This window comes from Aristolochia californica, unplaced genomic scaffold, assembly GCF_029961685.1.
Source record: "Aristolochia californica isolate CCGP_79_NKW_82.1479 unplaced genomic scaffold, dmAriCali1.0.hap1 SCAF_8, whole genome shotgun sequence".
NCBI lineage: Eukaryota > Viridiplantae > Streptophyta > Magnoliopsida > Piperales > Aristolochiaceae > Aristolochia > Aristolochia californica.
Genome location: NW_027182279.1, coordinates 28718639 through 28862817, shown reverse-complemented (window position 1 = coordinate 28862817; position 144179 = coordinate 28718639). Strand labels below are relative to the sequence as shown.

The following is a 144179-nucleotide window of genomic DNA, read 5'->3' as shown; positions in this document are numbered from 1 at the left end:
CCTAATAAACACTCTTTAATTTTAGATGCCCTAGTAGACTCTGGATGTACTAAATGCATTATCCACAGACGCTTAGTCCCTCCTCAATTCCTAAAGAAGACTACTAAACAAGTATTTAGTCACCAAGTAGATGGTACTTATAACCCATATACTACTTATTTTGACAAAGGCAAGATCCAATTCTATACCAACTGTTCTACCTTTTCTGGATCTTATCCGTTGCCCTTAACATGGGTTAGAGACCTTAAACTTAAAGTAGACTTCATCCTAGGCCTTAATTTCATTTTACATAATAATGGCTCCCTTACCATTTCCCGAGATTATCTTCAATTTCATAAGAATTCTAGTACTATTCCTATCTAAACCACCTATTCTCCTACTCTCACCTCTTCAGCGGAGCGTGGTGGTCCCCTAGAAGCAAAAGACTAAACCACTAGTTGTCATTGTTCGGTTCCAGGTAGCTGCAAACAAATACATCATCCTACAATCCTAGCCTTAGAAAAACAAATAGAAACCAATATTGTTAAATTAGATAATAAGTTATTATGTTATGAAGAAATAGATGAAGCTTTAACGGAAGTTCCTATACACCACTCCCAGACTTTTCCTAAAGCAGTAACACATACAAGCTTAGTTCAAGTTTCCGTCCAACCAGAACCATATATCCAACCATTACCAAGTCCCCATGATTATCTAGAAGAAGTAATGGGAGAAAATGAAGACTTTGATGATTGGATAGAAATAATGATAGATTTAGAATATACCTTTTTAGATACTGAAAAACTTTATTTAGAAATAATTAATGTTCAACGTAAAGATAAACAACACTTACAACAAATTATAGACAAATTAGACCAATCAGAATATTTTGGAGAAAATCCCTTAAAACACTGGGATAATAATCACATACAGTGCAGGTTAGAATTATTAAATCCTAATTACATAGTGAAAACAGCCAACATAGAAGCTACAAATTTAGACAAAGAAGACTTTAAACTTCATATCACAGAATTATTAAATTTTGGAATTATTTGAAAATCCATAAACCCCCCCCATAGATCTGCAGCCTTTATAGTTAGAAAAATAACAAACATAAAAGGGGAAAATCTAGAATAGTTATTAATTACAAAAGACTAAATGATAATACAGTTATATATAGTTATAACATACCAGATAAGTCTCAGCTAATTAATAGGATTCAAGATAAAAGTATATTTAGTAAGTTTGATTGCAAATCAGGATTTTGGCAGGTAAAAATGCATCCAGATAGTATAGAATGGACAACATTCACATGTCCAGAAGGACATTTTGAATGGTTAGTAATGCCTTTTGGGTTAAAAAATGCACCAGCTATTTTTTAGAGAAAAATGGATAATATATTCAAGAAATATGATACATTTGTACTAGTATACATAGATGATATCTTAATGTTTAGCAAAACCATTGAAGAACATTTAGGTCACTTACAATTAGTATTAGCCACCTTTATGCAAGAAGGAATCATTATTAGTAAAACAAAAATTGAACTATTTAAAGAATACATAAAATTCTTAGGAGTAAATATAGGACAAGGTCAGATAGAACTACAAGATCATATTTCTAAGAAAATATTAGAAATGCCAGATGATTTATCAGATACAAAACAACTCCAAAGATTTTCAGGATTGGTCAATTATGCCAGACCTTTTATTAAAGACATAGGAAAAATTATTGGCCCTCTATACAGAAAAACTTCTCCAACTGGCCAAAAATTCTTTAACCAATGAAGATAAGAATTTGGTTAAAAAAGTTAAAGAAAAAATTCAAACATTATCAAAATTACAAATGCCCTTAGATTCTGATTATCTAATCATTGAAACAAATGGGAGTAATCTAGGATGGGGTGGAGTTCTTATAGCCAAACCCCACAAATATAGTGAGAAAGAACAAGAAAAAATTTGTAGTTATGCTAGTGGAAAATTTAAAGAAAAAGGAAACATGAGTAGCATAGATTCTGAGATTCTAGCAGTAATTTATTCCCTAGAATCTTTTAGACTGTTTATTATTAATAAACAAGAATTTACTTTAAGAACAGACTGTGAGGCTATAGTAAAATATTTCCAAAGAAGCAAAGAAAATAAGATAAGTAGAAGAAGATGGTTAAATCTTGTAGACATTATTACAGGAAATGGGTACAAGATTGAATTTGAACATATTAAAGGTAAAAATAATAGTCTTGCAAATACTCTAAGTAGAAGATTTTTTGACACAAATATTATGATTAATTGAACAGATGGATTTTCCAGACCACGACTCTTCCAGACCAACGCCCTTCAGATTCAATAATTATGGACAAGAATTTCTTAGTTTTGGCAATCAGAAATTAGTAGTTTTTCCAAAATCTAATATTACTTTTAAGACTTTACCTAGCATTTCAGTTACAAAAGAAGAACGGTGTTTATTAGATAACTTATGGCTTTCTTACCAAAGAATTCCCAAAGATCAGAAATACTTTTTAGCCAGTATTAACGGTCTTTCAGAATATTTTTCATAGAAAAAGAAAAGTTTTAATTTTTATGTAGTTTTCCAAGGTCACACTCCAGGAGTTTTTCATTCTTGGACAGAAGTTGTCAAAAGTATTCAAAATTTCAACAGACCTATTTACAAAGGCTTTAATAATCTTCAAGAAGCACTAGAGGCAGCCAAGTTAACTATTGGCATCAATTATTACATAGCTCCTTCTTTGAGACATATGAGAGAAGACCAAGTATCCTATAGTGTTGCCAACGATAATAAAAGAATTATATTTTGTGACCATTGTGATACTCTAGCCAAGACCATTCAAAGACTCAATGAAGAAAAAAGACTGCTCGAAGAAAAGAATGACTTTCAAAAAGAATATATTAAGACTTTGGAAGAAGAAAATAGAAGGATCAAAGCCAAGACCACAAGTACTATTTGTACCCAGATCCCTACTAGTGAAGGGTTTTCACTAGCTAGTCCAGTTCAAACGGTAGCCGGTAAAGACAAATCAAGTCCGTTGATGGCTGGACATTTGCTAAAAATGTCAAATGAAAAGAAAAAAGTCAAACGGTAGGAAGACAGTAAAGAAAAAACATACACAGACCCAGAAGAAATCAAGAAGATGATGTAAGACTATTTTCAGGAATATCTGAAAGAACAAGGTTATGAGAAGAATAATTCAGACACTTCCAGTAAAACCGGCTCCACCGGAACTGATACTCAGACTCTCCAATGTTATTCCCAAGAAGAAGACGAAGACTTTGATTATGACTCAGAGGCCATCCATAATTTAATAACACTTGATGGCAAATAGATAAAGCAGTAAGACTGTACTATAAAAAAGAGACAGGATAGAAAAGACTAAAAAGAAAAACTTAGAAAAGAGACAAGATAATAAAAAAAAAACAACACAAAAGATTATTCAAAAGACCACTAACCACACGGTATCCAGAAGCAGTTTTTCCAGCACCCAGTTTCGGCACATAGGTTTCCATAAGCAGTTTCTCCAACACCCAGTTTTGGCACACAGTCTTCAAGACAACACATGGTTTTTCAAGATAATATCTTGTACTTTTTGACTTTTTGTACCTCTTTTGTAAAGTTTATTTTGTAAACCGCACACTTGGAAAGCATCATGAGACACATCACTGACGATGGGGCCCAATGAGCACCCAGGTGATTCTCATTGTCTCCTAGTGTCAGCAGCTCTTGGCTATAAATAGCCTTGTGTACATTTAAACCATATGAATGAAAGAGTGTCTTTCAGAGCATCCTTCGTCTTCCACCCATGAGTTCCATCTTCTTCTAACCTAAGCGTTCCTCACTAACACCCCTGTTTTAAACAATAAGTGTTACTCTCTACCATTTTCGTTTAGTTTTCGGGACTTCCCTAAGGGGAAGCTTTAGATCTATGTCTGTTTAGATCTGTACCTTCCTCCTCTAACCCGGGGTTAATCCCAAGCCCAGAGTAAAAGCATTGTGGTATTCCTCTGATGCTTCACGGTCCATGCGTCCCTCGTTTCTACCTGTTTATACCCAAGGAGGTTTCATGGCTTTATTTTTCTTGGGACTAAATGCTGGAGCTCGTGGCAGAAGCTTAATGCTAGGAAACTGCACACCTCACTATGTCTTGGGTTCCCCATACCTGAAGGAGTAAGCATAAAGATCTAAACAGCTTTGATCTAAAGTCAAACCCCTCGGGAATTATATTTCTTACTTATTTTCCGAAATCCTCTCCATGCTTGTGCTCTTTATAACTTTAGGTATTGTTCTTATCTGTTTAATACTTACCGCTTTTATTGTTTGCTAAGTTTTATAGATTGTGTGCTTGTGTTTGTTTTTTGTGCTTATACATAAAGGTATATTAGGCTGGAAAATGCTGGGTGATGGCTAAGCCCTGACAAACGCCTTTGCCTTTTCGGAGCCAAGCGTTGCTCCCGGAAGCCACAACGCCGCCGTACTTTTATGTTTATTTGGCTGGAGAATCCTAGATACATGATCTTTGTTTTTATAGCATTAACAATAGTTATTTGTAACTTTTTCATATTTAGTATTATCTGTTTCACTTTATCCCTCTATTCCCGTAGGAGAATAGTAGAAACCCCAAGGCAAGTTTTTATTCCCAGAAGGCAAGTAATAAGAAGATCTCCTAATAATTCTCCTTTAAATACTTAAGAATAAATTAAATTAGTACCCCCTAAATTTGGTATCAGAGCCTTAAGACCTGGAACCTTTTAAAAAAGTAGATTATTTAGACATAAGAATTCCATCAAGATTTGATATAAAATACTTAGGACCTAATTGTCTTAGGTGTCATTTTAATAGTGAAGAACACATATTACACGGAAATAATTCACAATTAAATACTAGCGCAAGTTTAGGCAATAATCTACAAAGCAAAGTAACAGAAATAGAATTTACTTTGAACAAACTACAAGACGAATTAAGAACCTTAAGAGTAAAAACAAAAAAACTCTCTGGAAATTTAGATTATCTAAAAACTAGTAAAGGATCGCAACAAAATATTGATAAAGAGATAAATTTAACAACTCAGAAATTAAAAGCTGTCAAAATAGAACCTAGAACTTCATCATCAACAAAACCATGGCACTTTCACAGCGAGGTGAAGGATTTACCTCGAAAAAAGGAAGTTCTTCTAGAAATCTTAATATAATAGATAGAATAACAGGAAGAAGAAGTGTAGACCAAAGAGATATTCTGTTAGACGAAATAATCGACTTAGACCAAGATATTACTTTCTTCAGTAATAATCAATTAATTCTCCTTAATCCTAGACAGTTATATAGAACAGGACCTTTGAATTTTAATACTGGATTATTCAGACACTATAGGAAAATTCAAGTTAGTTGTGTAGGACATGATTCCGTCAACATAAACTTAATAGCAGAACAAGCTTTCAAAGAAATTAAGAAATTATATACTTTAATTCATTTAGGTTTAATTGTCATAGGGGTAAAAGGATTAGGACGAAAACATCTAGGAACCAAAACTCTGCTCAACATCTATGATGATAGATGGGCCGATCCTAAAATAGCTATGTTAGGAATCACCGAAGTAGATATGAATCAGAACGGAGGAATATTTTATTGCTCCCCTGATTTCCTCATAGGACTACAAGATTTCAGAAAATATATTAAAATAGGTATTTAGACAAAAGGATATGAATCCTTTGTAGGAAACAATATTTTATTATGTATTGGATTTTTAGGAAGATGTACTAGCTCTAGTACTACTAGGTTTAAAGTTAAAATAGATGATGTAGTTAATTTAATAGGTAACAAGGGAATTAAATTAATTAAGCCTATCAAATATTCCCCAGATATCTTAGCAGGATTAGAATGGAACCTTAAATTCAAAGAAGAAAAAATAATTAGTGCTGAAGAAAGTATTATGTATACAGATACAAAAGGTAATATAAATATTAGATTTAATAGTTATAAACAAAAGAATACAGAGGACACAAAATCAATTTCTAGCAAAAATTACGATTTAGTTCACATAGAAGGAGAATCAGAGACAGATGAAATAATATACCCTAAAGAACTAGAATTAAAATTAACAGAAAAAGAACTTTTTCATTTAGAAGAACACTTAATTAAAAATGGAAAAATCCAAGAGGAAGAATATATGTACTATGACTAAGAAACTAACATCAGATAGGAAAAATGCCTCTAGTGCCAACAAAAGATGAAGAAACTATAAGTATCAAAGAATACATGGATGAAAAAAGCTCTAATACTATTCCCCGAAATAGTTATACCACTTATCCACGAACTCCTCCTAGGGAAGTATATTATTCTGGTAATATGCCAAGGATTCTTTATAGTGACCCAGTAACTTTTGATCACAAGATACGTCCCAAAGGAAAAAGAAAAGAAATAGAAAGACCTATAAAGTTTCAATAAATGGGCAAAGGAAATTTTTTTAATCTTTCAGCCCATGATCCCCAAGAATGGACAACAATATTAGACTTTTGGAAAAATCAGGTAGTGTCAGACTATATTCAGAACTTTCAGTCTCAAGATGTAGAAGAAATGTGCAGATACTTAGAGACATTTTTAGGAGAAAGCGTAAAAGCTTTATGGGAAAGTTATAAAAAAGGGAATCCAGAAGAATTTGGCCATCTAATTAGCCTAGGATCAAATCCCTATAATTTTGTTAATAAAGTTTATCAATTAGTAACAAGAGATGACCCAAATCAAGGATTTGTAACATTACAAAAAGACGCAGTAGTTTATTTAGAGCAACTTAGTTTACATAATTATAAATATGTTAAGAAATTTCTAAAAAATTACTTTTATTATACCTGTATTTCAGGAAATGCTTTCAACAAAGACTTAGGCACAAAGTTATTTAGGAAATTACCAGGAGCTCTAGGAAAAGAAATATATGATAAATGGCAAAACGTAGAAACAACAAATCCTACAGGAGTGTATTCAATAGGACAAAGAACCAAGTTTATTATGACTATCCTTCAAGAAAAATGTACAGACATTCAAATACAAAGACAACTTAAAGGAGATGATTATGGGTTCTGTAACCAGATATATACTACCCAAGCTTATGGTCTAAAAGACTCAGGACAGAAAGTAAGAAAACATAAATAATACTTCAAGAAAGGATACTTTATTCGTAGATCCAAAAGTAGGAAACCATATTTAAACAAAGATAGACATATTAGAAGATTTAACCCAAAATGAACCTATAAGAATAAACTTTCTTGCTATTTTTGCGGCCAAACAAAACACTTAGCCAACACCTGTACCAAAAGACAAAACATTAACTCTAAGAGATCCACCCTTGTAGAAAATGTCCAACTAGATCTCATAGAAGTAGATGAATACATGTCAGATACGGAATCTATTTATAGCATAATAAGTATCCAAAATGCACCTTTAGATTCAGATGAAGATTTAGTCATAAGCCTAGAAGAAAACCTTGACCTTATGGACACTACTTCAGAATGTATACATACGTGGTCATGGAATACAGGGTTAGATAGTAATCCTTGTTTTAAGTGTGCTTGGTATCCTAGCAAAAAACAAAGAGCTAAATGCAATCAGTGTTCCCTAGAAGCTTGCATCCCTTGTCTAAAAGCCCTAGGTATAGAACCTGCAGACCAGGTCATAATTATCTCATCTGTTTCTAATTCTATATTGACTAGGTCATAATTTTCACTAGAGATTGATTCTGTATCTTCTGTATTCTTTTGTTCATAGCTATTAAATCTAATATTTATGTTACCTTTAGTATCTGTGTACATGATACTTTCTTCAGGACTGATTATTTTCTCTTCTCTAATTTAAGGTTCCATTCTAATCCTGCTAAAATGTTTGGAGAATATTTAATAGGCTTAATTAATTTTATTCCTTTGTTTCCTATTAAATTAACTACATCATCTATTTTAACCTTGAACCTAGTAGTGCTAGAACAAGTACATCTTCCTAAGAATCCAGTACACAATAAAAGATTGTTTCCTACAAAGGATTCATATCCTTTTGTCTGAATACCTATTTTGATATATTTTTTAAAATCTTGTAGTCCAATAAGGAAGTCTGGGGAACAATAAAATATTTCTCCATTTTGATTCATATCTACCTCAGTGATTCCTAACATTGCCTTTTGAGGGTCTACCCATCTATCATCGTAGATACTAAGGTTTTAGTTCCTAGATGTTTTCGTCCTAATCCTTTTACCCCTATTTCTTTAAAGGCTTGTTCTGCTATTAAGTTAATGTTAACAGAATCTTGTCCTACACAACTAATCTGGATTTCTCGGTAATGTCGAAATAATCCGGTATTAAAGTTTAATGGTCCTGTTCTATATAATTGTCTAGGGTTAAGAAGGTTTAATTGGGTTATTGCTAAATATAGTAATGTCTTGATCTATATCTATTATTTCGTCTAATTGTATATCTCTTTGGTCTACACTTCTCCTTCCTCTTATTCTGTCTATTATATTAAGGTTTCTAGAAAAACTTCCTATTTCCGAGGTAAATCCTTCACCTCGCTGTGAAAGTGCCATGGTTTTTTAGCTAAGGAGGTTTTGGGTTCTATTGTGATACCTTTCAATTTTTGGGATATTAAATCTATTTCTTTATCAATATTTTGTTGCGATCCTTTACTACTTTTTAGATAGTCTAAATTCTCAGAGAGTTTTTCTGTTTTTATTTTTAAAGTCTTAATTTCGTCTTGTATCTTAGTTAAAGTGAATTCTATTTCGGTTACTTTGTTTGAAAATTATTACCTAGACTTATAATAAGATCTGTGATAGTATTTAATTGGGGATTATTCCCGTGTAAAATATGTTCTTCACTGTTGAAATGACACCTAAGGGAATTAGGTCCTATATATTTTATCTCAAATCTTGATGGAAGTCTAAGGTCTAAATAATCTAGTTTTTTGGAGGGTTCCAGGTCTTAGGGCTCTGATACCAATTTGGAGGGGGTACTGATTAATCTGGAGTATTTAAAGCTGAATGATTTGCATGTCTCCTTACTATTTGTCTTCTAGGTATAAAGATTTGCCTAGGGGTTTCTACGAATCTTCTATAAGAATATAAAGACAGTAAAACAGATAAAACTAAAAATAACTAAAATACAGAAAACTATTACTAAGGCTATAAAGACAAAGATCATGTATCTACGATTCTAACTATAATATTAATAATTAAAAATATATAGGAACCTAAAAGATTCTCTATGCTTGTGCTTTTCATAACCTTAGGAATTGTTCTTATCGCTTTAGTACTTACTGCGTTTATTGTTTGCTAAGTTTTATAGATTGTGCGTGTTTAATACATAATACAAAAAAATATATTAGCAACGCTCTAACCCATGTCAAAGGTAAAGAATAAGATCCAGAAAAGGTGGAGCAGTTGGTAAAGAATTGGATTTTTCCTTCATCGAAATAGGTGGTATATGAGTTATAAGTACCATCTACTTGTTGGCTAAAAACTTGTTTACTTGTTTTCTTCAAAAACTTAGGGGGAACGATTCTTCTATGGATGATACATTTTGTACAGCCAGAGTCTACTAAGGCATCTAATATTAAAGATTGTTTATTAGGGAAAATAATCTTGGCCCTGACAAGTATGCTAGAAAAAGATTTGTCTTGGTTGCAGACGTAGGAAGTTTCTGGGTCTTCTATGCCTACTGTAATCCCCTCATAGGAGTCTTTTTCGATTGTATCTAATCTATGTTTGAGGAGAGTAATTCACAGTTTTCTATTTTTCTGGCCATAATTTCTAAGTTAGTGTTATGTATCCTATTATGGATAGGTAGCTCTCTCTCTCTCTCTCTCTCTCTCTCAAGAAAAAAAAAAAAAGAAGAGCTCTCAAGAACTCAAGAACTCAAGAACTCAGAACACTAGAAGGCTCTCCAAAAAGCAACCCGGTACTCTCCAGTACACTGATTTACAAAAGCACATGGTTTTTGAAATCTACTATTTGCCAGATCTCCGGTTTGCAGACACATAGTTTAAGCCCATGGTTTATAACCCATGGTTTTGTAAAAGATAGTGGTTTTTAATTTCCCCCGCTGTTTTGGGCACCTTGTTTTTGACTTGTAAAAAGTGTACTTTTTCATTTTTTTGGCTTGGAATAACTCTCACCGTCCACTTGGAAGATTCTGGGGAAAGTTTATTGTCGATGGGGCCCAATGAGCACCGGGATAAACACCTCTTTTTCCAAGTGTGTCGGTAGAGTTTGCTTATAAATAGCCCCCCTTGTACATTACAAAGGACATGAATGAAAGAGTGTTTCAGAGCATTATCTTGTTTCAACCCATGAATTCCATCTTCTTCTCAACCTACGTCTTCCTCACGAACACCCCTGTTTTTAAAGTAAGTGTTACTCTCCGCCTTTTTCGTTCAGTTTTCGGGACTTCCCTAAGGGGAAGCTTTAGATCTCGGTCTGTTTAGATCTGTACCTTCTTCCTCTAACCCGGGGTTAATCCCAAGCAAAAAGTAAAAGCATTGTGGTATTCCTCTGATGCTTCACGGTCCATGCATCCCTTGTTTCTGCCCGTTTATACCCAAGGAGGTTTCAGGGCTTTGTTTTTTCTTGGGACTAAATGCTGGAGCCCGTGGCAGAAGCTTAATGCTAGGAAACTGCACACCTCTCTGTGTCTTGGGTTCTCCATACCTGAAGGAGGAAGCATAAAGATCTAAACAACTTTGATCTAAAGTAAAACTCCTCGAGAATTACACTTCTTATCTCTTTTCCGTATTAATCTCATGCTTGTTCTTTTCATAACTTTAGGCATCGTTCTTACCTGTTTGATTCTTACCGCCTTTATAGTCTACTAAGATTATATAGATTGTGTGTGCTTGTGTTTATACCTAAAAGTATATTAGGCTGGAAACTGCTGGGTGAGGGCTAAGCCCTGACAAACGCCTCTACCTCTTCGGAGCCAATTGTTGCTCCCGGAAGCCACGATGCCGCAATACTTTTATGTTTATTTGGTTAGTAAATAGAATATTAAGACAGTTTTTTAGAATTATCCTACGCATATTACCCATATATTACTTAAATCTAGGTCTATTTTACAACACCTTAAGATTAAAGCTATAGGAACATATACTTACATTCTGTTTTTATTAGTAATAGCAGTAGAATTATTCAGCTATTTTGTATTCCTCCCAGAACAACTAGAGAATCTTTTAGTTTCCTATATATTCTTAATTATTAATATTTTAGTCAGAATTATAGAATTATGATCTTTGTCTTTATAGCCTTAATAATAGTTTTCTGTAATCTGGTTATTTTTAGTTTTATCTGTTTCACTTTGTCTTTATATTCTTATAGAAGATTTGTCGAGACTCCTAGGCAAATCTTTATACCCAAAAGACAAATAGTAAGGAGACCTGCAAATAATTCATCTTTAAATACTCTAGATTAATTAGAACCTTAATTAGTACCCCTCTCATTTTGGTATCAAAGCCATAAGACCCGGAACCCTTTAGAAAAATAGATTATTTAGACTTTAGACTTCTGACAAGATTTGACACAAAATACATAGGACCTAATACTCTTAGGTGTCACTTTAATAGTGAAGAACATAGTCTACACGGAAATAACCCTCAACTCAAGAGTATTATCAATCTTATTATAAGTTTAGGAAATAATCTGCAGAGTAAAATAACAGAAATAGAAGTTAGTATAAGCAAAACACAAGAAGAAATAAGAAACTTAAGAATAAAAATAGACAAATTAGCCGAAAATTTAGACTATCTAAAAACTAGTAAAGGATCCCAACAGAACATTGATAAGGAAATAGATTTAATAACTCAAAAATTAAAAGCTGTTAAAATAGAACAACCTAGAACAACCCGGCCTAAAAAATCATGGCACTTTCACAACGAGGTAAAGGATGCACCTCGGAAATAGGGAGTTCCTCTAGAAACTTAAATATTATAGATAGAATAACAGGAAGAAGAAGTATACACCAAAGAGATATACAATTAGATGAAATCATAGATAGACCAAGACATTACCTTATTCAGCAATAATCAATTAAACCTCCTTAACCCTAGACAATTATATCGAACAGGACCATTAAACTTTAATACAGGATTATTCAGACATTACAAAGAAATCCAGATTAGTTGTGTAGGACAAGATTCTGTTAACATTAACCTACTAGCAAAACAAGCTTTTAGAGGAATTAAAAAATTAAATACTTTAATTCATTTAGGTTTAATTGTAATAGGCGTAAAAGGATTAGGACGAAAACATTTAGGAACCAAAAATTTACTTAGCATTTACGATGATAGATGCGCAGATCCTAAAAAAGCAATGTTAGGAATTACTGAAGTAGATATGAATCAGAATGGAGGAATATTTTATTGCTCCCTAGACTTCCTTATTGGATTACAAGATTTTAGAAAATATATAAAAATAGGCATTCAGACAAAAGGATACGAATCCTTTGTAGGAAATAATCTTTTACTATGTATTGGATTCTTAGGGAGAAGTACTTGTTCTAGTACTACTAAGTTCAAAGTTAAAATAGATGATGTTGTTAATTTAATAGGGAATAAAGGAATTAAATTAATCAAACCTATTAAGTATTCCCTAGACATTTTAGCAGGCTTAGAATGGAATATTAAATTTAGAGAAGAAAAAATAATTAGTCCTGAATAAAGTATTATGTACACAGATACAAAGGGTAACATCAATATTAGATTTAATAGCTATGGCCAAAAGAATATAGAAGATGCTGAATCAATTTCTACTCAATATAGAATTAGACATAGATGAGATAATATATCCTAAAGAATTAGAATTAAAATTATCAGAAAGAGAACTTCATCTTGAAGAAGATCTGATAAAAAATAGAAGAATAAAAGAAGAAGAATACCTATATTATGATAATGAAGCTAATATTAGAATAGGAAAAATGCCCCTAGAACCAAAAGAAGATGAAAAAATAGAAAGAGAAGAAACCTTAAGTATTAAAGAATATATGGTTGAAGAAAATTCTAACACTATTCCCAGAAGTAGCTATACAACTTACCCAATAACCCCTCCTAGGGAAGTATATTACTCAGGTAATATGCCAAGGATTCCTTATAGTGAACCAGTAACTTATGATCAAAAGATACATCCCAAAGGAAAAAGAAAAGAAATAGAAAGACCTATAAAATTCCAATAATTGGGCAAAGGAAAAATTCTTAATCTTTCAGCCCATGACCCTCAAGAGTGGACAATAGTCCTAGACCTCTGGAAAAACCAAGTAGTTTCAGACTACATTCAGAACTTTCAATCCCAAGATGTAGAAGAAATGTATAGGTACTTAGAAACATTTTTAGGAGAAAGTGTAAAAGCTTTATGGGAAGGCTATAAAAGAAGTAATCCCGAAGAATTTGGTCATTTAATGAGTTTAGGATCTAACCCATATAACTTTGTTAACAAAGTCTATCAATTAGTAATAGGAGATGATCCTAATCTAGGATTTGTTACATTACAAAAAGATGCGGTAGTTTATCTAGAACAACTTAGTTTACACAATTACAAATATGTGAAGAAATTTCTCCAAGATTACTTCAACTATACCTGCATTTCAGGAAATGCATTCAATAGAGATTTAGGTACTAAACTGTTTAGAAAATTACCAGGAGCATTAGGAAAGGAAATTTATGATAAATGGCAAAACTTAGAAATTGCAAATCCTAAATTCAATAGGACAAAGAACAAAATTCATAATAACTATCCTTCAAGAAAAATGTACAGATATCCAAATACAAAGACAACTCAAAGGAGATGACTTTGGGTTATGTAAACAGATATATACCACCCAAGCTTATGGTTTAAAAGACTCAGGACAAAGACCTAGAAAAAACAAAAGATATTTCAAAAAAGGATATTTTATCTGAAGATTGAAAAGTAGAAAACCATATTTAAATAAAGATAGACATGTTAGAAGATTTAACCCAAAAAGAACCTATAAGAATAAATTATCTTGCTATATTTGCGGACAAACTGAACATTTAGCCAACACCTGCCTAAAAGACAAAATATTAACTCTAGAAGATCTACCCTTGTAGTGAATGTCCAATAAGACCTTATAGAAGTTGACGAATATATGTCAGACACAGAATCCATTTACATCATTGTAAGCATACAAAATGCTCCTCTAGACTTATTAGATTCCGATGAAGACTTAGTCTTAGACATAGAAGGAAACCTTGATCTTATGGATACAACTTCAGAATGCACACATACCTGGTCTTGGAATACTGGGTTAGACAACAACCCTTGTTTTAAGTGTGCCTGGTATCCCAGTAAGAAACAACGAGCAAAGTGAAATCAATGTTCCTTAGAAGCCTGTATCCCTTGCCTCAAAATCTTAGGAATAGAACCCGTCAACCAGACTATCCATAATAGGATACATAACACTAAACTCGATATCATGGCCAGAAAAATAGAAAATTGTGAAGCAGAAATTACTCTCCTCAAACATAGATTAGATACAATCGAAAAAGACTCCTACGATGGGATTACTATAGGCATCGAAGACCCAGAAACCTCTTACGTCTGTAAAGATAAATCTTTTTCCAGCATACTTGTTAGGGCTAAGATCCTTTTCCCTAATAAACAATCCCTCATATTAGATGCTCTCGTAGACTCTGGCTGCACAAAATGTATTATTCACCGGAGACTAGTTCCCCCTCAGTTTCTTAAGAAAACAACTAAGCAAGTATGTAGCCAACAGGTATATGGTACTTATAACCCTTACACCACCTATTTCGATGAAGGCAAGATCCAATTTTTTACTAATTGCTCTACCTTTTCTGGATCTTATTCTTTACCCTTAACATGGGTTAGAGACCTCAAACTTAAAGTAGACTTTATTTTAGGTCTTAATTTCATCTTACATAATAATGGCTTCCTTACTATTTCCCGAGACTATTTACAATTTCACAAGAACTCTAGTACTATTCCTGTCCAAACCACTTATTCACCAACTCTCACCTCTACAGCAGAGCGTGGTGGTCCCCTAGATACAGAAACTGACAAAGCAAAAGAAACTAGTTGTCAATGTAAAATTTTAGGAAGCTGCAAACAAGTTAACAATCCTACAATTTTAGCCTTAGAACAACAATTAGATAATAATATTGTTAAATTAGATAATAAGCTCTTCTGTTATGAAGAAATAGATGAAGACTTAACAGAAGTTCCAATACAACACTCCCAGACTTTTCCTGAAGCAGTAGCACATACAGGCTTAGTCCAAGTTTCAGTCCAACCAGAACCTTATATCCAACCATTACCAAGTCCACAGGATTATCCAGAAGAAATAATGGGAGAAAATGAAGACTTTGATGATTGGATAGAACGGATGATAGACCTAGATTACACCTTTTTAGATACAGAAAATTTTTATTTAGAAATAATTAATGTCCATCATAAAGATAAACAACACTTGCAACAGATCATAGACAAATTAGATCAATTAGAATATTTCAGAGAAAATCCCTTAAAACATTGGGAAAATAATCATATACAGTGCAGGCTAGAATTATTAAATCCTAATTACATAGTAAAAACAACCAACATAGAAGCTACAAATTTAGACAAAGAAGACTTTAAACTTCATATCACAGAATTATTAAACCTAGGAATTATTAGAAAATCCATAAGTCCCCATAGATCAACAACCTTTATAGTTAGAAAACATAGTGAACAAAAAAGAGGAAAGTCTAGAATGGTTATTAATTACAAAAGACTAAATGATAATACAGTCACAGATAGTTATAACATACCAGATAAATCTCAATTAATTAATAGGATTCAAGATAAAAAAATATTTAGTAAATTTGATTGTAAATCAGAATTTTGGTAGGTAAAAATGCATCTAGATAGCATAGAATGGACCACATTCACATGTCCAGTAGGACATTTCGAATGGTTAGTAATGCCTTTTGGATTAAAAAATGCACCAGCTATTTTCCAGAGAAAAATGGATAATATATTCAAGAAATATGATACATTTGTGCTAGTATATATAGATGACATCTTAGTGTTTAGCAAAACTATTGAAGAACATATAGGTCATTTACAATTAGTATTAGCCACCTTTATGCAAGAAGGAATCATTATTAGCAAAATAAAAATTGAATTATTCAAAGAATATATAAAATTCTTAGGAGTAAATATAGGACAAGGACATATAGAATTACAAGATCATATTTCTAAGAAAATATTAGAAATGCCAGATGACTTATCGGATACAAAACAATTACACAGGTTTTTAGGATTGGTCAATTATGCCAGACCTTTTATTAAAGACATAGGAAAAATTATTGGCCCTTTGTATGGAAAAACATCTCCAACAGGCCAAAAATTCTTTAACCAAGAAGATAAAAATCTGGTTAAAAAGGTTAAAGAGAAAATCCAGACATTATCCAAATTTCAAATACCTTTAGATTTAGATTATCTAATCATAGAGACAGATGGTAGTAATCTTGGATGGGGCAGAGTCCTTATTGCCAAACCCAACAAATATAGTGAAAAAGAAGAAGAAAAAATTTGTGGCTACGCTAGTGGAAAATTTAAAGAAAAAAGCAACATGAGTAGCATAGATTCTGAGATTTTAGCAGTAATTTATTCCTTAGAATCTTTTAGATTGTTTATTATTAACAAACAAGAATTTACCCTAAGAACAGACTACGAAGCTATAGTAAAATATTTCCAAAGAAGCAAAGAAAATAAGATAAGTAGGAGAAGATGGTTAAACCTTGTCGATATTATTACAGGTAATGGGTACAAGATTGAATTTGAACAGATTAAAGGTAAAAATAATAGCCTTGCAGATACTCTTAGTAGAAGATTTTTTGACACACATATTATGACTAATTGAACAGATGGATTTTCTAGACCACGGCTCTTCCAGATCATCTTCCTCCAGATTCAATAATTATGGACAAGAATTTCTCAGCTTTGGTAATCAGAAATTAGTAGTTTTTCCAAAATCTAATATTACTTTTAAGACTTTACCAAGTATTTCAATTACAAAAGAAGAACAATGTTTATTAGATAACTTATGGCTTTCTTACCAGAGAATTCCCAAAGACCAGAAATATTTTTTAGCTATCATTAACGAACTTTCAGAATATTTTTCACAGAAAAAGAAAAGTTTTAATTTTTATGTTGTTTTCCAAGGTCACACTCCAGGAGTTTGTCATTCCTGGATAGAAGTTGTTGAAAGTATCCAGAATTTTAAAAGACCCATTTACAAAGGCTTTAATAACCTTCAAGAAGCACTAGAGGCAGCCAAATTAATTATTGGCACCAATTACTACATAGCCCCTTCCTTAAGACATATGAGAGAAGACCAAGTATCCTACGGTGTTGCCAAGGATACAAAAAGAATTATATTTTGTGACCATTGTGATACCCTGGCCAAGACTATTCAAAGACTCAATGAGAAGAGAAGATTACTAGAAGAGAAAAATGACTTCCAGAAATAATATATCAAGACTTTAGAAGAAGAGAATAGAAGACTTAAGGCAAAGACAACAGGTACTATTTGTACCTAGATCCCTACTAGTGCAGGGTTTTCACTAGCTAGTCCGGCTCAAACGGCAGCCGGTAAAGACACATCAAGTCCGTTGATGGCTAGACATTTGCCAAAAATGTCAAAAGACAAGAAGCAAGAAAAGACTGAAGAAAAACAGTATACAGACTCAGCGGACATCAAGAAGATGATGCAAGACTATTTTCAAGAATATCTTAAAGAACAAGGGTATGAAAAGAATAATTCAGACACTTCTAGTAAAATTGGCTCCACTGGAACCGGTACCCAGACTCTCCAATGCTATTCTCAAGATGAAGACGAAGATTTTGATTATGACTCAGAGGCCATCCATAATTTGACTACACTTGATGGCAAATAAGACACTTCATTACAAAAGAGACTGGATAGAAAAGACTAAAAGACATAGTACTTTAGAAAAGAGACTGGATAGAAAAGACTAAAAAGACAAAAAAAAAAATCAGAGAATATTTAAAGTCTCTCTCTCTCTCTCTCTCTCTCTCAAAGAAAAAAAGAAAAAATCTTATCCACAACTAGTGGACAGTTGGCCTGTATGTCGACAAAAGAATGTCACTATCACTCTATTTGGAAAATCTTTTTATATTTCTAACATCACAAGGGATTTGGCCACTAGTCGCCATAATTATGGAAGACAGTTGGTGCAAAGCAACTAGCCCTCCAATAGTACCAAAGACAGTTGGATATATAATGATGGCAAGGTCCACTCAGAGAACCTGCCGCCTCAATAATAGAGGCATCAACCGCCTCAATTATGGAGGCATCGTGTTACATTTTTATTGGTGGACTTGTAAAAAATTTGAATGCACCTTTGTAAGCTCCATCTATATAAGGAGGATTGTTTTACTAGAGAAGGCATCACCTGGAAAATAATCTTCTCTGTCTCCCAGGTTGCTTAGCAATGTGTTTGTGTTTTACAGTTTAAATTGTAAGTTTGATTTCCTTCTTTTCTTGTTGTTTTTAAAGTTGAATTTCCTTCTCTTTTCGTGTATGATATCAGAGTCATGATTGGCTAAATAAGAATGTTTCTATATGACTCTATGATGTTCTAGGTTTTTTATATCATAATTAGTAATGTGTTTATTCAAGCTTGTTGCTTAAACATCGTTTCTTCTGCTCACCATCTTCCTGAGAAAGTATGGGACGTCACCCAAGTCGAGTTGAGTTAGGCCGTGTTGCCAGAAAGGCTTTGAAAGCCGTGCATACTCTTAAATCATTGATAGACATGTACTGTATAATGAACAGTAGAATAGAGGTTTAATTTGCTATGCTTTGATTAACACACTTCCTCTTATTTTATAATTTTCATAAAACATCAATAGTCATATAGAACATTCATTTCAATTTAGTTCCAATGGCTTCTAGTAGTAGAAGATCTGTGAAGAATTCACAATTAGTTGAATATCGAATTCAAAAAAAAATTAATACACAGAAAGCGAAGAAAATTCAACTTTAAAAACAACAAGAAAAGAAGGAAAACAAACTTACAATTTAAACTGCAAAAAACAAGCACACTGCTAAGCAACCTTGGAGACAGAGAAAATTATTTTCCAAATGATACCTTCTACAATAAAACAACGCTCCTTATATAGATGGAGCTTGCAAAGGTGGATAAAACTTTTTTACAAGTCCACCAATAAAAATGTAACATGATGCCTCCATTATTGAGGTTGTAGGTTCTCTAAGTGGACCTTGCCATTATTATATATCTAGCTGTCTTTGGTACTGCCGGAGGGCCAATTGCTTTGAACCAGCTGTCTTCCATTATTATGGCGGCAAGCGGCCAAATCTCATGTGTTGTTGGAAATATAAAAATATTTTCCAAATAGAGTGATAGTAACATTCTTTTGTCGACATACATGTCAAATGCCTCTCTATAAAAGCCAACACGGGTTCCCATACCCCCGCATTTCAAAATGATTAAGATGAAGTTCGGGAGGTAGTAGGTACTATGGATCCCCTGACTCCCAATCGGGTTGCCAAACTGGGTCTCGCCGGTGTTGCCGGTAGGTCATGATGTGCCTCGACATGGCCGTCTCCTGTCCCACTGCCGGTGGGGAATCCGCTCCCAGGTCGTCGCTCTGCTGCATCTGGCCCGTCCTCTAGGCACCTTTGGAAGGCAGGGAGTGTGACAACTACCACGCTTCCCCAGTCCTTCTCATCGCGCCTCTTCATGTTCTGATGCTACTGCACCACCCGTGAAGCAAGTGCCGCTTGCTGTGGTATGCGGGGTTGCAGCCGCTCGAAAGCAATGTGCCGCACACGTTTCCTCCTTAGTCGCGCACACACATGTTGCTCCAGTTTGCTGCACCGTGTGCGTCTGTGCCCTTGCCAGCAGCTGCTGCGCCCTTTTCATTTGCACCTGGTTGCCGCACAAGTTGGAAGGGTTGCTGCGTGCGCCAAGACTGCACTTGCTGGTGCTAGTTGCACCATGTGCGCCAAGCTCATGCTAGTCTCTTCCACGTAAGAGTTAGGTGCGTCCACCATCCTGCCCAGTGCGTCTGTAGCACCATTGGCCTTCCCTGCTTTATACATCATCTGAAAGTCAAACTCAGCCAAGAAATCTTGCCACCGAGCCTGCTTTGGATTGAGCTTTTTCTGCGTAAGAAAGTAGCTAGATACGACGTTGTCAGTTTTTACAGTAAATTTGGAGCCTAAAAGATAGTGCCTCCAAAGACGTAAACAATGTACTACAGTCGTCATCTCTCTCTTTTGTACAATACAGCGTTGCTCAGTTTCATTCAGCTTCCTACTCTCATAAGCGATTGGGTGTCTGTCTTGTTCTAGTACACCTCCAATGGCAAAGTTCGAGGCATCTGTATTTACCTCAAACGGCTTGCTGAAATCAGCAAGGTGCAACACTGGTTCAGCCACCATGGTGTCCTTTAGCCGTTGGAATGCTCTTTGGCATGAGTCTGTCCATCGTCACTTTTGGTCTTTCTTGAAAAGGTCAGTCAAGGGGGCTGCTATAGCTGAGAAGCCCTTGATAAACCTCCTGTAATAATTTGCAAGACCAAGGAAACTCCTAAGCTCACGCACCTTGGAAGGGATCGACCAGTCATGCACAACCTCCACCTTCTTGTTGTCCATCCATATCCGTCCTCCCCCTATCCAATGTCCAAGAAAAGATACCTCTTCCAACCCATAGGAGCACTTCTCTTCCTTGACATACAGCTGATTATTTCTCAACGTTTCGAACACCTTTCAAAGGTGTTTCTTGTGCTCGTCTATACTCTTGTTGTACACCACGATGTCATCCAAATAAACAACGACAAACTTGTCCAAGTATTCGGAAAAATGGGAGAGTGAGTTTTGGATCTGAAAAAAAATTGAACATCCAAAATGGAAATGCACAAATGCTAAGAGAGATCATTCCAAAAAGTGGGTTGTTTGGCTCTGGTAAATATCCAACCACTTGAGAATTTGATTTTTTCTACTCGTTGAAAATTTTGGATCATTAGGTCACTTGCATCCTCAACATGTTTCTGGCATGCATGTCCACAACATTTGAAGCATGTTAGGATCAGTTAGAAGTCCCTTTCCTATAAAATTCCACCAAGCTTATTATTAGGGGTTGTACTAGTGGAATTTCCCAAACATGGATAACAAAACATTGGAGTTCATTTTTAGTGCGTTCACTTACATTTATTATAGTTTTCAAAAAACATTTCACACATGAACTCTTAAATTTTCATTTTGTTATGCCTCATATCTTTTTTGTTTACGAGAAAAATGGGAGAGTGAGTTTTGGATCTGAAAAAAAATTTGAACATCCAAAATGGAAATGCACAAATGCTGAGAGAGATAATCCCAAAATGTATATGTTATTTTTAAGGATAGGCAAAAAGTGGGTTGTTTGGCTTTGGTAAATATCCAACCACTTGAGAATTTGATTTTTTCTACTCCTTGAAATTTTTGGATCATTAGGTCACTTGCATCCTCAACATGTTTCTGGCATGCATGTCCACCACATTTAAAGCATGTTTGGATCAGTTGGAAGTCCTTTCCTATAAAATTCCACCAAGCTTATTATTAAGGGTTGTATTTGTCGAATTTCCCAAACATGGATAACAAAACCTTGGAGTTCATTTTTAGTGTGTTCTCTTACATTTATTATAATTTTCAATTTTTTTTGCATAAAATTTTCATTTTGTTATGTCTCATATATTTTTTGTTTACGAGAAAAATAGGAGAGTGAGTTTTGGATCTGAAAAAAAATTTGAACATCCAAAATGAAAATGCACAAATGCTGAGAAAGATAATTCCAAAAAGTATCTGTGATTTTTAAGGATAGGCAAAAAGTGGGTTGTTTAGCTCTGGTAAATATCCAACCACTTGAGAATTTGAGTTTTTCTACTCGAAATTTTTGGATCATTAGGTCATTTGCATCCGCAACATGTTTCTGGCATGCATGTCCACCACATTTAAAACATGTTAGGATCAGTTAGAAGTCCCTTTCCTATAAATCTTGCCACCGAGCCTACTTTGGATTGAGCTTTTTCTGCGTAAGAAAGTAGCTAGATACGACATTGTCAGTTTTTACAGTAAATTTGGAGCCTAAAAGATAGTGCCTCCAAAGACGTAAACGATGTACTATAGTCGTCATCTCTCTCTCTTGTACAATACAGCGTTGCTCAGTTTCATTCAGCTTCCTACTCTCATAAGCGATTGGGTGTCTGTCTTGTTCTAGTACACCTCCAATGGCATAGTTCGAGGCATCTATATTTACCTCAAATGGCTTGCTGAAATCAGCAAGGTGCAACACTGGTTCAGCCACCATGGTGTCCTTTAGCCGTTGGAAAGCTCTTTGGCATGAGTCCGTCCATCGTCACTTTTGGTCTTTCTTGAAAAGGTTAGTCAAGGGGGCTGCTATAGCTGAGAAGCCCTTGATAAACCTCCTGTAATAATTTGCAAGACCAAGGAAACTCTTAAGCTCATGCACCTTGGAAGGGATCGATCAGTCACGCACAACCTTCACCTTCTTGCTGTCCATCCATATCCACCATCCCCCTATCCAATGTCCAAGAAAGGACACCTCTTGCAACCCATAGGAGCACTTCTCCTCCTTGACATACAATTGATTATTTCTCAACGTTTTGAACACCTTTCGAAGGTGTTTCTTGTGCTCGTCCATACTCTTGTTGTACACCACGATGTCATCCAAATAAACAATGACAAACTTGTCCAAGTATTCGGAAAATACCTCGCTCATGAGAGTGCAAAATATTGCAGGTGCATTGGTTAGGCCAAAGGGCATAACCATGAATTCGTAAGCCCCATATCTGGTTACACAAGTAGTCTTCCCCTCGTCTCCTTCAGCAATCCGGACTTGGTAATAACCACTTCGCAAATCCAATTTGGAGAAAACTTGCGCCTCTTTCAACTGATCAAAGAGATCTGCAATAAGAGGAATAGGGTACTTATTCTTTATAGTTACCTAGTTGAGCGCCCTACAATCGATGCACAGTCTCATACTTCCATCCTTCTTAGTCTGAAACAGTATAGGGGCCCCATAAGGTGCTTCGCTTGGCCTTATGAACCCAGCGTCCAGCAGCTCACTGAGTTGTCTTCGCAGTTCGTCCAACTCTATGGGTGCCATTCGGTATGGTGCTTGTGCTGGCTTTCTTGCTCCGGGTTCAAGCTCTATGCGATGGTCCATCCCTCTCCTAGGTGGTAACCGCGCTGGAAGTTGTTCAGGCATGACATCTCTATTCATGCAGTACGGCTTCTATCTCTTTAGGGGTAGGCATGACCTCTACCTGCTCTATAGCACAAATAGAAGTAATGTAAGTAGAGCGACCCTGCTTAAGACCTTTCTTAAGCTGGAGGGCTGATAGCATTAAGTCCTTTTTTGTTACATCTTTGTTGTCAAGTTCAGAAATAGTACAAGGACTTTACTCGTCCATAATCCCCACTACCCCAACATACGGCATTGCAAATGCCTTACAAACCGTGAAAAACTCCATTCCCAAAATCACATTGAAATCATCCATGACAATAATAGTAAAATTCAGAAATCCAACCCACTTGCCTATCTCCACCGGGACGTTCTTGGTAATGCCTTGGACTTCACGAGCAGCAGAATTTACAGCTTTCATTTTGCTCCCATCTTTCTCTCCTCGTATATTTAGGCGCCTAGCCTCCTCCGACGAAAGGAAGTTGTGGGTGGTGCCAGTGTCCACCACTGCTCTAAACAGTACGTCCAACAAGTGTTAGAGAGATAAAAAGAAGTTCTCTTAAGGGTCTTACCGAAAGTGGAGCAACCTTCTCCTCCTTTGAACGGACAATAGCATGGAGAAGTGTTAAGGAGCCCAACCTAGGCTCAATCCCTCCATTGTTCACCTCAGTTTGAGCAGCATTGAGGAACCTCTTTCTAAGACAATCCCTCGCATATGAAATAATGGACCTTCTTTTTCTGTTTGTCCCCTCGTTTCTTCTCTTCCGGCCTAGTCTTGGCTTCCTTTGCCCATGACTTCTTCTCCCCTTTCTCCTTCTTAAAATTTGTTTTACCATTGTTATTTTCCTTAGACACTTTGTTAGCCGAATAATTCTTTCTCTCATATTCGGTTAACTTTTCAGTAGTAGATAAAGGTGAAGCTAACATCTTTACTTTCCGTGGGCTGTGTAAGAATTGAGAAGAAGTCCAAGCCCATTGTTCAAGCTCGCAGTAGGAATTGAAATAAGCCCAGCAATTATCGCAGCGAGGAACAAGGTTACCATTGGACCCGGAAACAGGGGGGTTACCAAGCTCGTCAACTGGAGAAAATGGGGTAACGGTGACTCCCCAAGGAAGGCCGGAGGCTTCCAGTGCATTGGGATCGGTCGGGAAATGAGATACTGTCGGCCTAACTGCCATCGACGAGAAGACAACAGCAGAGTTGCAAAGTCGCGAGATCGATAAAAACCCAAATAATGAGGAAGCAAAAAAAACACAAACTTCTTTCCCTGCTTGGCTCTATTCGTCTAAACCAGCGATCTAGTAAACGCTGTTTGAGCTGGTTCGGCCAAAGAAAAAGTGGGTTAATTCAGAGGGGAAAGCATGGGTCTAGTTTTGAGAACCCGAACCCCAACTCGAAAACCCGAACGGTTTAGAAATCAAACATTATCCATTATCTCATTCCCAAGTCAACCTAGTAATTCTCCAATTAAAATATTTTTTAAATATAAAAATAATTAAAGAATACAATGCATAAAATTATTATACAATGTCAAAATATAAATAATAAAAAATAAAAATAGATAAGTTTTATTTATATGTTATTTTAATTTTTAAAAAATATCAATAAGGTATTTCCATCAAGTTTAGGCCAAATTTGGGAAAACCCAAGCCTATCTCTAACTTAGGGTTCTTTCCCTCCATCCCTTCTCCTCCCAACAGAGTGAATTTAAGTTTTTTTTTTTTCGCCCACTCCTAACTTTGATTATGTGTTGGACCTCGAGTCCCAAACTTGACCTGAACTTAGGGTTATTTCCTTCTATTTCTCCACCCAATGGAGTGAATTTAAGTTTTTTTTTTTTTCGCACACTCCTAGTTTTGATTATGTGTTTGACCTGAGTCTTTGATGAGGGCAATGCAACCTTAGGTTTGTGGAGGTCATGAGAAACATGATTGAAAAATAACAAGGTATACCCTAGCTAGCACATATTTTACTTATGTTATGGAGATTACATGTAACGAGTCATAAAAAATTTAAGGGTGTGTATATGCCGATAGAACATTATAAGAAAAATATATAGAGGAATTTTTTTTTTTTTGCATTTTTTTCTAATATTTGCACTATTTAATGAATAGAAAAAGTTTTCTTTTTTATCTTCTTGTCTTTAAAAAAAAATAAGTATTTCTTATTGCTTAATCTGATATCATGGGAAAAGTAAGCCAAAAAGATTTATGTTGATTGCTCATTTTCTATATTTAATTTCTTATTTTGTTCCAATTGTAAACACTACAGCTATGTAATTATTATTTTATTTTATTTTCAATGGCGTCACAAATGCAAGAAAATTTGTCAATAAAAACATCATCCAATGAGAAAATTAGTAAAAGAAAAAATAATTTTCTCACCGTTTTATTTTCCTAAGTCGACACAAATGATCCTTAAGCGTTGATGTTAATGTCTTATGCAATTATCAAAATTAACTAAATCATCTCTTACAACAGCTGAATTGCCATCAATTATGCATTAAATTGGAAATTGAAGTGAAGAAAAGTATTGGTGTTGTTAGATACATACCCTTTATTACACACTCTAGTGGTCTATGGTATGAGTTGGAGTGAGAAAATAGAAGATCGTAAAAGTCAAATTTTATATAAAAGTTATAAAACCTAGTTCATATGGATTAAACCATGGAATTTAACAATAATTCAAGTCCATCCACAAAAAAAAAAATGTATTATTGATCCATTCAGTGTTTTTCATGGGTTACCCTAGATTTGAGAAATGGTATATAGATGTTATGACCCTCAAAGTAGAACTTGGTATGTTTCGACATATGTTTCCTTCTTTTAAGATAATCCTTAACTATCGGCCCAACATGTTCAAAGATCATTCTCATGAAGAAGTACTTATTGTCCTACCAATGAATGCATTGGAAGATAGGCAGAGTTGATAATTGTGATACTCCTCTTCAAGGCTCCCTGTAATCATTTCTTCCGAAGGAGAGTCCTCTTCCTTATTTCCTAATTTGCATTTGCTTCTTGTTATTAGGAAGGGAGTTAGACAATGAACGAACGAGTTGCTTCTAAAAAGGGAAGAAATACTTTTCGGTTTCAGTATTCTCGATTCTAATTAGTTCTCTGTCGCTCACTGTAAGGGACACAGAAGAGGGACCTATTTCTTTCTTCACTTGAAAGTGATTACAGGGGTGGACGACTCGTTCGTCGCCCCTTCTGACCACCGCCTCTGGAAAGAGCAGAAACTAAAAGACGAAGAAGCAGAATACCAATGCGATATCAAAGGCTGCTCCATGGGTTTTGACACAAAGCATGATTTGGTACTACAAGAACATTTATTTATCTATCTATCTATCTATCAAGCCATAATTGATGCTTTGTTTTACCCTTAATAGAGAAGAACTGATCATCATTAAGCACATATCCAAAGAGGGTTTTGTTCTTTTAAAATAGAAGAAAATAAATATTTATTTGATAAATACCAACATAATACTAAAAAAAATCATATATATGGTTGTCATTGTAGAAAACTGACTTTTAACATGGACTCATATATGTAGGTGTGAACCTAGCATCCTATTTAAAGATCATTTCTTAAATGAAATCCTCAAGGTATACACATCCAAGGTGGTCTTCTTCAAAACCAACATTATTTCTAACAAGTGACTGACAATCGACAGCTTGCACCCACCAATGGAGGGTTTATACCATGAAGAGGCTCGCTCATGTTAGAGCAAATTGACAACCTCATCATTGCCACATTATTCAATCCACTACATAGGACAAACTCCTACATACCTCAGCAGCATGATGTCTTTGCAAGTGCAAGCATGTGGTAGCATTGACCAACCAACTCTAGGCCACCTCTTGGGTGGTACATCCAAAACTGGCACCCTCAAAATAGCAAATAATCGAGCCACACAGGTTCTCGACATTGCATCTACAAGGTCAGGTAATATAAGAAAAAAAGTTCAAATATAAACGTACAACAAATCAATATGCTTGGACAAGATGCAGAACACCAATCAATAAAATGCAGCTCAACTAATTTGTGGCAAAAAACACAAAAACCAAGGCACAACAAGAATTTTTTTTCAATGACAACAAGAAAAAAGAAAGAATTTATTAAGAAATACATGGAACAGCCTGACTATTTGATAGGAGAAAAATGAAAGCAAATGTAAAAAAGGATTATCAAGAATGGATATGATAATATTATGCTTCATTAACATATTCTTGATATAGAATCTTATATGATATAGATCGCGATATAAGATATCACCAAGCACTACGTCAGTACAACAACTCCAAATGACTGGCAACCACAACAGAAGTTCTGAAATTTAAATTTTTTCATCCAATAGCATCACCACCAAAGTTCTTGATAAGTTACTTTAAATAGACCATGTCAGACATTTGGTATTCCACACTACAAAAGAGAGCAGCCTACTTCCAACTACATGATTCTTTAAATTTTTGGTAATAGAAAAATTAATTGAAATTGCACCTATCATGATGGAGATGTCCACTGGTAAGCATGATTATGTTTAGCCTATGTGACAATCAGTATAATCACAGTACCAAGATTAAGTAAGATTATACATGAAATTGGATGAAATCATGGATGACCAATGTGTAATTAGGGGTGGCATTGAGCCGAGTCGAGCCCGAACCTGCCTATGTTCGAGTCGAACTTGATTTAAATATTTCGAGCCGAGCCTCGTCTCGAGCCTAAAATTGTTATCGAGCTCGACCCCAAAAATTTTAACCGAGCTCGAGCCGAGCTTCGAGCCGAACTCGAGCCTCACATACATTTAAAAATTTTCAAAAAATATATATCAAATAAATTATATATAAAATTATACATACATTTTATATAAAATTGGACATAACCTCTACAAAAAATTAAGCATAACCTATATATATAATACATGTATAAGATTGAGGCATAACCTCTTCTTAAAATTGAGAATAATTTATGTATATAATACCTGTATAAAATTCGGCATGACCTCTACTTAAAATTCGGCATAATCAATATACATAATACCTGTATAAACACTCCATAAATACTCCATAAACACTCCATAAAATTATCTATACATTCCATAAACACTCCATAAAATAGTCTAAACACTTTATACACTGCATAATATTATAAATAAACTTCATACAATAATCAAACACAACAAAATTAAATGAAATATCGCTATCAATTTACAATCACCCAAATAAAAACTATAAATCCATTATAAAATTACAAACTATAATTGTTTCTCTTAATGCTAGAAAATAATATACATCCTTGCATGAGCAAAATCTCCACCTACGACAAAAACAAAAAAATAAAATTAGTTATTATCAGATAAAAAAATACTCTTCTATTACTAGTTACTTAATGTCGTTAAAAATATTAAAATTACCATGATGAGAGAAACATGAAAAATCATGTAGCTGGTAGCATTATCTCTACACTCTTCTTCTCAGGCTGTAATCATAAAACAAAATGTTAATAAATAAAACTAAAAAATATACTAAAAACTATCATAATAAAGAATTGATCAAAGAAATTCACCTTTTGATTTTTCTTTACACTCTGAAGAACCCGAATCCAATCACTGCCACAAATCAAGCATTTGGTGAGAAATAAAGCTTACTGTATCATTTCTGAAGTCACACTCCTCCAACATGGGATACTTTAATGCATTTGGTAAGCACCTTTGCTTGACACTTTCAACCTGTAAATGTTTAAGTTGGGTCAAAAAAATTATAACCACTAATCACTTAAATATACATCATCAGTCATAGACCACCCTACTTGAGTAGGATCTATTTCAAAAGAATGGGTTTCTTTCTCTTCAGCTATTGCTGCCACATCAGCACAAGTGAACAACTCCTGATGACCACCACCATCCATTTCACTCAAAGCTTTGCTAACTGTAAATACATCACTTCCTTGTGAACCCTAAACAGTAGATCAAGAGTTTGCATCACCATCAGACTTTTGTCAGAGTTCTCATGATCTATCATAGAAATTTAACCATTTATCTGAAGGTTTAGCCATAGTGACAAATAATCTCTCCATGCTGCAGTGTGATAGTGGCTTTGGAGATGATTTCATAATTTCAATTCAAATGAGTTTTGATTCACTATGCAGGCAAAAAATGATTAAATTATTTAACAGCACAGTTTTTTTTTTTCAAAAGAGATGTTCAAACTCCACTTCCCTTCTATGAAAAAGAAAAAGAGCAGAAGTTATTTTCTTCCACTGTAACAAGCAAACAACTTCATGATTTAAATGGTAAATGCAACCATTTTGAATAATAGTAAAATATGTAAAGAATAGGCATATAGATGAATCCATAGAAACTCCTATGTAAATTTTCTGTCACTCGCCAAAAAGATAAGATAAAAGACAAAATATAAAAAGGCACAACTCAAAATAACACCTCAGAAAAATAAAGTGGACATGCATGAAGAAAATAACAGCAAAATAAATTACCTCATTGGAATAAATTCTCGCTTTAGATATAACCTCGTCCTTCAGCAAAGTCTTCAGCACCTGCAAGTATCATGTAAAGCAATAAGTTCCAAATTCCCCTCATCACCATAAGAATAATAATAATGATAATAACAACATCAATAATAATAATAAACCACTTGTGATAGAATACGAGACCAAATTCGCACCACTGGGAAAGGGGACTACACAAAGTACCGGTTCTTCTTTAGTACAAGTTTTACTTTCCCATAATTAGAAGTTGAAGCATAAATGAAATCAATCATTTCTTTAGGGAGCTTAGTATTTGATAGCTTGTTCAAAACAGTAATTATTGTTTCAGTCTCGAACCCAACAGAAACAGCAGCATATAAGGAATGAGGCGTCAAGTTATACTCATGCATAGACTCTGGCCTGCACAACATTTTTCCAACAAAATGAAAATGAGCAACCACACAGAGTTTTAAGTAGAAGAAAATAGAAGGACATCTTAAATACCGGCAAACGGGCTCAGCAATTGCAATGAGGAAATCATAGGCTTGCTTATACAACGGTGAGAATGTCTCAAGAAAGATCCGGCCATCAGCGCAAGCCCATAAAGGGCGGTTTGCATGATCAGGCTTTAATTCGAGTTTAGAAAAATCCCTCTTCGTCAGTTCGCTTTCATCTTCATAATCCATATTCCGTACCCATAAACACAATTCAAGCACCTAAAGTGAACTAAAAACAAAAAGCTAAAACAAAACGAAAAAACGAGCAAAAGTAATACCTTCACGACGATCCTCACCAAAATCTTCGGCATAATCAACATCATCATCAACAATAGCAATTCGATAATCCTCCTGCCAAGAAAAAACAATCAAGGGAAGAACAGGAGAGCAACCAAATACATAACGAGAGTTGGGGTTTTCAAAATTATAAAACCTTAGTGGAAGTCCTGAGCTTCTTACTAGGCCGACCTTTTTCCCTTGCAAATGAAGAGACATGAAGACATTTCAGCTCGCAGAGAATTGAACCATAGGATTGAATAATTAGGAGAAAGAAAGAAAGTAGTACCATGTCCAGCCATATTTTATGAGTCCCACAGTTCGATGTAGTAACCGTCAAAATGAACGAGTTGCTTCTAAAAAGGGAAGAAATACTTTTCGGTTTCAGTATTCTCGATTCTAATTAGTTCTCTGTCGCTCACTCTAAGGGACACAGATGAGGGACCTATTTCTTTCTTCACTCGAAAGCGATTATAGGGGTGGACGACTCGTTCGTCGCCCCTTCTGACTACCGCCTCTGGAAAGAGCAGAAACTAAAAGACGAGGAAGCAGAATACCAATGCTCTATGGGTTTTGATACAAAGCATGATTTGGTACTGCAAGAACATTTATCTAGCTAACTCATTTATGCAAGATACTCCGCCACCCGCTGAGTCACTTCATCCAAGAAGGATACAAAGCCTACCACACTTGTTAAACCATTACCATCAACATCCTGCTCTTCTATGAGATAGTTTTCGAACACAGTGGCATCGTCCTGTCCCCCTTGAATAAATGTGAGCTTTGGAGTGATACTTCTGTCTTGTTTCAGTTTGTTAATTGTTGTTCGCAAGAGGCCTGCACCAAATAACATTAGTATTAGTAGGTGAAGCAAAACAATCTATAAAATTTTGGTCCAGTGAAATTCCTGACCTTTTTCATCTCCTTGGATCCATTCAGAGAGAAACAGAAAGCTGATTGCCTCACATTTGACTGCTAGAATGGAGACAATCAAGGAGTAGATACCACCATAGAACAGGTGGTAAAAGCACAATTTTGATCTCAGAGCAATCCTAGCCTAGCTGGTGGATGCAGTGTTACCCATTGAGGCAGAGTTTTTGATCCTCCTCATAGGCCTTAAGAGTGTTTACCAACTCTTTTTTCTAATCCTGCCATCATTGAGGTGATTTGGCTGTTGTTTCAAGCAGGATGTTTAGGGAAGTCCTCACCTTGATGCTTAATTCTGATTTTTGAGAAAATTGTCGACCTTTATAGGCATGATGGAAGAGCTGGATGCCACTCTATGGGGATGTGAATCATCTAACTGATTTCTTGGAACAACAACTCATTGTGGGAGATTCCCTTCCCATTGCTTAACATTGTAATAGATTGGTTGTGCTATTGTATTTGTTTTCTTTGATGTCCTCTAATAACTATTCAGTTGTATGCTTTTTAAGTTTGCTTTTAACATCTTGTACCTCTCTCTACTAATAAATTACTATCTCGCTTTTATACAAAAAAAGAAAAAAGAGATAGAGAACAGCTAATAACTATTCAGTTGTATGCTTTTTAAGTTTGCTTTTAACATCTTGTACCTCTCTCTACTAATAAATTACTATCTCGCTTTTATACAAAAAACGAAAAAAGAGATAGAGAACAGCTTATTACTCCTCTTCCCAAGAAACTCTAATATTAGACCAATTTCTGATCTCCATACATTGCTTCTATAATACTAATTACAATATAATATGAAAAACCAGAGAAATCCTTGTGATGACATAGTACAAGAAACCTAAAATACATATGATTCTGGGTTAAAAAAACTTTGATGTTTACACAACTTTAACTGTAGGTAAGAGCAATTATAAATTTTAGTCGATTAAAACACAGAATGACCACAAATGAAAAGACAAGGACTTCCTAGCACATGGCAGCTGGTTATACGTACTTGTTTTCAGCACTTGATCCTGAAACTGAAGATTCCTCAGGTGGCACAATGACAGTATACTGGAAAGCAATTTGTATCACAGGAGGCTCTGTGTGTCTGTACATGATTTAAGACATTGTTTCATATTTCTAAAATAAAGACCCATCCTTCTCAGTATATGACATCAAGACAGGATCTGAATACCTCGAGAATCCCACAGAATTAGAAAAATCAAAGTCATAACCATAAGTGGCATAAAAGTCGCAACATATAATGTGCTGAACGTTCTCATACTGAGGATCTACAAAGAAATGACCATACTATAGAAGAAAAAAGTAAATCAGACCACATAAGAGCAGCTCTTAGTTAGATATGAATCAGAAGCAAAACTTAAATGTTTTTGAAGATCTCCAAGACCATACCGAGCGTCCTGGCTGGAAATCAGAGGATGTTCTCAATCTTAGTATGCATCGAAAGGCATATGAACGGCTAAGCATCCGGTATCTGAAACATCAATTATATCTTCAAAAATGAACTTAGATTAAGCTACCCATGAAACTGTCAAAATATAGACAGTAGTGGACTATAGCTTATCCTTGCCCATTATGAGTCATATACTTGTGTTGAGTCATACATGTAATATCAGAATAAAGCTTCACCCTCTTTGAATTAATAAAACAGTCAAACAAACCAGTTTGAGGGTAATCTAGCACTCACTACCAATCAGCTTACTCATAGATGTTTTATTTAAGAATAAAGATAACGCAAAATTTTCATGTAATCAATGGAGAAGGTAGTGACCACACAATCAAAATGTCCATGAAAGCACCGAGCCTCATTGCCATTGTGGCAGGCAGCAAAGACGACAAGCCCTTTTTTACATTTTTTGGCACTCCAGCCACTAATCTGTTAATTTCCCCTCCTCCCTTCCTCTCCCATAAATTTTTTTATGTAATATTAAAGAAATTCAATAGAAAAAACAACAACATAATCTGCCTTTATGTCTTCCACTATGAGAAATCAAGGGCAAAGAGCGGATGCATGCAAAGGCTAAGCAGCTTTCAGCTTCATACCACCTGCATCCAAGCTCCAAATCACAACCACAAATAACATCATAAGGGTGAAACAAAGACCAATACACCAATTGGTGCACAAACAGAGTTTCTAAGCCCCTTCCCAAGAAACATTTATAAGAGAACCAACAAAATCTAATGACTGCATCTTCCCCATCACTGCACAGCACTTCCTTTTCCTTCTCTCTGTCATTTTTATTTTAGATAGTAGAGAAATAGATACATGAGCCTACTAAAAACATTAGATGACTGCAAGGAGCCCATCATCGCCAGTCCATCTATACGAGGGGAATGCAATCACCCATGATAGGATTGACTGCTGTAGTCACTCCCAACGAAAGAAATATCATGGAGAATTGCTGAGCGAGGGGTGCATACCCAAGAAACAGCAAGAGAACTTTTTTTTAAAAAAACTTGTCATCGATCTCCTTAAACATATGTGAGAGCTTCCAAAATGGAGGGATCTAGCCTAAACCCACTAGGTGACATTTGAAGAGGCTCCTTCAAGTCTAAGCAAGATGAAAAAGCAATCTCTAGACAGCCTCAAACCATGAAGCAGAGGCCACAATGCTTGAACAGTCTCATGGTTTCCTCCACATCCCCTCCCTCACTCTGCATTTAGTGCTATGAAATCCATCTGCAAGCTCACTCAGTTTTTTTAGTGGATTACGAATTGATGTCCAGAAAGATCAACTTCACCAGATGTTTGCTTGATCCTGGGTCAGAGGTCTACATGCATATGCCAAACACGCTCAAGTTAAGGTCCAAAATTCCCTTCATCACAGTGGTACATTTTGTCCTTGAGACCTTAATCAGAGGCGTGCTTTGACCAACACTGGGATGGATGAGGCAAGAAACCTTCTTAACCACCTTGAGAACAGATACATTCTTAGGACAGGTTGTTGACCTCATGGTTTGGAAAGACAGCACATAGGGTCATTAACTGTCTACTCTCCGACAATAATCATCTGGTTGGCTGACAAGCACGAGCATCTCTCTCTCTCTCTCCACTCTTAATCCTATGGGTCAAATCAGGAGACAAAACAATTTTACCAATTTAAATCTCAAAACAATTGGCCAACAGCTAATTCGTATTGAAGATTTTTTGGATAAAGGTAAAATCCAGAGAAATATTGTCAAAATCCTTATGACTTATCTTCTCGAAAATTACCTTTGTTGATGAACAATAAACCGCTCATCAAACCACCCGTTCCTATTAGGAACTTTAAATGGGATAATAATTCTAAAGTTGTTGATGAATTATTATCTCAGCTTGGAAGATTGAATCTTTCTGAAGATCAACTAAAACAAGCCAAAGAAGCAAAAGCTGCGAAGATTTTGAAAAGTATTCAAACATTAGAATCTCACGAAGATCTAAATGAAGATTTTTCATCTCAAAATTCTGAGGATTTAACTCCTTCAGCATATTCTGATTCTGATATTGGTCAAAACTCTAATCTCAACGATTTAGGTTTAACCAATGTCAATCAGACTGAAGAAATTCTTCAAGACATGATACAAGATCCGAGTATCCAAAAATTGGATTATGAGAAAAAGTCTACTCGGAAATGGGATCTACCTAACAAACTCTATTACCATAGGCCTACACCTCAAGACCTATTGTATGAAGAGAATGTTTATTTAGATAAAAAATCTTATGATGGCAAATCCATTTATGAATGGAATATAGATGGATTATCTGAATATCAGATATTGGAACATTGTCACCGAATGCTTATGTATTGTACAATCTGTCGGTAACATAAGAATTTCGATCAAGGAATTGCAGAAATGCTTACTGTAGGGTTTTCTGGAACTCTCAAAGGTTGGTGGGATAATATCCTCACCCCTGAACAACATCAGGAAATTTATAATTCAAAGAAGGTTATCAAAACTGAATCTGGCCAAGCCTACCTAGGTGAGGACGATGCAGTTTATACCTTGATTTCCTGTATTGTTCATCATTTCATTGGAAATCTGACTTCCCAATCAGATAAGGGAAGAGAGGTTTTGAAAAATCTTAGGTGTCGAACACTTAGCCAGTTTTGCTGGTATAAAGATGTTTTCCTCACTAAGGTTATGCAAAGACCATATGCCAATAATGAATATTGGAAAGCAAAATTTATTGATGGTTTACCAACTCTTTTTGCCAGCAAGGTAAGAAAAAGGTTAGGTAATAAGGTAGGAATTATAAACTACCATCAATATACATATGGTCTCCTTACTAGTGCTATCATCCAAGAAGGGCTGACCTTATGTAATGATTTAAAGCTTCAAGCTCAGTTTAAGAAACAAAATCTTACTGGAAAGCGTGAGCTTGGTGAATTCTGTGAACAATTTGCTTGTGACACAGGTCCATCACCTTCCAATCAAAGGAAGGGAAAAGGTAAAGTCTCTCACTCTAAGAGACATGAACCCTATTCACACCAGAGTAGGAGATATCCAAAAAGACAGTCTCATCAAAAGACTCGTCATGAATCTAGGAGACCTCCTCCTCGTCAGAGACCACCTCCTAGAAGAAATCCTCCAGACAAAAAGAAAATTGTCTGTTACAAATGTGGTAAATTAGGCCACTATTCAAATAGATGCAAAACTAAAGAGAAACTTAACAAACTTCAGATTGATGAAGGATTAAGAATTCAGTTGGCCAAAATTCTCTTAAACTCTGATTCTGGGGATGATATTGATTATGCCTCATCCAGCCAATCAGAAGAAGACCAAGATTGTAGCTGTTCTCATCTACAATCTATGGCACAAATGCATCAGATTAATGTTCTTACGAATGAACAACAACTTGTGCTTATTAAGAACATTGATCAAGAGGAAGATCCTCAAACCCAAAGATATTTAATCAAAGAATATCTCTGTCTGTTTAGATCTGTACCTTCCCCTAACCCGGGGTTAATCCCAAGCACAGAGTAAAAGCATTGCGGTATTCCTTTGATGCTTCACGGTCCATGCGTCCCTTGTTTCTGCCCGTTTATACCCAAGGAGGTTTCAGGGCTTTGTTTTCTTGGGACAAAATGTTGGAGCCCGTGGCAGAAGCTTAATGCTAGGAAATTGCACACCTCTCTGTGTCTTGGGTTTCCCATACCTGAAGGAGTAAGCATAAAGATCTAAACAACTTTGATCTAAAGATAAACCCCTCGGGAATTACACTTCTTACTTATTTTTCGTAATCATCTCCATGCTTGTGCTTTTTATAACTTTAGGTATTGTTCTTATCTGTTTAATCCTCACTGTTTTTATTGTCTGCTAAGTTTTATAGATTGTGTGGCTTGGTGTTTGTTTTTGTGTTTATACATAAGGGTATATGAGGCTGGAAACTGCTGGGTGAGGGCTGACAAAATGCCTCTGCCTCTTCGGAGCCAAGCGTTGCTCCCGGAAGCACAACGCTGCTATACTTTTATGTTTATTTGGTTAGTTAATAAAATATTAAGACAGTTTTTTAGAATAATCTTACCCATATTACCTATATACTATATATATCTAGCTATTTTTTACAACTCCATATATTACGGTAGAAGATTTAAAATATAGGAACTTATACTAGTATCCTGTTTTTATTTATATTAGTGGTTGAATTATTTAATTACTTTGTTTTCCTGCCATAACAATTAGAAAACCTTTTAGTTTCTTACATATTTTTAATTGCTAATACTATAGGTAGAATATTAGATACATGATCTTTGTTTTTATAGCATTAACAATAGTTATTTGTAATATTTTCATATTTAGTATTATCTGTCTTATATTATCCTTTATTCCTACAGAAGAGTAGCAGAAACCCCTAGGCAAATATTTATACCTAGAAGGCAAGTAATAAGAAAATCTCGTAATAATTCACCTTTAAATACTCCAGACTAGATTAAATTAAATTAGTACCCCCTTTAAATTGGTATCAGAATCAACATCTTGTCCCTGTAAAGTTCCAGGAAGCTGTAAACAACCCAATAATTCTACAATTCTTGCCCTTGAACAACAGATAGACAACTCCATAGTCAAATTAGATAATAAATTGTTATGCTACGAAGAAATAGATGAAGCCCTAACAGAAGTTCCTATCCAACACTCCCAGACTTTGCCTGAAGCAGTAGTACATACAGGCTTAGTTCAAGTTTCCGTCCAAACAGAACCTCCAAGGGAAGTATATTATTCTGGTAATATGCCAAGGATTCCTTATAGTGACCCAGTAACTTTTGATCACAAGATAGGTCCCAAAGGAAAAAGAAAAGAAATAGAAAGACCTATAAAGTTTCAAGAAATGGGCAAAGGAAATTTTTTTAATCTTTCAGCCCATGATCCCCAAGAATGGACAACAGTATTAGACCTTTGGAAAAATCAGGTAGTGTCAGACTATATTCAAAACTTTCAGTCTCAAGATGTAGAAGAAATGTACATATACTTGGAGACATTTTTAGGAGAAAGCATAAAAGCTTTATGGGAAAGTTATAAAAGAGGGAATCCAGAAGAATTTGGCCATCTAATGAGCCTAGGATCCAATCCCTATAATTTTGTTAATAATGTTTATCAATTAGTAACAGGAGATGACCCTAATCTAGGATTTGTAACATTACAAAAAGATGCAGTAGTTTATTTAGAGCAACTTAGTTTACATAATTATAAATATGTTAAGAAATTTCTCCAAGATTACTTTTATTATACCTGTGTTTCAGGAAATGCTTTCAACAAAGACTTAGGCACAAAGTTATTTAGGAAATTACCAGGAGCACTAGGAAAAGAAATATATGATAAATGGCAAAACGTAGAAACAACAAATCCTACAGCAGTGTATTCAATAGGACAAAGAACCAAGTTTATTATGACTATCCTTCAAGAAAAATGTACAGACATTCAAATACAAAGACAACTTAAAGGAGATGATTATGGGTTCTGTAAGCAGATATATACTACCCAAGCTTATGGTCTAAAAGACTCGGGACAGAAACTAAGAAAACATAAAAAATACTTCAAGAAAGGATACTTTATCCGTAGATTCAAAAGTAGGAAACCATATTTAAACAAAGATAGACATGTTAGAAGATTTAACCCAAAAAGAACCTAAAAGAATAAACTTTCTTGCTATATTTGTGGCCAAACAGAACACTTAGCCAACACCTGTCCCAAAAGACAAAACATTAACTCTAAGAGATCCACCCTTGTAGAAAATGTCCAACAAGATCTCATAGAAGTAGATGAATACATGTCAGATACGGAATCTATTTATAGCATAGTAAGTATCCAAAATGCACCTTTAGATTCTTCAGATCGTCTCCTTCAGCAATCCGAATTTTTTAAAAACCACTTCGCAAATCCAATTTGGAGAAAACTTGCGCCTCTTTCAATTGATCATAGAGATCTGCAATAAGAGGAATAGGGTACTTATTCTTTATAGTTACCTTGTTGAGCGCCCTACAATCGATGCATAGTCTCATACTTCCATCCTTCTTAGTCTGAAACAGTATAGGGGCCCCATAAGGTGTTTTGCTTGGCCTTATGAACCCAGCGTCCAACAGCTCACTGAGTTGTCTTCGCAGTTCATCCAGCTCTTTGGGCGCCAATCGGTATGGTGCTTGTACTGGCTTTCTTACTCCGGGCTCAAGCTCTATGCAATGGTCCACCCCTCTCCTAGGTGGTAACCTCGCTGGAAGTTGTTCAGGCATGACATCTCTATATTCATGCAGTACGGCTTGTATCTCTTTAGGGGTAGGCATGACCTCTACCAGCACAAATAAAAGCAATGTAAGTAGAGCAGCCTTGCTTAAGACCTTTCTTAAGCTAGAGGGCTGATAGCATTAAGTCCTTTTTTGTTACATCATTGTTGTCAAGTTCAGAAATAGTACAAGGACTTTGCTCGTCCATAATCCCCATTACCCCAACATGCGGCATTACAAATGCCTTACAAACCGTGAAAAACTCTATTCCCTAAATCACATTGAAATCATCCATGACAACAATAGTAAAATTCAGAAATCCAACCCACTTGCCTATCTCCACCGGGACGTTCTTGGCAATGCCTTGGACTTCACGAGCAGCAGAATTTACAGCTTTCATTTTGCTCCCATCTTTCTCTCCACGTATATTTAGGCGCCTAGCCTCCTCCGACGAAAGGAAGTTGTGGGTGGCGCCAGTGTCCACCACTGCTCTAACAATACGTCCAGCAAGTGTTAGAGAGATAAAAAGATGTTCTCTTAAGGGTCTTACCAGAAGTGGAGCAGCCTTCTCCTCCTTTGAACGGACAACAGCATGGAGAAGTGTTAAGGAGCCCAACCTAGGCTCAATCCTTCCATTGTTCACCTCAGTTTGAGCAGCATTGAGGAACCTCTTTCTAAGACAATCCCTCGCATATGAAACAATGGACCTTTTTTTGTTTGTCCCCTTGTTTCTTCTCTTCCGGCCTAGCCTTGGCGTCCTTTGCCCATGACTTCTTCTCCCCTTTCTCCTTCTTCTTAAAATTTGTTTTACCATTGTTATTTTCCTTAGGCACTTTGTTAGCCGAATAATTCTTTCTCTCATATTCGGTTAACTTTTCAGCAGTAGATAAAGCTGAAGCTAATGTCTTTACTTCCCGTCTTCTCAATTCTTGCTCAGCCCACGGGAAGTAAAGACATTAGCTTCAGCTTTATCTAATGCTGAAAAGTTAACCGAATATGAGAGAAAGAATGATTCGGCTAACAAAGTGACTAAGGAAAATAACAATGGTAAAACGAATTTTAAGAAAAAGGAGCAAATCAAGGGATTTGAATGGAGGATCAAATCAAGGAGATTTTATAAGGGAGGATCTCTGCTCTCATTGGACGGAAGCATGAGAGAAGGGAGGGGTTGAAGCCTATAAATACCAAGGCATTCAACCCTTGTAGATTCATTCAGCATAGACGAGAGGGAGAGTTTTTGTAGAGTGCTGGCCTTCCACCTTGGACGGTCACTCCTTGTAATCTTCTCTAGTATTAATACAAGTTTACTTTCTCTTCCTATTCCATTGTCTTTCTATCTTTTCATTGCTCATGCTTCATTTGAGAGGAAGGAGTTTGCAACGTTGATCTAAGGGGTGAGAGGCTGTACTACCTTTGACGAATTGAAGGTAGGCCATCACGGGAGTTGGAGTTCCGCTAGCCCAAGTGAGTTTGGGCTCATCTGACCTCGTGACAAACTGGGTGGGGGGCCTTGTACCTACCTCTGCAGAGTCTCGAAATGGCAGTGGAAGCGGATGCAGGCCCAAAAAGCCAAACAGCTCCTAAAGGCCCGTCTTTGCCGTGAGTGCCAAATTTAAGAAATGAGGCAGAGGGCGGAACTTAGAGCCGCAGTTTCTGAGCTTCAGCGACCGTGGGAGGCTGTTGAGCGAGCCCCAACTCTCTTTTCCAGCAAAGCCGACGAGCAATTGAAGGCTTTGGCTAACAGGTCTCAATTTTCTGGAGGCTACGATCTGTGGTCGAAGCGGGATGAGACTCAGCTTTTTCATAACCAGGACTGGCTCCCTTCCGCGAGGTTTTTCCCTAAAGGGGCTGTGCACAATGTCAAACCGTATGGTATTATTGACAGTGTTGGGCGCACCAGTTATTCAGAAATGACGGACGTTGAGGAAGATTTACCCAAGAAGTGGAATGGGACTAAAAGATCGATTCTCTTGTTTGGATGCCCATGATTTACCTTTAGTATCTGTGTACATGATACTTTCTTCAGGACTGATTATTTTTTCTTCTATAAATTTAAGGTTCCATTCCAATTCTACTAAAATGTCTGGAGAATATTTAATAGGCTTAATTAATTTTATTCCTTTGTTTCCTATTAAATTAACTACATCATCTATTTTAACCTTGAACCTAGTAGTGCCAGAACAAGTACACCTTCCTAAGAATTCAATACACAATAAAAGATTGTTTCCTACAAAGGATTCATATCCTTTTGTCTGAATACCTATTTTGATATATTTTCTAAAATCTTGTATTCCAATAAGGAAGTCTGGGGAGCAATAAAATATTCCTCCATTTTGATTCATATCTACCTCAGTGATTCCTAACATTGCCTTTTTAGGGTCTGCCCATCTATCATCGTAGATACTAAGGTTTTAGTTCCTAGATGTTTTCGTCCTAATCCTTTTACCCCTATTACAATCAGACCTAAATGAATCCTTTTACCCCTATTTCTTTAAAGGCTTGTTCTGCTATTAAGTTAATGTTAACAGAATCTTGTCCTACACAACTAATCTGGATTTCTCGGTAATGTCTAAATAATCCGGTATTAAAGTTTAATGGTCATGTTCTATATAATTGTCTGGGGTTAAGAAGGTTTAATTGGTTATTGCTAAATATAGTAATGTCTTGATCTATATCTATTATTTCGTCTAATTGTATATCTCTTTGGTCTACACTTCTCCTTCCTGTTATTCTGTCTTTTATATTAAGATTTCTAGAAGAACTTTCTATTTCCGAGGTAAATCCTTCACCTTGCTGTGAAAGTGCCATGGTTTTTTAGTTGAGGAGGTTTTGGGTTCTATTGTGATGCCTTTCAATTTCTGGGATATTAAATCTATTTCTTTATCAATATTTTGTTGTGATCCTTTACTACTTTTTAGATAGTCTAAATTCTCAGAGAGTTTTTCTGTTTTTAATTTTAAAGTCTTAATTTCGTCTTGTATCTTAGTTAAAGTGAATTCTTTTTCAGTTACTTTGTTTGAAGATTATTACCTAGACTTATAATAAGATCTGTGATAGTATTAATTGGGGATTATTCCCGTGTAAAATATGTTCTTCACTGTTGAAATGACACCTAAGGGAATTAGGTCCTATATATTTTATCTCAAATCTTGATGGAAGTCTAAGGTCTAAATAATCTAGTTTTTTGGAGGGTTCCAGGTCTTAGGGCTCTGATACCAATTTGGAGGGGGTACTGATTAATCTGGAGTATTTAAAGCTGAATGATTTGCAGGTCTCCTTACTATTTGTCTTCTAGGTATAAAGATTTGCCTAGGGGTTTCTACGAATCTTCTATAAGAATATAAAGACAAAGTAAAACAGATAAAACTAAAAATAACCAAATTACAGAAAACTATTACTAAGGCTATAAAGACAAAGATCATGTATCTACGATTCTAACTATAATATTAATAATTAAGAATATATAGGAACCTAAAAAAATCTCTATGCTTGTGCTTTTCATAACCTTAGGAATTGTTCTTATCGCTTTAATACTTACTGCGTTTATTGTTTCCTAAGTTTTATAGATGGTGTGTGTTTAATACATAATACATAAAAGTATATTAGCAACGCTCTAACCCATTTCAAAGGTAAAGAATAAGATCCAGAAAAACTGGAGCAGTTGGTAAAGAATTGGATCTTTCCTTCATCGAGGGGGAACGAGTCTTCTATGGATGATACATTTTGTACAGCCAGAGTCTACTAAGGCATCTAATATTAAGGATTGTTTATTAGGGAAAACAATCTTGGCCCTGACAAGTATGCTAGAAAAAGATATGTCTTGGTTGCGGACGTAAAAAGTTTCTGGGTCTTCTATGCCAACAGTAATCCCATCAAAGGAGTCTTTTTCGATTGTATCTAATCTATATTTGAGGAGAGTAATTCACAGTTTTCTATTTTTCTGGCCATAATTTCTAACTTAGTGTTATGTATCCTATTATGGATAGGCTGCTCTCTCTCTCTCTCCATTTCACTCTCTCTCTCCCTCCCTCCCTCTCTCTCTCTCTCCCTCTAGATACCAATTCGGAGGGGTACTACTTTAATCTGCTTTAATCTGGAGTATTTAGAGGTGAATTATTTGGGGTTCTTCTAATTACTTGTCTTCTAGGTATAAATATTTGCCTAGGAGTCTCTACAAATCTTCTGTATGAATATAAATATAAGGTAAAACAGACAAAACTAAAGATAACTAAATTACAGAACACTATTGTTAAAGCTATAAAGATAAAAATCATGTATCTAAGGTTCTATCTATGATTCTGGCTAAAATATTAACGAATAAGAATATATCAGAGGCTAAAAGATTATCAACTTGTTCTGGGAGAAATATAAAATATCCAAATAATTCTAATGCTATTATTACCAAGAACAATATGTACCTATAAGTTTCAATCATATTGCACAATAATCTCTTAAGGTATTATATAATAATCCTAAGTATAAGTAATATATAGGTAATATTCGCAAAACAAATCTCAAAAACTGTTTTATTATCTTATTAATTAACTAAATATACATAAAAAGGTACAACGGCGTTGTGACAACCAAGAGCAACGCTTGGCTCAACTGAGGCAAAGGCGTTTGTCAGGGCTTAGCCCTCACCCAGTAGTTTCCAGCCTTATATACCTTTCTATAATAACGTCTTAAAATAAAGTAGTAAATATGAACAAAAACGAAAATACTCAACACACAATAAAAGCAGTAAGTATTAAGGTAACAAGAACGATGCCTAGTATTATGAAAAGTATAAGCATGAAAGCAATCGTAAGAGAACGAAAAGATAGTTGTAAAAACTTTCAGAAGGTAGTTCCTAAAACGTTTTTGTCTTTTAATTTTCTGTCAGAACACTTAGCCAGAAGGTAGTTCCTAAAACACTTCTGTCTTTAATGTTCTGTCAGAACACTTAGCCTCCCTCCCTCCCTCCCTCTAGATACCAATTCGGAAGGGTACTACTTTAATCTGCTTTAATCTGGAGTATTAAGAGGTGAATTATTTAGGGTTCTTCTAATTACTTGTCTTCTAGGTATAATAATTTGCCTAGGAGTCTCTACAAATCTTATGTACGAATATAAAGATATGGTAAAACAGACAAAACTAAAGATAACTAAATTCCAGAAGAATATTGTTAAAGCTATAAAGATAAAAATCATGTATCTAAGGTTCTATCTATGATTCTGGCTAAAATATTAAGGAATAAGAATATATCAGAGGCTAAAAGATTATCTACTTGTTCTGGGAGAATATAAAATATATAAATAATTCTAATGCTATAATTACCAAGAACAATATGTAGCTATAAGTTCCTATGATATTGCATAATAATCCTAAGTATAAGTAATATATAGGTAATATTCGCAAAACAAATATCAAAAACTGTTTTATTATCTTATTAATTAACAAAATATACATAAAAAGGTACAGCGGCGTTGTGACAACTGAGAGCAACGCTTGGCTCAACTGAGGCAAAGGCGTTTGTCAAGGCTTAGCCCTCACCCAGTAGTTTCAGCCTTATATACCTTTATGCAATAACGTCTTAAAATAAAGTAGTAAATATGAACAAAAACGAAAATACTCAACACACAATAAAAGCCGTAAGTATTAAGGTAACAAGAACGATGCCTAATATTATCAAAAGTATAAGCATGAAAGCAATCGTAAGAGAAGGAAAAGATAGTTGTAAAAACTTCCAGAAGGTAGTTCCTAAAACGCTTCTGTCTTTAATGTTCTGTCAGAACACTAAGCCTCCCTCCCTCCCTCCCTCCCTCCCTCCCTCTAGATACCAATTCGGAGGGGTACTACATTAATCTGCGTTAATCTGGAGTATTTAGAGGTGAATTATTTGGGGTTCTTCTAATTACTTGTCTTCTAGGTATAAATATTTGCCTAGGAGTCTCTACAAATCTTCTGTATGAATATAAAGATAAGGTAAAACAGACAAAACTAAAGATAACAAAATTACAGTAGACTATTGCTAAGCAATAAAGATAAAAATCATGTATCTAAGGTTCTATCTATGATTCTGGCTAAAATATTAAGGAATAAGAATATATCAGAGGCTAAAAGATTATCTACTTGTTCTGGGAGAAATATAAAACATCCAAATAATTCTAATGCTATTATTACCAAGAACAATATGTAGCTATAAGTTCCTATAATATTGCACAACAATCTCTTAAGGTATTTTATAATAATCCTAAGTATAAGTAATATATAGGTAATATTCGCAAAACAAATCTCAAAAAATGTTTTATTATCTTATTAATTAACCAAATACACATAAAAAGGTACAGCGGCGTTGTGACAACCGAGAGCAACGCTAGGCTCAACTAAGGCAGAGGTGTTTGTCAGGGCTTAGCCCTCACCCAGTAGTTTCCAACCTTCTAGACCTTTCTATAATAGCGTCTTAAAATAAAGTAGTAAATATGAACAAAAACGAAAATACTCAACACACAATAAAAGCAGTAAGTATTAACGTAACAAGAACGATACCTAATATTATGAAAAGTATAAGCATAAAAGCAATCGTAAGGGAAGGAAAAGATAATTGTAAAAACTTCCAGAACGTAGTTCCTAAAATGCTTATGTCTTTTAATGTTCTGTCAGAACACTTAGCCAGAAGGTAGTTCCTAAAACGCTTCTGTCTTTTAATGTTCTGTCAGAACACTTAGCCTCCCTCCCTCCCTCTCTCCCTTCCCTCTAGATACCAATTCGGAGCGGTACTACTTTAATCTGCTTTAATCTGGAGTATTTAGAGGTGAATTATTTGGGGTTCTTCTAATTACTTGTCCTCTATGTATAAATATTTGCCTAGGAGTCTCTACAAATCTTCTGTATGAAAATAAAGATAAGGTAAAACAGACAAAACTAAAGATAACTAAATTACAGAAGACTATTGTTAAAGCTATAAAGATAAAAATGATGTATCTAAGGTTCTATCTATGATTCAGGCTAAAATATACAGGAATAAGAATATATCAGAGGCTAAAAGATTATCTAATTGTTTTGGGAGAAATATAAAATATCCAAATAATTCTAATGCTATTATTACCAAGAACAATATGTAGCTATAAGTTCCTATGATATTGCACAATAATCTCTTAAGGCATTATATAATAATCCTAAGTATAAGTAATATATAGGTAATATTCGCAAAACAAATCTCAAAAACCGTTTTATTATCTTATTAATTAACCAAATATATATAAAAAGGTACAGTGGCCTTGTGACAACCGAGAGCAACGCTTGGCTCAACTGAGGCAGAGGCGTTTGTCAGGGCTTAGCCCTCACCCAGTAGTTTCCAGCCTTATATACCTTTCTGCAATAACGTCTTAAAATAAAGTAGTAAATATGAACAAAAACGAAAATACTCAACACACAATGAAAGCAGTAAGTATTAAGGTAACAAGAATGATGCCTAATATTATGAAAAGTATAAGCATGAAAGCAATCGTAAGAGAAGGAAAAGATAGTTGTAAAAACGTCCAGAAGGTAGTTCCTAAAACGCTTCTATCTTTTAATGTTTTGTCAGACAGAACACTTAGCCTACACTTGCCCTCAAAGACAGAACATTAATTCTAAAGATAGTTGTAAAAAGGACATTGCAAACAAGGAGTAAAGAGAACCATTGTTATGAAGAATAAAATTAAGAACTAAAATAAAGTCTACGTTGAGTTTGAGATCTCTAACCCATGTTAAAGGTAAAGGAAAAGATCCAGAAAAAGTTGAACAGTTGGTAAAGAACTGGATTTTGCCTTCATCAAAATAGGTTGTATACGGGTTATAGGTACCATCTACATGTTGGCTAAACACTTGTTTATTGGTTTTCTTAAGGAACTGAGGAGGAACTAATCTTCTATGGATAATACATTTGGTACAGCCGGAATCTACTAAAGCATCTAACACGAGGGATTGTTTGTTAGGGAAAATAATCTTTGCTCTAACAAGGATACTGGAAAAAGATTTATCTTGGTTACATACGTAGGAAGTTTCTGGTTCTTCTAATCCTACAGTGATACCATCATAAGAATCTTTTTCTATTGTATCTAATCTATGTTTGAGAAGAGTTATTTCTGCCTCACAGTTTTCTATTTTTCTGGCCATAATTTACAATTTAGTATTGTATACCTTATTATGATTAGGGATTCTACATGTTCAATACCTAAGAGTTTTAAGCAAGGAATACAAGCTTCTAGGAAACATTGAGTGCATATTGCTCTTTGTTTCTTACGAGGATACCAGGAGCATTTAAAGCAGGGGTTACTGTCTAAACCAGTATTCCAGGACCAGGTATGGGTACATTCTATTACTGTATCCATAAGGTCAAGGTTTTCTTCAATATTAAGGTCTAGGACAAGATCTTCATCAGATTTTGATGTATCTAAAGGAGCATTGGGTATGCTTACAATACTATAGATGGATTCTGTGTCTGACATATATTCATCTACTTCTATAAGATCTTGTTGTACGTTTTCTACAAGGGTGGATCTTCTAGAATTAATGTTCTGTCTTTTATGGCAAGTGTTGGCTAAGTGTTCTGTCTGACCACAAATATAACATGATAATTTATTTTTATAAGTTCTTTTTGGGTTGTATCTTCTGACATGTCTGTCTTTGTTCAGGTAAGGCTTTCTACTCTTAGATCTTCGGATAAAATATCCTTTCTTAAAATATCTTTTATTTCTAGGTTTTTGTCTTTAATCTTTTAGACCATAAGCTTGAGTAGTATATATCTGTTTGCAGAAGCCAAAGTCATTTCCCTTAAGCTATCTTTGTATCTAGATATCTGTACATTTTTCTTGGAGAACTGTCATAATGAATTTTGTTCTCTGTCCGATGGAGTATACCGATGTAGGGTTTGCTGATTCTATGTTTTGCCATTGTCATAAATTTCTTTTCCTAAAGCTCCAGGTAGTTTTCTAAATAATTTGATTCCTAAGTCTTTGTTAAAGGCATTACCTGAAATGCATGTATAATAAAAGTAGTTTTGTAGGAATTTTTTAACATATTTATAATTATGTAAACTAAGTTGTTCTAAGTAAACTACAACATCTTTTTGTAGTGTTATAGAACCTAAATTAGGGTCATCTCCTGTTACTAACTGGTAAACTTTGTTAACAAAATTATAAGGGTTGGATCCTAGGCCCATTAAATGACCAAATTCTTCTGGATTACTTCTTTTGTAGCTTTCCCATAAAGCTTTAACGCTTTCTCCTAGGAGTGTATCTAAGTACCTATACATTTCTTCTACATCTTGGGATGAAAAGTTCTAGATATAATCTGATACTACTTGGTTTTTCCAAAGGTCTAATACAGTTGTCCATTCTTGAGGATCATGGGCTGAAAGATTAAGAATTTTTCCTTTGCCCTTTTCCTGAAAAGTTATAGGTCTTTCTATTTCTTTTCTGTTTTCCCTTTGGATGTATTTTTCTATCCAAATTTATGGGTTCACTATAAGGAATCCTAGGCATGTTGCCTGAATAATATACTTCTCTAGGTGGAGGTCTTGGATACGTAGTATAACTACTTCCAGGAATATTAGTAGAACTTTCTTCATCCATATACTCTTTGATACTAAAGGTTTCATCTTCTTTTGGTTCTAAAGGCATTTTTCCTATTCTAATGTTCATTTCACTGTCGTAATACAAGTATTCTTCTTCTTTTATCCTCTTGTTTTTTATCAGATCTTCTTCCAGGTGAAGAAGTTCTCTTTCTACCAGTTTTAATTCTAGTTCCTTAGGATATATTATTTCATCTGTTTCTAATTCAATATTAACTAAATCATAGTTCTCACTGGAGGCTGATTCAGTGTCCTCTGTATTTTTCTGTTCGTAGCTATTAAATCTAATGTTTATGTTACCCTTTGTGTCTGTATACATGATACTTTCTTCGGGACTAATTATTTTTTTTTCTCTAAATTTAAGATTCCATTCTAGTCCTACCAAAATATCTGGAGAATATTTAATAGGTTTAAGTAATTTGATTCCTTTATTACCTATTACATTTACTACATCATCTACCTTAACTTTAAACCTGGTGGTACTAGAACTAGTCCATCTTCCTAAGAATCCAATACATAATAATAGATTATTTCCTACAAAGGATTCATATCCTTTTGTTTGGAGGCATCTGTATTTACCTCAAACGGCTTGTTGAAATCAGCAAGGTGCAGCACTGGTTCAGCCACCATGGTGTCCTTTAGCCGTTGGAATGCTCTTTGGCATGAGTCCGTCCATTGCCACTTTTGGTCTTTCTTGAGAAGGTCGGTCAAGGGGGCTGCTATAGCTGAGAAGCCCTTGATAAACCTCCTGTAATAATTTGCAAGACCATGGAAACTCCTAAGCTCAATCACCTTGGAAGGGATCGACCAGTCATGCACAGCCTCCACCTTCTTGCTGTCCATCCATATCCGTCCTCCCCCTATCCAATGTCCAAGAAAGGACACCTCTTGCAACCCAAAGGAGCACTTCTCCTCCTTGACATACAGCTGATTATTTCTCAACGTTTCGAAGGTGTTTCTTGTGCTCGTCCATACTCTTGTTGTACACCACGATGTCATCAAAATAAACAACGACAAACTTGTCCAAGTATTCGGAAAATACCTCGCTCATGAGAGTGAAAAATGTTGCAGGTGCATTGGCTAGGCCAACGGACATTACCATGAATTCGTAAGCCCCATATCTGGTTACACAAGCAGTCTTCCCCTCGTCTCCTTCAGCAATACGGACTTGGTAATAACCACTTCGAAAATCCAATTTGGAGAAAACTTGCGCCTCTTTCAACTGATCAAAGAGATCTGCGATAAGAGGAATAGGGTACTTATTCTTTATAGTTACCTTGTTGAGCGCCCTACAATCGATGCACAGTCTCATACTTCCATCCTTCTTAGTCTGAAACAGTATAGGGGCCCCATAAGGTGCTTTGCTTGGCCTTATGAACCCAGCGTCCAACAGCTCACTGAGTTGTCTTCGCAGTTCGTCCAGCTCTTTGGGCGCCATTCGGTATGGTGCTTGTGCTGGCTTTCTTGCTCCGAGCTCAAGCTCTATGCGATGGTCCACCCCTCTCCTAGGTGGCAACCTCGCTGGAAGTTGTTCAGGCATGACATCTCTATATTCATGCAGTACGGCTTGTATCTCTTTAGGGGTAGGCATGACCTCTACCAGCACAAATAAAAGCAATGTAAGTAGAGCGGCCCTGCTTAAGACCTTTCTTAAGCTGGAGGGCTGATAGCATTAAGTCCTTTTTTGTTACATCATTGTTGTCAAGTTCAGAAATAGTACAAGGACTTTGCTCGTCCATAATCCCCACCACCCCAACATGCGGCATTACAAATGCCTTACAAACCGTGAAAAACTCCATTCCCAAAATCACATTGAAATCATCCATGACAACAATAGTAAAATTCAGAAATCCAACCCACTTGCCTATCTCCTCCGGGACGTTCTTGGCAATGCCTTGGACTTCACGAGCAGCAGAATTTACAGCTTTCATTTTGCTCCCATCTTTCTCTCCTCGTTTATTTAGGCGCCTAGCCTCCACCGACGAAAGGAAGTTGTGGGTGGCGCCAGTGTCCACCACTACTCTAACAATACGTCCAGCAAGTGTTAGACAGATAAAAATAAGTTCTCTTAAGGGTCTTACCGGAAGTGGAGCAGCCTTCCTCCTTTGAATGGACAACAGCATGGAGAAGTGTTAAGGAGCCATACCTAGGCTCAATCCCTTCATTGTTCACCTCAGTTTGAGCAGCATTGAGGAACCTCTTTCTAAGACAATCCCTCGCATATGAAACAACGGACCTTCTTTTTCTGTTTGTCCCCTCGTTTCTTCTCTTCCGGCCTAGCCTTGGCATCCTTTGCCCATGACTTCTTCTCCCCTTTCTCCTTCTTCTTAAAATTCGTTATACCATTGTTATTTTCCTTAGGCACTTTGTTAGCCGAATAATTCTTTCTCTCATATTCGGTTAACTTTTCAGCAGTAGATAAAGCTGAAGCTAATGTCTTTACTTCCCGTCTTCTCAATTCTTGCTAAGCCCACGGGAGGTAAAAACATTAGCTTCAGCTTTATCTACTGCTGAAAAGTTAACCGAATATGAGAGAAAGAATGATTCGGCTAACAAAGTGTCTAAGGAAAATAACAATGGTAAAACGAATTTTAAAAAAAAGGAGCAAATAAAGGGATTTGAATGGAGGATCAAATCAAGGAGAATTTATAAGGGAGGATCTCTGCTCTCATTGGACGGAAGCATGAGAGAAGGGAGGGGTTGAAGCCTATAAATACCAAGGCATTCAACCCGTGTAGATTCATTCAGCATAGACGAGAGGGAGAGTTTTTGTGGAGTGCTGGCCTTCCACCTTGGACGGTCACTCCTTGTAATCTTCTCTAGTATTAATACAAGGTTACTTTCTCTTCCTATTCCATTGTCTTTCTATCTTTCAATGCTCGTGCTTCATTTGAGAGGAAGGAGTTTGCAACGTTGATCTAAGGGGTGAGAGGCTGTACTACCTTTGACGAATTGAAGGTAGGCCATCACAGGAGTTGGAGTTCCGCTAGCCCAAGTGAGTTTAGGCTCATCTGACCTCGTGACAAACTGGGTGGGGGGCCTTGTACCTACCTCGGCGGAGACTCGAAATGGCAGTGGAAACGGATGCAGGCCAAAAAAGCCAAACAGCTCCTAAAGGCCCGTCTTTGCCGTGAGTGCCAGATTTAAGAAATGAGGCAGAGGGCGGAACTTAGAGCCGCAGTCTCTTTTCCATCAAAGCCGACGAGCAGTTGAAGGCTTTGGCTAACAGGTCTCAATTTTCTGGAGGCTACGATCTGTGGTCGGAGCGGGATGAGACTCAGTTTTTTCATAACCAGGACTGGCTCCCTTCCGCGAGGTTTTTCCCTAAAGGGGTTGTGCACAATGTCAAACCGTATGGTATTATTGACAGTGTTGGGCGCACCAGTTATTCAGAAATGACGAACGTTGAGGAAGATTTACCCAAGAAGAGGAATGAGACTAAAAGATCGACTCTCTTGTTTCGATGCCCATGAAAAATAAGAGAGAAAAAAAAGAGAAATGTGGTTTCTCCTGTTTGGATGCACAAGGAAAATGGAAAAGAAAAGAAAAGAGAGCATGCATATTACCAACCACTAGTAATATGCATGCTCAGATTTTTACGGAAGTTTCGTATTTCAGTCCTTCCTCAACCTATTTCCGCCATGTTCCATCTTCAGCGCTTTCAATCTCTTCATCGCACAACCGCATTTAGACATTGCTGACCTGCGCGTTGCAGACGAAAGTCACGGAATATATGTCAGCCACAGGTAAGCTCATTTCTCCCATTTGATCTCCTTCATCCTTATTCTCTCCATGCAATGTAGTACAGAATTTATGCAATACAAATTATTTTGAGATCCTTTATGAGTTATAGATCTAGTCGTTTCTTAATAACTCTTATATGCAAGATTATCTCTATTTGTTTTCCATACTTTTAGGATTCTTTGAACTTAATATTAAACATGTATTTTATGGAAAGTTTTAAATGTAGGTTAAAGTTCAAACCCGACTCGAACTTGAGCTCAAATTTGGTTAAAATTCTTGGGCTAGAGCTCGATTCCAATTTTAGTCTCAAAGCTAAGCTTGAGCTCGAACTCAAGTTCAAAGTATTCAAATCAAGCAAAGCTCGAACATATACAAGTTCGAGTTTGGCTAGGCTCAAGAGAGTGGGAAATGTAAATAAAAGTCACATTTTGTATATAGGTCATGTTTTTATATAAGTCACATTGGCATAATATTATGCAGTGTTTATAAACAATTTTATGCAGAGTTTATAGACAATTTTATGCAGAGTTTATGTACAAAGGTCATGCCCAATTTTAAGTAAAATTTAAGCATAATTTTATGCATAGTTTATTTGACTTGTATTTTATACAAAGTTTTAAATGTAGGTTGGAGCTTGAACCTTGCTCAAGCTCAATTCCAATTTTAAGCTTAAGGCTGGGCTCGGCTCTAGCTTGAGTTCGAAGTATTTAAATCAAGCCCAGCTTGAACATATGCAGATTCAAACTCGGCTCGACTCGATGCCACCCCTAGGCACTGCACGTATAGGCTGGGCACATACGGACTAGTGCCTGAACACCAAGGCATGGAGGCAAGTCAGATTAGTGGCAGCCAACTTTTTTTTTAATGATGATAAACTTATTTCAAAGAAAGGGAAGATACATCAAGGGAGACCTCCCCTAACAATAAGAGATTGAAGGGGGGACCTAGGCACACAAATCAGCAACCGAAATGGCTGATCTAAGTATATGAGACGAAGTACAAGAAATGGTGGATACAATATCCAAAATATCAAGAAAAATCTGCCGGTGACGCCACGGGGGGAAGGATGAGGTGGAGCACCATCCGATGACGACTTTGGAGTCTCCCTCCATGATAAAGAGACCACTAAAGCGATCCTTAAAAATACACAAGCCGTGAAGGAGACCAGAGAGCTCAGCAATGGTCGAGTCAGCAATTCCGAGGGGGCCATAGTAAGAGAGTATGGCAGTGCCGCCCGGATCAAAAATCACCCCGCCAAAATCATCCAAACCCGGGTTCCCAAAGGCGCTACCATCAAAATTCAGCTTATAATGGTTCCTAAACGGTTTCTAGTCACGTGGGCCATGGGGTGTTAGCTGGGGCGGTTGTACATGAGGAGGCATGCGCCAAGAAGCACATGACCATTCGAAGGGGCATGTGGCCAGCAATTTCCCCAACTATATATAGGGGGGCTGGATGAGTGCCAATCAATCAGACATTGACATAGAGACTCAAAGGAGCGCTCGAATATCTTGTATGTAGACAGATTTGTGTATATGAGAAAAGGTTTATTGTGTGCCAACTATTTGTATGCAAGGGAGGCTGACTAGTGTGGGTTATCCCAAGGACGCAACTAGGCCGACACAGGTAAAAGTAAATTCAACTTTCCACTGCATAACTGAACCCATGCAACACCTAAGCTCTAACATTACAAGCATGATCTTTTCACAGTATGGCACCCCATGAATGAATGAGCAGGCCAAATCGTCTCACCAAAATCGATTTAAAACAAATTGATCCCTATTAAAAAAATATTTTCTGAGTAATTAAGAACCTTAAGAGTGGACACTACTTCAGAATGTGTACATGCGTGGTCATGGAATACAGGGTTAGATAGTAATCCTCTTTTTAATGTGCTCGGTATCCTAGCAAAAAACAAAGAGCTAAAATGCAATCAGTGTTCCCTAGAAGCTTGCATCCCTTGTCTAAAAGCCCTAGGTACAGAAGCTGCAGACCAGACTCTCTCTCTCTCTCTCTCTCTCTCTCTCTCTCTCTCTCTCTATATATATATATATATAATTATATATATATAATTCTTTAGGGTATATTATCTCATCTGTTTCTAATTCTATATTGACTAGGTGATAATTTTCACTAGAGATTGATTCCGTATCTTCTATATTCTTTTGTTCATAGCTATTAAATCTTATATTTATGTTACCTTTAGTATCTGTGTACATGATACTTTCTTCAGGACTGATTATTTTTTCTTCTCTAAATTTAAGGTTCCATTCTAATCCTGCTAAAATGTCTGGAGAATATTTAATAGGCTTAATTAATTTTATTCCATTGTTTCCTATTAAACTAACTACATCATCTATTTTAACTTTGAACTTAGTAGTGCTAGAACAAGTACACCTTCCTAAGAATTCAATACACAATAAAAGATTGTTTCCTACAAAGGATTCATATCCTTTTGTCTGAATACCTATTTTGATATATTTTCTAAAATCTTGTAGTCCAATAAGGAAGTCTGGGGAGCAATAAAATATTCCTCCATTTTGATTCATATCTACCTCAGTGATTCCTAACATTGCCTTTTTAGGGTCTGCCCATCTATCATCGTAGATACTAAGTAAGGTTTTAGTTCCTAGATGTTTTCGTCCTAATCTTTTACCCCTATTACAATCAGACCTAAATGAATCCTTTTACCCCTATTTCTTTAAAGGCTTGATCTGCTATTAAGTTAATGTTAACAGAATCTTGTCCTACACAACTAATCTGGATTTCTCGGTAATATCTAAATAATCCGGTATTAAAGTTTAATGGTCCTGTTCTATATAATTGTCTGGGGTTAAGAAGGTTTAATTGGTTATTGCCAAATTTGTAATGTCTTGATCTATATCTATTATTTCGTCTAATTGTATATCTCTTTGGTCTACACTTCTCCTTCCTGTTATTCTGTCTATTATATTAAGGTTTTTAGAAGAACTTCCTATTTCCGAGGTAAATCCTTCACCTTGTATCTAATTCTATTTCTGTAATAACGTCTTAAAATAAAGTAGTAAATATGAACAAAAACGAAAAATTCTCAACACACAATAAAAGCAGTAAATATTAAGGTAACAAGAACGATGCCTAATATTATGAAAAGTATAAGCATGAAAGCAATCGTAAGAGAAGGAAAAGATAGTTGTAAAAACTTCCAGAAGGTAGTCCCTAAAACGCTTATGTCTTTTAATGTTCTGTCATAACACTTAGCCAGAAGGAAGTTCCTAAAACGATTCTGTCAGAACACTTAGCCTCCCTCCCTCCCTCCCTCTAGATACCAATTCGGAGGGGTACTACTTTAATCTGCTTTAATATGGAGTACTTAGAGGTGAATTATTTGGGGTTCTTCTAACTACTTGTCTTCTAGGTATAAATATTTGCTTAACAGTCTCTACAAATCTTCTGTATGAATATAAAGATAAGGTAAAACAGACAAAACTAAAGATAACTAAATTACAGAAGACTATTGTTCAAGCTATAAAGATAAAAATCATGTATCTAAGGATCTATCTATGATTCTGGCTAAAATATTAAGGAATAAGAATTTATCAGAGGCTAATAGATTATATACTTGTTATGGGAGAAATATAAAATATCCAAATAATTCTAATGCTATTATTACCAAGAACAATATGTAGCTATAAGTTCCTATGATATTGCACAATAATCTCTTAAGGTATTACATAATAATCCTAAGTAAAAGTAATATATAGGTAATATTCGCAAAACAAAACTCAAAAACTGTTTTATTATCTTAATAATTAACCAAATATACATAAAAAGGTACAGCGGCGTTGTGACAACCGAGAGCAACGCTTGGCTCAACTGAGGCAGAGGCGTTTGTCAGGGCTTAGCCCTCACCCAGTAGTTTCCAGCCTTATATACCTTTCTGTAATGACGTCTTAAAATAAAGTAGTAAATATGAACAAAAACGAAAATACTCAATACACAATAAAAGCAGTAAGTATTAAGGTAACAAGAACGATGCCTAATATTATCAAAAGTATAAGCATGAAAGCAATCGTAAGAGAAGGAAAAGATAGTTGTAAAAACTTCCAAAAGGTAGTTCCTAAAACGCTTCTGTCTTTAAATGTTCTGTCAGACAGAACACTTAGCCTCCCTCCCTCCCTCCCAAGGGGTACTACTTTAATCTGGAGTATGTAGAGGTGAATTATTTGGGGTTCTTCTAATTACTTGTCTTCTAGGTATAAATATTTGCCTTGGAGTCTCTACAAATCTTTTGTTAAGGTAAAACAGACAAAACTAAATATAACTAAATTTAAGCTATAAATATAAAAATCATGTATCTATGGATCTATCTATGATTCTGGCTAAAATATTAAGGAATAAGAATATATCAGAGGCTAAAAGATTATCTACTTGTTCTGGGAACAGAACACTTAGCCTCCCTCCCTCCCTCCCTCCCTCCCGAGGGGTACTACTTTAATCTGGAGTATGTAGAGGTTAATTATTTGGGGTTCTTCTAATTACTTGTCTTCTAGGTATAAATATTTGCCTTGGAGTCTCTACAAATCTTCTGTATGAATATAAAGATAAAGTAAAACAGACAAAACTAAATATAACTAAATTAAAGCTATAAATATAAAAATCATGTATCTAAGGATCTATCTATGATTCTGGCTAAAATATTAAGGAATAAGAATATATCAGAGGCTAAAAGATTATCTACTTGTTCTGGGAGAAATATAAAATATCCAAATAATTCTAATGCTATTATTACTAAAAACAATATGTAGCTATAAGTTCCTATGATATTGCACAACAATCTCTTAAGGTATTATATAATAATCCTAAGTATAAGTAATATATAGGTCATATTCGCAAAACAAATCTCAAAAACTGTTTTATTATCTTATTAATTAACCATATATACATAAAAAGGTACAGCGGCGTTGTGACAACCTAGAGCAACGCTTGGCTCAACTGAGGTAGAAGCGTTGGTCAGGGTTTAGCCCTCACCCAGTAGTTTCCAGCCTTATATATCTTTCTGTAATAACGTCTTAAAAAAAATAGTAAATATGAAAAAAAACGAAAAATTCTCAACACACAATAAAAGCAGTAAGTATTAAGGTAACAAGAACGATGCCTAATATTATGAAAAGTATAAGCATTAAAGCAATCGGAAGAGAAGGAAAAGATGGTTGTAAAAACTTCCAGAAGGTAGTTCCTAAAACGCTTCTGTCTTTTAATGTTCTGTCAGAACACTTAGCCAGAAGGTAGTTCCTAAAACGCCTCTGTCTTTTAATGTTCTGTCAGAACACTTAGCCTCCCTCCCTCCCTCCCTCCCTGTAGATACAAATTCGGAGGGGTACTACTTTAATCTGCTTTAATATGGAGTATATAGAGGTGAATTATTTGGGGTTCTTCTAATTACTTGTCTTCTAGGTATAAATATTTGCCTAGGAGTCTCTACAAATCTTCTGTATGAATATAAAGATAACGTAAAACAGACAAAACTAAATATAACTAAATTACAGAAGACTATTGTTAAAGCTATAAAGATAAAAATCATGTATCTAAGGATCTATCTATGATTCAGGCTAAAATACTAAGGAATAAGAATATATCAGAGGCTAAAAGATTATCTACTTGTTCTGGGAGAAATATAAAATATCCAAATAATTCTAATGCTATTATTACCTAGAACAATATGTAGCTATAAGTTCCTATGATATTCCACAATAATCTCTTAAGGAATTATATAATAATCCTAAGTAAAATTAATATATAGGAAATATTCGCAAAACAAATCTCAAAAACTGTTTTATTATCTTATTAATTAACAAACTATACATAAAAAGGTACAGCGGCGTTGTGACAACCGAGAGCAACGCTTGGCTCAACTGAGGCAGAGGCGTTTGTCAGGGCTTAGCCCTCACCCAGTAGTTTCCAGCCTTATATACCTTTCTGTAATAACATCTTAAAATAAACTAGTAAATATGAACAAAAACGAAAATACTCAACACACAATAAGAGCAGTAAGTATTAAGGTAACAAGAACGATGCCTAATATTATGAAAAGTATAAGCATGGAAGCAATCGGAAGAGAAGGAAAAGATGGTTGTAAAAACTTCCAGAAGGTAGTACCTAAAACGCTTCTGTCTTTTAATGTTCTGTCAGAACACTTAGCCAAAAGGTAGTTCCTAAAACGCCTCTGTCTTTTAATGTTCTGTCAGAACACTTAGCCTCCCTCCCTCCCTCCCTCTAGATACCAATTCGGAGGGGTACTACGTTAATCTGCTTTAATGAGTATTTAGAGGTGAATTATTTGGGGTTCTTCTAATTACTTGTCTTCTAGGTATAAATATTTGCCTAGGAGTCTCTACAAATCTTCCGTATGAATATAAAGATAAGGTAAAACAGACAAAACTAAAGATAAGTAAATTACAGAAGTCTATTGTTAAAGCTATAAAGATAAAAATCATGTATCTAAGGATCTATCTATGATTCTGGCTAAAATATTAAGGAATAAAAATATATCAGAGGCTAAAAGATTATCTACTTGTTCTGGGAGAAATATAAAATATCCAAATAATTCTAATGCTATTATTACCAAAAACAATATGTAGCTATAAGTTCCTATGATATTGCACAATAATCTCTTAAGGTATTATATAACAATCCTAAGTATAAGTAATATTCGCAAAACAAATCTCAAAAACTGTTTGATTATCTTATTAATTAACCAAATATACATAAAAAGGTACAACGGCGTTGTGATAACCGAGAGCAACGCTTAGCTCAACTGAGGCAGAAGCGTTTGTCAGGGCTTAGCCATCACCCAGTAGTTTCCAGCCTTATATACCTTTCTGTAATAACGTCTCAAAATAAAGTAGTAAATTTGAACAAAAACGAAAATACTCAACACACAATAAAAGCAGTAAGTATTAAGGTAACAAAAATGATGCCTAATACTATGAAAAGTATAAGCATGAAAGCAATCGTAAGAGAAGGAAAAGGTAGTTGTAAAAACTTCCAGAAGGTAGTTCCTAAACCGCTTCTGTCTTTTAATGTTCTGTCAAAACATTTATCCAGAAGGTAGTTCCTAAAACGCTTCTGTCTTTTAATGTTCTGTCAGAACACTTAGCTTCCCTCCCTCCCTCCCTCGCCTCCCTCCCGCCCACCCTCCCTCTCGATACCAATTCGGAGGGCTACTACTTTAATCTGCTTTAATCTGGAGTATTTAGAGGTGAATTATTTGGGGTTCTTCTAAATACTAGTCTTCTAGGTATAAATATTTGACTAGGAGTCTCTACAAATCATCTGTATGAATAAAAAGATAAGGTCAAACAGACAAAACTAAAGATAACTAAATTACAGAAGACTATTGTTAAAGCTATAAACATGAAAATCATGTATCTAAGGTTCTATCTATGATTCAAGCTAAAATATTAAGGAATAAGAATACATCAGAGGCTAAAAGATTATCTAATTGTTCTGGGAGAATTATAAAATATCCAAATAATTCTAATGCTATTATTACCAAGAACAATATGTAGCTATAAGTTCCTATGATATTGCACAATAATGTCTTAAGGTATTATATAATAATCCTAAGTATAAGTAATATTCGCAAAACAAATCTCAAAAACTGTTTTATTATCTTATTAATTAACCAAATATACATAAAAAGGTACAACGGCGTTGTGATAACCGAGAGCAACGCTTGGCTCAACTGAGGCAGAAGCGTTTGTCAGGGCTTAACCCTCACCCAGTAGTTTCCAGCCTTATATACCTTTCGGTAATAAAGTCTCAAAATAAAGTAGTAAATTTGAACAAAAACGAAAATACTCAACACGCAATAAAAGCAGTAAGTATTAAGGTAACAAAAACGATGCCTAATACTATGAAAAGTATAAGCATGAAAGCAATCGTAAGAGAAGGAAAAGATAGTTGTAAAAACTTCCAGAAGGTAGTTCCTAAAACGCTTCTGTCTTTTAATGTTCTGTCAGAACAGTTAGCCAGAAGGTAGTTCCTAAAACGCTTCTGTCTTTTCATGTTCAGTCAGAACATTTAGCCTCCCTCCCTCCCTCCCTCTAGATACCAATTCGGAGGGGTACTACTTTAATCTGCTTTAATCTGGAGTATTTAGAGGTGAATTATTTGGGGTTCTTCTAATTACTTGTCTTCTAGGTATAAATATTTGCCTAGGAGTCTCTACAAATCTTCTGTATGAATATAAGATAAGGTAAAACAGACAAAACTAAAGAAAACTAAATTACAGAAGACTATTGTTAAAGCAATAAACATAAAAATCATGTATCTAAGGTTCTATCTATGATTCTGGCTAAAATATTAAGGAATAAGAATATATCAGGGGTAAAAGATTATTTACTTGTTCTAGGAGAAATATAAAATATCCTAATAATTCTAATGCTATTATTACCAAGAACAATATGTAGCTATAAGTTCCTATGATATTGCACAATAATCTCTTAAGGTATTACATAATAATCCTAAGTAAAAGTAATATATAGGTAATATTCGTAAAACAAATCTCAAAAACTGTTTTATTATCTTATTAATTAACCAAATATACATAAAAAGGTACAGCGGCGTTGTGACAACTGAGAGCAACGCTTGGCTCAACTGAGGCAGAGGCGTTTGTCAGGGCTTAGCCCTCACCCAGTAGTTTCCAACCTTATATACCTTTCTGTAATAACGTCTTAAAATAAAGTAGTAAATATGAACGAAAACGAAAATACTCGACACACAATAAAAACAGTAAGTATTAAGGTAACAAGAACGATGCCTAATATTATGAAAAGTATAAGCATGAAAGCAATCGCAAGAGAAGGAAAAGATAGTGGTAAAAACTTCCAGAAGGTAGTTCCTAAAACACTTCTGTCTTTTAATGTTCTGTCAGACAGAACACTTAGCCAACACTTGCCCTAAAAGACAGAACATTAATTCTTAAGATAGTTGTAAAAAGGACATTGCAAACAAGGAGTAAAGAGAAACCTTTGTTATGAAGAATAAAATTAAGACCTAAAATAAAGTCTACTTTGAGTTTGAGATCTCTAACCCATGTTAAAGGTAAAGGATAAGATCCAGAAAAAGTTGAACAGGTTATAAAGAACTGGATTTGCCCTTCATCATAACAGGTTGTATATGGGTTATAGGTACCATCTACCTGTTAGCTAAACATTTGTTTATTGGTTTTCTTAAGGAACTGAGGAGGAACTAATCTTCTATGGATAATACATTTGGTACAGCTGGAATCTACTAAAGCATCTAACACGAGGGATTGTTTGTTAGGGAAAATAATCTTTGCTCTAACAAGGATACTGGAAAAAGATTTATCTTGGTTACATACGTAGGAAGTTTCTGGTTCTTCTAATCCTACAGTGATACCATCATAAGAATCTTTTTCTATTGTATCTAATCTATGTTTGAGAAGAGTTATTTCTGCCTCACAATTTTCTATTTTTCTGGCCATAATTTCCAATTTTGTATTGTATACCTTATTATGATTAGGGGATTCTACATGTTCAATACCTAAGAGTTTTAAGCAAGGAATACAAGCTTCTAGGAAACATTGAGTGCATATTGCTCTTTGTTTCTTACTAGGATACCAGGAGCATTTAAAGCAGGGGTTACTGTCTAAACCAGTATTTCAGGACCAGGTATGGGTACATTCTATTACTGTATCCATAAGGTCAAGGTTTTCTTCAATATTAAGGTCTAGGACAAGATCTTCATCAGAGTTTGATGTATCTAAAGGAGCATTGGGTATGCTTACAATACTATAGATGGATTCTGTGTCTGACATATATTCATCTACTTCTATAAGATCTTGTTGTACGTTTTCTACAAGGGTGGATCTTCTAGAATTAATGTTCTGTCTTTTAGGGCAAGTGTTGGCTAAGTGTTCTGTCTGACCACAAATATAACATGATAATTTATTTTTATAAGTTCTTTTTGGGTTGTATCTTCTGACATGTCTATCTTTGTTCAGGTAAGGCTTTCTACTCTTAGATCTTCGGATAAAATATCCTTTCTTAAAATATCTTTTATTTCTAGGTTTTTGTCTTTAATCTTTTAGACCATAAGCTTGAGTAGTATATATCTGTTTGCAGAAGCCAAAGTCATTTCCCTTAAGCTGTCTTTGTATCTAGATATCTGTACATTTTTCTTGGAGAACTGTCATAATGAATTTTGTTCTCTGTCCGATAGAGTATACCGATGTAGGGTTTGTTGATTCTATGTTTTGCCATTGTTATAAATTTCGTTTCCTAAAGCTCCAGGTAATTTTCTAAATAATTTGATTCCTAAGTCTTTGTTAAAGGCATTACCTGAAATGCAGGTATAATAAAAGTAGTCTTGTAGGAATTTTTTAACATATTTATAATTATGTAAACTAAGTTGTTCTAAGTAAACTACAGCATCTTTCTGTAGTGTTATAGAACCTAAATTAGGGTCATCTCCTGTTACTAACTGGTAAACTTTGTTAACAAAATTATAAGGGTTGGATCCTAGGCCCATTAAATGACCAAATTCTTCTGGATTACTTCTTTTGTAGCTTTCCCATAAAGCTTTAACGCTTTCTCCTAGGAGTGTTTCTAAGTACCTATAAATTTCTTCTACATCTTGGGATGAAATGTTCTGGATATAATCTGATACTACTTGGTTTTTCCAAAGGTCTAATACAGTTGTCCATTCTTGAGGATCATGGGCTGAAAGATTAAGAATTTTTCCTTTGCCCTTTTCCTGAAAAGTTATAGGTCTTTCTATTTCTTTTCTGTTTTCCCTTTGAATGTATTTTTCTATCCAAACTTATGGGTTCACTATAAGGAATCCTAGGTATGTTGCCTGAATAATATACTTCTCTAGGTGGAGGTCTTGGATACGTAGTGTAACTACTTCCAGGAATATTAGTAGAACTTTCTTCATCCATATATTCTTTGATACTAAAGGTTTCATCTTCTTTTGGTTCTAAAGGCATTTTTCCTATTCTAATCTTCATTTCACTGTCGTAATACAAGTATTCTTCTTCTTTTATCCTCTTGTTTTTTATCAGATCTTCTTCCAGGTGAAGAAGTTCTCTTTCTACCAATTTTAATTCTAGTTCCTTAGGATATATTATTTCATCTGTTTCTAATTCAATATAAACTAAATCAGTGTCCTCTGTATTTTTCTGTTCGTAGCTATTAAATCTAATGTTTATGTTACCCTTTGTGTCTGTATGCATGATACTTTCTTCGGGACTAATTATTTTTTTTTCTCTAAATTTAAGATTCCATTCTAGTCCTACCAAAATATTTGGAGAATATTTAATAGGTTTAAGTAATTTGATTCCTTTATTACCTATTACATTTACTACATCATCTACCTTAACTTTAAACCTGGTGGTACTAGAACTAGTCCATCTTCCTAAGAATCCAATACATAATAATAGATTATTTCCTACAAAGGATTCATATCCTTTTGTTTGGAGGCATCTGTATTTACCTCAAACGGCTTGCTGAAATCAGCAAGGTGCAGCACTGGTTCAGCCACCATGGTGTCCTTTAGCCGTTGGAATGCTCTTTGGCATGAGTCCGTCCATTGCCACTTTTGGTCTTTCTTGAGAAGGTCGGTCAAGGGGGCTGCTATAGCTGAGAAGCCCTTGATAAACCTCCTGTAATAATTTGCAAGATCATGGAAACTCCTAAGCTCAATCACCTTGGAAGGGATCGACCAGTCATGCACAGCCTCCAACTTCTTGCTGTCCATCCATATCCGTCCTCCCCCTATCCAATGTCCAAGAAAGGACACCTCTTGCAACCCAAAGGAGCACTTCTCCTCCTTGACATACAGCTGATTATTTCTCAACGTTTCGAAGGTGTTTCTTGTGCTCGTCCATACTCTTGTTGTACACCACAATGTCATGCAAATAAACAACGACAAACTTGTCCAAGTTTTCGGGAAATACCTCGCTCATGAGAGTGAAAAATGTTGTAGGTGCATTGGTTAGGCCATATCCGTCCTCCCCTTTCTCCTTCTTCTTAAAATTCGTTATACCATTGTTATTTTCCTTAGGCACTTTGTTAGCCGAATAATTCTCTCTCATATTCGATTAACTTTTCAGTAGTAGATAAAGCTGAAGCTAATGTCTTTACTTCCCGTCTTCTCAATTCTTGCTAAGCCCACGGGAAGTAAAAACATTAGCTTCATCTTTATTTACTACTGAAAAATTAATCGAATATGAGAGAAAGAATGATTCGGCTAACAGAGTGTCTAAGGAAAATAACAATGGTAAAACGAATTTTGAAAAAAATGAGCAAATCAAGGGATTTGAATGGAGGATCAAATCAAGGAGATTTTATAAGGGAGGATCTCTGCTCTCATTGGACGGAAGCATGAGAGAAGGGAGGGGTTGAAGCCTATAAATACCAAGGCATTCAACCCTTGTAGATTCATTCAGCATAGACGAGAGGGAGAGTTTTTGTAGAGTGCTGGCCTTCCACCATGGACGGTCACTCCTTGTAATCTTCTCTAGTATTAATACAAGGTTACTTTCTCTTCCTATTCCATTGTCTTTCTATCTTTCATTGCTCGTGCTTCATTTGAGAGGAAGGAGTTTGCAACGTTGATCTAAGGGGTGAGAGGCTGTACTACTTTTGACGAATTGAAGGTAGGCCATCACAGGAGTTGGAGTTCCGCTAGCCCAAGTGAGTTTAGGCTCATCTGACCTCGTGACAAACTGGGTGGGGGGCCTTGTACCAACCTCGGCGGAGTCTCGAAATGGCAGTGGAAACGGATGCAGGCCAAAAAAGCCAAACAGCTCCTAAAGGCCTGTCTTTGCCGTGAGTGCCAGATTTACGGAATGAGGCAGAGGGCGAAACTTAGAGCCGCAGTTTCTGAGCTTTAGCGACCGTGGGAGGTTGTTGAGTGAGCCCCAACTCTCTTTTCCATCAAAGCCGACGAGCAGTTGAAGGCTTTGGCTAACAGGTCTCAATTTTCTGGAGGCTACGATCTGTGGTCGGAGCGGGATGAGACTCAGCTTTTTCATAACCAAGACTGGCTCCCTTCCGCGAGGTTTTTCCCTAAAGGGGCTGTGCACAATGTCAAACCGTATGGTATTATTGACAGTGTTGGGCGCACCAGTTATTCAAAAATGACGGACGTTGAGGAAGAGGAAGATTTACCCAAGAAGAGGAATGGGACTAAAAGATCGATTCTCTTGTTTCGATACCCATGAAAAATAAGAGAGAGAAAAAAGAGAAATGTGGTTTCTCTTGTTTGGATGCACAAGGAAAATGGAAAAGAAAAGAAAAGAGAGCATGCATATTACCAACCACTAGTAATATGCATGCTCAGAATTTTACGGAAGTTTCGTATTTCAGTCCCTCAACCTATTTCTGCCATGTTCCATCTTCAGCGCTTTCAATCTCTTCATCGCACAACCGCATTTAGACATTGCTGACCTGCGCGTTGCAGACAAAAGTCACGGAATATATGTCAGCCACAGGTAAGCTCATTTCTCCCATTTGATCTCCTTCATCCTTATTCTCTCCATGCAATGTAGTACAGAATTTATGCAATACAAATTATTTTGAGATCCTTTATGAGTTATAGATCTAGTCGTTTCTTAATAACTCTGATATGCAAGATTATCTCTATTTGTTTTCCATACTTTTAGGATTCTTTGAACTTAATATTAAACATGTATTTTACGGAAAGTTTTAAATGTAGGTTAAAGTTCAAACCCGACTCGAGCTTGAGCTCAAATTTGGTTAAAATTCTTGGGCTAGAGCTCGATTCCAATTTTAGTCTCAAAGCTAAGCTTGAGCTCGAACTCAAGTTCAAAGTATTCAAATCTAAGCAAAGCTCGAACATATACAAGTTCGAGTTTGGCTAGGCTCAAGAGAGGGAAATGTATATAAAAGTCACATTTTGTATATAGGTCATGTTTTTATATAAGTCACATTGGCATAATATTATGCAGTGTTTATAAACAATTTTATGCAGAGTTTATAGACAATTTTATGCAGAGTTTATGTACAAAGGTCATGCCCAATTTTACGTAAAATTTATGCATAATTTTATGCATAGTTTATTTGACTTGTATTTTATACAAAGTTTTAAATGTAGGTTGGAGCTTGAACCTTGCTCAAGCTCAATTCAAATTTTAAGCTTAAGGCTGGGCTCGGCTCTAGCTTGAGTTCGAAGTATTTAAATCAAGCTCAGCTTGAACATATGCAGATTCAAACTCGGCTCGACTCGATGCCACCCCTAGGCACGTATAGGCTGGGCACATACGGACTAGTGCCTGAACACCAAGGCATGGAGGCAAGTCAGATTAGTGGCAGCCAACTTTTTTTTTAATGATGATAAACTTATTTCAAAGAAAGGGAAGATACATCAAGGGAGACCTCCCCTAACAATAAGAGATTGAAGGGGGAACCTAGGCACACAAATCAGCAACCGAAATGGCTGATCTAAGTATATGAGATGAAGTACAAGAAATGGTGGATACAATATCCAAAATATCAAGAAAAATCTGCCAGTGACGCCACGGGGGGAAGGATGAGGTGGAGCACCATCCGATGACGACTTTGGAGTCTCCCTCCATGATAAAGAGACCACTAAAGCGATCCTTAAAAATACACAAGCCGTGAAGGAGACCAGAGAGCTCAGCAATGGTCGAGTCAGCAATTCCGAGGGGGCCATAGTAAGAGAGTATGGCAGTGCCGCCCGGATCAAAAATCACCCCGCCAAAATCATCCAAACCCGGGTTCCCAAAGGCGCTACCATCAAAATTCAGCTTATAATGGTTCCTAAACGGTTTCTAGTCACGTGGGCCATGGGGTGTTAGCTGGGGCGGTTGTACATGAGGAGGCATGCGCCAAGAAGCACATGACCATTCGAAGGGGCATGTGGCCAGCAATTTCCCCAACTATATATAGGGGGGCTGGATGAGTGCCAATCAATCAGACATTGACATAGAGACTCAAAGGAGCGCTCGAATATCTTGTATGTAGACAGATTTGTGTATATGAGAAAAGGTTTATTGTGTGCCAACTATTTGTATGCAAGGGAGGCTGACTAGTGTGGGTTATCCCAAGGACGCAACTAGGCCGACACAGGTAAAAGTAAATTCAACTTTCCACTGCATAACTGAACCCATGCAACACCTAAGCTCTAACATTACAAGCATGATCTTTTCACAGTATGGCACCCCATGAATGAATGAGCAGGCCAAATCGTCTCACCAAAATCGATTTAAAACAAATTGATCCCTATTAAAAAAATATTTTCTGAGTAATTAAGAACCTTAAGAGTGGACACTACTTCAGAATGTGTACATGCGTGGTCATGGAATACAGGGTTAGATAGTAATCCTCTTTTTAATGTGCTCGGTATCCTAGCAAAAAACAAAGAGCTAAAATGCAATCAGTGTTCCCTAGAAGCTTGCATCCCTTGTCTAAAAGCCCTAGGTATAGAAGCTGCAGACCAGACTCTCTCTCTCTCTCTCTCTCTCTCTCTCTCTCTCTCTCTCTATATATATATATATATATATATAATTCTTTAGGGTATATTATCTCATCTGTTTCTAATTCTATATTGACTAGGTGATAATTTTCACTAGAGATTGATTCCGTATCTTCTATATTCTTTTGTTCATAGCTATTAAATCTAATATTTATGTTACCTTTAGTATCTATGTACATGATACTTTCTTCAGGACTGATTATTTTTTCTTCTCTAAATTTAAGGTTCCATTCTAATCCTGCTAAAATGTCTGGAGAATATTTAATAGGCTTAATTAATTTTATTCCATTGTTTCCTATTAAACTAACTACATCATCTATTTTAACTTTGAACCTAATAGTGCTAGAACAAGTACACCTTCCTAAGAATTCAATACACAATAAAAGATTGTTTCCTACAAAGGATTCATATCCTTTTGTCTGAATACCTATTTTGATATATTTTCTAAAATCTTGTAGTCCAATAAGGAAGTCTGGGGAGCAATAAAATATTCCTCCATTTTGATTCATATCTACCTCAGTGATTCCTAACATTGCCTTTTTAGGGTCTGCCCATCTATCATCGTAGATACTAAGTAAGGTTTTAGTTCCTAGATGTTTTCGTCCTAATCCTTTTACCCCTATTACAATCAGACCTAAATGAATCCTTTTACCCCTATTTCTTTAAAGGCTTGATCTGCTATTAAGTTAATGTTAACAGAATCTTGTCCTACACAACTAATCTGGATTTCTCGGTAATATCTAAATAATCCGGTATTAAAGTTTAATGGTCCTGTTCTATATAATTGTCTGGGGTTAAGAAGGTTTAATTGGTTATTGCCAAATTTGTAATGTCTTGATCTATATCTATTATTTCGTCTAATTGTATATCTCTTTGGTCTACACTTCTCCTTCCTGTTATTCTGTCTATTATATTAAGGTTTTTAGAAGAACTTCCTATTTCCGAGGTAAATCCTTCACCTTGTATCTAATCCTATTTCTGTAATAACGTCTTAAAATAAAGTAGTAAATATGAACAAAAACGAAAAATTCTCAACACACAATAAAAGCAGTAAGTATTAAGGTAACAAGAACGATGCCTAATATTATGAAAAGTATAAGCATGAAAGCAATCGTAAGAGAAGGAAAAGATAGTTGTAAAAACTTCCAAAAGGTAGTTCCTAAAACGTTTATGTCTTTTAATGTTCTGTCATAACACTTAGCCAGAAGGAAGTTCCTAAAACGCTTCTGTCTTTTAATGTTCTGTCAGAACACTTAGCCTCCCTCCCTCCCTCCCTCTAGATACCAATTCGGAGGGGTACTACTTTAATCTGCTTTAATATGGAGTATTTAGAGGTTAATTATTTGGGGTTCTTCTAACTACTTGTCTTCTAGGTATAAATATTTGCTTAGCAGTCTCTACAAATCTTCTGTATGAATATCAAGATAAGGTAAAACAGACAAAACTAAAGATAACTAAATTACAGAAGACTATTGTTCAAGCTATAAAGATAAAAATCATGTATCTAAGGATCTATCTATGATTCTGGCTAAAATATTAAGGAATAAGAATATATCAGAGGCTAAAAGATTATCTACTTGTTCTGGGAGAAATATAAACTATCCAAATAATTCTAATGCTATTATTACCAAGAACAATATGTAGCTAAAGTTCCTATGATATTGCACAATAATCTCTTAAGGTATTACATAATAATCCTAAGTAAAAGTAATATATAGGTAATATTCGCAAAACAAATCTCAAAAACTGTTTTATTATCTTATTAATTAACCAAATATACATAAAAAGGTACAGCGGCGTTGTGACAACCGAGACGCTTGGCTCAACTGAGGCAGAGGCGTTTGTCAGGGCTTAGCCCTCACCCAGTAGTTTCCAGCATTATATACCTTTCTGTAATGACGTCTTAAAATAAAGTAGTAAATATGAACAAAAACGAAAATACTCAATACACAATAAAAGCAATAAGTATTAAGGTAACAAACACGATGCCTAATATTATCAAAAGTATATGCATGAAAGCAATCGTAAGAGAAGGAAAAGATAGTTGTAAAAACTTCCAAAAGGTAGTTCCTAAAACGCTTCTGTCTTTTAATGTTCTGTCAGACAGAACACTTAGCCTCCTTCCCTCCCTCCCACCCTCCGGAGGAGTACTACTTTAATCTGGAATATGTAGAGGTGAATTATTTGGGGTTCCTCTAATTACTTGTCTTCTAGGTATAAATATTTACCTTGGAGTCCCTACAAATCTTCTGTTAAGGTAAAACAGACAAAACTAAATATAACTAAATTTAACCTATAAATATAAAAATCATGTATCTATGGATCTATCTATGATTCTGGCTAAAATATTAAGGAATAAGAATATATCAGAGGCTAAAAGATTATCTACTTGTTCTGGGAACAGAACACTTAGCCTCCCTCCCTCCCTCCCTCCCTCCCGAGGGGTACTACTTTAATCTGGAGTATGTAGAGGTGAATTATTTGGGGTTCTTCTAATTACTTGTCTTCTAGGTATAAATATTTGCCTTGGAGTCTCTACAAATCTTCTGTATGAATATAAAGATAAAGTAAAACAGACAAAACTAAATATAACTAAATTAAAGCTATAAATATAAAAATCATGTATCTAAGGATCTATCTATGATTCTGGCTAAAATATTAAGGAATAAGAATATATCAGAGGCTAAAAGATTATCTACTTGTTCTGGGAGAAAAATAAAATATCCAAATAATTCTAATGCTATTATTACTAAAAACATTATGTAGCTATAAGTTCCTATGATATTGCACAATAATCTCTTAAGGTATTATATAATAATCCTAAGTATAAGTAATATATAGGTCATATTCGCAAAACAAATCTCAAAAACTGTTTTATTATCTTATTAATTAACCATATATACATAAAAAGGTACAGCGGCGTTGTGACAACCTAGAGCAACGCTTGGCTCAACTGAGGTAGAAGCGTTGGTCAGGGTTTAGCCCTCACCCAGTAGTTTCCAGCCTTATATATCTTTCTGTAATAACGTCTTAAAAAAAATAGTAAATATGAAAAAAAACGAAAAAATTCTCAACACACAATAAAAGCAGTAAGTATTAAGGTAACAAGAACGATGCCTAATATAATGAAAAGTATAAGCATTAAAGCAATCGGAAGAGAAGGAAAAGATGGTTGTAAAAACTTCCAGAAGGTAGTTCCTAAAACGCTTCTGTCTTTTAATGTTCTGTCAGAACACTTAGCCAGAAGGTAGTTCCTAAAACGCCTCTGTCTTTTAATGTTCTGTCAGAACACTTAGCCTCCCTCCCTCCCTCCCTCCCTGTAGATACCAATTCGGAGGGGTACTACTTTAATCTGCTTTAATATGGAGTATTTAGAGGTGAATTATTTGGGGTTCTTCTAATTACTTGTCTTCTAGGTATAAATATTTGCCTAGGAGTCTCTACAAATCTTCTGTATGAATATAAAGATAAGGTAAAACAGACAAAACTAAAGATAACTAAATTACAGAAGACTATTGTTAAAGCTATAAAGATAAAAATCATGTATCTAAGGATCTATCTATGATTCAGGCTAAAATATTAAGGAATAAGAATATATCAGAGGCTAAAAGATTATCTACTTGTTCTGGGAGAAATATAAAATATCCAAATAATTCTAATGCTATTATTACCTAGAACAATATGTAGCTATAAGTTCCTATGATATTCCACAATAATCTCTTAAGGAATTATATAATAATCCTAAGTAAAAGTAATATATAGGAAATATTCGCAAAACAAATCTCAAAAACTGTTTTATTATCTTATTAATTAACAAACTATACATAAAAAGGTACAGCGGCGTTGTGACAACCGAGAGCAACGCTTGGCTCAACTGAGGCAGAGGCGTTTGTCAGGGCTTAGCCCTCACCCAGTAGTTTCCAGCCTTATATACCTTTCTGTAATAACATCTTAAAATAAACTAGTAAATATGAACAAAAACGAAAATACTCAACACACAATAAGAGCAGTAAGTATTAAGGTAACAAGAACGATGCCTAATATTATGAAAAGTATAAGCATGAAAGCAATCGGAAGAGAAGGAAAAGATGGTTGTAAAAACTTCCAGAAGGTAGTACCTAAAACGCTTCTGTCTTTTAATGTTCTGTCAGAACACTTAGCCAAAAGGTAGTTCCTAAAACGCCTCTGTCTTTTAATGTTCTGTCAGAACACTTAGCCTCCCTCCCTCCCTCCCTCTAGATACCAATTCGGAGGGGTACTACGTTAATCTGCTTTAATGAGTATTTAGAGGTGAATTATTTGGGGTTCTTCTAATTACTTGTCTTCTAGGTATAAATATTTGCCTAGAAGTCTCTACAAATCTTCCGTATGAATATAAAGATAAGGTAAAACAGACAAAACTAAAGATAAGTAAATTACAGAAGTCTATTGTTAAAGCTATAAAGATAAAAATCATGTATCTAAGGATCTATCTATGATTCTGGGTAAAATATTAAGGAATAAAAATATATCAGAGGCTAAAAGATTATCTACTTGTTCTGGGAGAAATATAAAATATCCAAAAAATTCTAATGCTATTATTACCAAAAACAATATGTAGCTATAAGTTCCTATGATATTGCACAATAATCTCTTAAGGTATTATATAATAATCCTAAGTATAAGTAATATTCGCAAAACAAATCTCAAAAACTGTTTGATTATCTTATTAATTAACCAAATATACATAAAAAGGTACAGCGGCGTTGTGATAACCGAGAGCAACGCTTGGCTCAACTGAGGCAGAGGCGTTTGTCAGGGCTTAGCCGTCACCCAGTAGTTTCCAGCCTTATATACCTTTCTGTAATAACGTCTCAAAATAAAGTAGTAAATTTGAACAAAAACGAAAATACTCAACACACAATAAAAACAGTAAGTATTAAGGTAACAAAAACGATGCCTAATACTATGAAAAGTATAAGCATGAAAGCAATCATAAGAGAAGGAAAAGATAGTTGTAAAAACTTCCAGAAGGTAGTTCCTAAACCGCTTCTGTCTTTTAATGTTCTGTCAAAACATTTATCCAGAAGGTAGTTCCTAAAACGCTTCTGTCTTTTAATGTTCTGTCAGAACACTTAGCTTCCCTCCCTCCCTCCCTCGCCTCCCTCCCGCCCACCCTCCCTCTCGATACCAATTCGGAGGGCTACTACTTTAATCTGCTTTAATCTGGAGTATTTAGAGGTGAATTATTTGGGGTTCTTCTAAATACTAGTCTTCTAGGTATAAATATTTGACTAGGAATCTCTACAAATCATCTGTATGAATAAAAAGATAAGGTCAAACAGACAAAACTAAAGATAACTAAATTACAGAAGACTATTGTTAAAGCTATAAACATGAAAATCATGTATCTAAGGTTCTATCTATGATTCAAGCTAAAATATTAAGGAATAAGAATATATCAGAGGCTAAAAGATTATCTAATTGTTCTGGGAGAATTATAAAATATCCAAATAATTCTAATGCTATTATTACCAAGAACAATATGTAGCTATAAGTTCCTATGATATTGCACAATAATGTCTTAAGGTATTATATAATAATCCTAAGTGTAAGTAATATTCGCAAAACAAATCTCAAAAACTGTTTTATTATCTTATTAATTAACCAAATATACATAAAAAGGTACAACGGCGTTGTGATAACCGAGAGCAACGCTTGGCTCAACTGAGGCAGAGGCGTTTGTCAGGGCTTAACCCTCACCCAGTAGTTTCCAGCCTTATATACCTTTATGTAATAAAGTCTCAAAATAAAGTAGTAAATTTGAACAAAAACGAAAATACTCAACACGCAATAAAAGCAGTAAGTATTAAGGTAACAAAAACGATGCCTAATACTATGAAAAGTATAAGCATGAAAGCAATCGTAAGAGAAGGAAAAGATAGTTGTAAAAACTTCCAGAAGGTAGTTCCTAAAACGCTTCTGTCTTTTAATGTTCTGTCAGAACAGTTAGCCAGAAGGTAGTTCCTAAAACGCTTCTGTCTTTTCATGTTCAGTCAGAACATTTAGCCTCCCTCCCTCCCTCCCTCTAGATACCAATTCGGAGGGGTACTACTTTAATCTGCTTTAATCTAGAGTATTTAGAGGTGAATTATTTGGGGTTCTTCTAATTACTTGTCTTCTAGGTATAAATATTAGCCTACGAGTCCCTACAAATCTTCTAAATGAATATAAATATAAGGTAAAACAGACAAAACTAAAAATAAATAAATTACAGAAGACTATTGTTAAAGCATTAAAGATAAAAATCATGTATCTAAGGTTCTATCTATGATTCTGGCTAAAATATTAAGGAATAAGAATATATCAGAGGCTAAAAGATTATCTACTTGTTCTGGGAGAAATATACAATATCCAAATAATTCTAACGCTATTATTACCAAGAACAATATGTAGCTATAAGTTCCTATGATATTGCACAATAATCTCTTTAAGGTATTATATAATAATCCTAAGTATAAGTAATATATAGGTAATATTCGCAAAACAAATCTCAACAACTGTTTTATTATCTTATTAATTAACCAAATATACATAAAAAGGTACAGCGGTGTTGTGACAACCGAGAGCAACGCTTGGCTCAACTGAGGCAGAGGCGTTTGTCAGGGCTTAGCCCTTACCCAGTAGTTTCCAGCCTTATATACCTTTCTGTAATAACGTCTTAAAATAAAGTAGTAAATATGAACAAAAACGAAAATACTCAACACACAATAAAAGCAGTAAGTATTAAGGTAACAAGAACGATGCCTAATATTATGAAAAGTATAAGCATGAAAGCAATTGTAAGAGAAGGAAAAGATAATTGTAAAAACTTCCAGAAGGTAGATCCTAAAACGTTTTGTCTTTTAATGTTCTGTCATAACACTTAGCCAGAAGGTAGTTCCTAAAACGCTTCTGTTTTTAATGTTCTGTCAGAACACTTAGCCTCCCTCCCTCCCTCTAGATACTAATTCGAAGGGGTACTACTTTAATCTGCTTTAATCTGGAGTATTTAGAGGTGAATTATTTGGGGTTCTTCTAATTACTTGTCTTCTAGGTATAAATATTTGCCTAGGAGTCTCTACAAATCTTCTGTATGAATATAAGATAAGGTAAAACAGACAAAACTAAAGAAAACTAAATTACAGAAGACTATTGTTAAAGCAATAAACATAAAAATCATGTATCTAAGGTTCTATCTATGATTCTGGCTAAAATATTAAGGAATAAGAATATATCAGAGGGTAAAAGATTATTTACTTGTTCTAGGAGAAATATAAAATATCCTAATAATTCTAATGCTATTATTACCAAGAACAATATGTAGCTATAAGTTCCTATGATATTGCACAATAATCTCTTAAGGTATTACATAATAATCCTAAGTAAAAGTAATATATAGGTAATATTCGTAAAACAAATCTCAAAAACTGTTTTATTATCTTATTAATTAACCAAATATACATAAAAAGGTACAGCGGCGTTGTGACAACTGAGAGCAACGCTTGGCTCAACTGAGGCAGAGGCGTTTGTCAGGGCTTAGCCCTCACCCAGTAGTTTCCAACCTTATATACCTTTCTGTAATAACGTCTTAAAATAAAGTAGTAAATATGAACGAAAACGAAAATACTCAACACACAATAAAAACAGTAAGTATTAAGGTAACAAGAACGATGCCTAATATTATGAAAAGTATAAGCATGAAAGCAATCGCAAGAGAAGGAAAAGATAGTGGTAAAAACTTCCAGAAGGTAGTTCCTAAAACACTTCTGTCTTTTAATGTTCTGTCAGACAGAACACTTAGCCAACACTTGCCCTAAAAGACAGAACATTAATTCTTAAGATAGTTGTTAAAAAGGACATTGCAAACAAGGAGTAAAGAGAAACCTTTGTTATGAAGAATAAAATTAAGACCTAAAATAAAGTCTACTTTGAGTTTGAGATCTCTAACCCATGTTAAAGGTAAAGGATAAGATCCAGAAAAAGTTGAACAGGTTATAAAGAACTGGATTTGCCCTTCATCATAACAGGTTGTATATGGGTTATAGGTACCATCTACCTGTTAGCTAAACATTTGTTTATTGGTTTTCTTAAGGAACTGAGGAGGAACTAATCTTCTATGGATAATACATTTGGTACAGCTGGAATCTACTAAAGCATCTAACACGAGGGATTGTTTGTTAGGGAAAATAATCTTTGCTCTAACAAGGATACTGGAAAAAGATTTATCTTGGTTACATACGTAGGAAGTTTCTGGTTCTTCTAATCCTACAGTGATACCATCATAAGAATCTTTTTCTATTGTATCTAATCTATGTTTGAGAAGAGTTATTTCTGCCTCACAATTTTCTATTTTTCTGGCCATAATTTCCAATTTTGTATTGTATACCTTATTATGATTAGGGGATTCTACATGTTCAATACCTAAGAGTTTTAAGCAAGGAATACAAGCTTCTAGGAAACATTGAGTGCATATTGCTCTTTGTTTCTTACTAGGATACCAGGAGCATTTAAAGCAGGGGTTACTGTCTAAACCAGTATTTCAGGACCAGGTATGGGTACATTCTATTACTGTATCCATAAGGTCAAGGTTTTCTTCAATATTAAGGTCTAGGACAAGATCTTCATCAGAGTTTGATGTATCTAAAGGAGCATTGGGTATGCTTACAATACTATAGATGGATTCTGTGTCTGACATATATTCATCTACTTCTATAAGATCTTGTTGTACGTTTTCTACAAGGGTGGATCTTCTAGAATTAATGTTCTGTCTTTTAGGGCAAGTGTTGGCTAAGTGTTCTGTCTGACCACAAATATAACATGATAATTTATTTTTATAAGTTCTTTTTGGGTTGTATCTTCTGACATGTCTATCTTTGTTCAGGTAAGGCTTTCTACTCTTAGATCTTCGGATAAAATATCCTTTCTTAAAATATCTTTTATTTCTAGGTTTTTGTCTTTAATCTTTTAGACCATAAGCTTGAGTAGTATATATCTGTTTGCAGAAGCCAAAGTCATTTCCCTTAAGCTGTCTTTGTATCTAGATATCTGTACATTTTTCTTGGAGAACTGTCATAATGAATTTTGTTCTCTGTCCGATAGAGTATACCGATGTAGGGTTTGTTGATTCTATGTTTTGCCATTGTTATAAATTTCGTTTCCTAAAGCTCCAGGTAATTTTCTAAATAATTTGATTCCTAAGTCTTTGTTAAAGGCATTACCTGAAATGCAGGTATAATAAAAGTAGTCTTGTAGGAATTTTTTAACATATTTATAATTATGTAAACTAAGTTGTTCTAAGTAAACTACAGCATCTTTCTGTAGTGTTATAGAACCTAAATTAGGGTCATCTCCTGTTACTAACTGGTAAACTTTGTTAACAAAATTATAAGGGTTGGATCCTAGGCCCATTAAATGACCAAATTCTTCTGGATTACTTCTTTTGTAGCTTTCCCATAAAGCTTTAACGCTTTCTCCTAGGAGTGTTTCTAAGTACCTATAAATTTCTTCTACATCTTGGGATGAAATGTTCTGGATATAATCTGATACTACTTGGTTTTTCCAAAGGTCTAATACAGTTGTCCATTCTTGAGGATCATGGGCTGAAAGATTAAGAATTTTTCCTTTGCCCTTTTCCTGAAAAGTTATAGGTCTTTCTATTTCTTTTCTGTTTTCCCTTTGAATGTATTTTTCTATCCAAACTTATGGGTTCACTATAAGGAATCCTAGGTATGTTGCCTGAATAATATACTTCTCTAGGTGGAGGTCTTGGATACGTAGTGTAACTACTTCCAGGAATATTAGTAGAACTTTCTTCATCCATATATTCTTTGATACTAAAGGTTTCATCTTCTTTTGGTTCTAAAGGCATTTTTCCTATTCTAATCTTCATTTCACTGTCGTAATACAAGTATTCTTCTTCTTTTATCCTCTTGTTTTTTATCAGATCTTCTTCCAGGTGAAGAAGTTCTCTTTCTACCAATTTTAATTCTAGTTCCTTAGGATATATTATTTCATCTGTTTCTAATTCAATATAAACTAAATCAGTGTCCTCTGTATTTTTCTGTTCGTAGCTATTAAATCTAATGTTTATGTTACCCTTTGTGTCTGTATGCATGATACTTTCTTCGGGACTAATTATTTTTTTTTCTCTAAATTTAAGATTCCATTCTAGTCCTACCAAAATATTTGGAGAATATTTAATAGGTTTAAGTAATTTGATTCCTTTATTACCTATTACATTTACTACATCATCTACCTTAACTTTAAACCTGGTGGTACTAGAACTAGTCCATCTTCCTAAGAATCCAATACATAATAATAGATTATTTCCTACAAAGGATTCATATCCTTTTGTTTGGAGGCATCTGTATTTACCTCAAACGGCTTGCTGAAATCAGCAAGGTGCAGCACTGGTTCAGCCACCATGGTGTCCTTTAGCCGTTGGAATGCTCTTTGGCATGAGTCCGTCCATTGCCACTTTTGGTCTTTCTTGAGAAGGTCGGTCAAGGGGGCTGCTATAGCTGAGAAGCCCTTGATAAACCTCCTGTAATAATTTGCAAGATCATGGAAACTCCTAAGCTCAATCACCTTGGAAGGGATCGACCAGTCATGCACAGCCTCCAACTTCTTGCTGTCCATCCATATCCGTCCTCCCCCTATCCAATGTCCAAGAAAGGACACCTCTTGCAACCCAAAGGAGCACTTCTCCTCCTTGACATACAGCTGATTATTTCTCAACGTTTCGAAGGTGTTTCTTGTGCTCGTCCATACTCTTGTTGTACACCACAATGTCATGCAAATAAACAACGACAAACTTGTCCAAGTTTTCGGGAAATACCTCGCTCATGAGAGTGAAAAATGTTGTAGGTGCATTGGTTAGGCCATATCCGTCCTCCCCTTTCTCCTTCTTCTTAAAATTCGTTATACCATTGTTATTTTCCTTAGGCACTTTGTTAGCCGAATAATTCTCTCTCATATTCGATTAACTTTTCAGTAGTAGATAAAGCTGAAGCTAATGTCTTTACTTCCCGTCTTCTCAATTCTTGCTAAGCCCACGGGAAGTAAAAACATTAGCTTCATCTTTATTTACTACTGAAAAATTAATCGAATATGAGAGAAAGAATGATTCGGCTAACAGAGTGTCTAAGGAAAATAACAATGGTAAAACGAATTTTGAAAAAAATGAGCAAATCAAGGGATTTGAATGGAGGATCAAATCAAGGAGATTTTATAAGGGAGGATCTCTGCTCTCATTGGACGGAAGCATGAGAGAAGGGAGGGGTTGAAGCCTATAAATACCAAGGCATTCAACCCTTGTAGATTCATTCAGCATAGACGAGAGGGAGAGTTTTTGTAGAGTGCTGGCCTTCCACCATGGACGGTCACTCCTTGTAATCTTCTCTAGTATTAATACAAGGTTACTTTCTCTTCCTATTCCATTGTCTTTCTATCTTTCATTGCTCGTGCTTCATTTGAGAGGAAGGAGTTTGCAACGTTGATCTAAGGGGTGAGAGGCTGTACTACTTTTGACGAATTGAAGGTAGGCCATCACAGGAGTTGGAGTTCCGCTAGCCCAAGTGAGTTTAGGCTCATCTGACCTCGTGACAAACTGGGTGGGGGGCCTTGTACCAACCTCGGCGGAGTCTCGAAATGGCAGTGGAAACGGATGCAGGCCAAAAAAGCCAAACAGCTCCTAAAGGCCTGTCTTTGCCGTGAGTGCCAGATTTACGGAATGAGGCAGAGGGCGAAACTTAGAGCCGCAGTTTCTGAGCTTTAGCGACCGTGGGAGGTTGTTGAGTGAGCCCCAACTCTCTTTTCCATCAAAGCCGACGAGCAGTTGAAGGCTTTGGCTAACAGGTCTCAATTTTCTGGAGGCTACGATCTGTGGTCGGAGCGGGATGAGACTCAGCTTTTTCATAACCAAGACTGGCTCCCTTCCGCGAGGTTTTTCCCTAAAGGGGCTGTGCACAATGTCAAACCGTATGGTATTATTGACAGTGTTGGGCGCACCAGTTATTCAAAAATGACGGACGTTGAGGAAGAGGAAGATTTACCCAAGAAGAGGAATGGGACTAAAAGATCGATTCTCTTGTTTCGATACCCATGAAAAATAAGAGAGAGAAAAAAGAGAAATGTTGTTTCTCTTGTTTGGATGCACAAGGAAAATGGAAAAGAAAAGAAAAGAGAGCATGCATATTACCAACCACTAGTAATATGCATGCTCAGAATTTTACGGAAGTTTCGTATTTCAGTCCTTCCTCAACCTATTTCCGCCATGTTCCATCTTCAGCGCTTTCAATCTCTTCATCGCACAACCGCATTTAGACATTGCTGACCTGCGCGTTGCAGACGAAAGTCACGGAATATATGTCAGCCACAGGTAAGCTCATTTCTCCCATTTGATCTCCTTCATCCTTATTCTCTCCATGCAATGTAGTACAGAATTTATGCAATACAAATTATTTTGAGATCCTTTATGAGTTATAGATCTAGTCGTTTCTTAATAACTCTGATATGCAAGATTATCTCTATTTGTTTTCCATACTTTTAGGATTCTTTGAACTTAATATTAAACATGTATTTTATGGAAAGTTTTAAATGTAGGTTAAAGTTCAAACCCGACTCGAGCTTGAGCTCAAATTTGGTTAAAATTCTTGGGCTAGAGCTCGATTCCAATTTTAGTCTCAAGCTAAGCTTGAGCTCGAACTCAAGTTCAAAGTATTCAAATCAAGCAAAGCTCGAACATATACAAGTTCGAGTTTGGCTAGGCTCAAGAGAGTGGGAAATGTAAATAAAAGTCACATTTTGTATATAGGTCATGTTTTTATATAAGTCACATTGGCATAATATTATGCAGTGTTTATAAACAATTTTATGCAGAGTTTATAGACAATTTTATGCAGAGTTTATGTACAAAGGTCATGCCCAATTTTAAGTAAAATTTATGCATAATTTTATGCATAGTTTATTTGACTTGTATTTTATACAAAGTTTTAAATGTAGGTTGGAGCTTGAACCTTGCTCAAGCTCAATTCCAATTTTAAGCTTAAGGCTGGGCTCGGCTCTAGCTTGAGTTCGAAGTATTTAAATCAAGCCCAGCTTGAACATATGCAGATTCAAACTCGGCTCGACTCGATGCCACCCCTAGGCACTGCACGTATAGGCTGGGCACATACGGACTAGTGCCTGAACACCAAGGCATGGAGGCAAGTCAGATTAGTGGCAGCCAACTTTTTTTTTAATGATGATAAACTTATTTCAAAGAAAGGGAAGATACATCAAGGGAGACCTCCCCTAACAATAAGAGATTGAAGGGGGGACCTAGGCACACAAATCAGCAACCGAAATGGCTGATCTAAGTATATGAGACGAAGTACAAGAAATGGTGGATACAATATCCAAAATATCAAGAAAAATCTGCCAGTGACGCCACGGGGGGAAGGATGAGGTGGAGCACCATCCGATGACGACTTTGGAGTCTCCCTCCATGATAAAGAGACCACTAAAGCGATCCTTAAAAATACACAAGCCGTGAAGGAGACCAGAGAGCTCAGCAATGGTCGAGTCAGCAATTCCGAGGGGGCCATAGTAAGAGAGTATGGCAGTGCCGCCCGGATCAAAAATCGCCCCGCCAAAATCATCCAAACCCGGGTTCCCAAAGGCGCTCCCATCAAAATTCAGCTTATAATGGTTCCTAAACGGTTTCTAGTCACGTGGGCTATGGGGTGTTAGCTGGGGCGGTTGTACATGAGGAGGCATGCGCCAAGAAGCACATGACCATTCGAAGGGGCATGTGGCCAGCAATTTCCCCAACTATATATAGGGGGGCTGGATGAGTGCCAATCAATCAGACATTGACATAGAGACTCAAAGGAGCGCTCGAATATCTTGTATGTAGACAGATTTGTGTATATGAGAAAAGGTTTATTGTGTGCCAACTATTTGTATGCAAGGGAGGCTGACTAGTGTGGGTTATCCCAAGGACGCAACTAGGCCGACACAGGTAAAAGTAAATTCAACTTTCCACTGCATAACTGAACCCATGCAACACCTAAGCTCTAACATTACAAGCATGATCTTTTCACAGTATGGCACCCCATGAATGAATGAGCAGGCCAAATCGTCTCACCAAAATCGATTTAAAACAAATTGATCCCTATTAAAAAAATATTTTCTGAGTAATTAAGAACCTTAAGAGTGGACACTACTTCAGAATGTGTACATGCGTGGTCATGGAATACAGGGTTAGATAGTAATCCTCTTTTTAATGTGCTCGGTATCCTAGCAAAAAACAAAGAGCTAAAATGCAATCAGTGTTCCCTAGAAGCTTGCATCCCTTGTCTAAAAGCCCTAGGTATAGAAGCTGCAGACCAGACTCTCTCTCTCTCTCTCTCTCTCTCTCTCTCTCTCTCTCTCTCTCTCTATATATATATATATATATATATATATAATTATATAATTATATATATATATATATATATATATATAATTATATATATATAATTCTTTAGGGTATATTATCTCATCTGTTTCTAATTCTATATTGACTAGGTGATAATTTTCACTAGAGATTGATTCCGTATCTTCTATATTCTTTTGTTCATAGCTATTAAATCTTATATTTATGTTACCTTTAGTATCTGTGTACATGATACTTTCTTCAGGACTGATTATTTTTCTTCTCTAAATTTAAGGTTCCATTCTAATCCTGCTAAAATGTCTGGAGAATATTTAATAGGCTTAATTAATTTTATTCCATTGTTTCCTATTAAACTAACTACATCATCTATTTTAACTTTGAACCTAGTAGTGCTAGAACAAGTACACCTTCCTAAGAATTCAATACACAATAAAAGATTGTTTCCTACAAAGGATTCATATCCTTTTGTCTGAATACCTATTTTGATATATTTTCTAAAATCTTGTAGTCCAATAAGGAAGTCTGGGGAGCAATAAAATATTCCTCCATTTTGATTCATATCTACCTCAGTGATTCCTAACATTGCCTTTTTAGGGTCTGCCCATTTATCATCGTAGATACTAAGTAAGGTTTTAGTTCCTAGATGTTTTCGTCCTAATCCTTTTACCCCTATTACAATCAGACCTAAATGAATCCTTTTACCCCTATTTCTTTAAAGGCTTGTTCTGCTATTAAGTTAATGTTAACAGAATCTTGTCCTACACAACTAATCTGGATTTCTCGGTAATATCTAAATAATCCGGTATTAAAGTTTAATGGTCCTGTTCTATATAATTGTCTGGGGTTAAGAAGGTTTAATTGGTTATTGCCAAATTTGTAATGTCTTGATCTATATCTATTATTTCGTCTAATTGTATTTCTCTTTGGTCTACACTTCTCCTTCCTGTTATTCTGTCAATTATATTAAGGTTTTTAGAAGAACTTCCTATTTCCGAGGTAAATCCTTCACCTTGTATCTAATCCTATTTCTGTAATAACGTCTTAAAATAAAGTAGTAAATATGAACAAAAACGAAAAATTCTCAACACACAATAAAAGCAGTAAGTATTAAGGTAACAAGAACGATGCCTAATATTATGAAAAGTATAAGCATGAAAGCAATCGTAAGAGAAGGAAAAGATAGTTGTAAAAACTTCCAGAAGGTAGTCCCTAAAACGCTTATGTCTTTTAATGTTCTGTCATAACACTTAGCCAGAAGGAAGTTCCTAAAACGATTCTGTCAGAACACTTAGCCTCCCTCCCTCCCTCCCTCTAGATACCAATTCGGAGGGGTACTACTTTAATCTGCTTTAATATGGAGTACTTAGAGGTGAATTATTTGGGGTTCTTCTAACTACTTGTCTTCTAGGTATAAATATTTGCTTAACAGTCTCTACAAATCTTCTGTATGAATATAAAGATAAGGTAAAACAGACAAAACTAAAGATAACTAAATTACAGAAGACTATTGTTCAAGCTATAAAGATAAAAATCATGTATCTAAGGATCTATCTATGATTCTGGCTAAAATATTAAGGAATAAGAATTTATCAGAGGCTAAAAGATTATATACTTGTTCCGGGAGAAATATAAAATATCCAAATAATTCTAATGCTATTATTACCAAGAACAATATGTAGCTATAAGTTCCTATGATATTGCACAATAATCTCTTAAGGTATTACATAATAATCCTAAGTAAAAGTAATATATAGGTAATATTCGCAAAACAAATCTCAAAAACTGTTTTATTATCTTATTAATTAACCAAATATACATAAAAAGGTACAGCGGCGTTGTGACAACTGAGACCCTTGGCTCAACTGAGGCAGAGGCGTTTGTCAGGGCTTAGCCCTCACCCAGTAGTTTCCAGCATTATATACCTTTCTGTAATGACGTCTTAAAATGAAGTAGTAAATATGAACAAAAACGAAAATACTCAATACACAATAAAAGCAGTAAGTATTAAGGTAACAAACACGATGCCTAATATTATCAAAAGTATAAGCATGAAAGCAATCGTAAGAGAAGGAAAAGATAGTTGTAAAAACTTCCAAAAGGTAGTTCCTAAAACGCTTCTGTCTTTTAATGTTCTGTCAGACAGAACACTTAGCCTCCCTCCCTCCCTCCCTCCCTCCGGAGGAGTACTACTTTAATCTGGAATATGTAGAGGTGAATTATTTGGGGTTCCTCTAATTACTTGTCTTCTAGGTATAAATATTTACCTTGGAGTCCCTACAAATCTTCTGTATGAATATAAAGATAAGGTAAAACAGACAAAACTAAATATAACTAAATTAAAGCTATAAAGATAAAAATCATGTATCTAAGGATCTATCTATGATTCTGGAGTATGTAGAGGTGAATTATTTGGGGTTCTTCTAATTACTTGTCTTCTAGGTATAAATATTAGCCTTGGAGTACCTACAAATCTTCTGTATAAATATAAAGATAAGGTAAAACAGACAAAACTAAATATAACTAAATTAAAGCAATAAAGATAAAAATCATGTATCTAAGGATCTATCTATGATTCTGGCTAAAATATTAAGGAATAAAAATATATCAGAGGCTAAAAGATTATCTACTTGTTCTGGGAGAAATATAAAATATCCAAATAATTCTAATGCTATTATTACCAAGAACAATATGTAGCTATAAGTTCCTATGATATTGCACAATAATCTCTTAAGGTATTATATAATAATCCTAAGTATAAGTAATATATAGGTAATATTCGCAAAACAAATCTCAAAAACTGTTTTATTATCTTATTAATTAACCAAATATACATAAAAAGGTACAACGGCGTTGTGAAAACCGAGAGCAACGCTTGGCTCAACTGAGGCAAAGGCATTTGTCAGGGCTTAGCCCTCACCCAGTAGTTTCCAGCCTTATATACCTTTCTGTAATAACGTCTTAAAATAAAGTAGTAAATATGAACAAAAACGAAAATACTCAACACACAATAAAAGCAGTAAGTATTAAGGTAACAAGAACGATGCCTAATATTATGAAAAGTATAAGCATGAAAGCAATCGTAAGAGAAGGAAAATATAGTTGTAAAAACTTCCAGAAGGTAGTTCCTAAAACGCTTCGGTCTTTTAATGTTCTGTCAGACAGAACACTTAGCCAACACTTGCCCTAAAAGACAGAACATTAATTCTAAAGATAGTTGTAAAAAGGACATTGCAAACAAGGGGTAAAGAGAACCATTGTTATGAAGAATAAAATTAAGACCTAAAATAAAGTCTACTTTGAGTTTGAGATCTCTAACCCATGTTAAAGGTAAAGGATAAGATCCAGAAAAAGTTGAACAGTTGGTAAAGAACTGGATTTTGCCTTCATCAAAATAGGTTGTATATGGGTTATAGGTACCATCTACCTGTTGGCTAAACACTTATTTATTGGTTTTCTTAAGGAACTGAGGAGGAACTAATCTTCTATGGATAATACATTTGGTACAGCCGAAATCTACTAAAGCATCTAACACGAGGGATTGTTTGTTAGTGAAAATAATCTTTGTTCTAACAAGGATACTGGAAAAAGATTTATCTTTGTTACATACGTAGGAAGTTTCTGGTTCTTCTAATCCTACAGTGATACCATCATAAGAATCTCTTTCTATTGTATCTAATCTATGTTTGAGAAGAGTTATTTCTGCCTCACAGTTTTTTTATTTTTCTGGCCATAATTTCCAATTTAGTATTGTATACCTCTATCTAAGACAATCCCTCGCATACGAAACAATGGACCTTCTTTTTCTGTTTGTCCCCTGGTTTCTTCTCTTCCGGCCTAGCCTTGGCATCCTTTGCCCATGACTTCTTTTCCCCTTTCTCCTTCTTCTTAAACTTCGTTACACCATTGTTATTTTTCTTAGGCACTTTGTTAACCGAATAATTCTTTCTCTCATATTCGGTTAACTTTTCAGAAGTAGATAAAGCTGAAGCTAATGTCTTTACTTCCCGTGGGCTGAGCAAGAATTGAGAAGACGGGAAGTAAAGACATTAGCTTCAGCTTTATCTACTATTGAAAAGTTAACCGAATATGAGAGAAAGAATGATTCGGCTAACAAAATGTCTAAGGAAAATAACAATGGTAAAACGAATTTTAAGAAAAAGGAGCAAATCAAGGGATTTGAATGGAGGATCAAATTAAGGAGATTTGATAAGGGAGGATCTCTGCTCTCATTGGACGGAAGCATGAGAGAAGGGAGGGGTTGAAGCCTATAAATACCAAGGCATTCAACCCTTGTAGATTCATTCAACATAGACGAGAAAGACAGTTTTTGTAGAGTGCTGGCCTTCCACCTTGGACGGCCACTACTTGTAATCTTCTCTAGTATTAATACAAGGTTACTTTCTCTTCCTATTCCATTGTCTTTCTATCTTTTCATAGCTCGTGCTTCATTTGAGAGGAAGGAGTTTGCAACGTTGATCTAAGGGGTGAGAGGCTGTACTACCTTTGACGAATTGAAGGTAGGCCATCACGGGAGTTGGAGTTCCGCTAGCCTAAGTGAGTTTAGGTTCATTTGACCTCGTGACAAATTGGGTGGGGGGCCTTGTCCCTACCTCAGCGGAGTCTCGAAATGACAGTGGAAGCGGATGCTGGCCACAAAAGCCAAAAACCTCCAAAAGGCCCGTCTTTGCCGTGAGTGCCGGATTTACGAAATGAGGCAGAGGGCGGAACTTAGAGCTGCAGTTTCTGAGCTTGAGCGAGCCCCAACTTTCTTTTCCATCAAAGCCGACGAGCAGTTGAAGGCTTTGGCTGATAGGTCTCAGTTTTCTGGAGGCTACGATCTGTGGTCGGAGCGGGATGAGACTCAGCTTTGTCATAACCAGGACTGGCTCCCTTCCACGAGGTTTTTCCCTAAAGGGGCTGTGCACAATGTCAAACCGTGTGGTATTATTGACAGTGTTAGGTGCACCAATTATTCAAAAATGACGGACGTTGAGGAAGATTTACCCAAGAAGAGGAATGGGACTAAAAGATCGATTCTCTTGTTTGGATGCCCATGAAAAATAAGAGAGAAAAAAAGAGAAATGTGGTTTCTCTTGTTTGGATGCACAAGGAAAATGGAAAAGAAAAGAAAAGAGAGCATGCATATTATCAACCACTAGTAATAAGCATGCTCAGATTTTTACGGAAGTTTCGTATTTCAGTCCTTCCTCAACCTATTTCCGCCATGTTCCATCTTCAGCGCTTTCAATCTCTTCATCGCACAACCACATTTAGACATTGCTGACCTGGGCGTTGCAGACGAAAGTCACGGAATATATGTCAGCCACAGGTAAGCTCATTTCTCCCATTTGATCTCCTTCATCCTTAGTCTCTCCATGCAATGTAGTACAGAATTTATACAATACAAATTATTTGGAGAAACTTTATGAGTTATAGATCTAGTCATATTTCGTTTCTTAATAACTCTGATATGCAAGATTATCTCTATTTGTTTTCCATACTTTTAGGATTCTTTGAACTTAATATTAAATATGTATTTTATGGAAAGTTTTAAATGTAGGTTAAAGTTCAAACCCGACTCGAGCTTGAGCTCAAATTTGGTTAAAATTCTTGGGCTTGAGCTCGATTCCAATTTTAGACTCAAAGCTAAGCTTGTGTTCGTACTCAAGTTCAAAGTATTCAAATCAAGCAAAGCTCGAACATATACAGGTTCGAGTTTGGGTAGGCTCAAGAGAGTGGGAAATGTATATAAAAGTCACATTTTGTATATAGGTCATGTTTTTATATAAGTCACATTGGCATAATATTATGCAGTGTTTATAAACAATTTTATGCAAAGTTTATAGACAATTTTATGCAGAGTTTATGTACAAAGGTCATGCCCAATTTTAAGTAAAATTTATGCATTATTTTATGCACAGTTTATTTGACTTGTATTTTATGCAAAGTTTTAAATGTAGGTTGGTGCTTGAACCCTGCTCAAGCTCAATTCCAATTTTAAGCTTAAGGCTGGGCTCGGCTCTAGCTTGAGTTTGAAGTATTTAAATCAAGCCCAGCTTGAACATATGCAGATTCAAACTCGGCTCGACTCGACTTGATGTCACCCCTAGGCACTGCACGTATAGGTTGGGCACATACGGACTAGTGCCTGAACACCAAGGCATGGAGGCAAGTCAGATTAGTGGCAGCCAACTTTTTTTTTAATGATGATAAACTTATTTCAAAGAAAGGGAAGATACATCAAGGGAGACCTCCCCTAACAATAAGAGATTGAAGGGGGAACATAGGCACACAAATCAGCAACCGAAATGGCTGATCTTAGTATATGAGACGAAGTACAAGAAATGGTGGATACAATATCCAAAATATCAAGAAAAATCTGCCAGTGACGCCATGGGGGAAAGGATGAGGTGGAGCACCATCCGATGACGATCTCGGAGTCTCCCTCCATGATAAGGAGACACTAAAGCGATCCTTAAAAATACACAAGCCGTGAACGAGACCAGAGAGCTAAGCAATGGTCGAGTCAGCAATTCCGAGAGGGCCACAGTTAGAGATTATGGCAGTGCCGCCCGGATAAAAAATCACCCCGCCAAAATCATCCAAACCCGGGTTCCCAAAGGGACTACCATCAAAATTCAGCTTATAATGGTTCCTAAACGGTTTCTAGTCACGTGGGCCATGGGGTGTTAGCTGGGGCGGTTGTACATGAGGAGGCATGCGCCAAGAAGCACATGAACATTCGAAGGGGCATGTGGCCAGCAATTTCCCCAACTATAAATAGGGGGGCTGGATGAGTGCCAATCAATCAGACATTGACATAGAGACTCAGAGGAGCGCTTGAATATCTTGTATGTAGACAGATTTGTATAAATGAGAAAAGGTTTATTGTGTGCCAACTATTTGTATGCAAGGGAGGCAGACTAGTGTGGGTTATCCCAAGGACGCAACTAGGCCGACACAGGTAAAAGTAAATTCAACTTTCCACTGCATAACTGAACCCGTGCAACACCTAAGCTCTAACATTACAAGCATGATCTTTTCACAGTATGGCACCCCATGAATGAATGAGCAGGCCAAATCGCCTCACCAAAATCGATTTAAAAAAAAATGATCCCTATTAAAAAAATATTTTCTGAGTAATTAAGAACCTTAAGAGTGGACACTACTTCAGAATGTGTACATGCGTGGTCATGGAATACAGGGTTAGATAGTAATCCTTGTCTTAATGTGCTTTGTATCCTAGCAAAAAATAAAGAGCTAAAATGCAATCAATGTTCCCTAGAAGCTTGCATCCCTTGTCTAAAAGCCCTAGGTAAAAAAGTTGCAGACCAGACTCTCTCTCTCTCTCTCTCTCTCTCTCTCTCTCTGTATATATATATATATATATATACATATAATTCTTTAGGGTATATTATCTCATCTGTTTCTAATTCTATATTGACTAGGTCATAATTTTCACTAGAGATTGATTTCGTATCTTCTATATTCTTTTGTTCATAGCTATTAAATCTAATATTTATGTTACCTTTAGTATCTGTGTACATGATACTTTCTTCAGGACTGATTATTTTTTCTTCTATAAATTTAAGGTTCCATTCTAATCCTGCTAAAATGTCTGGAGAATATTTAATAGGCTTAATTAATTTTATTCCTTTGTTTCCTATTAAATTAACTACATCGTCTATTTTAACCTTGAACCTAGTAGTGCTAGAACAAGTACACCTTCCTAAGAATTCAATACACAATAAAAGATTGTTTCCTACGAAGGATTCATATCCTTTTGTCTGAATACCTATTTTGATATATTTTCTAAAATCTTGTAGTCCAATAAGGAAGTCTGGGGAGGAATAAAATATTCCTCCATTTTGATTCATATCTACCTCAATAATTCCTAACATTGCCTTTTTAGGATCTGCCCATCTATCATCGTAGATACTAAGTAAGGTTTTAGTTCCTAGATGTTTTCGTCCTAATCCTTTTACCCCTATTACAATCAGACCTAAATGAATCCTTTTACCCCTATTTCTTTAAAGGCTTGTTCTGATATTAAGTTAATGTTACCAGAATCTTGTCGTACACAACTAATCTGGATTTCTCGGTAATGTCTAAATAATCCGGTATTAAAGTTTAATGGTCCTGTTCTATATAATTGTCTGGGGTTAAGAAGGTTTAATTAATTCTTGCTAAATATAGTAATGTCTTGATCTATATCTATTATTTCGTCTAATTGTATATCTCTTTGGTCTACACTTCTCCTACATGTTATTTTGTCTATTATATAAAGATTTCTAGAAGAACTTCCAATTTCCAAGGTAAATCCTTCACCTTGTATCTAATCCTATTTTTGTAATAACGTCTTAAAATAAAGTAGTAAATATGAACAAAAACGAAAAATTCTCAACACACAATAAAAGCAGTAAGTATTAAGGTAACAAAAATGATGCCAAATATTATGAAAAGTATAAGCATGAAAGCAATCGTAAGAGAAGGAAAAGATAGTTGTAAAAACTTCCAGAAGGTAGTTCCTAAAACGCTTCTGTCTTCTAATGTTCTGTCAGAACACTTAGCCAAAAGGTAGTTCCTAAAACGTTACTGTCTTTTAATTTTCAGTCAGAACACTTAGCCTCCCTCCCGCCCTCCCTCCCTCCCAGTAGATACAAATTCGGAGGGGTACTACTTTAATCTGCTTTAATATGGAGTATTTAGAGGTGAATTATTTGGGGTTCTTCTAATTACTTGTCTTCTAGGTATAACTATTTGCCTAGGAGTCTCTACAAATCTTCTGTCTGAATATAAAGATAAGGTAAAACAGACAAAACTAAATATAACTAAATTAAAGCTATAAAGATAAAAATCATGTATCTAAGGATCTATCTATGATTCTGGCTAAAATATTAAGGAATAAGAATATATCAGATGCTAAAAGATTATCTACTTGTTCTAGGAGAAATATAAAATATCCAAATAATTCTAATGCTATTATTACCAAAAACAATATGTAGCTATAAGTTCCTATGATATTCCACAATAATCTCTTAAGGTATTATATAATAATCCTAAGTATAAGTAATATATAGGTAATATTCGCAAAACAAATCTCAAAAACTGTTTTATTATCTTAATAATTAATCAAATATACATAAAAAAGGTACAGCGGCGTTGTGACAACCGAGAGCAACGCTTGGCTCAACTGAGGCAGAGGCGTTTGTCAGGGCTTAGCCCTCACCCAGTAGTTTCTAGCCTTATATACCTTTCTGTAATAACGTCTTAAAATAAAGTAGTAAATATGAACAAAAACGAAAATACTCAACACAAAATAAAAGCAGTAAGTATTAAGGTAACAAGAACGATGCCTAATATTATGAAAAGTATAAGCATGAAAGCAATAATAAGAGAAGGAAAAGATAGTTGTAAAAACTTCCAGAAGGTAGTTGCTAAAACGCTTCTGTCTTTTAATGTTCTGTCCCTAATATTATGAAAAGTATAAGCATGAAAGCAATTGTAAGAGAAGGAAAAGATAGTTCTAAAAACTTCCAGAAGGTAGTTCCTAAAACGCTTCTGTCTTCTAATGTTCTGTCAGTCAGAACACTTAGCCTCCCTCCCTCCCTCCCTCCCGAGGGGTACTACTTTAATCTGCTTTAATCTGAAGTATTTAGAGGTGAATTATTTGGGGTTCTTCTAATTACTTATGTTCTAGGTATAAATATTTGCCATGGAGCCTCTACAAATCTTCTGTATGAATAAAAAGATAAGGTAAAAAAGACAAAACTAAAGATAACTAAATTACAGAAGACTACTGTTAAAGCTATAAAGATAAAAATCAAGTATCTAAGGTTCTATCTATGATTCAGGCTAAAATATTAAGGAAAAAGAATATATCAGAGGCTAAAAGATTATCTAATTGTTCTGGGAGAAATATAAACTATCCAAATAATTCTAATGTTATTATTACCAAGAACAATATGTAGCTATAAGTTTGATGCTATTTCCGTCCTTCCGGGGCGATACTCAATAGGTATCCAGCTCCGGGATCACAACCTCGGTACTTGTTGGGCTCTTGCTGGCATATATGGGCCTACTCGGTACCGTGACCGAGCATCTTTCTGGGAGGAAATCTTTCAGCTTGTCCAATTGTGGGACCTCCCTTGGCTCATTGGAGGAGACTTCAATGCGACATTATCTTGCTCTGACAAATGTCCTCCTGCTTCCCGAACCTCATCAACCATGAGAGCCTTTTCTGACTTTATCAATAGTGTTGCTCTCTCCGAGATTCCTCTTTCGGGGAAAAAATTCACCTGGACAAATTGTCAGAACACCCCCATTTTGTCTAAATTGGACAGATTTTTTTCAAATATAGAATGGAACCTTCTTTTTCCCAACACCTCTGGCCAAGTCCTAAACAAAATTGGATCTGACCATTGGCCTATCCAACTCAATTCCCGGCCTCTTGCGTGGGAAAAATCTCCCTTTCGGTTTGAGAATGCCTGGTTATTAACCACGGCTTTCATCCCTTCTTTGAAATCTTGGTGGCTCGAATTGGAAAATCATCCGAACCCGGGCTGGGCCCTCCCTCGGAAGCTGAAAGCCATCAAAGCAAAGATCAGAATGTGGGATAAAAATCACCGTGTTTCTGCTGCTTCCCAGAAAGATTCGATTCGCCGCCGCATTTCTGAGCTGGATATACTGGAGGAACAAAGGTTAATCTCTCCTACTGAATTTTTGCTTAGAAATAAATTAAATGCTGAATACCGTACATTTCTTCATTCTGATTCTGTCCGTTGGAAACAACGTTCAAGATTTCGTTGGATGGCTGAGGGTGATGGAAACACAAAGTTTTTTCATTCCATCGCCTCGGCCAGGAGGAGGACTAACCGTATCACTGCTCTCTGTAACGGAGACCAAGTGGTAACGGATAGTGCCTCCATTTCTAACCTTTTGGTGAAGTATTTCTCAGAGCTATATTCAGAAGTCTGTTTCAGAAGACCAAAAATCCATCAGCTCAATTTCGAGCGCATCTCAACTGAAGACGCAATTGATCTTGAAAAACCATTCTCCTCAGAAGAAATTGAACGGGCTGTGCTGGGCCTTCCTAAAGATAAAGCCCCCGGACCAGATGGCTTTAATGGTGAGTTTTATCACTGTTTTTGGGATCTGTTAAAAAATGATGTATGTGCCTTCGTTCACAATTTTCACCAAGTGGGAATTACTCACTCTGGAATTGGTGCATCTTTTATTGCGCTTATTCCTAAAAAAACAAATTCAGAGGAGCCTAAAGATTTCCGGCCCATCAGTCTCATTTCCAGTTCATATAAAATTATTGGTCGTCTGTTGGCTAATCGGCTAAAAGCTGTCCTTTACAAGGTAATTAATCCTTGTCAAAGTGCTTTTATCCGAGACAGAAACATCCTGGACTCTTCTCTTACTGCTCATGAACTTCTTCATTCGTTCAAAAAATCTTCCCTTCCTAGGTTTGTTCTGAAAATTGATTTTGAGAAAGCCTTTGACCGGGTTGACTGGAAACTGGTGGATTATCTTTTTGACCGTATGGGTTTTGGTACCAGATGGAAATTCTGGATGAGGAGTTCTATTTCCTCCCCTTCTTATTCTGTTTTGGTAAATGGGAAACCCCGAGGATACTTCAAATCCTCTAGAGGGATCAGACAAGGAGACCCCCTTTCTCCATTTATTTTTACTCTCATTGGAGAATACCTTACCTCTATGATCCGGTTTGCTAAACGTTCGGGTTGGCTCAGTCCTATTTTTTCTGATCCAATCCAAGACGTCCCCATTCTTCAGTTTGCAGATGATTCTATTCTTTTTGGAGAAGGGTCCATGAGACAAATAAAACGCATGAAAGCTATCTTGAATATCTTTGAATTGACGTCTGGTCAAAAGATAAGCTGGGAGAAAACCACAATCTTTGGCTTTAATATTGATGCATCTATTCTCAACTCAATGGCGAACTATCTGGGTTGTAAGGTAGCATCAATTCCGAGTACATATCTGGGTTTACCTTTGACTCCTTTCCTGCCTTCGAAAAATTCCTGGTTTCCGGTTGTTGAGAGGCTTGAGAAGCGTCTGGCTTCTTGGAAAGGAAAATTTTTATCCAAAGCTGGTAAACTGGTTCTAATTAAATCATGCCTTCATGGAATACCTTCCTATGTCTTATCTTTGTACAATTGTCCAGCTTCTATTCGGGATAGAATTGAATTTTTGAAAAGAAGATTTTTATGGGATGGGCCAAATGGGGAAAAAAAGGTTAATCTTGTAAAATGGGTTGATGTTTGTAAACCAATTGTAATGGGGGGCCTCGGGATTCATGACGTTGCTACCACCAACAAGTCTCTGCTACTAAAGTGGGTTTGGAAGTACAACATGCAACCCAATCTACTGTGGCGCCGAATGGTTGCAAGTAAATCAGGAAAAGAGAGAGGTTGGTGGACGGAGGGGGGAAGATTTTACAAGTTATCCCCTGTTTGGAAGAAAATTGCCAAACTCTTACCTTGCTTCAAAGCCGCCGTCAAATGCTATATTGGAAGTGGTGAAAATACTCTTTTCTGGTCCGATTGGTGGATCGGGACTAGTTCCTTAGAGGAAAGTTATCCTCTTTTATTCCAGCTGTCAAGATCTCGAAGTTCAATGATTTCTGACCATTGGCAGTCCTCGGGTGGGTGGAATCTTCATCTCATACGGGCATTAAATGACTCTGAAACTGTTGAAGCAACTGGCCTGATCAATTTACTTTCTGGTGTGGCCTTAAAAAATTCTTCCGATATCCTCATCTGGACACCCAACAAACAAGGTATGTTCTCTTCAGCCTCAACGTACCATCATTTGATTTCCTACCATCCTCTTCACGCAGAACATCCTGTTACTTTTGCTTGGTCGCTCCCGATTCCTCCTCGCATCAAATTTTTCATCTGGACGGTATGTCTTAAAAAAATTTTAACTTCTGACGCTTTGCAAAGACGAGGCATTAATATTCCCAATCCAGAATGCCCATTCTGCAACACATCTCCTGAAACAGGAGATCATACGCTTTTGCATTGCGAATATGCTCATAAGATTTGGACCGAATTAATGGACAAGATCGGTTTATTATATTGCCCTTCGCAAGATTTGCTAAACACTATTTATACTTTGGTTAGCTCCCATCTTCCGAAGTTAGGGAAAATCTTAATATCTTGTTGTGTTGGACACATTGTGTGGAATTTATGGAAAGAAAGAAATAATCGCAAATTCAATCAGAAATCTATTCCTCGGAATATTCTCTGTGATCAGATAGTCAGTCAAGTTAGCTCTTGGGTTCTCCTTCGCAAAGAATTCTGTGATCTAAGAGCAACAAATATGAGGGAAAATTGGAGAAATGTTGCGAAAATGTCTCTTATTTCGAAGGCTCCTATTATGATAGAATGGACTAGGCCTCCTCCTGGACACTTTAAATTAAATTTTGATGGAAGTGCTTTCGGTTGTCCGGGCCCAGCCGGATTTGGTGGAGTAATTCACGATGATCAAGCAAATCTTCTCTACACTTATGCGGGTCCAATTGGAGTATCAGACTCTACTTGTGCGGAATTACATGGCTTGCTCAACGGGCTGAAACTCTTCAAAAAAAAAAAGGACGGTGCTCTCTTGATTGAAGGGGATTCTCAAGTTATTATAAATTGGTGCTCCAAGCCTTCAAAACCTCCTTGGCATCATTGGAAGATTTATGATGAAATCTGTAATTTAACTTCTGATTTATTATGTACTTGGAAACATGTACCAAGATCTGCTAATCATTTAGCCGATGTTCAAGCTAAAAAAGGCGTTACCCTCCAACATCTTGTTGTGGAGGAAATGTCTTTTTAGTTTCTTAGTTTGTATTTTATCTCTTTTGAATGCATTTACAACTCTTCTCAAAAAAAATATGTAGCTATAAGTTCCTATAATATTGCACAATAATCTCTTAAGGTATTATATAATAATCGTACGTATAAGTAATATATAGGTAATATTCGCAAAACAAATCTCAAAAACTGTTTTATTATCTTATTAATTAACAAAATATACATAAAAAGGTACAGCGGTGTTGTGACAACCGAGAGCAACGCTTGGCTCAACTGAGGCAGAGGCGTTTGTCAGGGCTTAGCCCTCACCCAGTAGTTTTCAGCCTTATATACCTTTCTGTAATAACGTCTTAAAATAAAGTAGTAAATATGAACAAAAACGAAAATACTCAACACACAATAAAAGCAGTAAGTATTAAGGTAACAAGAACGATGCCTAATATTATGAAAAGTATAAGCATGAAAGCAATCGTAAGAGAAGGAAAAGATAGTTGTAAAAACTTCCAGAAGGTAGTTCCTAAAACGCTTCTGTCTTTTAATGTTCTGTCAGACAGAACACTTAGCCAACACTTGCCCTAAAAGACAGAATATTAATTCTAAAGATAGTTGTAAAAAGGACGTTGCAAACAAGAAGTAAAGTGAACCATTGTTATGAAGAATAAAATTAAGACCTAAAATAAAGTCTACTTTGACTTTGAGATCTCTAACCCATGTTAAAGGTAAAGGATAAGATCCAGAACAAGTTGAACAATTGGTAAAGAACTGGATTTTGCCTTCATCAAAATAGGTTGTATATGGGTGATAGGTACCATCTACGTGTTGGCTAAACACTTATTTATTGGTTTTCTTAAGGAACTAAAGAGGAACTAATCTTCTATGGATAATACATTTGGTACAGCCGGAATCTACTAAAGCATCTAACACGAGGGATTGTTTGTTAGGGAAAATAATCTTTGCTCTAACAAGGATACTGGAAATAGATTTATCTTGGTTACATACGTAGGAAGTTTCTGGTTCTTCTAACCCTACAGTGATACCATCATAAGAATCTTTTTCTGTTGTATCTAATCTATGTTTGAGAAGAGTTATTTCTGCCTCACAGTTTTCTATTTTTCTGGCCATAATTTCCAATTTAGTATTGTATACCTCTTTCTAAGACAATCCCTCGCATATGAAACAATGGACCTTCTTTTTCTGTTTGTCCCCTCGTTTCTTCTCTTCCGGCCTAGCCTTGGCGTCCTTTGCCCATGACTTCTTCTCCCATTTCTCCTTCTTCTTAAAATTCGTTATACCATTGTTATTTTTCTTAGGCACTTTGTTAGCCGAATAATTCTTTCTCTCATATTTGGTTAACTTTTCAGCAGTAGATAAAGTTGAAGCTAATGTCTTTACTTCCCGTGGGCTGAGCAAGAATTGAGAAGACGGGAAATAAAGACATTAGCTTCAGCTTTATCTACTGCTGAAAAGTTAACCGAATATGAGAGAAAGAATGATTCGGCTAACAAAGTGTCTAAGGAAAATAACAATGGTAAAACGAATTTTAAGAAAAAGGAGCAAATCAAGGGATTTGAATGGAGGATCAAATTAAGGAGATTTGATAAGGGAGGATCTCTACTCTCATTGGACGGAAGCATGAGAGAAGGGAGGGGTTGAAGCCTATAAATACCAAGGCATTCAACCCTTGTAGATTCATTCAGCATAGACGAGAAGGAGAGTTTTTGTAGAGTGCTGGCCTTCCACCTTGGACGGCCACTCCTTGTAATCTTCTCTAGTATTAATACAAGGTTACTTTCTCTTCCTATTCCATTGTCTTTCTATCTTTTCATTGCTAGTGCTTCATTTGAGAGGAAGGAGTTTGCAACGTTGATCTAAGGGGTGAGAGGTTGTACTACCTTTGACGAATTGAAGGTAGGCTATCACGGGAGTTGGAGTTCCGCTAGCCTAAGTGAGTTTAGGCTCATCTGACCTCGTGACAAACTGGGTGGGGGGCCTTGTACCTACCTCGGCGGAGTCTCGAAATGACAGTGGAAGCGAATGCAGGCCACAAAAGCCAAACAACTCATAAAGGCCCGTCTTTGTAGTGAGTGCCAGATTTACAAAATGAAGCAGTGGGCGGAACTTAGAGCCGCAGTTTCTGAGCTTGAGCGAGCCCCAACTCTCTTTTCCATCAAAGCCGACGAGCAGTTGAAGGCTTTGGCTAATAGGTCTCAGTTTTCTGGAGGCTACGATCTGTGGTCGGAGAGGGATGAGACTCAGCTTTTTCATAACCAGGACTGGCTCCCTTCCGCGAGGTTTTTCCTTAAAGGGGCTATGCACAATGTCAAACCGTATGGTATTATTGACAGTGTTGGGTGCACCAGTTATTCAAAAATGACGGACGTTGAGAAAGATTTACCCAAGAAGAGGAATGGGACTAAAAGATCGATTCTCTTGTTTGGATGCCCATGAAAAATAAGAGAGAAAAAAAGAGAAATGTGGTTTCCCTTGTTTGGATGCGCAAGGAAAATGGAAAAGAAAAGAAAAGAGAGCATGCATATTACCAACCACTAGTAATATGCATGCTCAGATTTTTACGGAAGTTTCGTATTTCAGTCCTTCCTCAACCTATTTCCGCCATGTTCCATTTTCAGCGCTTTCAATCTCTTCATCGCACAACCGCATTTAGACATTGCTGACCTGGGCGTCGCAGACGAAAGTCACGGAATATATGTCAGCCACAGGTAAGCTCATTTCTCCCATTTGATCTCCTTCATCCTTAGTCTCTCCATGCAATGTAGTACAGAATTTATACAATACAAATTATTTGGAGATCCTTTATGAGTTATAGATCTAGTCATATTTCGTTTCTTAATAACTCTGATATGCAAGATTATCTCTATTTGTTTTCCATACTTTTAGGATTCTTTGAACTTAATATTAAATATGTATTTTATGGAAAGTTTTAAATGTAGGTTAAAGTTCAAACCCAACTCGAGCTTGAGCTCAAATTTGGTTAAAATTCTTGGGCTTGAGCTCGATTCCAATTTTAGTCTCAAAGCTAAGCTTGTGTTCGAACTCAAGTTCAAAGTATTCAAATCAAGCAAAGCTCGAACATATACAGGTTCGAGTTTGGCTAGGCTCGAACATATACAGGTTCGAGTTTGGGTAGGCTCAAGAGTGTGGGAAATGTATATAAAAGTCACATTTTGTATATAGGTCATGTTTTTATATAAGTCACATTGGCATAATATTATGCAGTGTTTATAAACAATTTTATGCAAAGTTTATAGACAATTTTATGCAGAGTTTATGTACAAAGGTCATGCCCAATTTTAAGTAAAATTTATGCATAATTTTATGCACAGTTTATTTGACTTGTATTTTATGCAAAGTTTTAAATGTAGGTTGGAGCTTGAACCCTGCTCAAGCTCAATTCCAATTTTAAGCTTAAGGCTGGGCTCGGCTCTAGCTTGAGTTTGAAGTATTTAAATCAAGCCCAGCTAAAACATATGCAGATTCAAACTCGGCTCGACTCGACTCGATGTCACCCCTAGGCACTGCACGTATAGGCTGGGCAGATACGGACTAGTGCCTGAACACCAAGGCATGGAGGCAAGTCAGATTAGTGGTAGCCAACTTTTTTTTTAATGATAATAAACTTATTTCAAAGAAAGGGAAGATACATCAAGGGAGACCTCCCCTAACAAAAAGAGATTGAAGGGGGGACCTAGGCACACAAATCAGCATCCGAAATGGCTGATCTTAGTATATGAGACGAAGTACAAGAAATGGTGGATACAATATCCAAAATATCAAGAAAAATCTGCCAGTGACGCCATGGGGGAAAGGATGAGGTGGAGCACCATCCGATGACGACCTTGGAGTCTCCCTCCATGATAAGGAGACACTAAAGCGATCCTTAAAAATACACATGCTGTGAAGGAGACCAGAGAGCTCAGCAATGGTCGAGTCAGCAATTCCGAGAGGGCCACAGTAAGAGAGTATGGCAGTGCCGCCCGGATCAAAAATCACCCCGCCAAAATCATCCAAACCCGGGTTCCCAAAGGCGCTACCATCAAAATTCAGCTTATAATGGTTCCTAAATGGTTTCTAGTCACGTGGGCCATGGGGTGTTAGCTGGGGCGGTTGTACATGAGGAGGCATGCGCCAAGAAGCACATGACCATTCGAAGGGGCATGTGGCCAGCAATTTCCCCAACTATATATAGGGGGGCTGGATGAGTGCCAATCAATTAGACATTGACATAGAGACTCAAAGGAGCGCTCGAATATCTTGTATGTAGACAGATTTGTGTAAATGAGAAAAGGTTTATTGTGTGCCAACTATTTGTATGCAAGGGAGGCTGACTAGTGTGGGTTATCCCAAGGACGCAACTAGGCCGACACAGGTAAAAGTAAATTCCACTTTCCACTGCATAACTGAACCCGTGCAACACCTAAGCTCTAACATTACAAGCATGATCTTTTCACAGTATGGCACCCCATGAATGAATGAGCAGGCCAAATCGCCTCACCAAAATCGATTTAAAAAAAAATGATCCCTATTAAAAAGCCCTAGGTATAAAAGCTACAGACCAGACTCTCTCTCTCTCTCTCTCTCTCTCTGAATATATATATATATATATACATATAATTCTTTAGGGTATATTATCTCATCTGTTTCTAATTCTATATTGACTAGGTCAGTATTTTCACTAGAGATTGATTCCGTATCTTCTATATTCTTTTGTTCATAGCTATTAAATCTAATATTTATGTTACCTTTAGTATCTGTGTACATGATACTTTCTTCAGGACTGATTATTTTTTCTTCTATAAATTTAAGGTTCCATTCTAATCCTGCTAAAATGTCTGGAGAATATTTAATAGGCTTAATTAATTTTATTCCTTTGTTTCCTATTAAATTAACTACATCGTCTATTTTAACCTTGAACCTAGTAGTGCTAGAACAAGTACACCTTCCTAAGAATTCAATACACAATAAAAGATTGTTTCCTACGAAGGATTCATATCCTTTTGTCTGAATACCTATTTTGATATATTTTCTAAAATCTTGTAGTCCAAAAAGGAAGTCTGGGGAGCAATAAAATATTCCTCCATTTTGATTCATATCTACCTCAATGATTCCTAACATTGCCTTTTTAGGGTCTGCCCATCTATCATCGTAGATACTAAGTAAGGTTTTAGTTCCTAGATATTTTCGTCCTAATCCTTTTACCCCTATTACAATCAGACCTAAATGAATCCTTTTACCCCTATTTCTTTAAAGGCTTGTTCTGCTATTAAGTTAATGTTAACAGAATCTTGTCCTACACAACTAATCTGGATTTCTCGGTAATGTCTAAATAATCCGGTATTAAAGTTTAATGGTCCTGTTCTATATAATTGTTTGGGGTTAAGAAGGTTTAATTAATTCTTGCTAAATATAGTAATGTCTTGATCTATATCTATTATTTCGTCTAATTGTATATCTCTTTGGTCTACACTTCTCCTACATGTTATTTTGTCTATTATATTAAGATTTCTAGAAGAACTTCCAATTTCCAAGGTAAATCCTTCACCTTGTATCTAATCCTATTTTTGTAATAACGTCTTAAAATAAAGTAGTAAATATGAACAAAAACGAAAAATTCTCAACACACAATAAAAGCAATAAGTATTAAGGTAACAAAAACGATGCCAAATATTATGAAAAGTATAAGCATGAAAGCAATCGCAACAGAAGGAAAAGATAGTTGTAAAAACTTCCAGAAAGTAGTTCCTAAAACGCTTCTGTCTTTTAATGTTCTGTCAGAACACTTAGCCAGAAGGTAGTTCCTAAAACACTATTGTCTTTTAATGTTCAGTCAAAACACTTAGCCTCCCTCCCTCCCTCCCTCCCTCCCTGTAGATACCAATTCGGAGGGGTACTACTTTAATCTGCTTTAATATGGAGTATTTAGAGGTGAATTATTTGGGGTTCTTCTAATTACTTGTCTTCTAGGTATAACTATTTGCCTAGGAGTCTCTACAAATCTTCTGTACGAATATAAAGATAAGGTAAAACAGATAAAACTAAAGATAACTAAATTACAGAAGACTATTGTTAAAGCAATAAAGATAAAAATCATGTATCTACGGATCTATCTATGATTCTGGCTAAAATATTAAGGAATAAGAATATATCAGATGCTAAAAGATTATCTACTTGTCCTGGGAGAAATATAAAATATCCAAATAATTCTAATGTTATTATTACCAAGAACAATATGTAGCTATAAGTTCCTATGATATTGCACAATAATCTCTTCAGGTATTATATAATAATCCTAAGTATAAGTAATATATTGGTAATATTCGCAAAACAAATCTCAAAAACTGTTTTATTATCTTATTAATTAACCAAATATACATAAAAAAGGTACAGCGGCATTGTGACAACCGAGAGCAACGCTTGGCTCAACTGAGGCAGAGGCGTTTGTCAGGGCTTAGCCCTCACCCAAAAGTTTTTAGCCTTATATACCTTTCTGTAATAATGTCTTAAAATAAAGTAGTAAATATGAACAAAAACGAAAATACTCAACACAAAATAAAAGCAGTAAGTATTAAGGTAACAAGAACGATGCCTAATATTATGAAAAGTATAAGCATGAAAGCAATCATAAGAGAAGGAAAAGATAGTTGTAAAAACTTCCAGAAGGTAGTTGCTAAAACGCTTCTGTCCCTATTATTATGAAAAGTATAAGCATGAAAGCAATTGTAAGAGAAGGAAAAGATAGTTCTAAAAACTTCCAGAAGGTAGTTCCTAAAACGCTTCTGTCTTCTAATGTTCTGTCAGACAGAACACTTAGCCTCCCTCCCTCCCGAGGGGTACTACTTTAATCTGCTTTAATCTGATGTATTTAGAGGTGAATTATTTGGGGTTCTTCTAATTACTTGTCTTCTAGGTATAAATATTTGCCATGGAGCCTCTACAAATCTTCTGTATGAATAAAAAGATAAGGTAAAAAAGACAAAACTAAAGATAACTAAATTACAGAAGACTACTGTTAAAGCCATAAAGATAAAAATCATGTATCCAAGGTTCTATCTATGATTCAGGCTAAAATATTAAGGAAAAAGAATATATCAGAGGCTAAAAGATTATCTAATTGTTCTGGGAGAAATATAAAATATCCAAATAATTCTAATGCTATTATTACCAAGAACAATATGTAGCTATAAGTTCCTATAATATTGCACAATAATCTCTTAAGGTATTATATAATAATCCTACGTATAAGTAATATATAGGTAATATTCGCAAAACAAATCTCAAAAACTGTTTTATTATCTTATTAATTAACCAAATATACATAAAAAGGTACAGCGGTGTTGTGACCACCAAGAGCAACGCTTGGGTCAACTGAGGCAGAGGCGTTTGTCAGGGCTTAGCCCTCACCCAGTAGTTTCCTGCCTTATATACCTTTCTGTAATAACGTCTTAAAATAAAGTAGTAAATATAAACAAAAACGAAAATACTCAACACACAATAAAAGCAATAAGTATTAAGGTAACAAGAACGATGCCTAATATTATGAAAAGTATAAGCATGAAAGCAATCGGAAGAGAAGGAAAAGATAGCTGTAAAAACTTCCAGAAGGTAGTTCCTAAAACGCTTCTGTCTTTTAATGTTCTGTCAGAACACTTAGCCAAAAGGTAGTTCCTAAAACGCTTCTGACTTTTAATGTTCTGTCAGAACACTTAGCCTCCCTCCCTCCCTCCCTCCCTCAAGATAACAATTCGGAGGGGTACTACTTTAATCTGCTTTAATCTGGAGTATTTAGAGGTGAATTATTTGGGGTTCTTCTAATTGCTTGTCCTTTAGGTATAAATATTTGCCTTGGAGTCTCTACAAATCTTCAGTATGAATATAAAGATAAGGTAAAACAGACAAAACTAAAGTTAACTAAATTACAGAACACTATTGTTAAAGCTATAAAGATAAAAATCATGTACCTAAGGTTCTATCTATGATTCTGGCAAAAATATTAAGGAATAAGAATATATCAGAGGCTAAAAGATTATCTAATTGTTCTGGGAGAAATATAAAATATCCAAATAATTCTAATGCTATTATTACCAAGAATAATATGTAGCTATAAGTTCCTATGATATTGCACAATAATCTCTTAAGGTATTATATAATAATCCTAAGTATAAGTAATATATAGGTAATATTCGCAAAACAAATCTCAAAAACTGTTTTATTATCTTATTAATTAACCAAATATACATAAAAACTGTTGTATATGGGTGATAGATACCATCTACCTGTTGGCTAAACACTTATTTATTGGTTTTCTTAAGGAACTGAAGAGGAACTAATCTTCTATGGATAATACATTTGGTACAGCCGGAATCTACTAAAGCATCTAACACGAGGGACTGTTTGTTAGGGAAAATAATCTTTGCTCTAACAAGGATACTGGAAATAGATTTATCTTGGTTACATACGTAGGAAGTTTCTGGTTCTTCTAACCCTACAGTGATACCATCATAAGAATCTTTTTCTATTTTATCTAATCTATGTTTGAGAAGAGTTATTTCTGCCTCACAATTTTCTATTTTTCTGGCCATAATTTCCAATTTAGTATTGTATACCTCTTTCTAAGACAATCCCTCGCATATGAAACAATGGACCTTCTTTTTCTGTTTGTCCCCTCGTTTCTTCTCTTCCGACCTAGCCTTGGCGTCCTTTGCCCATGACTTCTTCTCCCCTTTCTCCTTCTTCTTAAAATTCGTTATACCATTGTTATTTTTCTTAGGCACTTTGTTAGCCGAATAATTCTTTCTCTCATATTCGGTTAACTTTTTAGCAGTAGATAAAGTTGAAGCTAATGTCTTTACTTCCCGTGGGCTGAGCAAGAATTGAGAAGACGGAAAGTAAAGACATTAGCTTCAGCTTTATCTACTGCTGAAAAGTTAACCGAATATGAGAGAAAGAATAATTCGGCTAACAAAGTGTCTAAGGAAAATAACAATGGTAAAACGAATTTTAAGAAAAAGGAGCAAATCAAGGGATTTGAATGGAGGATCAAATTAAGGAGATTTGATAAGGGAGGAGCTCTGCTCTCATTGGACGGAAGCATGAGAGAAGGGAGGGGTTGAAGCCTATAAATACCAAGGCATTCAACCCTTGTAGATTCATTCAGCATAGACGAGAAAGAGAGTTTTTGTAGAGTGCTGGCCTTCCACCTTGGACGGCCACTCCTTGTAATCTTCTCTAGTATTAATACAAGGTTACTTTCTCTTCCTATTCCATTGTCTTTCTATCTTTTCATTCCTAGTGCTTCATTTGAGAGGAAGGAGTTTGCAACGTTGATCTAAGGGGTGAGAGGTTGTACTACCTTTGACAAATTGAAGGTAGGCCATCACGGGAGTTGGAGTTCCGCTAGCCTAAGTGAGTTTAGGCTCATCTGACCTCGTGACAAACTGGGTGGGGGGCCTTGTACCTACCTCGGCGGAGTCTCGAAATGACAGTGGAAGCGGATGCAGGCCACAAAAGCCAAACAACTCGTAAAGGCCCGTCTTTGCCGTGAGTGCCAGATTTACAAAATGAAGCAGTGGGCGGAACTTAGAGCCGCAGTTTCTGAGCTTGAGCGAGCCCCAACTCTCTTTTCCATCAAAGCCGACGAGCAGTTGAAGGCTTTGGCTAACAGGTCTCAGTTTTCTGGAGGCTACGATCTGTGGTTGGAGAGGGATGAGACTCAGCTTTTTCATAACCAGGACTGGCTCCCTTCCGCGAGGTTTTTCCCTAAAGGGGCTATGCACAATGTCAAACCGTATGGTATTATTGACAGTGTTGGGCGCACCAGTTATTCAAAAATGACGGACGTTGAGAAAGATTTACCCAAGAAGAGGAATGGGACTAAAAGATCGATTCTCTTGTTTGGATGCCCATGAAAAATAAGAGAGAAAAAAAGAGAAATGTGGTTTCTCTTGTTTGGATGCACAAGGAAAATGGAAAAGAAAATAAAAGAGAGCATGCATATTACCAACCACTAGTAATATGCATGCTCAGATTTTTACAGAAGTTTCGTATTTCAGTCCTTCCTCAACCAATTTCTGCCATGTTTCATCTTCAGCGCTTTCAAACTCTTCATCGCACAACCGCATTTAGACATTGCTGACCTGGGCGTTGCAGACGAAAGTCACGGAATATATGTCAGCCACAGGTAAGCTCATTTCTCCCATTTGATCTCCTTCATCCTTATTCTCTCCATGCAATGTAGTATAGAATTTATGCAATACAAATTATTTGGAGATCCTTTATGAGTTATAGATCTAGTCATATTTCGTTTCTTAATAACTCTGATATGCAAGATTATCTCTATTTGTTTTCCATACATTTAGGATTCTTTGAACTTAATATTAAATATGTATTTTATGGAAAGTTTTAAATGTAGGTTAAAGTTCAAACCCGACTCGAGCTTGAGCTCAAATTTGGTTAAAATTCTTGGGCTTGAGCTCGATTCCAATTTTAGTCTCAAAGCTAAACTTGAGCTCGAACTCAAGTTCAAAGTATTCAAATCAAGCAAAGCTCGAACATATACAGGTTCGAGTTTGGGTAGGCTCAAGAGAGTGGGAAATGTATATAAAAGTCACATTTTGTATATAGGTCATGTTTTTATATAAGTCACATTGGCATAATATTATGCAGTGTTTATAAACAATTTTATGCAGAGTTTATAGACAATTTTATGCAGAGTTTATGTACAAAGGTCATGCCCAATTTTAAGTAAAATTTATGCATAATTTTATGCACAGTTTATTTGACTTGTATTTTATGCAAAGTTTTAAATGTAGGTTGGAGCTTGAACCCTGCTCAAGCTCAATTCCAATTTTAAGCTTAAGGCTGGGCTCGGCTCTAGCTTGAGTTCGAAGTATTTAAATCAAGCTCAGCTTGAACATATGCAGATTCAAACTCAGCTCGACTCGACTTGATGCCACCCCTAGGCACTGCACGTATAGGCTGGGCACATACAGGCTAGTGCCTGAACACCAAGGCATGGAGGCAAGTCAGATTAGTGGCAGCCAACTTTTTTTTTAATGATGATAAACTTATTTTAAAGAAAGGGAAGATACATCAAGGGAGACCTCCCCTAACAATAAGAGATTGAAGGGGGGACCTAGGCACACAAATCAGCAACCGAAATGGCTGATCTAAGTATATGAGACGAAGTACAAGAAATGGTGGATACAATATCCAAAATATCAAGAAAAATCTGCCAGTGACGCCACGGGGGGAAGGATGAGGTGGAGCACCATCCGATGACGACCTTGGAGTCTCCCTCCATGATAAGGAGACCACTAAAGCTATCATTAAAAATACACAAGCCGTGAAGGAGACCAGAGAGCTCAGCAATGGTCGAGTCAGCAATTCCGAGAGGGCCACAGTAAGAGAGTATGGCTATGCCGCCCGGATCAAAAATCACCCCTCCAAAATCATCCAAACCCGGGTTCCCAAAGGCGCTACCATCAAAATTCAGCTTATAATGGTTCCTAAACGGTTTCTAGTCACGTGGGCCATAGGGTGTTAGCTGGGGCGGTTGTACATGAGGAGGCATGCGCCAAGAAGCACATGACCATTCGAAGGGGCATGTGTCCAGCAATTTCCCCAACTATATTTAGGGGGGCTGGATGAGTGCCAATCAATCAGACATTGACATAGAGACTTAAAGGAGCGCTCGAATATCTTGTATGTAGACAGATTTGTGTATATGAGAAAAGGTTTATTGTGTGCCAACTATTTGTATGCAAGGGAGGCTGACTAGTGTGGGTTATCCCAAGGACGCAACTAGGCCGACACAGGTAAAAGTAAATTCAACTTTCCACTGCATAACTGAACCCATGCAACACCTAAGCTCTAACATTACAAGCATGATCTTTTCACAGTATGGCACCCCATGAATGAATGAGCAGGCCAAATCGTCTCACCAAAATCGATTTAAAAAAAAAATGATCCCTATGAAAAAAATATTTTCTGAGTAATTAAGAGTGAATTTTACTCTTGATTGCAGATGAACAGTTAATGTCATTCTACATCATTTCAAAAAAAAAATTATTCTTTAATCATTCAAAAAAAGTGATTCCACGTTCATTCACAAAAAAAAAAAAAAAAAGTATGATTTCTCAAAATGATGGATATAAGCAAATCAACTTACATGTCCTGAGGAAGTGTAGAGTCATCAGTATTAGAGTACAGAAACAGTGAACCGCCACTCTCGATGCTAAGGAATTTTAATGAAGCTAAGTCTGTATATTCATTGGTAACAGCAAATATGTCCACACAAACCCCCGATTGAACAGCAACAGCTGCCTGTGCAAAGTCATCATGGGTTATTTTTCCAAAGATCTGTAGATTCTACAAAACTCAACCATTTCAGCACTTGGGTGTATATAGGCATAAGGCAATTTACCAGTTCTTTGTAGAAGGGTGTCTGCTCAGGAAGCAGTGTACAGTCTGCTTCCTCTCCTTTACTGGCATATTGCTCACCATAACGCCTTGTATCTAATTGACTAGCTCCATAATCAGGAGGACCAGACAAAAATGTAAAAACCCTAGCTGCAATCAATTTTTGACCCACATAAATATCTAATAAACAAATGCTGATAGTCACTAATGCAGTCGATTTTGGAGCCACATAACCAATAAACGAATGTTTATAAATACTAATACAATTAGTACAATCAATTTTAAGAAAACAAAATTCAGAAAGGTAAATTGAGACAAGATATTCTTCCAGGCCCCTATTGTCGCCCTTGAGAGGAAACATTTCACCCAAGGAAAAGAACATGTTATTACCTGGTAAGAGGAAGTATCCAAAAAAATTGTGACCAGTGCTTTTCCAGGAAACCGATAATCAACCATTGAAAAACCAATTCTTTCAATTGGCAACATTTAGCTCATTTCCAGCCATTATGGTTTCACAAGACATAATTAATAGAATGAACATATACTTTTCATAGTGAGGGATAAAGACAATCCTAGATTCAAAGCAGAAATCTTCAAAAATACGAATAGAAAAACAAGGAATGACTCTCCAGATTTATCCCTCACAATAAGTTGCATGCATATGACTAATGAACATCAATGGGAAAAGAACAATGAAAACACTCAACTTTTTTAAAGAGAGAGCATCCAGCAATAAGGGGTACAGGCCATTTTTTCAATAATGAAAAAGATTTTATTAGAAAAAAATTAATGATAGATTTTAGTTGAAAGAATAAGTCTACCCATAAGGAAAATAGAACCAGATATATCTTGTGCATGGAAAAGAGGAAGACATCAAACATGGATGACACACTTTGGTGGCAGTAACTGCAAGAATGTTTGATGATCTAAATCTGGTGCCACCAGATGTCAATAAGTTGAAAGATTAACAGAAATTTCCTCATAGCCTTTTCTCATCCAAGGATGGAGGCTTTGCAATTCAAGACCACTTCCTAAGAAACAAAATGTCATTCTGTAAATCCATTTACAGGTAATATGCATTTACTTGATTTTCAACAAACATCACTAAATAGTTAGAACAAAGATGACTATAAAAGAAACATATGTTAATTTATTTTGGTCCATGATAATGTAAAAGAAGCACAGGGAAGTAAGAATTGGACTTTACCATACCCAGTGCAAATGTATTTCCGTATTCTGATCCAAGGTAGTTAATTAGAGCCTCCATTGCAGCACCAAAACCTCTGCCACCTAATAATATACCATCAAGTCCTTGTCCAGCAGCTATAGTTCTTTCCCATGAAGTTGTAGGTTTCAGTGTTTCCAAGGCTGCAGCTATTCGGTCTTTCCAAGGCTTCAGTCCTTGGAGAATGAACCAAACCTTCACTAAAATCCATTTTCCAATTGATTGTAGTGTTGGTAGAGATTCTTTTTTTTTTAACAATTTGAAGTCAAGGGTATGTTGACATTGTCCATCATAAACATACAGGAGCCAAGAAAGAAAACAATGGCATGGCATCTTCAAGCTCAAAGGGCAATGAAGCATCTGTATCTGGGGGGAATAAAGACATTTTTGACAACTGGTATGGGTCCTTGCACATCGTATAAGCCTATCTTATGACTGAATATAACAAGCCCAAACAGAGAACCCGGCCCAAGTGCTGCAAATGTAAAAGGTAATTGGTATTAAAACATTATCATAAACAAGAAAAATAATTACCAATGCAACCACAAATGTGTGAAAAGCTGAGGGTGATCTTCTAAAATATTGATCACCTTATGAAGGCCAATACTGAGATAAACAATTGCCCACCTTCTAAAGCAGCCAGTAGCGCACTTTTGATCAACTCCAAAAACTCCTCAGATGCTGCATTTATGTTCAGAAGTACAACAAAAAACTAGTAAGTGAATTCTAGCACAATGTAAGGGATAGAGCATGTTGAGAACTTAAAATTTTTATATCACTAATAAATGTGCAAAATAATTAATACAGTTTTGAGCCTCATGCCAACTCATCATGTTGAACTTGTAGAAGACAAGATTTATGATTATAATTCCGCCTCCATGTAATATCCATGAATGATAACCATGAACACAAGATTACCCTCATCATCTTGCTTTTGCATCACAGCCGCAAACAACTTTTAGATGGGCTTTTGAGACATCTTTGAGAAAGTTTTGCTTACTATGATCCATTTAGAAAAAATAAAAAAGGCTAGAAGAACTGTAATGCAATACCATAATGGATGTAGGGTCATAAATATTTAGTGGATGAGCATTCAAGTGATTGAACTATACAATGTTCCTGAAACATGAACAGTATCTTTAATGAAGTAGCCATTTGTTAATGCTTGATGACACCAAAAATGAAAAAAGAAGAATGCCAATTATATTTTCTCCCAATAAATCTTCAGGCAACATTTGGCTCCTAACAGGTAACGTAAACATACAAACATAGCAACATAATCACCTCAATACATGAGCCATCTTATCAGTAAACCATGGTTAAACATTTAACAGTAACAAAAGAAGACACCCCTACAACACTTACACCTCGATCTACGAAATACAAACTCTATATAAGGTACTAATAAACACTTTCGAAAAAAAACAAAATGCAGTAGTAACATCGATAAAGATAAAATGTAGCAAAGTTCGCATATGAAATGAAGGGTATCATCACAAAGACTATCGGATCTTACATGCAAGATCCACTGCTGCAACATAAACCGGCCGAGCCTTCACAGCTTCCTCGCCGTCATCTGGTAAGATCAAACGCTATTAGACTTAAATTCTCACAGCTAAATGATCTAGTAAAACTCGGGTTCAATTATAATAAAACGGAACTCTACCAGGTAGCTCGAGATCTATGAAGGAAGAGCACATCTCTGCACATAACTCCGGTTGAGAGTAACGAGCGATTGTTTCTGACGTTAACCCATTAAGAGTGCCACAGAGAGAACAAGTCCCAGCCCATTGTTCAAGCTCGCAGTAGGAATTGAAATAAGCCCAGCAATTATCGCAGCGAGGAACAAGGTTACCGTTGGACCCGGAAACAGGGGGGTTACCAAGCTCGTCAACCGGAGAAAATGGGGAAACGGTGACTCCCCAAGGAAGGCCGGAGGCTTCCTGTGCATCGGGATCGGTCGGGAAACGAGATACCGTCGCCCTAATCGCAGCGAGGAACAAGGTTACCGTTGGACCCGGAAACAGGGGGGTTACCAAGCTCGTCAACTGGAGAAAATGGGGAAACGGTGACTCCCCAAGGAAGGCCGGAGGCTTCCTGTGCATCGGGATCGGTCGGGAAACGAGATACTGTCGCCCTAACCGCCATCGACGAGAAGACAGCAGCAGAGTTGCAGAGCGAGGTCGATAAAAACCCAAATAATGAGGGAGAAAAAAAACACACAGACTTCTTACCCAGACTTCTTACCCTGCTGGCCTCGATTCGTCTAACCAACGCCGTTTGAGCTGGTCCGGCCAAAGAAAAAGCGGGTTAATTCAGAGGGGAAAGCATGGTTCGGGTTTTGAGAACCCGAACCCCAACTCGGAGACCCGAACGGTTTAGAAATCAAACATTATCCTTTGTCTCATTCCCAAATCAACCTAGTAATTCTCCAATTAAAATATTTTTTAAATATAAAAATAGTTAAAGAATACAATGCATAAAATTATTATACAATGTCAAAATATAAATAATAAAAAATAAAAAAATAGATAAGTTTTATATATATGTTATTTTAATTTTAAAAAAATATCAATAAGGTATTTCCATCAAGTTTAGGTCAAATTTGGGAAAACCCAAGCCTACCTCCAACTTCGGTTTCTTTCCCTCCATCCCTTCTCCTCCCAACGGAGTGAATTTAAGTTTTTTTTTTTTTTTTTGCCCACTCCTAACTTTGATTATGTGTTGGACCTCGAGTCCCAAACTTGACCTGAACTTAGGGTTTTCCCCTTCTATCCCTTCTCCACCCAACGGAGTAAATTTAAGTTTTTTTTTTTTCGCACACTCCTAGTTTTGATTATGTGTTGGACCTGAGTCTTTGATGAGGACAATGTAACCTCAGGTTTGTGGAGGTCATGAGAAACATGATTGAAAAATAACAAGGTATATCCTAGCTAGCACATATTTTACTTATGTTATGGAGATTACATGTAACGAGTCATAAAAAATTTAAGGGTGTGTATATGCCGATAGAACATTATAAGAAAAATAAATAGAGGAATTTTTTTTTTGAATTTTTTTCTAATATTTGCACTATTTAATGAATAGAAAAAGTTTTCTTTTTTATCTTCTTTTCTTTAAAAAAATAACTATGTTTCTTATTGTTTAATCTGATATCATGGGAAAAGTAAGCCAAGAAGATTTATGTTGATCGCTCATTTTCTATATTTAATTTCTTATTTTGTTCCAATTGTAAACACTACAGCTACGTAATTATTATTTTATTTTATTTTCAATGGCGTCACAAATGCAAGAAAATTTTCTAAGGGAATTTGTCAATAAAAACATCATCCAATGAGAAAATTAGTAAAAGAAAAAATAATTTTCTCACCGTTTTATTTTCCTAAGTCGACACAAATGATCGTTAAGCATTGATGTTAATGTCTTATGCAACTATCAAAATTAACTAAATCATCTCTTACAACAGCTGAATTGCCATCAATTGTGCATTAAATTGGAAATTGAAGTGAAGAAAAGTATTGATGTTGTTAGATACATACCCTTTATTACACACTCTAGTGGTCTATGGTATGAGTTGGAGCGAGAAAATAGAAGATTTAAGTTGTTGAGTCAATACCCCAAAGAAAAAATTGAAAGAAAACTATTATGAAGATGGCAAGTAAAGTGGAAGACCTTAAAGATCGTAAAAGTCAAATTTTATATAAAGTTATAAAACCTAGTTCATATGGATTAAACCATGGAATTTAATAATAATTCAAGTCCATCCAAGAAAAAAAATGTATTATTGATCCATTCAGTGTTTTTCATGGGTTACCCTAGATTTGAGAAAGGGTATATAGATGTTATGACCCTCAAAGTAGAACTTAGTATGTTTCGATATATGTTTCCTTCTTTTAAGATAATCCTTAACTACCGGCCCAACATGTTCAAATATCATTCTCATGGGGAAGTACTTATTGTCCTACCAATGAATGCATTGGAAGATATAGATAATGGCAGAGTTGAAAATTGTGATGCTCCTCTTCAAGGCTCCCTATAGTCATTTCTTCCAAAGGAGAGTCCTCCTCTTCCTTATTTCCTAATTTGCATTTGCTTGTTGTTATTAGGAAGGGAGTTAGACAATGTACTTGATTTCCCATCTCAAAGTTTTTGTCATCATTTGATTGATTCTCTTCTTGCTATAAGGTTTGTTTTGTCTACTCTTGATGTTTCATGTGTTCCCATTAGTTGTGTCGAAGCTTTTTAGAGTCCTCATTGAAAATCTAGAATTGAAGATGAAAGTGTTGCTCTTGTGTCTTAGAGTACTTGGTATCTCTTTATATTCCTCCCCTAAATGCCAAAAATGTGGATTGCATATGGGTCTTTACCATTCAAGTCAAAGATCAATTGGTAACTAAAGATTACATACAAACTTACGGCATTGACTATCGTGTGAGATTTTTCCTAGTTGCCAAATTAAATTCAAACCAATTTGATATCTATGGTTGTGAAAACGGGATGCTCACTTCAACAATTGGATGACATTTTTAATACAATGATCTCAATGCAAAAGTCTATATAGAACAACCACCTAGTTTTGTTGCTTAGGGAGAGTTAAGTAAAGCATGCAAATTGCATAAAGCCATTTATGGGTTGAAACAAACCCTTCGATCATAGTTTGAGCAATTCAATCGTGTTGTTCTAGGGTTTGGATTTCATAGAAGTAACTATGATCAATCTATATTTATTTTGGAAAGAGTAACAAGTTGTGTGATATTGATAGTGATGATAAAATTTTGTCTGGAGATGACAAAGGTGGACTTGTTAAGATTAATGCCTATCTTCAAAAGCATTTTCAAATTAAAAACTTTGGGATTCTTAAATACTTTTTTTGGAAATAGATGTGGCAAGAAACAAATCATGTATTATTTTGTCTCAAAGGAAATCTATAATTTATCTTCTAAGCGAAATTGGATTATTGGGAGCTAAACTAGTTGATACACCACTAGAACCTAATCTTGATTTATTTTATGCTAGTTCTCCTCCTTTAAAAGATCTAACTTCTTATATATGCTTAGTTGGAAAGCTCATATATGTTATTGGTGATGAGGTTGATATATTGTATGTTGTGGGACTAGTTAGTAGGTTTATGGGAAAACATAGAAAAGTTCATGCAAAGGTTGTTCAATGAATACTTTAGCATCTAAAAGGAGGACTAGGGAGAAAATATTTTGTAAGTATTAGCATCACATAAAAGTGATGGACTACTATGCTAGAGACTATGTTGGATGAAAGGTGACATGAAGTCAAGCACTGGTTATTGTACCTTTGTTGGGAACATTTGGAGCATTGAAAAGTAAATGAACAAGAAGTAATAACAAGATCAAGTACAGAGGCTGAATGCAAATCTATGGCACCTATCACTTGTGAAATGATCCAGATACAATCTCTTTTGTCAAAATTTGGTGTGGAGGTAAATTTGATTGATAGTTATCAAGTGATAATCAGACCTTTATCTTTATAGCCAATAATCTTGTTTTTTATGAACGAACGAAGTTCATCAAATTATATGGTCATTTCACCAAAGATTAAGTGTACTAAGTGGAAGAATCATAACCCCTCATATGAGAATTGAACATCAATTGACAAATATATTTACTAAGGCATTGCATGGAGCTTAGTGTGATACCTCGTGCTCCAAACTGGTATTATTTGATGCATATTTCTTAGCTTGAGGAGGAGTGTTAAAAGTTAATTAAAATATGTACGAGTGTAGTTTATTGAGAACCTTGGGGGTAATTTTGTAATCATGTAATCACTCTCATATTTAAGTAAATGCAATGCATGAGTGAGGTGTAGTCAAAATTTTCAAGTTTGCCCTCTTTAAATGTTTCTCTTTTCTTTCTTCTTCTTCCTTTGTCTTCTACTACTTTACTTCTTTCTTTTTCCTTATCTTCATCTCTCTTACTTCATTTTTTTTATGTTCTTAATTAAAAAAAGATCATAACTTTATTTTGTCATCTGAATTTTTCCAAATATAATGTCTATTAACAAGCCATGCCTCTATTAGCCCAGTGCCAGCAAAATTAACAGCAGAAAACCAATTAAAAAAAAATCTTTCCAAGAATAGAGCCTTTTAAGTTAGTACCACATGAGATTCTTTGGAATGAATTCACCTCCTTGGGACCCTCAGGTGCCTCGAACAGCCCCTCCTACCCACATTAGAAAGTCCAATCTCTTGCAATGATTGGGTTCTCCTCACTGACATTTTAACTTGCATGAATTTAAAACAAATATAGTCGGGAAAAAGAGAGAGAGAGAGAGAGAGAGAGAGAGAGTCTCCTTCTCCAAACCCCAAAAGCTCAAAATTTGATAAAAATGTCCTACTATTTGTCTTTCATCTCTACTGGTTGAACTCCAAAAACACATTTAAATAAGGCCCCGAGTTTGTTCACAATTCAAATTGAGTAAGGGCATTATGAGAGCACATGCTAACATTCCTTACTCCCATCAGGGGCTTTTAAAATAAAATTCAGGAGAATCCCATTGAAGAAACTCCAGAATAGCTCTTGTTTCTAAAAGATTAGAAACCCTCAAAATTCTCACAGAGAGTTAAAAAACTCTCCAGCTTTAACTTACCTCGTTCTCATTATATGCTTTGCTTGAGATTCTTCTTATACTGTCCTTGAGCTCCATGCGTTTCAGATATCAAGAAATCCTGTCTTCCTTGACCATTCTTGTTTTGGCTTTTTGTCTCGACTTGATACAATGCCAATCTCTACAGTGTGAATAACCCACGTTAGAAAACAACATCTCTGTCCTTTGTCGTCCTCCTTGACTTGGATCTTCATGGAAAGAACTGTAAACCCTCCTTTTTTTTCATCAGACAGATCATTTGGGTCTCTGAGTAACTTTGTTGGGACCATGCTCTCTCTGAACAACTGTTTGATAGTGGAAGACAGTCTCACATGTGAATTTTGTTGAGCAGCCACTCAAAAGAAGGAAAATGTAATCTCCATGGAAATGGAATCAAGACCCCTTTTTTTCTCTTTCTTGTAATGGTGAAATGCCAACAGAGGTGTCTATGTACCTACTGCAACAGAGCAAGGAACGATGCTGTTTCAGGCATCCATTGTAAGAACTGGTCAAGAATGGAATAGTAGCAATAACTCTACTGCCTACAAAAGGAGGTAGAGGGGAACTGAAACATAGCTGGAAACAACCCCACCGTGAAAGTAGAATCGTCGACATGGACATGGCATGCCAGAACCGAACCCCTCACGGGAGTCGGAGCTAGCGATGCATCTGGGTTTGTTGATCAGTATATGCTGCTTCTGCATGTGTTTGTTATATTGACTACGTCAATTCCCAAGGTTTACCATATCCATGCAGACATAGATGTACCCATTGAGAGCTCAGATATGGATTTACTGAACTTAAAACAACTGAAGATGGAGTGTCTAATTCGTTCTAAGTGCATCTGAAACGAAGAACTGTGAGAAGACATGGACGTGCCCTTTGGCGCACACATGGCCAGGCATGCAAGCGCTGGTTGGCGATGGTGGCTGATAGCGACAAGAAGATGTCAGTCTGGGCCCAGGACTCAGTCACAGATGATATCGAAGATGACGATGATGATGGGAATGATGATCTGAGGATCAAAGCGTGGAAATCGAAACTAGGGTTTTTGTGTTTGGTGGGGGGTGGGGGAGGGACTGAGTAGTCTATTACGAGGAACAAAAGGGATCCTACATAGAGATGGCCAACAGTTCCTTTTTCTATCTGGTGCAGATTCTCATTGTGAGACTCCTAACTTTGGGGTTGGGATTTTAATAGATGTGAAATTTAGAAAAAAAACTGAGTTGGAGATAAAAGGCCACAATATGTTACATGCTCTCACATGCTTTGTATATATTAGGCATAGTTTGTAAGGTTGACAAGGAACAAATTTAGAAGGGTGGTGAATAAGTTTGTTAACTTTTGCTTTTAATTTTAAATGATTTTGCTTAATTCCTATGTATGTATTTGTTTCTTCAATTAATCCAATGTGTAAAACTAAATATATAGTTTAAAACCAATTTCACAGTTTACATTTATTCATAGTGATCAATGGCAACGGCGCCAAAAACTTGATGTAGAATTTAGTTACATCGGCTTTAATACCTCGCAAGCGTACGAATCGTTCATGTAATTTAACGGGAACCGAGGGTCATATCCACAGGGAGGACTGAATTTTGTGTATTCTTCAGTCAACTAGCCTAACCAAATATGATGAATTAATATTAACTAAACACTAATTATATCCTAAATTATCAAGCAATCATCTGGTTAACTACTTGCACAATAGGAAACGTCAATTTTGGATTTTACGGTGATTCGTGCCTCTCTCGAGCGCCACGTAACCACAAATCCGATTTCTCAATCCTTGCGTCTAGCCCCTCTCGGGCGCATAGAGTGAAAGACAAAAATCGGATTAAAATACCAAAATCCAACCTCAATTATAATCATACCCTAATTAGCTAATTTAATCAAATATCCGGAAAACAAATATTCAATAAACATTAATTATCAAATCAGATTCAATAAACATTCAAAACCTAAGTTCAAACTATATAAAAAATTAAATTAAAAAATGACGAATTATATTGCTGGAGAGTTATATTGACCTGAAAAATATTGTCTTACAATAGGCCTCACCATTTCCAAACATTTTACTGAGACTCTTTTCCTGGTATGGGCGTGGCTGAGCCTTCAATTCCATGTTTAAGTCAGGGTTCACCTGCAGTTAGCAACATCAAGTCAACAACATACCCATGATGTGTGACAAGGAACAAAACTGGCAGAACATCAAGCATTTGTGAGAAATAAAGCTTACTGTATCATTTTTGAAGTCATACTCCTCCAACATGGGATAATTTAATGCATTTGGTAAGCACCTTTGCTTGACACTTTCAACCTGTAAATGTTTAAGTTAGGTCAAAAAAATTATAACCACTAATCACTTAAATATACATCATCATTCATAGACCACCCTACCTGAGCAGGATCTATTTCAAAAGAATGGGTTTCTTTCTCTTCAGCTACTGCTGCCACATCAGCATCAGTGAACAACTTCTGATGACCACCACCATCCATTTCACTCAAAGCTTTGCTAACTGTAAATACATCACTTCCTTGTGAACCCTAAACAGTAGATCAAGAGTTTGCATCACCATCAGAATTGTGTCAAAGTTCTCATGATCTATCATAGAAATTTAACCATTTATCTGAAGGTTTAGCCATAGTGACAAATAATCTCTCCATGCTGTAGTGTGATAGTGGCTTTGGAGATGATAGTTTTGATTCACTATGCAGGCAAAAAATGATTAAATTATTTAACAACACAATTTTTTTTTTCAAAAGAGATGTTCAAACTCCACTTCCCTTCTATGAAAAAGAACAAGATCAGAAGTTATTTTCTTCCACTGTAACAAGCAAACAACTTCATGATTTAAATGGTAAATTCAACCATTTTGAATAATAGTAAAATATGTAAAGAATAGGCATATAGATGAATCCATAGAAACTCCTATGTAAATTTTATGTCACTCGCCAAAAAGATAAGAGAAAAGACTAAAAAAAAAAAGGCACAACTCAGAATAACACCTCAGAAAAATATAGTGGACATGCATGAAGAAAATAACAGCAAACTAAATTACCTCATTGGAATAAATTCTCTCTTTAGATATAACCTCGTCCTTCAGCAAAGTCTTCAGCACCTGCAAGTATCATTTAAAGCATAAGTTCCAAATTCCCCTCATCACCATAAGAATAATAATAATGATAATAACAACATCAATAATAATAATAAACCACTTGTGATAGAATACGAGACTAGATTCGCACCTCCGGGAAAGGGGACTCCACAAAGTACCGGTTCTTCTTAAGTACAAGTTTTACTTTCCCATAATTAGAAGTTGAAGCATAATTGAAATCAATCATTTCTTTAGGGAGCTTAGTCTTTGATAGCTTGTTCAAAACAGTAATTATAGTTTCAGTCTCGAGCCCAACAGAAACAGCACCATACAAGGAATGAGGCGCCAAGTTATACTCATGCATAGACTCTGGCCTGCACAACATTTTTCCAACAAAATGAAAATGAGCAACCACACAGAGTTTTAAGTAGAAGAAAATAGAAGGACATCTTAAATACCGGCAAACGGGCTTAGCAATTGCAATGAGGAAATCATTGGCTTGCTTATACAATGGTGATAATGTCTCAAGAAAGATCCGGCCATCAGCGCAAGCCCATAAAGGGCGGTTTGCATGATCAGGCTTTAATTCAAGTTTAGAAAATCCCCTCTTCGTCAGTTTGCTTTCATCTTCATGATCCATATTCCGTACCCATAAACACAATTCAAGCACCTAAAGTAAACTAAAAACAAAAAGCTATAACAAAACGAAAAAACGAATAAAAGTAATACCTTCACGACGATCCTCATCAAAATGAATTTAGTTCTTTGCCCTATAGATGTCTGTACATTTTTTTGAAGAATGGTCATAATGAATTTAGTTCTTTGCCCTATAGAGTAAACTGCTGTTGGGTTTGTTGTTTCTAGATTTTGCCATTTGTCATAAATTTCTTTTCCTAAGGCTCCTGGTAATTTCCTGAATAACTTTGTACCTAAATCTTTATTAAATGCATTCCTTGATATGCATGCATAATAAAAGTAATCTTGGAGGAATTTCTTAACATATTTGTAATTATGGAGACTAAATTGTTCTAAGTAAACTACTGCATCTTTTTGTAATGTAATGAATCCTAAGTTGGGATCATCTCCTGTTACTAACTGATAAACTTTATTAACAAAATTATATGGATTGGATCCAAGACTCATTAAATGACCAAATTCTTCTAGATTTCCTCTTTTGTAGCTTTCCCATAAGTCTTTTACACTTTCTCCTAAAAATGTTTCTAAGTATCTATACTTTTCTTCTAAATCTTGGGATTGAAAGTTTTGGATATAGTTTGAGACTACCTGGTTTTTCCAAAGATCTAATACTGTTGTCCATTATTGAGGATCATGGGCTGAAAGATTAAGAATTTTTCCTTTGTCCATTTCTTGAAACTTTATAGGTCTTTCTGTCTCCTTTCTTTTTCCTTTAGGACGTATCCTATGATCGAAGTTTACTGGATCACTATAAGGAATCCTTGGCATATTTCTTGAGTAATATACTTCTCTAGGAGGAGTTCTTGGGTAAGTGGTATAGCTATTACGAGGAATAGAATTAGAGCTTTCTTCATCCATATATTCTTTGATACTTAAGAGTTTCTTCTGTTTCTATTTTTTCATCTTCTTTAGGTTCCAATGGCATTTTTCCTATTCTTATGTTGGCTTCTTGGTCATAATAGAGATATTCTTCTTCTTGGATTTTTCCATTTTTTATTAAGTCTTCTTCTAGATGAAGAAGTTCTCTTTCTGTCAGTTTTAATTCAAATTCTTTAGGGTATATTATTTCATCTGTTTCTAATTGTATATCAACTAAGTCATAATTTTCACTAGAAATTGACTTTGTATCTTCTGTACTCTTTTGTTCATAACTATTAAGTCTAATATTTATATTACCTTCTGTATTAGTGTACATAATACTTTTTTCAGGACTAATTATTTTTTCTTCTCTAAATTTCAGGTTCCATTCTAATCCTGCTAAGACATCTGGGGAATATTTGATGGACTTAATTAGTTTAATTCCCTTACCTATTAGATTTACTACATCGTCTATCTTGACTTTAAACCTAGTAGTACTAGAACAAGTGCATCTCCCTAAAAATCCAATGCATAATAAAAGATTGTTTCCTACAAAGGATTCATATCCTTTTGTCTGAATACCTATTTTAATATATTTCCTAAAATCTTGTAATCCTATAAGAAAATCAGGGGAGCAATAAAATATTCCTCCGTTCTGGTTCATGTCTACTTCGGTAATCCCTAACATAGCCTTTTTAGGATCTGCCCATCTATCATCATAGATGCTAAGAAGAGTTTTAGTTCCTAAATGTTTTCTCCCTAATCCTTTAAACCTAAATGAATCAAAGTATATAATTTCTTAATTTCTTTGAAGGCTTGTTCTACTATTAAATTTATGTTTACTGAATCTTTTCCTACACAGCTAATTTGAATTTCTCTATAATGTCTAAATAATCCAGTGTTGAAATCTAAAGGTCCTGTTCTATGTAGTTGTCTAGGATTAAGAAGGTTAACTTGATTGTTACTGAATAAAGTAATATCTTGATATATATCTATTATTTCATCTAATTGTATGTCTCGTTGATCTACACTTCTTCTTCCTGTTATCCTATCTATTATATTAAGGTTTCTAGAGGAACTTCCTATTTCTGAGGTGATTCCTTCACCTCGCTGTGAAAGTGTCATGATTTTGTAGTTGTTGATATTCTAGGTTCTATTTTGACAAAATTTAATTTTTGGGTAATTAAATCTATTTCTTTATCTATGTTTTGCTAGGATCCTTTACTCGTTTTAAGATAATCTAGGTTTCCTGCTAATTTGTCTGTTCTTATTCTTAAGTTTCTTGTTTATTCTTGTATTTTGTTTAAATTGATTTCTATTTCTGTTAATTTAATTTGTAGATTATTTCCTAGACTTATAATAAGGTCTACAATGCTATTGAGCTGAGGGTTATTTTTGTGTAGAATATGTTCTTCACTATTAAAATGACACTTTAGAGTATTAGGTCCTATATATTTTGTATCAAATCTTGTAGGAAGTCTAAGGTCTAAATAATCTATTTTTCTGAAAGGTTCCAGGTCTTATAGGCTCTGATACCAAATTGAAGGGGGTACTCTATTTAAATTAATCAGGATTATTTAAATCAGGAGTATTTGAAGGTCTTTGTGTTTGAAGTCTTTGTCTTCTGGGTGTAAAAACTTGTCTAGGGGTTTCTACAAACCTTCTATAGGAATATAAAGATAAAGTAAAACAGATACAATTAAAAATGAAAAGATTACAAATAACTATCACTAAAGCTATTAGAACAAATATCATGCGTCTAAAATTCTGACTCTAATATTAGCAATTAAAAATATATAAGATTCTAGAATATTTTCTAATTTTTCTGGCAGAAAGACAAAATATCCAAATAACTCTATTACTATGATTCCTAAGAACAGGATGCTAGAATAAGTTCCTATAGTTTAAATCTTTTACCGTAATGTAAAGCTTTGTAAAACAGGGCTAAGTATAAGTAAAAGATAGGTAGGAAGAGTAAAATTATTCTAGAAAACTGTTTGATTAAATTATAAACTAGCCAAAAAAACATAAACGGTACGACGACGTTGTGACTTCCAAGAGCGACGCTTGGCTCAAAAGAGGCAGAGGCGTCTGTCAGGGCGTAGCCCTCACTCAGTAGTTTCCAGCCTAATATACCTTTTATGTATAGACACACAATATATATAGATATTCTTAACAGACAATAAAAGCAGTATGGATTAAACATGTAAGAACAATTCCTAGGGTAATCAAAAGCACAAGCATAGAAAGGATTTTTGAAATCAAATAGGATGAGTAATTCCCGAGAGGCATACTTTAGATCAAAGTTGTTTAAATCTTTATTCTCACTCCTTCAGGTATAGGGAACCAAAGACACAGAGAGGTGTGCAATTTCCTAGCACTGTAATGCTTCTGCCACGGGCTCCAGCATTTAGTCCCAAGATAAACAAAGCCCTCAAACCTCCTTGGGTATAAACGGGTAGGAACAAGGGACACATGGACCGTGAAACATTAGAGGAATACAACAATATTTTTACTCTGTGCTTGGGATTGACCCCGGATTAGAGGAGAGAGGTACAGACTTAAACAGACAAAGATCTAAAGTTTCCCCTTAGGGAAGTTCTGAAGACTGAAAGAAAATAACTGGGATGCACACTTACTTTGGAAGCAGGAGTTGGTCGTAGGTGAACTCAGAAAGAAAAGAAAAGGAAGCTCATGGGTGGAAGATCAAGGAGGAAACAAACTGCACTCTTTCATTCATATCTTGTGAAACATACATAAGGCTATTTATAGCCAAGGGTTGCCGACACTTGGAGATAAAGGGAATCACCCAGGTGCTCATTGGGCCCCATCATCAGTGAGTTTTCTCTTACTGCTTTCCAGGTGTGCGGTTACAAAAAATAAACTGTACAAAAAGTATACAAAGTCAAAAGGTACAATAATGGAATCTCTCTGTCTCTCTGTCTGTCTGTCTCTCTCTCTTTTACTAAATATCTTCTTATCTTGAATCCTATTAATTAACTGTGATTTGTCTGGTATGTTATAACTGTCAGTAATAGTATTATCATTTAATCTTTTATAATTTATAACCATTCTAGAATTGCCTCTTTTTTGTTCACTATGTTTTTTTACTATAAAAGCAGCAGATCTATGAGGGCATTTACATGCCCTGAAGGACATTTTGAATGGTTAATCATACCGTTTTATTTAAAGAATGCACCTGCTATTTTCCAAAGAAAAATGGATGACATATTTAGTAAATATGATACTTTTGTTTTAGTTTATATAGACAATATTTTAGTCTTCAAAAAAACCATTGAAGAACATATAGGACACTTACAATTAGTACTAGCCACATTCATGCAAGAAGGAATCATTATTAGTAAAACAAAAATAGAATTATTTAAAGAATACATTAAATTCTTAGGAGTTAATATAGGTCAAGGACAGATAGAATTACAAGAACACATTTCCAAGAAAATTCTAGAAATGCTAGATGACCTATCGTATACAAAAAAACTTCAAAGATTTTTAGGATTAGTAAATTATGCTAGACCCTTCCTTAAAGACATAGGAAAAATCATTGGTCCTTTGTATGGAAAAACTTCCCCTACAGGCCAAAAATTCTTTAATCAAGAAGACAAAAATTTGGTAAAAAAAGTCCAAGAAAAAATTCAAACTTTGTCCAAATTACAAATGTCTTTAGACTCTGATTACCTTATAATAGAAACTGATGGAAGTAACATAGGATGGGGTGGTGTTCTTATCTCCAAATCGCATAAGTACGGTGAAAAAGAACAAGAAAAAATTTGTAGCTATTCTAGTGGAAAATTTAAAGAAAAAGGAAATATGAGTAGCATAGACTCAAAAATCCTAGCAGTAATGTATTCTTTAGAGTCTTTTAGAATATTCATTATTAATAAACTAGAATTTACTTTAAGAACAGATTGCGAAGCAATAGTCAAATATTTTCAAAGAAGTAAGGAGAATAAAATAAGCAGAAGAAGGTGGTTAAATTTAGTAGATATTATTACAAGAAATGGATATATAATAGAATTTGAACATATTAAAGGTAAAAATAATAGTCTTGTAGATACATTAAGTAGACGATTTTTTTATTCATTCCTTGTCAATTGAACAGATCGATCCTCCAGACCAGACGTCCTCAAGGCCATCCTTTTCCAGATTGAATAATTATGGTCAAGAATTCTTAAATTTTGGTAATCAGAAGTTAGTAGTTTTTCCTAGATCTAACATTACATTTAAGACTTAACACAAGAACAATGTTTGTTAGATAATTTATGGCTTTCTTACCAAAGAATTCCAAAAGACCAAAAATATTTTTTAGCCAGTAATAATAGCCGATCAGAATATTTTTGCCAAAAAAAGAAACGTTTTAACTTTTAAGTAGTTTTTAAAGGTAAAACTCCAGGAGTTTTTCATTCCTAGACAGAAGTAGTAGCAAGTATTCAAGATTTTCAAAGACCGGTTTACCAAGGATTCAATAATTTACAAGAAGCTTTAGAAGCAGCAAAACAAACTATTGGTACTAATTACTACATAGCCCCTTCACTAAGATTTATCAAAGAAGACCAAGTATCTTATGGAGTCGCCAAAGATACTCCTACAAAGATTATTTTCTGTGAGCATTTTGAGACTTTATCCAAGACTATTTCAAAGATTAAATGAAAAGAGAAGATTCCTCTTAGAAAAGAATGCCTTCCAGAAAGAATATATTGGCACTTAGGAAGAAGAAAATCGCCAACTCAGAGCAAGATTGACAGGTAGTTTCTCTACCTTGATACCTACTAGTGTTGGTCATTCACTAGCTAGTCCAGCTCAAACGGTAGTTGGTAAAGACAAAACAAATCCGTTGATGGCTGGACATTTGCCAAAAATGTCAGATGATAAAAAGAAAGAAAATCAGCAGACAGACCCTGACGAAATTAAAAGAATGTTGAAAGAATATTTTGAAGAATATCTCAAAGACCAAGGATATGAGAAGAATGACTCAGAAACATCTAGTAAGACTGGATCTACAGGTACTCAGACCATTCAGTGTTATTCCCAAGAAGAAGATGAAGATTTTGATTTTGACTCAGAAGCCATTCATAATCTCACAACGTTGGCTGGCAAATAGACAAAAGCAATGAGAAGACTAAAATAGAAAAGAAGATTATTTTCAAAAAGAATAATAAAGTTAGAAAATACAAAAGACTATGATAACATAGAATAATCTCAACAACACCATGGTTTCAGCCCGACAAAACTATGGTTTCAGCACAAGGATAGAAAATTCCAAACGACAAGACAAGCACACGGTTTGAGAAGACCGCTTTGCAGATCATTAGACACCCATAGTTTATACCCATGGTTTTGTAAAAGGTTGTGGTTTTGATTTTTGCCCGCTGTTTTGGGCACCTGGTTTTTGAATTGTAAAAAGGAGTGTACTTTTCTTTTTTTGGCTTTGCATAACTCTCACCGTCCACCTGGAAGATTCTGGGGAAAGTTTATCGTCGATGGGGCCCAATGAGCACCCGGATAAACACCTCTTTCTCCAAGTGTGTCAGCAGAGTTTGCTTATAAATAGCCCCCCTTGTACATCACAAAGGATATGAATGAAAGAGTGAGCTTTCCAAACTCCTTGCTTCCGATGTCTTCTACCTTTTCCATCCCAAAACTCTCCTAAACACTTTAGCTGCAACGTTTTCAAAGTAAGTCTTTTCTTTCTCTTTTAATTTCTACAGTTTAGGGGTCTTCCCAAAGGGAACTCCTCAAACTTTTTCTGTTTATATTTGTAATGGTTTTCCCTTACTTTGGATTCATTTCAAGTGCTTAGAAAAAGCATTGTGTAACCCTCTGAAGTTGCTTGGTCCAGAGTTCCGATTATATGCCCGTTGTTGTCCACAAAGACGTTAGGGATTCTTGAATTTTCGGAACATAGACGGAGCCCGTGGCTGAAGCTATATGCTAGGGAAGCACACACCTCTGTGTGTCTTGAGTGTTTGAGACTTGTCAAAAACCAGACAAAGATCTAAACAGTAAATGTTTTTGGAGCTACCTTCTGGAAGTTTTTACAAATCGATTTTACTCCCTTCTTGTTTTTCCTCTTGCTATGCTTATCTTATTAGTCGTAATTGCTATTGTATTTGTTAGTCTTACTCTTATAGCTTTTATAGTTTGTTACAAAAAAAAAAAAAAACAAAGGCTATTTCAGGCTGGAAACTATTGGGTGAGGGCTAAGCCCTGATAGACACCTCTGCTGAGCCAAGCGTCACTCCCGGAAGCCACAACGCCAACGTACCTTTTATGTTTATTTGGCTTGGGTGAGGGCTAAGCCCTGATAGGCGCCTCTACTGAGCCAAGCGTCACTCCCGGAAGCCACAACGCCAATGTACCTTTTATGTTTATTTGGCTTGGGTGAGGGCGAAGCCCTGACATGTGCCTTTGTTGATCGTTTTGGCTCTGAATAATACCAATTCAGGGGGATACCTACTTAACCTGGTGTATCTAAGGATCTCACTCTTTCCCTCTCTTTCTCTCGCAAGAGAAAAAGAAAAAATCTTATCCACAGCTAGTGGAAAGTTGGCCTGATTTAATTTAGAGGGGGTACTAATTTAATTTAATCTAGTTTGGAGTATTTAATGGTGAATTATTAGGAGATATTTTTATTACTTGCTTTCTAGGTATAAATATTTGCCTAGGGGTTTCTACTACTCTTCTGTAGGAATGAAGGGATAATGTAAGATAGATAATACTAAATATGAAAAGATTACAGATAACTATTGTTAATGTTAAAAAAACAAAGATCATGTATCTAATATTCTACCTATAATAATAGCAATTAAAAATATGTAAGAAACTAAAAGGTTTTCTAATTGTTCTGGCAGGAAAACAAAGTAATTAAATAATTCAACCACTAATATAAATAAAAACAGGATACTAGTATAAGTTCCTATATTTTAAATCTTCTACTGTAATATATGGAGTTGTAAAAAAGAGCTAGATATATATAGTATATAGGTAATATGCGTAAGATTATTCTAAAAAACTGTCTTAATATTTTATTAACTAGCCAAATAAACATAAAAGTACAGCGGCGTTGTGGCTTCCGGTAGCAACGATTGGCTCCGAAGAGGCAGAGGCGTTTGTCAGGGCTTAACCCTCACCCAGCAGTTTCCAGCCTAATATACCTTTATGTATAAACACAAAAACAAACACCGAGCCACACAATCTATAAAACTTAGCAGACAATAAAAGCAGTAAGGATTAAACAGATAAGAACAATACCTAAAGTTATAAAAAGCACAAGCATGGAGATGATTACGGAAAATAAGTAAGGAGTGTAATTCCCGAGGGGTTTATCTTTAGATCAAAACTGTTTAGATCTTTATGCTTACTCCTTCAGGTATGGGAAACCCAAGACACAGAGAGGTGTGCAATTTCCTAGCATTAAGCTTCTGCCACGGGCTCCAAGATTTAGTCCCAAGAAAAACAAAGCCCTGAAACCTCCTTGGGTATAAACAGGCAGAAACAAGGGACGCATGGACCGTGAAGCATCAGAGGAATACCGCAATGCTTTTACTCTGTGCTTGGGATTAACCCCGGGTTAGAGGAGGTAGGTACAGATCTAAACAGATAGAGATCTAAAGCTTCCCCTTAGGGAAGTCCCGAAAACTAAACGAAAATGGCGGAGAGTAACACTTACTTTTTTAAAACAGGGGTGTTTGTGAGGAATGCTTAGGTTAAGAAGAAGAGGGAACTCATGGGTGAACAACAAAAGATGCTCTGAAAAACACTCTTTCATTCATGTATTCTTTGATACTTATAGTTTCATCTTTTGTTGGCTCTAGAGGCATTTTTCCTATTCCGATGTTAGTTTCTTGGTCATAGTACAAATATTCTTCCTCTTGGATTTTTCCATTTTTAATTAAGTCTTCTTCTAAATGAAGAAGTTCTCTTTCTTTTAATTTTAATTCTAGTTCTTTAGGGTATCTTATTTCATCTATCTCTGATTCTCCTTCTATGTGGACTAAATCGTAATTTTCACTAAAAATTGATTATGTGTCCTCTGTATTCTTTTGTTCATAACTATTAAATCTAATATTTATATTACCTTTTGTATCTGTATACATAATACTTTCTTCAGGACTAATTATTTTTTCTTCTCTAATTATTTTAATTCTAGTTCTATAATAATTAGAGAAGAAAAAATAATTAGTCCTGAAGAAAGTATTATGTATACAGATACAAAAGGTAATATAAATATTAGATGTAATAGTTATGAACAAAAGAATACAGAGGACACATAATCAATTTCTAGAGAAAATTACGATTTAGTCCACATAAAAGGAGAATCAGAGACAGATGAAATAAGATACCCTAAAGAACTAGAATTAAAATTAACAGAAAGAGAACTTCTTCATTTAGAAGAAGATTTAGTTAAAAATGGAAAAATCCAAGAGGAAGAATATCTGTACTATGACCAAGAAACTAACATCAGAATAGGAAAAATGCCTCTAGAACCAACAAAAGATGAAACTATAAGTATCAAAGAATACATGAATGAAAGAGTGTTTTTCAGAGCATCCTTTGTTGTTCACCCATGAGTTCCCTCTTCTTCTCAACCTAAGCATTCCTCACGAACACCCCTGTTTTAAAAAAGTAAGTGTTACTCTCCGCCATTTTCGTTTAGTTTTCGGGACTTCCCTAAGGGGAAGCTTTAGATCTCTGTCTGTTTAGATCTGTACCTTCCTCCTCTAACCCGAGGTTAATCCCAAGCACAGAGTAAAAACATTGCGGTATTCCTCTGATGCTTCACGGTCCATGCGTCCCTTGTTTTTGCTCGTTTATGCCCAAGGAGGTTTCAGGGCTTTGTTTTTCTTGGGACTAAATGCTGGAGCCCGTGGCAGAAGCTTAATGCTAGGAAATGGCACACCTCTCTGTGTCTTGGGTTTCCCATACCTGAAGGAGTAAGCATAAAGATCTAAACAGCTTTGGTCTAAAGATAAACCCCTCGGGAATTACACTTCTTACTTATTTTCCGTAATCATCTCCATGCTTGTGCTTTTTATAACTTTAGGTATTGTTCTTATCTGTTTAATCCTTACTACTTTTATTGTTTGCTAAGTTTTATAGATTGTGTGGCTTGGTGTTTGTTTTTGTATTTATACATAAAGGTATATTAGGCTAGAAACTGCTGGGTGAGGGCTAACCCCTGACAAACGCCTCTGCCTCTTCGGAGCCAATCGTTGCTCCCAGAAGCCACAACGCCGCTGTACTTTTATGTTTATTTGGTTAGTTAATAAAATATTAAGACAATTTTTTAGAATAATCTTACGCATATTACCTATATGCTATATATATCTAGCTCTTTTTTACAACTCCATATATTACGGTAGAAGATTTAAAATATAGGAACTTATACTAGTATCCTGTTTTTATTTATATTAGTGGTTGAATTATTTAATTACTTTGTTTTCCTGCCAGAACAATTAGAAAACCTTTTAGTTTCTTATATATTTTTAATTGCTAATATTATAGGTAGAATATTAGATACATGATCTTTGTTTTTATAGCATTAACAATAGTTATCTGTAATCTTTTCATATTTAGTATTAGCTGTCTTACATTATCCTTTATTCCTCCAGAAGAGTAGTAGAAACCCCTTGTCAAATATTTATACCTAGAAGGCAAGTAATAAGAAGATCTCCTAATAATTCACCTTTAAATACTCCAGACAAGATTAAATTAAATTAGTACCCCCTTTAAATTGGTATCAGAATCAACATCTTGTCCCTGTAAAGTTCCAGGAAGTTGTAAACAACTCAATAATTCTACAATTCTTGCCCTTGAACAATAGATAGACAACTCCATAGTCAAATTAGATAATAAATTGTTATGCTACGAAGAAATAGATGAAGCCTTAACAGAAGTTCCTATCCAACACTCCCAGACTTTGCCTGAAGCAGTAGTACATACAGGCTTAGTTCAAGTTTTCGTCCAAATAGAACCTTACATCCAACCATTAGATGTCTTTAGATTCTGATTATCTAATCATTTAAATAGACGGTAGTAATCTCGGATGGGGTGGAGTTCTTATAGCCAAACCCCTCTCTCTCTCTCTCTCAAGAGAAAAAGCAAAAGTCTTTTCCACAACTAGTGGACAGTTGGCCTGTATGTCGACAAAAGAATGTCACTATCACTCTTTTTATAGAAAATTGTGAAGCAAAAATTAGACTCCTAAAACACCGATTAGATACAATAGAAAAAGATTCCTATGATGGGATTACTGTAGGTTTAGAAGACCCAGAAACTTCTTGTGTCTGTAATCAAGACAAATCCTTTTCTAGTATCCTTGTTCAAGCCAAAATCATTTTCCCTAATAAACACTCTTTAATTTTAGATGCCCTAGTAGACTCTGGATGTACTAAATGCATTATCCACAGACGCTTAGTCCCTCCTCAGTTCCTAAAGAAGACTACTAAACAAGTATTTAGTCACCAAGTAGATGGTACTTATAACCCATATACTACTTATTTTGACAAAGGCAAGATCCAATTCTATACCAACTGTTCTACCTTTTCTGGATCTTATCCGTTGCCCTTAACATGGGTTAGAGACCTTAAACTTAAAGTAGACTTCATCCTAGGCCTTAATTTCATTTTACATAATAATGGCTCCCTTACCATTTCCCGAGATTATCTTCAATTTCATAAGAATTCTAGTACTATTCCTATCTAAACCACCTATTCTCCTACTCTCACCTCTTCAGCGGAGCGTGGTGGTCCCCTAGAAGCAAAAGACAAAGAAACCACTAGTTGTCATTGTCCGGTTCCAGGTACCTGCAAACAAATACATCATCCTACAATCCTAGCCTTAGAAAAACAAATAGAAACCAATATTGTTAAATTAGATAATAAGTTATTATGTTATGAAGAAATAGATGAAGCTTTAACGGAAGTTCCTATACACCACTCCCAGACTTTTCCTAAAGCAGTAACACACACAGGCTTAGTTCAAGTTTCCGTCCAACCAGAACCTTATATCCAACCATTACCAAGTCCCCATGATTATCTAGAAGAAGTAATGGGAGAAAATGAAGACTTTGATGATTGGATAGAAATAATGATAGATTTAGAATATACCTTTTTAGATACTGAAAAACTTTATTTAGAAATAATTAATGTTCAACGTAAAGATAAACAACACTTACAACAAATTATAGACAAATTAGACCAATCAGAATATTTTGGAGAAAATCCCTTAAAACACTGGGATAATAATCACATACAGTGCAGGTTAGAATTATTAAATCCTAATTACATAGTGAAAACAGCCAACATAGAAGCTACAAATTTAGACAAAGAAGACTTTAAACTTCATATCACAGAATTATTAAATTTTGGAATTATTTGAAAATCCATAAACCCCCCCCCATAGATCTGCAGCCTTTATAGTTAGAAAAATAACAAACATAAAAGGGGAAAATCTAGAATAGTTATTAATTACAAAAGACTAAATGATAATACAGTTATATATAGTTATAACATACCAGATAAGTCTCAACTAATTAATAGGATTCAAGATAAAAGGATATTTAGTAAGTTTGATTGCAAATCATGATTTTGGCAAGTAAAAATGCATCCAGATAGTATAGAATGGACAACATTCACATGTCCAGAAGGACATTTTGAATGGTTAGTAATGCCTTTTGGGTTAAAAAATGCACCAGCTATTTTTTAGAGAAAAATGGATAATATATTCAAGAAATATGATACATTTGTACTAGTATACATAGATGATATCTTAATGTTTAGCAAAACCATTGAAGAACATTTAGGTCACTTACAATTAGTATTAGCCACCTTTATGCAAGAAGGAATCATTATTAGTAAAACAAAAATTGAACTATTTAAAGAATACATAAAATTCTTAGGAGTAAATATAGGACAAGGTCAGATAGAACTACAAGATCATATTTCTAAGAAAATATTAGAAATGCCAGATGATTTATCAGATACAAAACAACTCCAAAGATTTTTAGGATTGGTCAATTATGCCAGACCTTTTATTAAAGACATAGGAAAAATTATTGGCCCTCTATACAGAAAAACTTCTCCAACTGGCCAAAAATTCTTTAACCAATGAAGATAAGAATTTGGTTAAAAAATTTAAAGAAAAAATTCAAACATTATCAAAATTACAAATGCCCTTAGATTCTGATTATCTAATCATTGAAACAAATGGGAGTAATCTAGGATGGGGTGGAGTTCTTATAGCCAAACCCCACAAATATAGTGAGAAAGAACAAGAAAAAATTTGTAGTTATGCTAGTGGAAAATTTAAAGAAAAAGGAAACATGAGTAGCATAGATTCTGAGATTCTAGCAGTAATTTATTCCCTAGAATCTTTTAGACTGTTTATTATTAATAAACAAGAATTTACTTTAAGAACAGACTGTGAGGCTATAGTAAAATATTTCCAAAGAAGCAAAGAAAATAAGATAAGTAGAAGAAGATGGTTAAATCTTGTAGACATTATTACAGGAAATGGGTACAAGATTGAATTTGAACATATTAAAGGTAAAAATAATAGTCTTGCAAATACTCTAAGTAGAAGATTTTTTGACACAAATATTATGATTAATTGAACAGATGGATTTTCCAGACCACGACTCTTCCAGACCAACGCCCTTCAGATTCAATAATTATGGACAAGAATTTCTTAGTTTTGGCAATCAGAAATTAGTAGTTTTTCCAAAATCTAATATTACTTTTAAGACTTTACCTAGCATTTCAGTTACAAAAGAAGAACGGTGTTTATTAGATAACTTATGGCTTTCTTACCAAAGAATTCCCAAAGATCAGAAATACTTTTTAGCCAGTATTAACGGTCTTTCAGAATATTTTTCATAGAAAAAGAAAAGTTTTAATTTTTATGTAGTTTTCCAAGGTCACACTCCAGGAGTTTTTCATTCTTGGACAGAAGTTGTCAAAAGTATTCAAAATTTCAACAGACCTATTTACAAAGGCTTTAATAATCTTCAAGAAGCACTAGAGGCAGCCAAGTTAACTATTGGCATCAATTATTACATAGCTCCTTCTTTGAGACATATGAGAGAAGACCAAGTATCCTATGGTGTTGCCAACGATAATAAAAGAATTATATTTTGTGACCATTATGATACTCTAGCCAAGACCATTCAAAGACTCAATGAAGAAAAAAGACTGCTCGAAGAAAAGAATGACTTTCAAAAAGAATATATTAAGACTTTGGAAGAAGAAAATAGAAGGATCAAAGCCAAGACCACAAGTACTATTTGTACCCAGATCCCTACTAGCGAAGGGTTTTCACTAGCTAGTCCAGTTCAAACGGTAGCCGGTAAAGACAAATCAAGTCCGTTGATGGCTGGACATTTGCCAAAAATGTCAAATGAAAAGAAAAAAGTCAAACGGTAGGAAGACAGTAAAGAAAAAACATACACAGACCCAGAAGAAATCAAGAAGATGATGTAAGACTATTTTCAGGAATATCTGAAAGAACAAGGTTATGAGAAGAATAATTCAGACACTTCCAGTAAAACCGGCTCCACCGGAACTGATACTCAGACTCTCCAATGTTATTCCCAAGAAGAAGACGAAGACTTTGATTATGACTCAGAGGCCATCCATAATTTAATAACACTTGATGGCAAATAGATAAAGCAGTAAGACTGTACTATAAAAAAGAGACAGGATAGAAAAGACTAAAAAGAAAAACTTAGAAAAGAGACAAGATAATAAAAAAAAAACAACACAAAAGATTATTCAAAAGACCACTAACCACACGGTATCCAGAAGCAGTTTTTCCAGCACCCAGTTTCGGCACATAGGTTTCCAGAAGCAGTTTCTCCAACACCCAGTTTTGGCACACAGTTTTCAAGACAACACATGGTTTTTCAAGATAATATCTTGTACTTTTTGACTTTTTGTACCTCTTTTGTAAAGATTATTTTGTAAACCGCACACTTGGAAAGCATCATGAGACACATCACTGACGATGGGGCCCAATGAGCACCCAGGTGATTCTCATTGTCTCCTAGTGTCAGCAGCTCTTGGCTATAAATAGCCTTGTGTACATTTAAACCATATGAATGAAAGAGTGTCTTTCAGAGCATCCTTCGTCTTCCACCCATGAGTTCCATCTTCTTCTAACCTAAGCGTTCCTCACTAACACCCCTGTTTTAAACAATAAGTGTTACTCTCTACCATTTTCGTTTAGTTTTCGGGACTTCCCTAAAGGGAAGCTTTAGATCTATGTCTGTTTAGATCTGTACCTTCCTCCTCTAACCCGGGGTTAATCCCAAGCCCAGAGTAAAAGCATTGTGGTATTCCTCTGATGCTTCACGGTCCATGCGTCCCTCGTTTCTACCTGTTTATACCCAAGGAGGTTTCATGGCTTTATTTTTCTTGGGACTAAATGCTGGAGCTCGTGGCAGAAGCTTAATGCTAGGAAACTGCACACCTCACTATGTCTTGTGTTCCCCATACCTGAAGGAGTAAGCATAAAGATCTAAACAGCTTTGATCTAAAGTCAAACCCCTCGGGAATTATATTTCTTACTTATTTTCCGAAATCCTCTCCATGCTTGTGCTCTTTATAACTTTAGGTATTGTTCTTATCTGTTTAATACTTATCGCTTTTATTGTTTGCTAAGTTTTATAGATTGTGTGCTTGTGTTTGTTTTTTGTGCTTATACATAAAGGTATATTAGGCTGGAAAATGCTGGGTGATGGCTAAGCCCTGACAAACGCCTTTGCCTTTTCGGAGCCAAGCGTTGCTCCCGGAAGCCACAACGCCGCCGTACTTTTATGTTTATTTGGCTGGAGAATCCTAGATACATGATCTTTGTTTTTATAGCATTAACAATAGTTATTTGTAACTTTTTCATATTTAGTATTATCTGTTTCACTTTATCCCTCTATTCCCGTAGGAGAATAGTAGAAACCCCTAGGCAAGTTTTTATTCCCAGAAGGCAAGTAATAAGAAGATCTCCTAATAATTCTCCTTTAAATACTTAAGAATAAATTAAATTAGTACCCCCTAAATTTGGTATCAGAGCCTTAAGACCTGGAACCTTTTAAAAAAGTAGATTATTTAGACATAAGAATTCCATCAAGATTTGATATAAAATACTTAGGACCTAATTGTCTTAGGTGTCATTTTAATAGTGAAGAACACATATTACACGGAAATAATTCACAATTAAATACTAGCGCAAGTTTAGGCAATAATCTACAAAGCAAAGTAACAGAAATAGAATTTACTTTGAACAAACTACAAGACGAATTAGGAACCTTAAGAGTAAAAACAAAAAAACTCTCTGGAAATTTAGATTATCTAAAAACTAGTAAAGGATCGCAACAAAATATTGATAAAGAGATAAATTTAACAACTCAGAAATTAAAAGCTGTCAAAATAGAACCTAGAACTTCATCATCAACAAAACCATGGCACTTTCACAGCGAGGTGAAGGATTTACCTCGAAAAAAGGAAGTTCTTCTAGAAATCTTAATATAATAGATAGAATAACAGGAAGAAGAAGTGTAGACCAAAGAGATATTCTGTTAGACGAAATAATCGACTTAGACCAAGATATTACTTTCTTCAGTAATAATCAATTAATTCTCCTTAATCCTAGACAGTTATATAGAACAGGACCTTTGAATTTTAATACTGGATTATTCAGACACTATAGGGAAATTCAAGTTAGTTGTGTAGGACATGATTCCGTCAACATAAACTTAATAGCAGAACAAGCTTTCAAAGAAATTAAGAAATTATATACTTTAATTCATTTAGGTTTAATTGTCATAGGGGTAAAAGGATTAGGACGAAAACATCTAGGAACCAAAACTCTGCTCAACATCTATGATGATAGATGGGCCGATCCTAAAATAGCTATGTTAGGAATCACCGAAGTAGATATGAATCAGAACGGAGGAATATTTTATTGCTCCCCTGATTTCCTCATAGGACTACAAGATTTCAGAAAATATATTAAAATAGGTATTTAGACAAAAGGATATGAATCCTTTGTAGGAAACAATATTTTATTATGTATTGGATTTTTAGGAAGATGTACTAGCTCCAGTACTACTAGGTTTAAAGTTAAAATAGATGATGTAGTTAATTTAATAGGTAACAAGGGAATTAAATTAATTAAGCCTATCAAATATTCCCCAGATATCTTAGCAGGATTAGAATGGAACCTTAAATTCAAAGAAGAAAAAATAATTAGTGCTGAAGAAAGTATTATGTATACAGATACAAAAGGTAATATAAATATTAGATTTAATAGTTATAAACAAAAGAATACAGAGGACACAAAATCAATTTCTAGCAAAAATTACGATTTAGTTCACATAGAAGGAGAATCAGAGACAGATGAAATAATATACCCTAAAGAACTAGAATTAAAATTAACAGAAAAAGAACTTTTTCATTTAGAAGAACACTTAATTAAAAATGGAAAAATCCAAGAGGAAGAATATATGTACTATGACTAAGAAACTAACATCAGATAGGAAAAATGCCTCTAGAGCCAACAAAAGATGAAGAAACTATAAGTATCAAAGAATACATGGATGAAAAAAGCTCTAATACTATTCCCCGAAATAGTTATACCACTTATCCACGAACTCCTCCTAGGGAAGTATATTATTCTGGTAATATGCCAAGGATTCTTTATAGTGACCCAGTAACTTTTGATCACAAGATACGTCCCAAAGGAAAAAGAAAAGAAATAGAAAGACCTATAAAGTTTCAATAAATGGGCAAAGGAAATTTTTTTAATCTTTCAGCCCATGATCCCCAAGAATGGACAACAATATTAGACTTTTGGAAAAATCAGGTAGTGTCAGACTATATTCAGAACTTTCAGTCTCAAGATGTAGAAGAAATGTGCAGATACTTAGAGACATTTTTAGGAGAAAGCGTAAAAGCTTTATGGGAAAGTTATAAAAAAGGGAATCCAGAAGAATTTGGCCATCTAATTAGCCTAGGATCAAATCCCTATAATTTTGTTAATAAAGTTTATCAATTAGTAACAAGAGATGACCCAAATCAAGGATTTGTAACATTACAAAAAGACGCAGTAGTTTATTTAGAGCAACTTAGTTTACATAATTATAAATATGTTAAGAAATTTCTAAAAAATTACTTTTATTTTACCTGTATTTCAGGAAATGCTTTCAACAAAGACTTAGGCACAAAGTTATTTAGGAAATTACCAGGAGCTCTAGGAAAAGAAATATATGATAAATGGCAAAACGTAGAAACAACAAATCCTACAGGAGTGTATTCAATAGGACAAAGAACCAAGTTTATTATGACTATCCTTCAAGAAAAATGTACAGACATTCAAATACAAAGACAACTTAAAGGAGATGATTATGGGTTTTGTAAGCAGATATATACTACCCAAGCTTATGGTCTAAAAGACTCAGGACAGAAAGTAAGAAAACATAAATAATACTTCAAGAAAGGATACTTTATTCGTAGATCCAAAAGTAGGAAACCATATTTAAACAAAGATAGACATATTAGAAGATTTAACCCAAAATGAACCTATAAGAATAAACTTTCTTGCTATTTTTGCGGCCAAACAAAACACTTAGCCAACACCTGTACCAAAAGACAAAACATTAACTCTAAGAGATCCACCCTTGTAGAAAATGTCCAACAAGATCTCATAGAAGTAGATGAATACATGTCAGATACGGAATCTATTTATAGCATAATAAGTATCCAAAATGCACCTTTAGATTCAGATGAAGATTTAGTCATAAGCCTAGAAGAAAACCTTGACCTTATGGACACTACTTCAGAATGTATACATACGTGGTCATGGAATACAGGGTTAGATAGTAATCCTTGTTTTAAGTGTGCTTGGTATCCTAGCAAAAAACAAAGAGCTAAATGCAATCAGTGTTCCCTAGAAGCTTGCATCCCTTGTCTAAAAGCCCTAGGTATAGAACCTGCAGACCAGACTCTCTCTCTCTCTCTCTCTCTCTCTCTCTCTCTATATATATATATATATATATATAGGGTATATTATCTCATCTGTTTCTAATTCTATATTGACTAGGTCATAATTTTCACTAGAGATTGATTCTGTATCTTCTGTATTCTTTTGTTCATAGCTATTAAATCTAATATTTATGTTACCTTTAGTATCTGTGTACATGATACTTTCTTCAGGACTGATTATTTTTTCTTCTCTAATTTAAGGTTCCATTCTAATCCTGCTAAAATGTCTGGAGAATATTTAATAGGCTTAATTAATTTTATTCCTTTGTTTCCTATTAAATTAACTACATCATCTATTTTAACCTTGAACCTAGTAGTGCTAGAACAAGTACATCTTCCTAAGAATCCAGTACACAATAAAAGATTGTTTCCTACAAAGGATTCATATCCTTTTGTCTGAATACCTATTTTGATATATTTTTTAAAATCTTGTAGTCCAATAAGGAAGTCTGGGGAACAATAAAATATTTCTCCATTTTGATTCATATCTACCTCAGTGATTCCTAACATTGCCTTTTGAGGGTCTACCCATCTATCATCGTAGATACTAAGGTTTTAGTTCCTAGATGTTTTCGTCCTAATCCTTTTACCCCTATTTCTTTAAAGGCTTGTTCTGCTATTAAGTTAATGTTAACAGAATCTTGTCCTACACAACTAATCTGGATTTCTTGGTAATGTCGAAATAATCCGGTATTAAAGTTTAATGGTCCTGTTCTATATAATTGTCTAGGGTTAAGAAGGTTTAATTGGGTTATTGCTAAATATAGTAATGTCTTGATCTATATCTATTATTTCGTCTAATTGTATATCTCTTTGGTCTACACTTCTCCTTCCTCTTATTCTGTCTATTATATTAAGGTTTCTAGAAAAACTTCCTATTTCCGAGGTAAATCCTTCACCTCGCTGTGAAAGTGCCATGGTTTTTTAGCTAAGGAGGTTTTGGGTTCTATTGTGATACCTTTCAATTTTTGGGATATTAAATCTATTTCTTTATCAATATTTTGTTGCGATCCTATACTACTTTTTAGATAGTCTAAATTCTCAGAGAGTTTTTCTGTTTTTATTTTTAAAGTCTTAATTTCGTCTTGTATCTTAGTTAAAGTGAATTCTATTTCGGTTACTTTGTTTGAAAATTATTACCTAGACTTATAATAAGATCTGTGATAGTATTTAATTGGGGATTATTCCCGTGTAAAATATGTTCTTCACTGTTGAAATGACACCTAAGGGAATTAGGTCCTATATATTTTATCTCAAATCTTGATGGAAGTCTAAGGTCTAAATAATCTAGTTTTTTGGAGGGTTCCAGGTCTTAGGGCTCTGATACCAATTTGGAGGGGGTACTGATTAATCTGGAGTATTTAAAGCTGAATGATTTGCATGTCTCCTTACTATTTGTCTTCTAGGTATAAAGATTTGCCTAGGGGTTTCTACGAATCTTCTATAAGAATATAAAGACAGTAAAACAGATATAACTAAAAATAACTAAAATACAGAAAACTATTACTACGGCTATAAAGACAAAGATCATGTATCTACGATTCTAACTATAATATTAATAATTAAAAATATATAGGAACCTAAAAGATTCTCTATGCTTGTGCTTTTCATAACCTTAGGAATTGTTCTTATCGCTTTAGTACTTACTGCGTTTATTGTTTGCTAAGTTTTATAGATTGTGCGTGTTTAATACATAATACAAAAAAATATATTAGCAACGCTCTAACCCATGTCAAAGGTAAAGAATAAGATCCAGAAAAGGTGGAGCAGTTGGTAAAGAATTGGATTTTTCCTTCATCGAAATAGGTGGTATATGAGTTATAAGTACCATCTACTTGTTGGCTAAAAACTTGTTTAGTTGTTTTCTTCAAAAACTTAGGGGGAACGATTCTTCTATGGATGATACATTTTGTACAGCCAGAGTCTACTAAGGCATCTAATATTAAAGATTGTTTATTAGGGAAAATAATCTTGGCCCTGACAAGTTTGCTAGAAAAAGATTTGTCTTGGTTGCAGACGTAGGAAGTTTCTGGGTCTTCTATGCCTACTGTAATCCCCTCATAGGAGTCTTTTTCGATTGTATCTAATCTATGTTTGAGGAGAGTAATTCACAGTTTTCTATTTTTCTGGCCATAATTTCTAAGTTAGTGTTATGTATCCTATTATGGATAGGTAGCTCTCTCTCTCTCTCTCTCTCTCTCTCTCTCTCTCAAGAAAAAAAAAAAAAGAAGAGCTCTCAAGAACTCAAGAACTCAGAACACTAGAAGGCTCTCCAAAAAGCAACCCGGTACTCTCCAGTACACTGATTTACAAAAGCACATGGTTTTTGAAATCTACTATTTGCCAGATCTCCGGTTTGCAGACACATAGTTTAAGCCCATGGTTTATAACCCATGGTTTTGTAAAAGATAGTGGTTTTTAATTTCCCCCGCTGTTTTGGGCACCTTGTTTTTGACTTGTAAAAAGTGTACTTTTTCATTTTTTTGGCTTGGAATAACTCTCACCGTCCACTTGGAAGATTCTGGGGAAAGTTTATTGTCGATGGGGCCCAATGAGCACCGGGATAAACACCTCTTTTTCCAAGTGTGTCGGTAGAGTTTGCTTATAAATAGCCCCCCTTGTACATTACAAAGGACATGAATGAAAGAGTGTTTCAGAGCATTATCTTGTTTCAACCCATGAATTCCATCTTCTTCTCAACCTACGTCTTCCTCACGAACACCCCTGTTTTTAAAGTAAGTGTTACTCTCCGCCTTTTTCGTTCAGTTTTCGGGACTTCCCTAAGGGGAAGCTTTAGATCTCGGTCTGTTTAGATCTGTACCTTCTTCCTCTAACCCGGGGTTAATCCCAAGCAAAAAGTAAAAGCATTGTGGTATTCCTCTGATGCTTCACGGTCCATGCATCCCTTGTTTCTGCCCGTTTATACCCAAGGAGGTTTCAGGGCTTTGTTTTTTCTTGGGACTAAATGCTGGAGCCCGTGGCAGAAGCTTAATGCTAGGAAACTGCACACCTCTCTGTGTCTTGGGTTCTCCATACCTGAAGGAGGAAGCATAAAGATCTAAACAACTTTGATCTAAAGTAAAACTCCTCGAGAATTACACTTCTTATCTCTTTTCCGTATTAATCTCATGCTTGTTCTTTTCATAACTTTAGGCATCGTTCTTACCTGTTTGATTCTTACCGCCTTTATAGTCTACTAAGATTATATAAATTGTGTGTGCTTGTGTTTATACCTAAAAGTATATTAGGCTGGAAACTGCTGGGTGAGGGCTAAGCCCTGACAAACGCCTCTACCTCTTCGGAGCCAATTGTTGCTCCCGGAAGCCACGATGCCGCAATACTTTTATGTTTATTTGGTTAGTAAATAGAATATTAAGACAGTTTTTTAGAATTATCCTACGCATATTACCCATATATTACTTAAATCTAGGTCTATTTTACAACACCTTAAGATTAAAGCTATAGGAACATATACTTACATTCTGTTTTTATTAGTAATAGCAGTAGAATTATTCAGCTATTTTGTATTCCTCCCAGAACAACTAGAGAATCTTTTAGTTTCCTATATATTCTTAATTATTAATATTTTAGTCAGAATTATAGAATTATGATCTTTGTCTTTATAGCCTTAATAATAGTTTTCTGTAATCTGGTTATTTTTAGTTTTATCTGTTTCACTTTGTCTTTATATTCTTATAGAAGATTTGTCGAGACTCCTAGGCAAATCTTTATACCCAAAAGACAAATAGTAAGGAGACCTGCAAATAATTCATCTTTAAATACTCTAGATTAATTAGAACCGTAATTAGTACCCCTCTCATTTTGGTATCAAAGCCATAAGACCCGGAACCCTTTAGAAAAATAGATTATTTAGACTTTAGACTTCTGACAAGATTTGACACAAAATACATAGGACCTAATACTCTTAGGTGTCACTTTAATAGTGAAGAACATAGTCTACACGGAAATAACCCTCAACTCAAGAGTATTATCGATCTTATTATAAGTTTAGGAAATAATCTGCAGAGTAAAATAACAGAAATAGAAGTTAGTATAAGCAAAACACAAGAAGAAATAAGAAACTTAAGAATAAAAACAGACAAATTAGCCGAAAATTTAGACTATCTAAAAACTAGTAAAGGATCCCAACAGAACATTGATAAGGAAATAGATTTAATAACTCAAAAATTAAAAGCTGTTAAAATAGAACAACCTAGAACAACCCGGCCTAAAAAATCATGGCACTTTCACAACGAGGTGAAGGATGCACCTCGGAAATAGGGAGTTCCTCTAGAAACTTAAATATTATAGATAGAATAACAGGAAGAAGAAGTATACACCAAAGAGATATACAATTAGATGAAATCATAGATAGACCAAGACATTACCTTATTCAGCAATAATCAATTAAACCTCCTTAACCCTAGACAATTATATCGAACAGGACCATTAAACTTTAATACAGGATTATTCAGACATTACAAAGAAATCCAGATTAGTTGTGTAGGACAAGATTCTGTTAACATTAACCTACTAGCAAAACAAGCTTTTAGAGGAATTAAAAAATTAAATACTTTAATTCATTTAGGTTTAATTGTAATAGGCGTAAAAGGATTAGGACGAAAACATCTAGGAACCAAAAATTTACTTAGCATTTACGATGATAGATGCGCAGATCCTAAAAAAGCAATGTTAGGAATTACTGAAGTAGATATGAATCAGAATGGAGGAATATTTTATTGCTCCCCAGACTTCCTTATTGGATTACAAGATTTTAGAAAATATATAAAAATAGGCATTTAGACAAAAGGATACGAATCCTTTGTAGGAAATAATCTTTTACTATGTATTGGATTCTTAGGGAGAAGTACTTGTTCTAGTACTACTAAGTTCAAAGTTAAAATAGATGATGTTG

General features: G+C 35.4%; 1 protein-coding gene and 1 pseudogene across 1 annotated transcript; both read right to left on the bottom strand.

The window, feature by feature from the left end:
- Positions 1 to 28354: 28354 nt before the first annotated feature.
- Positions 28355 to 31904, bottom strand: LOC137938842 (uncharacterized). Its single transcript, XM_068783908.1, has 7 exons — positions 30805 to 31904; positions 30673 to 30715; positions 30518 to 30590; positions 29752 to 29811; positions 28825 to 28987; positions 28673 to 28737; positions 28355 to 28575 (listed from the first exon to the last, which is right to left on the bottom strand). The coding sequence occupies exons 1-5, from the start codon at positions 30815 to 30817 to the stop codon at positions 28865 to 28867; spliced, it is 312 nt and encodes a 103-aa protein (XP_068640009.1). The 5' UTR covers positions 30818 to 31904; the 3' UTR covers positions 28355 to 28575; positions 28673 to 28737; positions 28825 to 28864.
- A 312-nt stretch (positions 31905 to 32216) lies between these two features.
- On the bottom strand, positions 32217 to 112599 carry LOC137938385 (protein transport protein SEC23 D-like; annotated as a pseudogene).
- Positions 112600 to 144179: the final 31580 nt, after the last annotated feature.

Excerpts from the sequence above, each read along its gene's own strand:
- LOC137938842 (XM_068783908.1), bottom strand. Across the intron at positions 29,812-30,517 it reads TGGTGAGGATCGTCGTGAAG|GTGCTGAAGACTTTGCTGAA; the intron begins GTATTACTTTTG and ends TGATACTTGCAG. Across the intron at positions 28,988-29,751 it reads CGAGAATTTATTCCAATGAG|GTTGAAAGTGTCAAGCAAAG; the intron begins GTAATTTATTTT and ends AAACATTTACAG.